Raw genomic sequence first — 138,088 nt, forward strand, 5'->3', positions numbered from 1 at the left:
TTAGATCCTTTGATTATAAATATAAATTTAAAATTTTAAAAATATTTATTTTATATGTTTATCATTATTTTTAAAATATTTCATATTATTTTAAAAGAAAGCCAAAATTTTAAAGTGAAGTCTTTAAAGAATAATTTTAAATGATAATAGGATTTTAAAATAAAATAAAATGATTAGAAATTCTGAATTTATTAAGAAGTAATTCCTTATCTAAAATTATTCTTTTTATTTTGATCTTGGATTATAAATTGAATATATTAATTTTCAGCCAAATTATTTTTTCAATGACTTATCGAACATGACCAAAATTATATATTATTTATTAAATTATTTACACTTGGTAAAGGAAAATCAATAATAATAATGAATTTATATTTAATGTTAAAATGAGAATAATGGAATTATAGATAATCAGATAAAAGAGCATAGGATAGTTTTATTAATTTTATTAGTATTAATGATATTATCAAACACTTTCTTGAACTAATATATATGTTGTACCTCACATTCATCCCATATTAAGGTATGGAGGACCCAATACTATAAAACTCAAATCCACAAGGTCTAGCTCAGGCAACTCAGCTTAGATAATGGTGATGCTACCCCATAACAATCATGTCTGACAAACTTCACCCTTTAAACCTCTTTACACCCTCGTACAGACACTACCTTCTTAAGACCACACAATCCAAATAAGATATATATTGAGAAGACTCCTACAAGTACCCATGAATGTATCACATCTAGTAGTTCCTCCATTTGGTTTTTTCAAGTGAAGTACAATAAAATCTGAAGTTGACACTCACTACCCTACTACAACGCCTAGACTTGAGGGATATGAGTGTATGACTAGCCTTCATTTTCCTATAAATACCACCTGGACGATAAGTAAAAGTTAGTCGTTCTATAAGACTACCCTTCATGTCTCTTCGCCACCAACTGCTCCCTGCAACTCTCTCAATGTGAACTGTCTTTACAACAGCGGCTCTTCACAATCTCTCTTCGCATGACTTTCTCGATGGGTTCTGCAAAAAGCAAAGCCTGATACTGAGCTAAATCATAATTGTGCAGTAGCAAGATTACAGAGTAGATTCAGCAGAATCTTGCTGTTTTACCAGTACCAGACCATGCTGGCGGAATTATATCTACACTTCTAGTGAAGAACACAATTCCCCTTTGTTGAATAACAGACTGCTTCTCGAATTCTATGTGCAAGAATTATGACTTAAATTTGGACCACCAAACCCCTTTTATCAAAAGCTCTCATAAACACTAAGCATGTAATCATGAGCCAGTAAAACTCAGAAAATTGGCACTACTAAGTTCACACATGTCTAAGAATTAATCACATAAAAATTAGGGCTGATCGTAAAACTTAAAATTCATTCATTTTGTTGTTATGATTACGAACACCATACCATGATCCTCCAAATTCCAAGTCCACACATGACTATAACAAGCAACAATAAATGACAAAAATTAATCCTGCAAGAGATGGTTGACGGTCCAAATTCAAAGTTAAAGGAACCTAAACATAAATGACAAGTGTGGATTCACGGAAATATAGCAACCTTAAATTCTTCTAACTACAATAAAGTAAATTTAACTCAAAGGAATAGCAGCAACATAAGCTACTTAACTTCTTCAAAACACACTAGTGTTATTTATGGTACACTTCAAGTCAGCTGCTTTAAACATAATATTAACAGAATTCATCTTTGTTTAAGTCTGATTTGGTTCGAAATATGAGTTTAAAATTTACAAAAGATTAATTCAAGCTCATTTTCGGCCTGCTTATATTATTTTATAAAATTATATTTATATTTTTAAATTTAATATTTAATAACTTTATATATAATTATCTTAACATTTGTTTATGTTTACATTATAGTATTATTATATATTGCTATAGATTTAATTTTTATGTGTTATAAATTACATAATATAGAATATTACAAACTTAAAAACAGGTCGGACTTGAGTCTTGTTCAAACTCAAGCCAAATCTATATTTTAAACAAGTCAAAATTTTTTGCCCAAGCTCATTTTTCAAGTATATAATATTTTTGTTAAAACTCTTTCAATTTTTAAATAAATCTTTGAGCCTGAACAAGTAACCTAATCCATGAACAAGTCTAACTACAACTAAGTAAAACACTCAAGGCTTAACAAGTTAAGGAGCAATGCAATACAATAGGCAATGAATGGGCTACTAAACAATTTAGGGGTGTTAGACGGTCGGTTCGGTTAATACCCAGACCGAATAACCCTAAATATAAAAACATTTAACCGTTAATCGAATCAAAGTTTTTTTCAAATACATTAACTAAATTGAAATCTTTCGGTTAATTTGGTCAAGAAATGTAATTAACCGAAATTTATATGTTTTGTCTTTTGGTTAAAATAAGTAGAAAACATATAAAAAAATACATTGCTAATGTTCATTTTCTTTTATATATTTAATAGTTAAAAACTTTAAATAGAGGTGAAAATAACAAATAAGACATTAGAAACATTACATATATTAATTATTTATATCTTGGAGTGGGTTATATATATTATATATAATATATATTATTTATTTCGATTAATTGGTTAATTCGGTCAATTACCGGTTTCAAACTAAAATAACCGATAACTGAAATTTCAAAAAATCATTAACCAACCTCCAACTGAATTAAATTTGACTATCAACCAATTAACTGAATTAAATTAATTCAATTTTAACTGAAGTATGAACACCTTACTAAAAAATATTCAATCTCTCTAATCACTCCTTACCAAACATAATCAACAAACCGAATCCAGACACTGATCAGAAAAGTCAGCACAAATTAGTGTAATAAAACAAACCAAACAACGCCTTACCTGACTCATAAGTCATAACGATTATCAGACCATAAGAAGAAAAAAAACAAAAATAAATCTAAACAAATATAACAAGCCAGATTATTACAATATAGAAAAACTTTCCGACGTTAATATGTAAAAAAGAAAGAAAGATATTTTCCGACGTTAAATTGAAACAAATAACCGAAAAACTTTTAAAGGTTATAGAGATTTTGACAAAATACAAAGATATAAAATTGTAACGTGATCATTGGGTCTAAATATAATATTAATATATATTTTATGTTTATTCAAGTTTGGTTCGGTTCGAAATATGAGTTTAAAATTTTGTCCAAATCCACTCATATTTATAAAAAACAACTCAAGACCATTTTAAACCCGACCATATTATTTTTCTAATTTTTAAAAATATTTATATTATATTCTTTTAATATTTAATAAATTTATACATTTTTATTTATTTAAAATTTTTATCTACTCGTCTTTAACATTATTTTAATGTTTATATTAGAATAATATTATATATTTAATATAAATTTATTTTTAATGTGTTTTAAACTACATAATATATAAAAATAACATAATATAAAATATTATAAACTTAAAAATGGGTTGGCCTGTAACACCCCCTACCCGTATCTGCTGTCGGAATAGGGCACGAGGCATTACCGGAGTTTACTAAACATTTTCAATAATTCTGAATCATTTATTATTCATATTCTGAAAATAATCATAACGTCCCTCTATTGGGCTCTCAAAGCCCAAAACATTTATTAGGAACCTACTGGGATTAAATCAGAATCATAGGGAATTTTTCGCAGAATCCTAAATATATATATAGATTTTTTTAAAAAAATTTATTTCCGAATTAGGTGCAGGGTTCATACGGGTGTATCACATAACAATTCTTTTCATAATAAATTGCATAACTGAAACATTTCCACTCTTTCATAAGCCCAATTATATCTTCATCTAAGCACTTACCATTCCAAGCAACAACATTGGTTAGCGTACTTTAATATTGACAAATTTATTTTCTCGCCATGTCTCACTTAAATTTATTACTCGTCTTAATACACATAATTTTCCTTGTATCAACATATCAAAGATAGTCTCATATTTACATGTCATGATACATATCATTTTCTTGTTGTTTCTTCTTAAATATAAATTATTCAATTCATTATGACAATATTTCATGTACCATAATTTTTTTATAAGTTCAATGTATATTTATTCCAGTAGCAGTTCATAATCTTGAATATGCATAATTATCAAGCAAGTTTCACATACATGTATTTTGTAACAGCCCGATTTTGGGTCTAGATGGAACAGGGGTTTTTGGACGACAAATCCGACGAGGAAAAAAAATGTAATGGCCTGAATTTTCAGAGGTGTCGGAACGGTGATTCGAGATCACTAAATTCGACAAATGACTAGAAAATATTATTAATTTAGTGAGTATAAGTTAAATGTAAAGTTAGGAAAATTTTTGAAATAGTGAATAGTGCACTAGAAATAAATATTAAAATAATTAGAATAAAAAAACAGGGTATCGAGACCTCAGAGATTTTAAATCGAACCACAAATATTTTTTTAAATATTTATGGAGTGTTAAAAAGTTAGTATTAAAGTTTTGTTAAGAAATTTTAAAGTTCCGATAATTAATTGAACAAAAAGGACTAAATTGTAACAAATGCAAAATTATGGGAAATGATTAAATAGCTTAAATGATAAAAGGAAGAGGGCTTCAAAGGCAAATAGACCCAAGGTCTATTTGGGCTGGACGGCAAAGGCATGAAATCAGCAACAAAGTAAGGAGAATTAAGGGTAAAATTGGAATATTGCAAAATTTACTTAATAAAGTTAGGACCAAAGTGGAATTATCTAGATTTCTCTTTATTTTTCTGCATTCTCATCAGAAAAACACCATAGAAGGGTTTCCTTAAGCTGGTTCTTCCTATTTTTACTGAAGGTAAGTTCAATTCTTGATTATTTCTTGAAATTTTAGTGTTTTTGTGACTTTTACAACTAGGCCCGCTTGTTGAATTCATTAGTTTTTGATTCTATGAAAGAAGTTGAAAGTTGCTATGAATATGTGCTGGAAGTATATGATGATTTAGCATGGAATTAGAGCTTTAAATTGTTCATATGCTGATTTTATTGAAAGAATTGAATAGAAAGTGAATGTTTGGGACCTAATAGTAAAAGAGTTTGAAGATAGAGTTATATGTGAAAATTATGAATTTCAATAGTTTTGAAACAACTTATAACGTCTAGTTAAATTATTAATTGATAAAATTAGATTAATTGAGGGGTTAATTGAGAAAGGACCGAATTGTATAAACTGTGAAATTTGGGGCAAAATGGAAATCAACATTTTGCACTAAAGCAGTTTTGGACAGCAGCAGTAGTATAAATTTGAAAAATCACCAAAAATTTTGGGAATTGAATTAGAGGGTGAATAAAATATGAAATTAAATCTTATTGAGTCTAGTTTCTCATAGAAGAAACGGTGTAAGCAATGAAATTGTAAATCATGAGATATAATAAATTTTGTGAGACAATGTCAGAATGATTTGGGGTTCCCCTGTTCTGACTTTGGAAAATCATCAAAAATTGAATAAAAATAATTATGAGTTATAATTTATATGCTTAGAATCCTTAATGAGTCTATTTTCAAAGGAAATAAATAGAAACATCATCCAAATTCTGTACAATTAGATAATTCATTTTTAGTGAAGAGTGGTCGGAACTGTTAGACAGCGAAACAGGGGAAATTTAAAGAATAAACTGTACTATTTGGCAGAACCAAAAATTCTGAAAATTTTATGGTAAGAAGGTATGTGAGTCTAGTTTCAAGAAAAATTAATGGATCTTAATTTGGATCTCTGTAGCTCCGGATAAAAATAATTTAGTGACTCTGACTCGGATAAACAACTTTGAATAAACATGTGAGTGAATAGTGAAATTATAGCTAATGTTGTTTAAGTGTGTTATACACATTAAGGATGTGGAATGGAGATGAGGAGGAGGAAAATTGAGAAATATATGAATTATTTGTGTATAATTGGTCATATGCTTGATTATAATTGATAAACGATGAAATAGAAATGATGCTTATATTTGTGCATTATTGGTTATGGTTTAAACTCATGTGTGAAAATAAAGTTTCATAGTATGCGTGTATGGTATATTCGGTATATGATTTGGCATGAAATAATGTCATGAATGGTTTATGAATTAACACATATTGGTAAGCCTGATACATGAATAAATGTTGTGCTCATCCATGCTTATAATGCTTATGCTATATGTGTATTTGGCTAACATATTTGGTGTATATGCTTAGGCTTTGGCCAAGTAGTGGCTAGATTATGCCACGTTAAATTTATAAGTTATGCATTGAAATGGTTTATCGTGTGGTTAGTTCCAAAAAGAGTTATGTTTAAATACACTAGCTTGCAACTATGGTTGAATGATATGCTTATATCTTGTGTGATGTGCATAGAAACAAGTGTGGAAAGATAATGAAATAGTAAGTTCATATGGCTGAAATTTAATGGTTAAATGTTAATTTCATGAATTATATAATGTATGATGAAATGTATTTAGTGTTGAAATGAGAGTAAAATAAAAATGCGAAAATCGAACAAATGATCAAATTAAGCGGAACGCCGGATTTGAGTACTTCTGATCAAGAGATAAAGTGATAAGTGGTAGCTCTAGCTACACTTACCTGATCAAGTGACAAAATGATAAGTGGTAGCTCTAGCTACACTTATCTGATCAAGTGACAAAGTGATAAGTGGTAGCTTTAGCTACACTTATCTGATCAAGTGACAAAGTGATAAGTGGTAGCCTTCGTCTGATCAAGTGACAAAGTGATAAGTGGTAGCCTTAGCTACACTTATCTGATCAGGGACAAGTGATAAGTGATCATACGTAAAACCATAGTTATACTATGGCAAAGTCAAAGTGAAGTACTCAATTTTCCGTAACCGTTCCCTAATTTGATTAATGATGGTAAGTGACAAATAGGGCCAAATGAATTAAAGTAAATGGATAAGTGGTAGTGTATTTATACCAGGATGATGTTATTTAAGCTAAAGTGATATTTTCATTGCAAAATTGAGAATTTCATAAATGTGTTATTGAATGGTATAATCGATAAACGTTGAGTTAAATGGTAAATACGTATTAGTGTTGAACTTAATGTCATTGAATTGTATGTGAATTAAATGGAAATTGCTAGTGAATTGATTTAAATTGTGAGCATGAGAAGTTGCGAATTGAATGAAATGGAAATGAAACATTGAATTGCATGAGTATGTATCGGGTCTCGTAGGCCCTAATTATTATGATTATAATATTTTGAGGATATATTGTGAAAAATTATAGAAGCATGTTAATTATTTTGAAAGTTTTAATTTAGATGAAATTTTATAACTCGGTTAAATACGTTTACAAGTGTATGTGTTTTGGTAATGCCTCGTACCCTATACCGGTGTTGGATACGGGTAAGGGGTGTTACATATTTTCCATGTCATATTTTAGTATATCAAATAATTATCATTTCTATGTATTTCAAATTTAATTTCATGATTTTATGTACTTATCATTTTCTATTTTTATCCCGTTAAATTTCTCAGAATTTCGATGGATTTTCAAGGGTACACTTTAGTGTACAGATTCGGGTCCGTCAATTCATATTCATGTGCGCACATTTTTCAATTCAGAGAGCACACTCCCGCAATCCTCATTTCTTACAGTGGGATTACCAGTCCAGGCTAAATCTCCTACAAGAGAGCACACTCCCGCGAACCCCATTTCTTACAGCAGGATTACCTCATTTCATGATTCTATGTACTTATCATTTCATGCAATTTGGACATTTTTATAAAATTACCCTTAAAATTTTACTTTTATTCAATTTAGTCACTGAACCTAAAACGTGTAAATTAGCTATTTTAAAATAAACTCATATTAGCTGAATATTCACATATATTATTTTTCCTCCTCCTCCACTCCATTCCACATCGTTGATATATATATTACCACTATTTACTTGTTTACTCATAACAAGTTGTTCATTTGAGTTATAGTCACTAAATTAATTATATCTTAAGCTACAGAACTCCGAATTGAGATCCGTAAATTTTATCTGAAACTAGACTCACATATATTCATACCTTAAAATTTTCATAATTTTTGGTTTAGCCAATAAGTACAGTTTATTCTTTAAAGTCATCCTTGTTCTGTTGTATGATAGTTTTGACCCTTCTTCAGTAAAAATTAATTATCTCCTTGTACAGGATTCGGATGATGTTCTCGTTTGTTCCTTTTTAATATAGACTTATTAATGATTCTAATCATATAAATTATAACTCATAATAATTTTTTTACAATTTTTAATGATTTTCCAAAGTCAGAACAGGGGAACCCGAATTCATTCTGACCTTGTCTCACAAAATTTATTATATCTCATAATTTACAATTCCATTGATTACAATGTTTCTTCTATGAGAAACTAGACTCAATAATATTTAATTTCATATTTTTCATCCTCTAATTCAATTTCCATGATTTATGGTGATTTTTCAAAGTTAACCTACCGTTTTTGTCCAAAACTGTTTTAGTGCAAAAGGTTGATTACTAAATTTATAACACCCTTATTCCCTTTCTCTATAGTATTTCCCATCACTTTCTTTTATTTTTCTTCACTAACATATCAAGAACATAGAACCTTATATAATAAAACCCTACATTAACATCAATTTCATACTTTTTCAATAATATCAAACTCAAAAATATATTGAAATCTTGATGTTCTTACCTTGCTCTATTGATTTCAATCTTTAACTTGATTTTCTCTCTCCTCCAGCCTCTATTTCTTGAATCTAACTTGATATTCTAGCTCCCCATAGTCTCCTTATCAATTTTCTCTCTTGGTGGCTATGGAAATTTGTTTGAATTCTAAGTGAAAATGGTGAATTTTTGGTGTGAGGACCAAATTGTAAAGAAAGCAAAATTTTCTTTCTTTCTCTCTTCTTCTCACGTTGCATGGAAAAATGGTGGGATGATGGTTTCCATCTTTCTTTCGACATATATATATACACTAAATAAAATAATAAATATCATTAAGAAAAAAAATAAAATCAAAATATAACAAACTAATATTTATTTATTTATTTAATCTAAAATATCTCTAACATCATCATTATTTTCTAGATTTCTCTCTTCTAATTGAACATTTTGCCCTTTAGATCTTCTAAAATTCCATCCTTGAGTCATCACTTAATTAGGTAAAATTACAAATTGGTCCCTCATAATTCTTCATCTATTCAATTTGGTCTCAATTCATCCATTTTCCTTAGGTTCTAGATTATTCCACCCTTAAAATATTTACACTATTGATCCTTCAAATTTTTCATATTTACATTTTAACCCTTCAAATTTTGAGTATTTACTATTGGGTAACAAAACTTTTCTCACTTTTACAATTTAATCCTTTCTTGAATTAATATGTGATAATATACTTCCCAATGTTGTCATAACTCAAAATTCTCCTTTTTGTCACTTTATTTCCTTACTATATCAAAAATAATATCTTACTGTAAAAATTTTCGGGGTATTACATGGCTAGGCTTAAACATTTAAGCTCCATGCCCAGCCCATATTTTAAATGGATGTAATTTTTTTATCCAAACTCATTTTTTAGACTTAGGGTCTGTTTTTTTATCCAACACAGATTCTTAACACGGATAAAGCGTTCATCAAGTCAGGAATTACGCTTCTAAATCAGAACCCGGAAGAGCTTTCTAAGGTGGAAATGGCTCATCAAAGTTTTTGGGATAACTGTTTCCATAAAAAAACACATATCTGATCTTCTCATGAGAATTCAGGTTAATCTGGGTGCTGAAATTGGGATTTTGGGTTTTTTGTTAATTGTTGTTCATGTAATTTGTTTTCTAATTTTGGAAGAATTGGTTCTCTGCTGTTGGGATTTCCATATAGTTCTCTTTAGTCTTTCCATTGCAAGGAAATTTTACTTCTATGATTGATTTCCATATAGTTTTGTGTCTGTTGAGTGTTATTACTTGAGTGAAAGCATATATTCACTTATATGATTTTAATCAAATATTAGCTAGTAAATTGTAGGTAAAATCGTGCATCCCTACATCTGAAATGGATTTTTCATAAGACTGATTTCCGAGTTTCTTTATTATTTTTAATTTATGGGACCACATTAGCACCCGCAAATTAGTTTCTTTGTTGTTTTTTTTCCATTTGGAATTTAAAGGTGTTTCTATTTCAAAAAGCTGATGTTTACAAGTGCAACATGATGGGAAAACTGTAGTGGTCACTCGTGTTGTGGACGATGATGATGACAACCTAAGACCTACTCGTCTTTGAAGCAACCGATGTTGCCAATCTTGTGTTGGATGGTGAATTTTGCTCACTTATACCATGCTTTTTTCCTCCTTTTTGTCACCTTTGTGTCAAGTTTGATGGAATCTCTTAGTTACACTGCGTTCATTTTTTAATCTCATTGGTCCTTGTTTAATAAATGACTTCTGACATGGATTCAATCAATTCAAATCTTAATTTTCTGTTTACATTTTGGTTCAGGGAGTGATGCAATACTTTTAGGGGCAGAAACCTTGCGTGGACTATACCTTGTTAAGGAGTGGAGAAAAGATTTCTTGTTTTTGACACGTCGTCTAAACCATTGTTGTTTGTTTTAGCCATTTTGAATTTTGAAGGTCATTATAGTTCTTTCTGGATGTAGTTTGCGGAGGAGAAACAATCTGTCAATAATTTACCACAAACCAAATTGGAAGAGTTTGAAGATGTCAAGGAAGAGGTCAGAATGACAACATTGCGCATGCCCTTGATTTTTATTCAACAATACAAGCGGATGATGGTCATTGGCTAGGAGATTATGGGGCCTTGTGTTTCTACTTCCGGTTTGGTAAGGCTTAACAAAGCTATATCGATTCGATCATGTCATTAATGTGGAAATTACTAATGTCTTTTCGTGGCTTAATCTACAAAGAAATTAAATTGTCGCTTCTCAAAATCTTTTGACATTTCACATTTGTACGTGTAGTGGAAGAACCAATCCTTTATTTTCTCATTATGTCTGTCTTTTTAACTCTGAGATCCCTTGATAATTACATTTCAATAGCTTTCTGATTACCTTGACATTGTTGCATTCTCAACAACTAATAATTGGATGATATGTAATTTAATCTTTGTTTATAAACTGCAACAGGTTATTACATTATATGTTACTAGAACCTTGAATACTGTCTTATCAAAGGAGCATCAATATGAGATATGCAGATATCTGTACAATTATCAGGCAAGCAATGTGCACAGTGTGTGTTTAAAATTTTATGATTTCCACTTGTTGAGTAGATATTATGTTATGAACTAATTATGACATAATTATGTTATTATTGTCTGCTAGCTCTCTGGAATGTTTCTCACATCAGTTGAGCTTGTTCTAAGCAAGCATAGTGCTATCTGGATGAAAGGAAAACCAACCCACTTAAGTCAACTGCCTTTTACTAACTATTCGATGTCAGTTGGCATTGTCATTACCATATAAACAAATGAAGAAAATTGCTCTCTTCTGAGAGTTGATTGTTTTCTTGCAGAATAGAGATGGTGGTTGGGGTCTTCACATTAAAGGTCCAAGCACCATGTTTGGTACTGTGTTAAATTATGTTAGCTTGAGGCTGCTTGGTGAAGGTGCTGAAGGTGGAGAAGGGGCAATTGAGAAAGCACGTGAGTGGATCCTAGAACATGGTTCCTTTCAAAAGTTTGTTAGTAAATAGTCTCCCTTTTACAGGTCTTATATTTGTTCCAAAGGTTCTACATTATTCTACTCTAGACAATAATTTTGTATAATTCTGTAGGAAGAATGTGGTGTCATTGTCGAATGGTGTATCTGTCAATGTCGTTTTTGTATGGGAAGAAGTTTGTGGGTCCTATCACACCCACAATTCTATCTTAGAACATAGCTGATTGCATGCATATGGTTATGTATTTGTTGAATGCATACATATATACATATTTATGTCTGTAAATGTGTGCATTGGGATAAATTTTATAAGAGATAGCTTTGTGTTACAATGTAGATTGGTTGGCTAAGGAATTGGTTATACTTGAGAGTGGCTGAAATTTGATAATGATGCTATGTGTTGTTTGTAAGACAACAAAAAAATTGCTTTTATGCTGAGCGTAATTTCATCAGGAGATCACTACAATTGATTCACTACTAATTAGTAAATTTCGGGAGTAGTTTGCAATGCTTTTATATTTTAATAATTGAGTATTATTATATATTTAATTTGATTTATTTATTTATAAATAAATCATTGCAATATATGTAAAAACAATTTAAAATATAAAAATTTATTAATATATATTAATATATGTAAAAACAACTTCTCCGGAAAATATTTTCAGGAAATCTGCCAAACAGCAGAAAATGTTTTATACATATTCAATCAAACACCAGAAAATATTTTCCAGTAAATCATTTTACAAAAAAGTAAAATATTTTCCAAAAATCATTTTACGGAAATTATTTTATGAACATTTTACTGACAATCAAACGAACCCTTAATATTTTTATTTAAATCCTTCTAAATTTTGAACAAATTTTTAAAACTAGAAGGATAACTCAACCATGAACCGGTGTACAGACTGTTTATTTATTTATTCTGGTAGTATTAAATTTATAGAATCAACAACGATAAGGAAACGACGACCTAGAATGAAAGCAAAGGGGGTAAAATCGTCAAAACAAATATCCCTATTGAGGGTTTCTTTTTCTATGTCAGTCTTACAAAAGTCACAATAGCTGATAACTACATCCTCTCCTTCTCCCTTACTTGCACAGAGACAGAGGTCCAAGGAGTTTGGGGCCAAAACCCTAACCCCCAAAACATCACCCCAGTAAGCTATCTATCGTCTCTCAATCATCTTTATTATCAGGTAATTCTTTTTTTTTCTATCCTTTTTACCCTTGCTCTAGTTCAGCTTATGCTCAGTATTTTCTTAGCATTATGAGTTTTCTTTTTTGGTATCGCCTTTGCTTGTGGAATCAACATGTAAGAACGGAGACCAGCTGGATTTTGTTTTTTTAGCTACGAGTTTTACTTTAATCCGACAGATCTTTTTTCGATACTTGGATTGTTGTTCTTTTCTGAACTATTGCTGCTTATTCATCCAAAAGTACTTCAAACGTCTAAATTGCTTGTGTTACTTGTGGAATATAGGTTTACGTATACTGTTTTTGCTTTATATAAACGATCAGCGACCTTGTTGGCATTTAGCTCCATATGCGAATAGAAGATAGGTGAAGTTCATGTGTTGCCTTGGTTAATTGTTCTGATTAAGACCAAACTGAACTGTCTTCAGCTTGATGCTTTGGCTTTTTCTGGCAAGACTGCCACTTTAAGTCAGATATTAAATTTGTAATTATGTATGAGTTATTTAAATATGGGTTGCTATTTGTAGTCATGGCTGCTGCAGCTCCAGAGGGTTCTCAATTTGATGCTCGCCAGTATGATGCTAAAATGGATGAGTAAGTTTACTGTTTCTAGGCATTTGGCTTTCAGATTCATTGGTGGTAAATGAAGTTTTTTTTTTTTTTTTTTATGTTTCTTCATGGTTTATTTGATTATTTAACTGGCGCTTTTATAGTTTGCTAAGCTTCTGAGTTCTGATTTTATTGGAAGAATTCTAAGGCTTTGTTCGGTACATTGATATGAGCAGACTTGAAGCTGTGGGGCAAGATTTCTTTACCTCATATGATGAGGTTTATGACACTTTTGATGTTATGGGATTGCAAGAAAATCTTCTTAGGGGCATTTATGCTTATGGTAAGTTGGATATATTTCAAGTACTTTGTTAAGAAAAAAACCCTGAAGGTTGCAGAGAGGATACTATCATTCTTTACTATGTGAGGTAGCACTGTTAAAACTTATCGCGCCTTGCAGGTGATTCAAAATCAATTACCTTGTTACCAATTTAGGCTTTTAGCTTATATGTCTGCCAGTTAAGATCTTGTGATTTGTGATGGTGAAAAATATAGGCTTTCATGTTCTAGTGGCAGCTTCATTTCTTTGTATTGTTCAAGAATTGACCCTTTACATGTCTGCTTGCTAAGTCAAAATTTTCCGTGAAGGTTTTGAGAAGCCATCTGCAATTCAGCAAAGAGGAATTGTACCCTTTTGCAAGGGACTTGATGTAATTCAACAAGCACAATCCGGAACAGGAAAAACTGCAACTTTTTGCTCTGGAATTCTACAGCAGCTTGACTACAGCTTAGTTCAGTGCCAAGCATTGGTCCTTGCACCAACCCGTGAACTAGCACAACAAATTGAGAAGGTCATGCGGGCATTAGGTGATTACCTTGGTGTCAAGGTTCATGCTTGTGTAGGTGGGACCAGTGTCCGTGAAGATCAACGGATTCTCTCCAGTGGGGTTCATGTGGTTGTTGGTACACCTGGCCGTGTATTTGACATGTTGAGGAGACAATCTCTCCGCCCTGATCATATAAAGATGTTTGTTTTGGATGAAGCTGATGAAATGCTCTCAAGAGGCTTCAAGGATCAGGTCCTTTTTTTCACTTATAAGCTGTATTTATTATTTCTTGTGCTTTGCCTAGAAGATGATGGCTCTAGTTGGAAAGTTACTTATTGGATATAATGAATATTTAGGCAGGTTTTTGCATGTTTATGCTTGAGAGGAAGTCTTTTACCTCTTAGCATTTTAGTATTTTGGATGTAGGAATTTTATCGGTTTTTTCCTAGCTTTTTTCTTTGTATCTCTGTTCTTCCATTTGTTGTTTTGTTGACTTCTATTGTTCGCATGTGCTAGATCTATGATATTTTCCAGTTATTGCCACCTAAAATTCAAGTAGGAGTGTTTTCTGCTACAATGCCTCCTGAAGCCCTAGAAATCACAAGGAAGTTCATGAACAAACCTGTGAGGATTCTGGTGAAACGTGATGAGCTTACCCTTGAGGGTATCAAGCAATTTTATGTCAATGTTGAGAAGGAGGAATGGAAGCTTGAGACACTTTGTGATCTCTATGAGACCTTAGCAATCACCCAAAGTGTCATTTTTGTGAACACTAGGCGTAAGGTTGATTGGCTTACAGATAAGATGCGTAGCCGTGACCATACTGTGTCTGCTACCCATGGAGATATGGACCAAAATGCAAGGGACATTATTATGCGGGAATTCCGATCTGGATCCTCTCGCGTGCTTATCACCACTGATCTCTTAGCTCGTGGTATTGACGTTCAGCAAGTCTCACTTGTGATCAATTATGATCTCCCAACACAACCAGAGAACTACCTTCATCGAATTGGTCGTAGTGGAAGATTTGGGAGAAAAGGTGTTGCCATCAACTTTGTAACCACAGATGATGAGAGGATGCTATATGACATCCAGAGGTTTTATAATGTTGTAATTGAGGAGCTGCCATCAAATGTTGCTGATCTAATTTGATTCTGGTTCAGGCTGGCTAGGTAAATGGCTCTCTGGGAATGACAAAGCTTAGGAGGTCCAGTTACAACTGGGAGGGATTTCGTTCCTGCACATTTAGTTGAGCTCCCATTACCATATAAAAAACCCAATGTTCAAATTTTGATTTGGTGTGTGTCTAAGCAAGAAATGTCTGTAGTATTGTTCTAGTTTATTCTAAATCATGTTGTTTTATCTATGTTCTTATTTCTTTCCATCTGTAGTTTCTGTATGTGAGACTTGAGGGGAGATTATGTAGAATGGGAACGTGATTATTTTAGATCATTGGACTTGCCTTTATGGTAAGTTTTTCGTGTACCCTATCTTTCTATTTCAATAGCATATTATTGTTTGAGAATTTGGATCTGATCAAGAAAGTAGTGACAGGAGATTAATGTAAACCTTTTGTAGCTTTAGGTGGTTTCTAGTCATCTAGGCATTGTGGCCTATTTTATTTATCATTCTTTCAAGTTTCAGCTATCGGAATATTCTGCTCATCTCTGCTGCACCAATACCTAATGACAAATTCGGAGTCGTGGAGTTGTCTAGCTTCCCTAGCCTCATCATTTGTCGGGTTCAAAATTTTGTGAAACATGCATGTATGTGAACATGTTCGATGGCATCTGTTCATTCTCTTTCCAGAAGTGCTGTACAGCTAATTTAAGATTGTGTGATCTACCTGTACAAAGTAAGATACTGGCTAGACTATTTCTTGGTCATGCCTTTTTGACTTTTGAGCCTTTCGGATGGCACCTTGCTTCACTTAATCCCTTTCAACCTACACTGCAGGCAAGGGGTAAAGGCCTATAGCCCTACAATTAGTCAAGTTGATAACTTTTGTGGATCCTGATGCACCTTATCACTATCACTTGGGAGGGTAGAATGCCGATTTAGCTTTTGTAAAGCATATGAAAAAAGGTGCTAGCTTTATTTTTCTACCAACTTTAGTGCCCCTCAAAATAAAGAAAAAAAAAAGTACTGAAATTTTACAAATGAGTTATGGCCATTCGTTTGCTTAGCCATTGGTTTCATTTCATATCAGAAAGTAATTCCAAAATTATTTAAGAAAGCATTTTGAGAATGCATAAATCTCTCATCTCAAGCTTTCAACGAGTATGAAGAAAAAAGATTAAAAGATGTATTTAGTTGAGTTCTTGGACTGCTTCAAAGGGTATGAGTTGGATTAGTGAGCTGGTTTTAGTTTGTGAAACAAGCATCATACAATGACCACAACTTGGCTTTTGGTTTAGGGTAGTCGGGAGTGATTATTGATGAGGCAAACGTAAAGAAAAGGAGTTGAATGAAAGGCACAGATTAACAGCAACTTAATTGAAGTGCAGCAAATAATTGTTCCACCACTTTCAATCTCAGTCTCTGTTGTTAGGACTAGGCTTAAAAAAATAGCAAACACAGGGCAAGATAGAAAAAAACATTGGTAAAGCTCTTTAAGCAACCCAAAAAAGTAGACATAATAAATTTTAAATAGGTTCTGCTTCAGAGTACGACTGGTCAATGAAAATGTATAGTACCAAGAACTAGGACAACATAAATAATTGGTGTAGGCATAGGACAACATGATTCCCCGTTAAACACGCCGAATATAGGTGTCTCCCAAAGTCGGTCACAGGATTAGCAAAATGGGGAAAAAAAGGGAAAAGTAGCAAATGCTAGCCTTAAATTAATCCAAAATATCAGTTTATAACTATATTATCACCTCCATAACTTTTTTCTACTCTTGATAGGAACCCACCGTTTCTATTATTCTTGTTCCTTCCCTTACCTGTCAAGATCAAAAGAAACTCAACTACCAAAACAAAACCACTCACCAGGCCACTACCTTCTGGAATCTATCTGTCTTGAGCCTACCAAAAATCCAACATGGAAGATTACAACAGATCAAGGTCATATGGCAATGGAATGATGCAGCTGGACACCTACCATGGACCACCTAGGCCTTCAGCTTCTTATGACCTCAGGTGCCATAGTGCTGCTGCCTATGCACAGTCCCAGATGGCTAACAACTACAACTCGGGGAACAACAGGGACTTCAAGTTGAAGAAAGGGAAGAGTGCTTCAGCCTCATCTTCTTCGAATCCATGGAGCTTTGGTGACCCTGAATTCCAGAGGAAGAAAAGGGTTGCCAGCTACAAGATGTATAGTGTGGAAGGTAAGGTCAAAGGATCCTTGAGGAGAAGCTTTAGGTGGCTTAAAGATAAGTACACACAAGTTGTCTATGGATGGTGGTGATTTTGGTAGTTGGGCTCTTGTTCCCTGTTGCTCTCTTTTTATGTTTTTCTTGCTTGTATTCAAGGTATTTGTGAAAAAAAAATTATGTTTCAATTTTTTTTGTTAAAAGGAAGATTTTATATAAAGTTATTGATGAGATTGGCCACATTTTGCCTAGCTCGATTGTAAATTCAGTTCAGTTCCTGCTGTTCTGTTAATTGAAAAATCTTTTATGCGTGTATATCTACATGTTATAAATTCTTTCAAATTCTTGGTGGACTTATGATCAGAAATGGGGTCAATTAGGTTATTGATGTTAATAACTGTGTTGATTCACTTGGGTAGGGAGGTTTGATTAGCTGTAAGCATAGGCTTCTTCAGCAGCTGTTTTCAAGGAACTTACGTCATCTGCATATTGTATTGTATTTGGAGTAAGCATTTGATGCTTGGTTGCTGTAGACAAATATATCTACCATTAAGCCTAATTTGAACCTTTAGGCTGGGAAATGGGATAGGATAGGAGAAAAGATTGCAGATGATGTTGGATCTTATCTTATAATGATCTTATAGTATTATGAGTTTAGCATATATCTGCGAATCGACTGTTTGGTTTCTGATTACATTGCCTTCTGCTTTATCTGCAATATTCCTCCATTTGTCATTACCTTTCTACAACCCAAGCAGTCCCAGTTTGGAGTGCCATTGCTTTATCTGCAATTTTCCTGTCATGTTGGAGAGTTTCGTCTCCCATCATCTCCATATAGTTTGAGGTATATATCTGATCTATACTAACCCAACATCAACCCAGTTCGAAAAAGTTTAAAAGATCTCAGCTTGTTTAAAAAAAATTCTAATGCAGTTTATGGTGTTATAAAACATGGTTAATTTTATTAGAGTTCGTAAATTAACATGTGTAATTAAACATTTAAAACAAACTATAGGTGAATGGGAAAAAACTCAAATTAATGTAAAAGATTTCAAACATGAATCATAATCTTATTCTATGATTTGAACTATGAGCTAATGGACTTGGGTTCAATTTAATTTCTATCTAACCTGTAGTTTTAACATGTGAATGCGAGAGTTTATATTCATAAACAATGAACATACATGAATGTCTTCATGTATTATGCATATTCGTGTATGGGTGCTAAATGTTTAGAGCCAATTTTAGAGGACAGAAAAATTTGTTCTAACAAGTTATTATTGTTACTACTCTTTTCTATTGTCTTTAAGATTTTATTATTACGAAAAATTAAGTGAAATTTCATCAACGATGTTGATATTTTGAGAGACAATTGTATTAAAATTATGTACACAATTTTTCCTAAGCACAAAGTATTTAACCGTTGATAATAATCTATTAAATTTTCTATTTCTCAAATTTATCTTCTCTAAGTAAGTTTCTTTCAATAATTTTTATTTAAAGAAAGTAAATTATTCAAAAAAGTTTAAAACTACATAAATTATATATAACTTTTAATAGGATTGGCTATCAAGTGTGAACGTGTGATGTTATTGAAGAAATTATATATGGCATGGAATCTGGAGAATTTTGTTTTCTTGTACATCATATCCGAGATGTTGGTGGTTCATAGTTATATTTCATAATGAGACTTTACCGTTTAATGTCTCATTTGGGAGAAATCTTGAAGTGTCGTCCTCTGGACAGACAATCGGACCCCTAACAATCAAAGATATTGTCCTCGTGTTGGGTTTTGTCATAGCCTCTACAAAGAGGCGAGTACAATTCATGGAAGGGGTGCTTTGATTGGTGGAGATATGCACCTGCAAGACTCGGAAAATGTGATAGTAGTATATGGCGTGTGAATAATAATGGAAGCACTTAGACATGCCGCGACTCGAACTACTAACCAAGACTTAAAAGCAAAATGTCTACAAACATTGTACCACTTAAGCTATGTGGCTTAGGTACCCCATTATTATTCACATATATTATCTTCACTGATCGAGGCTGTCCCTCTATGAACCGTGCACAATTCTCCGTGGAGGTTGGGGATAAAACCCTCAACACGAGTATAATACCTTCAATTGTTGGGGGTCAAGGTCAACCACCCGGATGACGACAGTTCAAAGACTTCTAATAGAACTGATCCCCTCTCAACAAATACAATAAATATTGTGGCTTGGATGTGTGCTTAATCCAAACTGATATGTAATTGCGGTTCAAGATGGCCACGAATTTCATCTATGTGCTGAATAGCATCAATGAATGAAAGATGAGATTTGTCCAAAATGAGTCGGTTTATGTTGATAACCTTGCCGTCAAGCTATTGACTCTTCAAGCAGATCATTTATCCTGCATAACTAGTACATGTCCATGTGTGTGATTGAGGGATTTCACAATACATGCACTTTGTTCCCTCATGTGGCCATACCATAGGTGGGGGGGGGGGGTATATGGATGGCTGATGCGGTGCCTTCCATGGCCATTTTGGAGTGGATCAGACTCTAATCCAAGGTGATAGGGTGTCATTGAGTCAAGGATCCTAGTCCAGATGCTGTTATGCAGGCAGCCACGCTGCAACCGTCCAACACCAAGAGCAGCAATAGAGAGATCACAAATGATCACTGCATATACGCGTACGCCCATGTCACAGTCAATCTATGATCAAATCTTGGGTCATGATCCAGTCGGGGGTATGCAGTACATTCAATGTAGTTCATTTCTCTCCAAACACGTGATAGCAACTTCCAGGAATTTAAATTGCACCATAAGTTTTCAGTTGCCTCGTGTTTATTGTGATTACAGTCCATAAATATGACAACAACAAAAAAAACAAAACACCTGCTAAGTAAGTCCTGACAAACTTCTAAACAGCAATAACAAGAGTACAGAAACATCCAATTGTCACTTATCGCTTTGCCCTTTGCTTCATTGAAACCATTATTCGGTTGTGGGGCAAAATGTTGAGTTGATTGATTATTACCGGATTCAGATGAGTGGAAAAGGTAAGCAATCATCGCATTTTTTTTACTATCGCATTTTTTTTACCAACTGTTGGGGGAATCAAATTATTCCACCAACATGAGCACGCGGGAATCACAGGCAAAGCCAAGAACCTTCGTAAGTGTTACTGTGTTTTCCAAAGCATATACAATGATCATTCTCTATTTCACCCACCATTTCAAACTCCGTAGACAACAGTGAATGTTCCACGTTGTCGATTTGACTTTTAAGTGCTAAACTATAGGCAGCCCCCTCCCTCTCTCCCCAAGTACAAGCTTTAACTTAATCAGCTTTTTCAACCTTTCTCTCAACTTTCTTCGTATGGAAAAACACTTCCTAATTTGCTACTAGCAAGGATGCAGCAAAAAAGAAGAAAATGTCAAGTTCTGGAAGTGAAAGTATCATTTTTTCGTAACTTAAAAAACCCTTTTTATTCCTTTCTTTTAAAGAAAGGAATATATTTATGAAACAATCAACTCGGAATTCAGAATCAGAGGACAATAATGAAAATGATGATGTCTGGTTAGGAAAACGAAGTCGGATTTTCGAGTTGAAAGGACGGTCCCCATGATCATTTTGATAATGAACAGTGAGGACCAAGGGGAAGAACCGGAGGGGACCCCATAGCAAACAACTAATGGAAGTGAATGTTTTTGCAAGGAAAAGCACAATAACCCAATTTCGAGAACCAGACTAGGCAATGATGGGGCCACTCCCTGCTATGAGGTGGCATGGCTCACCATGGAAGTAGGCTGGCCCGTTCATTTTTCCTATTCTTGACAAGTAGTAGTGTAGTAGTATGATACTACTGAAAGAAATGATGGAGAAATTAATTACAAAGATGCCTGCTGCCGACATGCATTAGGACCCCCCCTTTGGTGGCTTATCTCTTGAGGAGTCCATGTGAGAGGCAGTTGGCAGATTGGCATCTTCATGAAAGGCCAAGCTTTGCCAAGGTAGACTACCTTATGGAAGCTTGATTTTAAGGCCAAACCTCCAAGGGGCTGTATTTGAATATCATTCATTCAAAGACTTGAAGAAATATTATTGTCAAAGTTTTACACTAAGCTCCACAGTATAGAGGGATTGAACCCTTACCAAAATATCAACTGAATTCTAAAAAGTAGCAGTATAAAAGGTGGGAACTGAAATGAAATGATTGCTTGGGCACTAGCCTCTAGGAATCACTCTCTTTTCAGATTAGGCCACAAGATAACCCAAGGCACTGTGGTCCATCAGTCATGGTCACAGAAAACGATGCATACAAGTATGGGGAAGTTGTCAAAAACAATTTTACCTCTGCCTTTGCCTCTCCTTGAATGCCTTAGAAAAGCCAGATTACCTTCAAATACATAGAACTATCACCATAAAAAAAAAACTGGCAGTTTTTATTGTTAAAAACCAGATTTAGTTGCTTGGGATTCTATAATTTTGACTGCTAAATCCAGAAGATGCCCCAATTTCATGCACCTTAACCACCAAAGCATTTGCATTGTGGGACCAACTCACCCACACCTTAGAGGATTCTACAATAAACTTTTTGCATTTCAAACTTTTTTTGTCTTCCATATTTAGTTGTACTAGCAACTTCATATGACAAAAAGATCTATAGCAGTTTAATTGGCCATAAATCAGTGAATGTATTAGGATTAAATCCCTTTTTTTATGGTGATAAAAGTACATGGTAAACGACCAACATTTGGTCCATCCAAATAGATTATTGTACACAACTCAATGATGATGAATCACATCAGACAACAGTGGGAAACCTACCATCAATGCTTTATTGTGCATTTACTTGCTTTGGATAATCACCAAGTTGCTCCATCTGCCAGCTTTCTTGAGGAGCCACATGTTCATGTGAAGGTGTGTATTGCTGCCAAATTTCCTATAAACTTTTAGATAATTGTTATCCAAGTCTTAATAATATCTCCTAAGAACAAAGCAAGTTCCCTCTAATAACATTGTACGGAGAAAGCACATACAGACACACAAAAAGGGAAGGACGATAATTGACAACAAAGCAGAACACTGTCATGCCGGACTTAGAATCATTCACACATTCCTGTTCAACAATGTACTTCTTGGAAATTTTGGCAGACTAGCCATTTCTATTAATGATCTCTTGTCGTTTCTTTCTTAGAGTGAAATTTTTTTTAGCCAGGACAAAATAAGGCCAACCAATTAACCACATGATTTGGTTAAAGTTTCATACCTCCATCTTCTCCAAAAGTTCATTGGCCGTTGGAGCAGAGACAATTATATGCCTAGCACCTGGCTTGATGAAACCCTCTTCGACACCGTTGTCGAATAAAGCAAGCAAATTATTGTAGTAACCATCAACATTTAGCAAACCAACCTGCATTTAAGTATAACGCATAATTGCAACATTGATTGACTATCGACATGCTTAGCTTAGTTCTTCAAGCTTGATGAAATGATGCCTTACTGTTTTCTTATGTATTCCAAGATGGGACCATGTTATCATCTCCAGCAACTCTTCCATTGTTCCATATCCACCTAAAACATCAAATGTTATGATTAGAAGTCAATTTCCATCATTAATTAACAATTACTTTCACCGAACTTTCCTTTCTTGTTCTCTAGTATCGATGAAAAAGGCCAAGGTACTTTTTTACCAGGAAGAGCAATAAAGGCATCCGCTTCTCGGGCCATTTCAGCCTTGCGCTCATGCATGTCTAAAACAGTTCTCACTTCTCCAACCGTTTCTCCTGATATCTGTAGAATTATGCACCAATGATCAATCACAAGTGTACTGAAGACTAATTTGAATGATAAAACTGGACAAAACCTTTAAATGGTGAATGAAGGAAAGCATAAAAACCTTAAACTAAGAATTTATTTTTAAAGAAAGCTAATTAAAATGATTTACACAGGAGACTAGGATCCAATAATCAGGAAACAATAGTTAATACAATATCGCAAGTTGAAAGTAAAGATACCTCAAAAGGCATGAGAGCTTTTGGAATTATCCTGCATGTAAAGAACGATTAATTTACTTAGTAACAAACAAATTGCAAACAAGAAGGAAGCTACTTGTGCTTGCAACTTGTAACAGTTTTCTGCAGAGAAAAAACATTAAAATAAGCTTGTTCAAAAATCAAAAACCAGGCAAGTTGTTTACTTACCCAAGAACATGACAACCTCCATCATACACTGTCTGGGATATCAAACCCATCAACCCAACACTTCCCCCACCATACACCAAGTCTATCTTCCTCTTTACCTGCAATCAAAACACAAAGTCCACAACTATAAACAAGGGCAAACATTTAATACATAGAAGACTTAGAAGCCAAGCTAAAGAAAACTAGCAAAGACGCATTCTGTCAAATAACTCCCTTGCATCAACCAAGCACCTAATATTTGAACTCATGGATGGTCAACTGAGTCATGACTGATACACCAAACAGAACTATACATGAAGCACCAACAACTCACACCATCAAAGAATAAAAAGAATAAAGAAAAACCATCAAAAACCTCATCTTCCTTACTGTAAACTGACACACAATTCCAAAAATCGACAAACACCCACCTACCATCACTTGAAGTTAAGTACTAAACCTTTAAACACTAAAAAGTTAAATCTTTTTAGAGACCAACAACACGAACTTTTTCTTTCTCAAAATGATGTGCATAGAGATAGTGTTAAAGCAAAAAAAGAAAAAGAGCAAACCAGTTCATTGCCCAATTCAAGAGCAGCATCACTGAAGACTTTTCTACGGCCAGAGTTGCTTCCACAGAAAACACATACTCTTTTGAACTTGCTACTGCCTTTCTCTTCTTCCATTAACAATATATCTCTCTCTCTATCTATATATCAGTTTTTTGTTTTTATTCCAATCTCAAATCATTGAGTTCAACTAAAAGGAAACAAAAAGCAATGGCCTTTCTCTTTGAGAGATAAAATTTTGTGCTCCTGACAATGAAAAAATTTTCTGAAAAGAAATAAAAGACCAACCAAATATATGAATATTAAAAATATGCAAAGGCTAACAAGAAACACGAAAAAAATCACTTCTTTTGAAAGCAAAACAATCTGGGTTAATCTTGAAATGATAAATAAATAAGAGAAAAGAAAAAGGACAGTTAAAATGAAATCAAAGACGGACGTTTTATATTTAGAGAAGAGAAGATGAGGAAGCCCACATGCTTTCAAGCCCTTTCTAATCCAATGTCTCTCTGTCGGCTTCAACCTCTCATTATGAGATTTTATTAATGTAAATTAAATTAAATTATTGTATAATAATTGTACAAACTTTACTTGCTAAGTAGTGTTTGCTTTCTCAAAGTCAAAAGGGCAAATCCAAATCAGAATTTTCATTCATAAAAAGCTAAGCTACTGAACTTAAAATTAGGTGAGAAAAAGAGCCAAGTTGTTGCTTTCACTAACAAGACTTTAAAGTTCATGACTTGCATCAATTGTATTTTCATTTCTTTTAAAAAAATTATATGGAAATGAAAATATTAAAAATATCATGTTGGGAGAAAAAAAAAAGATTTGTTGGAGACTTCTTCCATATTCAATTTGTAATCATGATGTTTTGGGCTATTTTCATTTCTTTGGAAAACAAATAAAGGTGGACTCTTGTGAATTCATTTATATAATTTGACATCATTATTTCATAAGCACAAAATATATATGTTTTCGGAAAGGGGACTAATAATGGTAATATTAGATCATGGATGTAATGGTAATGTATATTGTACTCTCAATGAGAAGATTTAAGTTCGAATTTTGGAGACGTATTGTTGAGAGAGGACTGCCACGAATCTCGAACATAGACGGTAAAACAGATATAAAGAATATTACAAAAAAAATATTATTAGTGATCCTACTTAAAATGGCTTTAATATTAAAGTTTGGTGTGACAACTATCTTACAGGTTTGATTTAATAATTTCTTTTGAAAAATAACACCACGACATCATCCATTTTTTAAAAATATATATTATGTACTGAGTTTATTAATTATTTCGCATGAAAAAGATGTTAATAAATCAATAAACAGCAACAAATATCTATTTGAGTAATAAATATTGTGGAAAAAAGGAAGTTTTATTTTCCTTTATAAAATAGAAAAACAGCTTTTCATTTTAATTCTCATAATAACATTTTGATTCTAATTGGATCCTATGCCTATTTATTATCTATTTCTAGGAAAGAGCCGTTACCTCTAAACTTGGTTAAAAAGATTAAACAAATTAAATATTTCTTAGCAAGCCCTTAAATTAGTATAATTTATTCAAATAAGTCCTTGTAGTTTTTTTACCTAAATAACCCCGATTCTTTAGTGGGTACTCATAGAAACCCTTAATTTTTATTATTAAATGATATTGACAAAATTGCACGAATTTGTTTACGCTAACTTGTACAAATACATAAGTAACTTATTTCTTTAAAAAACACATTGAATAAAGAAATAATTATGTTTTAAAATACAATCCATCTTTTTCAAAACCTACTCCTTAATAAAATTTTATATTTTCGATATATATCACTAATTTTAGATAATAATAATAATAAAGACTTTATCTTGATTATAAATAAAAAAAAAAGTTAAAAGAGTCAAAATTTAAATTGGGCCAAGGTCCATTTTTAGGTTATGACTCAACAATATAGAAGAGTAATTACTGAAGGTTGTGAATTTCCAAATTAATTAACTACCATTAACTGCCAATGAGTTATTAACATCAAAACACCCACAAAAACTGGAGAAAAAAACTAAGGTAAGAGTAATTATCTAACGTTTGACAAATTATGGAAAGCATAATTCCCTTAAATGTTGACACCCCATAGTAATAGTAATTACTTTCCACATTGCCAGGCATGGGCGTGACTGCAACAATGGCGATAATCACTGGTCTTTGCGGGTTTCGACGAAGACGACCACCTGATTCACCTCCACCTGGTCTGTCAGAGAAACCAGATATACAATCAGAATTAATGGAAAAAACCCAAGAAGCAACAGCAATAGAAACAGATGCAAAAACTGGGGATAATAATTCAAAGCAAGAAATGGTGATCAAAGAATTGCCTCCTCCGCCCGGGATGATGATGAAAGACGCTCATTCATGCAACAATTTCACGTTAAAGTCCGACTCCACGCGAAAACTAGGCACAACCTTGAGCGTAAAAAGCATATCGGTGAAGATTCGGGAGAAAAAAGCTAGACCTAAAGATGAAGATTCGATATGGAAAAAGACGATTATATTAGGGGGGAAATGTAAAATATCAGATGATGATAATGATGCTGTTATCTTTAATGGCAAGCATGATACTGTATTAGCATACCATCCAAGGACTTTGAGTACCATATCTATTTCTAGAACTGGTTCCTTTAAGGAATCAGATAAGACAGCTTCAAGAATGAATTCCTTCAAACATTAAAATCACCACAAGATCATAAGAAAAAAAAAGAAGGTTTGTTGATGTTAGTTGATAATCTATATTATTGTAAAAGACCAAACCAATGTTCATACTGTTCCTTCAAACTTGTGTCAGAAAGACCTTATTTGTCCTTGACATGTTTCACATGTTGTTGAATTTTAAGTTTTAAGGCTGTTTCCAGGATGATTATTTCTTCCCTTGAAACGTTCGACAAGATGCAACAGTTATTGTTCCAAAACCTTGATTTGTAACTAAGACCAATGTCTATTGGGGAATTGTTGATATCATCAATCAGTCTGGAAATTAAAACAATATATTGTAGCTTTCATTCAATTCCATCTGCAACTTCCACTAATTGAGCTGATCAAAAGTCTCCAACGATGAAGTCAATCTTCTTGGCCTGCTGACAGATAGCTAGCCAGCTCTTGGACTAAATCTATTGTTCTGATCTCAACTCAAAAATTCAATTTAATCCAATATTTCATCTTAATATCCCAATTCGATTAAAAAATTAATAATATAAATTTATTCAACTCAATTTAGACTTGGCTTAAACCCGATTTGAATAATTAAAATAAAAAATTATATCCAAAAATTAAAATAATTTGAATAAAAAAAAGGTACTTAAATCCAAAACAACATAAATTTGAAATGATTTAAATCTCAAAATAGACGTATCTAACCCATCCAAGTAACAAATTTAAAATTAATTATTGCAAACCTTGAATAAATAGATAACTCAAAGTTTTTAAAAAGTGTCAAGAAAAGAAAAGTGCTAACGTTGCTTGCACTCCGATTCCGCGAATGCATGCAGACATGATGTGTATACATATATATGGTGTACTACTCCCCATGGAAACTTCACGAGTGGTTTTAGATTAGGTATAATAATTTTTTTAACCTTTAATTTTAATCATTAATATAATTTTCCTTTTTTAGTCTTAAAATTTAGTTTTTTTGGTCAAATTACGTTAAGAAAAATAAACATTTGTTAATTTTATTGATAACAAATGTATTGTCATGTAGATGAGATATCAACATTTTTCTTTTAATTTATAATTTTACAAATTTTAATAGTTTTAATTTTTTTAATTTTAAAAATAATAATTATAGTTTTATTGATTTTTAAATTTTTTAAAATTAGTTAAATGTTGATGTATCATCCACGTGGCAATCCGCGTGTATGCTACGTCAACAAAGTTAAAAACATTACTTTTTCTATCTATTTTGAAGAGATTCGATAAAAAATATAAATTAGAAAACGAGAAAATAAATAAAAAACTAATATATTTTTTAAGGTTGAAAGTTGAAATAAATTATTAGGATGTAATTGATAAGCGAATTATGTTGAAATTAGTGTTTATATATAGTTTACTTCGCTTGAACCCAATAAAATTCCAAGAAAAATTTTACACACTTTCTTAGAAGGTTTCCTTACAATACTTGCCAAATATTCAACTTTAGTACAACCAAAGAGACACAGGAATCAAGTAAGCCTCAATATCTAAAAAAAAGAAGTAAAAGTAAGAAAAAGTGAAAGTGGAAACTATTAATTATATGTTTTATATGAAATTAAAAAGAAATGAATACCCTTAATTTATTATTTTACATTTATATAAAATTTTGATTTATTTGTAATTAAAATTTACATACGCACTATGCCAATGAATTAAAAAAAGTTGTTTTAAAAGTAAATATAAAGACATTTTAAAAATATATATGAATATGTTTTAAAATAAAAAGGCACAATTACCTTATTTAAAATTTTATTTTATTTTCTCAATTGAAATATGTATATTTTTTCACGGTATTAAATTCAATAAAAGTTATTGATAATATAAATTATCTTTTTAAAATTGCTATCAGAGTAAAAATTAAAATTATCAATAATTTTATTGAATTTAATACGGTGAAAAAAATACTTATAGCCTACATCAATTTTATAAATTATCTTTTTAAATTCAATTGAAATGAATACCCTTACAATTAAAAGTCAAAACACATTAAGGAAGACATCATCGTCCATCCAAAAGCAGCGATCTCCTAAGCCTAGGATGTTGGGCTGTACAGTGAGCATATCCAAACGTGGGCTACTTTTGAAGATCCACCGACCCTTGATTTGCACCGTTGACCCACCACACAACTCGACTTTCTCCTTCGAATTTGCAGCAAAAACATCGCTTTTGAAGCTAACGACTTTCACATACATACGAAACTCATCAAGGAACACCCCCCCTCTCCTTTCTCCCAAGAAGAGCAGGTATTTCAGATTTTGGTTCTAACCCAAATATTTGCATACCTGTTCTTCTTTTCTGGTACGTTTTTTGAACTTGGAATCATGGGAACTCTTTAAATTGATTGGTTCTTGGGATTGCTTAGGCTTATGTTATCTATTGCCTTGAAAGTGGTGGACGTGGGTGATTTAAGAGGAGACTTTTTGATGAATCTAGATTGAGGGTATGGAAGCAGGTTTATAACTATAAGGGTAGCTTTTGGATTTGGCAATTTCTGCGGTCTATCTTTCTTTGTTTCTTTGAATGTATCTTATTGTTATTGAAGAAAAGGATCGGCTTGTGAACCTGCCCGGCTTTCATCTGGATGTTCTCAAGCCTTTGAATTTACTACCCTTTGAACAGAAATCGTTTTCTTTTTGTATCCCAAGAGATAGATGGGATAAAGAGTTCTTCAAGCTTCAGGGTGGGTAATTATAATTTGACCAAATTTATTAAATTGAGGAAGATCTTGGTGATATAATTGGTCTGAGTTGGATATTTCGAGATGAATTCTCCTCAAGGCTCCACATTGACAACAAATATGGCTGGGCTTGTTGATGGTTCAACAGCACGTGAAGAGGTTTCCCATATTGATTGTTTGCCTGTTTATGTCAAAGAGCTAATTGCTGGTGGTGGTGCTGGAGCTTTTGCTAAAACTACCGTTGCTCCTTTAGAACGGATTAAAATACTCATGCAGGTGAGTGATATTATATGTCTATGTAGTTCTATATTATATATATAGAGGGAGAGATTATAAGCATCATCCGAATACAAACCAAAAGTGTCATTTTTTGTTTTAGCATTTTGTGATGCTGAACTCTGTTAGTTGTTTAGCTTGGTTTTGGGTCCTGTAAAGTTACAAATTTGTCACTTGATCCCCCCCCCAACCAAAAATTATATATTTATTTATGCTTCATGCACGTTATCACCGACAGTTTTATATGATTCACTCGCTATTTCTTTATTGTGCAGACAAGGACCGATGGTTTTCGGTCTCTTGGGGTGTATCAATCCTTAAGGAAGGTACTAAAGCATGAAGGTGTTCTTGGATTTTACAAGTAAGTTTACATATTATTTTGCCATTTTGCTTTCTCTATTCCCTCCCATAAAAGTTAGATGGGTTCATGCTTGTTCTTACTGGCAGAGGAAATGGAGCTAGTGTTGTTCGGATCATTCCATATGCAGCCTTACATTTCATGACTTATGAGCGTTATCGAGGTTGGATCTTAGATAACTATTCGTTCATGGGATCAGGACCTATTATAGATCTTTTAGCTGGTTCTGCATCTGGAGGGACTGCAGTAATATGCACTTATCCCTTGGACTTGGCTCGCACTAAACTTGCCTATCAGGTAAGAAGTGTACATAGGAATGGCATAGTTTCACATAAATATTTTTGAATCCTTTTCGATTATTTGGTTGAGGTTGATCTGGTTTGTGGGTATTTACAATAAATTAATTCTGTCATCTTCTTACACTGGTTTAGTCAAATCTCCAAATTCTATCATTTAATTGTTGATTCTGGTTGTGGAATTGCATCACTAACGCACTCACGGCATTCGTACTTGGATAAATTGATTAACCTTGCTATTTATTAAGTGCTCCTTGCATGAACTGAATTACTAAAGGAAATGAATTTTCGTTACCCTGCTTCATATTTCTCATTAACTATTATGGTTTAACAGGTTACAGACACCAGAACAAATTTCAGGAGTGGTATAAGAAGTTTATACCCTCAACCTGCATACAATGGCATAAGAGATGTACTGACAAGTGTTTACAGGGAAGGGGGAATACGTGGATTATATCGGGGTGTAGGTATGTATGTGATTGTTTCTAATTCTTCATATTACAGATTAAGAATGAATTGATTTGACAATGACTCCTAGTTCTGTGCATTATTCTTATAACTGGCACAATCTTTCTTATTTCCCTGTTTAAAGTATCTACAGTTTTCCATTGATAATATATTCATTAATTTAACTTGCAAACTTGAAATTGTTTTAGTGTAGTTGCTTTGTTTTGCACTTTGCAATTTATGCTTGGACTTGATGGAACCTTTTTCATGCATAGGTCCAACACTCACTGGCATCCTCCCATATGCTGGTTTAAAGTTCTACATTTATGAGGTACTAAAGCTACATGTTCCTGAAGAGCACCAAAAGTCCATTGCGATGCATCTTTCTTGTGGAGCAGTGGCTGGGTTGTTTGGGCAGACCTTCACATACCCATTAGATGTTGTAAGGAGACAGATGCAGGTATTGTGCCACAGCTATACATTTCTATGAGGGTGTAATTGCTATTCTCTAGTTTAATGGAATTGGCATTATGTTGTTGTCTCCTATCAGGTGTTATTATTATATGCTTGGAATCTTTTCTGGGGTCTTTTAAATGTTTTGTGAAAAGATGCATATATTATGTTGTTTTCTTGCTAATGTCAACCATGGTTGAATAATTTGAGTTATTAGTGTCTCTATCTGCTTTTTAACTGGCACCTGGCTTTGTCATTGCCTCATCTGTGATGTAAATTTTTAATGTTATCCTACAGGTTGAAAGTCTTCAGTGTTCAACAATTCAAGGTGGTACAAGATACAGAAACACATTGGATGGGCTTACTACGATTGCACGTAATCAAGGATGGAGACAATTGTTCGCAGGCTTGAGCATTAATTATATAAAGGTAGTTTATATACTCAACAATAATATCAACCTGGCTGCTCACTTTTGCGGATTCTTATTTGTTAGTTCTATCCTCTTCTGTCGTAACTGCTTTGAAACAAGAAACATTCATTAGTTTGGGTCCAACCTTTGTTTATAATCGACAAGTTTATGTGATCTTGGGATGGTTGTCATTCTAATGATGTGTGTTACAATTTGTTGTCAGATGGTTCCTTCTGTGGCAGTTGGATTTGCATCATACGACATGATGAAGGTTTGGCTTCGCATACCACCTCGACAGAAATCACAGACAGTATCTTCTTAATAAACGGAGATGGATTTACAATGGGGCCACCTGAAATCCTGAAACGCTTAAATAAGAATTTCAACCAAACTTTAGTTCCTTGATTTTATGATGTTTATTTTCAGATTGTTTATATCATATAACAAGAATGAGATAAATGGAGTGTGTTGATAAAAAAACTGTGCTTATTGTAGTTTTTATGAACCGCTGCTATTAAGCCAGGCATACAAAATACCTTATCTTGTTTCACCTTTTCTGAAAATTATTAGACATGGGCTTTTTCAATGATTTAGATAGCACTCATTTATTGATTTTGGATTACTTTGTTGCATCACAATCACAGTCGGCCATGGTTATTTAAAAGGCACTCGAAGAGTCAACTAATGCCCACTTGTTAGATGGAACAGGGTGAAGGGACCATCGTCCATAATTCAGAAAATGAGCCTTATTTGTTTATATATAGGTAAGAGCAAGAGATTGGAACTTAAGTAATAGCTTCATCAACCTTTTTAGGCTCCCTAAGATGTTGGTTAGATAAAGTTGGATCCAAAAAGTCACATCCCCGATTATTGCAGCAGTTCTCCAGCGGCATACTGCGTGTGATTCCATAAGACTAATCCTTTTGACTCTTTTTATCATTGGAAAATGTATATTTACTGACTGTATCTGCAAAACTTTAATTACTTGGAACTGGAGAAAAGAGTTTCACTAGATTATATTTCAAGTAAAATCAAAGAAAGAAGATGTCAATGTTGGAAATTTGAGAACATCTTTGATTTGAGGCAAAAGAAAAGAAAAAGGTAGATTCATTAAGTCGTCAAAAAGTCGTAGTTTATTGTAACTTGAAGGTGTTGAAGATTCTTCAATTACGAAGTAATGTCTGAAAACGAAGTTCCATCTACAACAGTACAAATATGTAAAGAGCAGAGTCCCCACCGCAACTAACTCGTCTTCCTACAGTTTCCACGACCATGCAGAAAATAAATAAATAAATCAGTCGTTGTAGTAAAATAAGTAACCTATTTACCCGAGAGCTTCATACTATAATTTTATTATTATCTTCTTTCTTCTTCGTTCTTTTTTAATTTGCTTTGGTTTAGATCATATTTCTTCTAATTGTGGCTTCTTAAATCCTTGTTATGAGCCGCTTTGAAGGCCACTAAACCCCACCATATTCCCTTATGTCCCTCCCAGCTCAGCTATTTCAGCTGCTTTCTCATACGAACTCAAGGGTATTAATATGATAGCTTTCTTTTAGTCTAACGAGCATGTTTGATAATTCTGATTTTGCAGGTTTGAAGTCTGTAAAGAGATTTTAAGATCAATGGGTGTTTCCCTTTCTTTGCTTTTATCAGCTTGGAAGGAAATCCTGAAACTTCAAGTTTTTAGTTATGCCATGGAAAAGGTTATTGTAAGGTCTGGAGAGAAGGATGATTCTCAGTTTCCCATTAAAGAACCAAAGCTTGAAGCTTCCGATTACTTCAAACATTTAGCATTTGATCAAGGGAATGCAAATTCAGTTCCCTCAAATGATAAAGCCAATGGAATCGTTATACCAGTAAAACCCACTATAAAGCTCCCTAAACCAGTGATAATGTTTTCTCCAAGGCCCCTAAGTGAGCTCGATGCTGCTGCAACTAAGCTTCAAAAAGTCTATAGAGGCTATAGGACAAGGAGGAATCTTGCAGATTGTGCAGTTGTGGTTGAGGAGCTCTGGTTTGTCACCTTTTCTCAATATAAAATCTGAATCTCCTGTTACACTTTTTGGTGTTTTTATTTTTTTATTTTTTGAGTAATTTCTTTTGTTCTTCATTCAAACATTGTAGGTGGAAGACCTTAGATTCTGCAGCACTAAGAAGGTGTTCTGTTTCATTCTATGAAATTGAGAAACATGAAACTGTCATATCAAAGTGGGCACGGGCTAAAACAAGGGCTGCCAAGGTACTTTACTAACCTTTCAACAATGGCTGCTTTCTAAATTTGTTTTAAGGCTGACAAGATCATCATCCCATTGATCTTTTGTAGGTTGGGAAGGGTTTGTCTAAGGATGAGAAGGCTCAAAAACTAGCCCTCCAACATTGGCTTGAAGCTGTAAGTTCATATAATCTTTCTTGAATTAGAATTATCCCTATTCCAGCTGAGTAAGTTTGTTTTGCTAATTCAAGTTTCAAATTGGCTTACTGATATCCTATCACTCCATATTTTCATATATAGTTATAGCATAGGAAAAGTCTTGCTAAGATATTGTATCATTTGAACATATATTGTATGTTATGCAGATTGACCCACGACATCGTTATGGACACAATTTACACTTCTACTATGATGTTTGGTCAGCAAGCAAGAGCAGTCAACCTTTCTTCTACTGGTACTGTACTCAATTAAACAATAAACAGACTTCAAAATGACATTATTGAAGGTTGCTCCATTATACCTTTATGTTCTGATATCTGAAATTGAAGGTTGGATATTGGCGATGGCAAAGAACTAAATCTCAAGAAGTGTCCAAGAACAAATCTACAAAGACAATGCATCAAATATCTTGGACCAGTGAGTCTTGTTAAATGCACTGATTATGGCTAAAATGTTTTGTACATTCCTTACCCATGTCTGGTTTTCTTGGTTGCAGAAAGAAAGGGAAGCATTTGAAGTGATTGTGGAAAATGGAAAGCTTGTTTACAAGCAATCTGGGATGCCTGTTCACACCACTGAGGGTTCTAAGTGGATTTTTGTGCTTAGCACAACAAGATCCTTGTATGTTGGGAAAAAGAAGAAAGGGGTATTTCAGCACTCGAGTTTCCTTTCAGGAGGTGCTACAACAGCTGCTGGAAGATTGGTGGCTTCTCATGGATTTCTTGAGGTACATTTATTGCATTTCAAATACCAATCACCAATAAAACCGATTTGTTTAAATTCTTTGAAGTTCTTCTCTTCCTCTCCAGGCTGTTTGGCCTTACAGTGGTCATTATCTACCAACTGAAGACAATTTCAAGGAATTCATTATTTTCCTTGAAGAACACAATGTGGATTTAACCAACGTTAAGGTAATAAAAAAGAAGTCATTAGACTTTAACTTAAGCTTTGTGGAGATTTAACAATATAGATAGCTACCAGAATTTGATTAATCTTGTCAGGATAGTGCTTACATTCTCATTTCTGGAGCAGAGATGTGCAGTAGATGAGGGCTACACCTCAAACAAAGTTGTCGGCTATGAGTCCAAGCATGGGGTAATTAAAGATACAATGGAAACAGAAAAATCGAGAGATTCAAAGACTGTAGAGGTCGATGATGAGCCTGCAAATGATGAGTGCATCAGAACTGAAAGTCTTGAAGTTAGCATAGACAGCAGTGCAGCACAAGCATTCAACATGGCCAAACCTTTGTCTTGCAAGTGGACAAGTGGGATTGGTCCTCGAATTGGCTGTGTCAGAGAGTACCCAAAAGAACTGCAATTCCAAGCTCTGGAACAAGTTAACCTGTCTCCCAGAGTCACCCCTGGTCGCTTTGGAACCTCTGTTCCAATACCTTCACCACGACCGAGCCACAAAATTCGAGTCTCACCCACACTTGCATACATGGGACTCCCTAGCCCAAGGGTGTCACTTCTGGCTGCATTCACCAAGTGATAAAATAATTTTGCAAACTCTCTTTTAAGGTTATTAAATATATCTTTTACTGTAATAGAATTCATAAAATACCCTTCGAAGCACTCCATAGCAACGTCCAATAACTTTTACAGCAAAATTGTACATAGCACTAATAAAAATGTAAAATAGGTGAAGGGATCTGACCAAACATTTCTTTGTTCTTTCATTTGTTTTAGACTTTTAGGCGTATAGTATGACACCTTTTTGCATTAATACGACTGAGGAAATATAACTCAGTCAGATACAATAATCATGTTCTTTTTGTGACAGTGAGTTTTACACCGTGTTTGAAGTTGAGAACTATGCCATATTCAAGCTCCAAAGGATTTTCCATGGTTGAAGAATGTTGAAATGTATATTTCCGATATAGATGTATCAAGGAAAGTTTGATTTCCTGTAAGGAGAACTTCCGGCCGACGCATGCCCGTGGCCCAATTCCAAAGGGTATGAGAGCATACAGGTGCCTTTGTTTTTCTTCTTCACAGTTTGGATCAAACCGTTCTGGTATAAACTTATCTGGGTTTGGGAAATTCTTTGGATCTTTTGCTAAGACCCCAACTGCTAACCACACCCAAGTTCCCTGCACGTCAAAGATCATAGACAAGGGCATTAGTCTATGAACAGGAATGAAATTACATTGAGATTCTGATAAGTAATACCTTAGGCAGAAGGTAACCTCCTATCTCCACTTCTTTTGATGTTTCTCTTGCAACTAATGGAGAAACTATGTAGAACCTCATAGCTTCTTTGATCACCTAAAGTCAAACCAGATACAAGAATAAATCCAGTCTTGAATTTTTTGTGACAATGCAAAAAAAAATGTCAGAAAATGAAGAAGCGCCAGGGACTTACCAGATCAAGATAAGGAAATTTATGTTGGAGATCATAAGCAGTTGGCACCTGGTCATGTGGACCAAACCCATCAATCTCTGCAACCAACTTTTTCTCAACCTCTGGATGTCCAGCAACTAAATAAACAATCGATGACAATGTAAAGGATGTCGTTGCTGAACCAGCAAGGAGGTGTTCATAAGTAACTGCACTGATATAGTCAGGAGTGAAAACCTTCTTGGCCACATTCTCTGATTCCCTTGCACTCAATATTTGAGACAAGAAGTCCTTTGAACCTCGGTTCTTGTCTTTCATTCTGTTTGACACAATCTCATCAAGCCTGCCACTCAGTTTCTTGTTAGTCCTCTCAACTTTCCAGTCCATGGTTCCCGGTATTCGTTTCAAAATCTGCCTGAAAGGCTCCTGTAATATGGGAACAAGTAAACCTAATATAATCGACACAGAACCTGACAAGTCCATCTTAAGTTGTGTTGTGGAGTAGATATGTTGATTGATGAAGTCAGAGACTTCATCATCTTGACTGCCTTGTTTATCCACGGTCCTGATTGATTCATTGATCGATTGTGGTTTAGTGAGACCAAAGTTAACCCCAAAAGCAGCTTGTCCAATTACATCAGTTGCCAATTTGAGTGAAAGGTTAGAGAAAACAATGTCTTGTTTAGATGAATGGAGATTTTCAGTAGCTGATTCAATGTAATTTTGCATGGTGGGAACTAGGCTAGCCAAGTGTGATGGTTGATAGACAGATAATATTGTGTTCCTCATGGTGGACCATCCTGCATCCCTGGAATTTGAGATGTCATCAAGTTCATAATCTTAAAAAGAGACCCTTTATGGGGTTAGCTATATATATGTGAGAGTACCTGGTGAAAAAAAGACCCTTTTGATGAAGTGGGGAGGCAGCAATAGGTGAAGGAATGCTTCTATTTGGAATGTCCTTGAATTTCTTTATTCCAACTTCTTTACAAAGCTCTGCATCTGCAACGATTATCAAGGGTTGTCTACCCATATGAAACCTGTGCCACCACCAAAAAACCAGCCCTTTGTTTTACTATTAAAGTTAATTTTGTGGAACAAAGTGGGGTGGCCGTAATGCAACATCTTGTATAAATTTGTAAGATGCAACCAATCAGATACCTTTTAGATGTAAAATAACAAAAACATGACATTATCAAAAAATTATCACTCTTTTGGCTAGCCTTCAGATATGATCCTGGTAATGGTAGGGACAAACTATTGGGGCTTCTAAAGGTCAATTCAGATTCTTATTTTATCTGTTCTACATCTTGTACGAAAGACAAAAGATAAGGCTCATCCCACTCACTTTCTCCAGAGTTTTTTTTCTAAAAAAAGACACAAAATGATTTTCTGTTTATTTTCTTCAATGGTCGATGAACCGTTAAATGAATAAAACCATGCTCATTGAAGAAGAGATGTATATTATCAAGAAATTTTAAAATATATATATTAGTTCCAAGTAAAAAAAAAAACTTGTTGTTGGGTGTTGACTTTTATAACTGATGCATCAAATCAAAGTATTTCCTGAAGAGGAAATGAGAAAAAAAAATGAAAACTGACCTGAAAATAGGACCGTATTGTTTAGCAAGGACTGAAAACACATCAGGGCCGTACTTAGCCATCAAGGGCAGGTGTCCTACCAGTGGGATAGTTGGTGGACCGGGCACCCTTCTCACCTTCCAATATGGACCATACAAATACCCCAATACCATGGCTAACACTGTGATGATTATCGACACCGTAGTTCCATAAGGATAGTAGGACCGGAACCCTTCTGCGCCAACTGAACTTTGAATAGTTTCATGAACGAGAGCCATTTTTCCTTCGCTTTAGGTGTTGCAAAGAGGAAGAGGGTGTAGTAGATTATTAATAAGATTCGGCAAATGGAAAGTGGGAGTACACAAAGCATATTAATGGCGTTTGGTCTTTGTCAGTATGTGAATGATTATATTGATGAAATAGATAGCCCATTTGTTTTATGTTGGACCAGAAAGTGAATGAATAAATAAAATAGAACATATTAGTACCGAGCATGTTTATGGTTCTTTCACAGCAACATCATTGTAGGGCCCCTTATAAAACCCCAAAAATGTTATAAGCTTCGATGCTTTTTCAAATGAGTCGTTGATTCTCCTCGGTGCAGGACAAAATAAACCACCACCTGGATTGAAAATGATTTGTTTGAACTCATTCGGATTGCGAATACCTGTCCCTGTTTGAGATTCCTTGGGGCGTGTTTGTCTTACCATGTGATGTTGACAAATGATGTATGTTCCACAAGCATTAAAAAGAAAGTAGCTGATCAAGTTTAGCAGGGGAGTGATACTGATATGCTGCTTATACCAGTAGTTTAGTTCTTTTAATACACGCAACTGCTCCATTTCCACTCACTTCGAATAGTGCGATGCTCTTCCGGGTTTGAGCTCCAACTCAAGGCTTTAAACAAGAGATAAGTTCGTTTTGTTGGGATAAAGTATTGTGCCACACCAATGCTTATCTTTTTCACATTTGTAATATATACTGAGCAAGATTTGGGTGTACAAGTTTATTTTTCATGTTTTGCAGAATAAGCATTTTTCTTTCTTTTTCTGCGTTGAAGTGCGGAACTCTCCTGATCTGAGAGCATGACATTGCAACGAATCTGGTGACTCCACAATAAAAGGTACGTATTTACCTTGGCTGTTAAACCAGGTTCTTCTCAATCCACACAGCATAACCAGAGTTGCAAATATTCTCTTGACACTGATCGATGTGATGTCGATTTATCAGAAAAAATTAACACACAAAATATCCAAGGAGAAAAAGAAATGGGCCAATACAGTTGCTTGCTCTTACAAGGTTTCTTTAAACTGGATCAATACAAGAAAAACTTGGGCCAGAAATTATGTTCTTCGTCTTCACCCGCAAAGGGCCTTTCGTATGTATAGTAATTTTATGATAATAAAATAAACGCTTATTTTCTTTCACCAATCCAGTAATATAGTATATCCTACAATGTATTTATATGAAATCATATATAACTCATTTATATGAATTACTTATTTTTCTGAAGTAAGTCTATTTTTTTATTTATCAGATTCAATTGTCTTGAATCCAACTGAAAAATATGTCTATTTATTAACATGAACCATCCATCCAGGTGATTTTGTAGACAGGACAAGATTTGTGTGTACTACAACTGACACTATGCTATTTTGACCAACATATTTTATTGCGATAAAATGAAAACTAAGATTTCCAAATCGAAAAGGATGAAGCTTGTTGGAGAAATGGGTACCCAAATATCATTTCATTTTCCAATGACCTGTCACTTATCCATGCGTTCATGTCCCCCCCTCGCCTCTTGTCTTGTATTTTTTGTTCGACCTTCATCTTATCTTTAAGGTGGTGTGAAGCCAAAGCAGGCATCACCTTAACCATATGCCCCCGCAACTTAATTACATCTAATCTGCCACGTGTGTGGCATTCATCATTTAACCCTTGATTAAATTCAAGTAATCCAGATATTCACCATTAATTTCACTTCTTTTATCAAATATTATGTTGAAATTTTATTGGGACGGTTATGTTGCAATTTTAGAAAGCACAATATGATGTCAATCCAATTTATACAACTACAATAAACTACCTTGCGATTAAGAGCCGACAGAGATTCAGATCATGACACCACTGGGTCCCACCATATGACTCATGTGTCAACTTCAATCAGTCAACGTTATAAAAATAAAGTAAATTTTTACTAGCGGCGCCGACAAGTGAAAGAGCCGGAGAAGAGAAAAAAACCAAGGGGCTCGGCTAATGTGTGGCAGTGCAGCGGCACAGGGGTTATTGGGTTATTAACTACTAAGCACTAATAAACCAAGGGACGTGGGTTGCCTGGACCCAGTAAGGATATGATACGGATCCGGGTAACGGGTACGGATTTGCAGTCAACATCATCTCCTAGATCACCGCCTTATCGAAAGTACGGAGCATGTGATTACTCACGTGCGGATTGTCTTAAAGAACGAATCGTGTAAGAATGGCAAACCTCATCTTCTTAAAAGAAATTCCACCATGAGCGCGTGCACCTACTTCTTTTAAAGAGTTATTGCGAAGAATATGATAAGAAATTATTTAAAAAAAAAAAAAGGAATGGTAGTTTAGAGGTTATCATAAAGAGTATTTAGAATATGATAGATTATGATTATTTTTCCACGATAATCGGAAACGACTGTTTTCTTTTAACGTGCGTTTGGTGGATATATATTTTTGTTAAATTTATGTATACAAATTAAATACATATTAAAATTAAATTAGATATTTTAAAATATAAATAACAGTACAATAATTTATTTAGTGCTCATAATACTTAATTTTAATTAATAATTTATATTTATTAATTAATAATAAAATTATATTAAAATTTACAATTTTATGCAATCTACTATTATATTGTTTTTTATTTTAAAAATAATTTTAAAGTATTGTTTTAAATATTAAATTTATGTATTATTATGTTTTAATCTTGTAACAATATTATTAACGAAATTTTACAAAATTTATATGTAATTTTAAAAATTATTAAATATAATTTAATTAATACTTACAGTCAATCTATACATCACAAAAGTAAAAAAACAAAACACCTAATTAATATATATATATATATATATATATATATTACATATTGTGAAAAGAGATAACATTACCCAGGTTAGATGACAAATGAAAAGGGAACGAAAATATTTTAGTAGTTGGATTATTTTACCATGTGAAAATTAAGCTTATTCCATAAATAATTTTAAAAATTAATATGCATTTTTAATATTTTATTATATGACATTGATAATGTGCCAAATATGTTCTCTTATAATAATGTGTATAAAATTTGAGTTTTGAGAAATTTGTGAATTGATAATATCTTTTATTATCTATTCTATTATTAAAATAGGTTTCAAAATAATTTATTAGTATATTTATAATTATTATGTGATAATAATAAAATTATGTTAATTAACTATTAACATAATATATTAATATGAAATTTAATTGATTTGGTTATATCTACTAAAAGTTCTAGTAAAGTTTCCCTACGACAAATGCCAAACCAAGACGAAAAATGAAAGTGTGAAGTGAAAATTTGAAATTACCATTGCAATAATTAATTATTTTATATATTTACTTTTTTTTTTTAATTTAAATGTAATACCTCTAACCCGAATCCGTCGCCTGAATAAGGTTACAGAGCATTACCGAAATTTACAAATCAAACAGACAGAAAATACAAACATTTCATATCATATAGCATTCATGTCAAAAACCAATCAAAATTATGCATATTGTCCCTTAAACGAGCCATTAAGGCTAAAATTACGCATTAGAAACAAATCGGGACTAAATCGAAAACTTAAAAAAAAAATCAGAAACATTTAAAATTTTCAACATTGCAGGGGTCACACAGCCATGTAAATATACTGACTTGCTCTCTTTAAAAGATATAGGGGGCCCACGGTCGTGTCACCTGGCTGTGTGTCACACACGGTTGAGACACACGTCCTTATCTCTGCCCGTGTGGACGAAAATAGGTAATTTTACAAGCCATATTTCTCACTCAATTTTGTCTCAACCTGTAATCAACATTATGCATATCAACAAGCCATAATTAGGCAACCAAAACAAGCCAAAATAAGTGGCTAATCTCAACAAATTACATATAGGCCAACATTAAACAAAATACTTATACATGCCATTATAACCAAAATTAAAACATCTGAAAGTACCGATAGAACTGATGGATAGTGTAATATAACTCCGACAAGCTTCCAACCTAATCGAGCTTCCAATAATCTAAAAGTAAAGGAAAACAACTACATAAGCAAATAATCCTTAGTAAGCTCGTATAAACTTTAATCATATCAATTCTTTTCAAATATGAAATTTATACATATCAATAACAATCCAATATCGATACCACAAGATTCATGAAGCTATATTCAACAACTCACAATGTGAATAATTCCACAGCATCACTTATACATATCATCCCTCGCATAGTAGGATTTTAAATAACTTTAAACTTTACCACTCTTTCATGAGCTCAAGCATATTTTCATTTGAACACTTACCATTTCAATACAACTTATAATTAAACATATTGCCATTCAACCAACAGCTTGGCATTTGCCTAAGCATCAAACAACAACACTTGTTAGCATAGTTGAACATATTTCATATAAATTTAACATCGATAATCATATTATCTCAACATGTCACACTTAAGTTTATTACTCGTCTCAACTTACATAATTTCCATGTATCAACATATCAAAGATATTTGTATATGTTCATGTCATGATACATATCATTCTCTTACCGTTTCTTCATATACATATATCATCCATTTCAATATATCATTATATATCAATATATCATATACCATCATTTTCATGTATTTCATGTATATACCTGTATTAGTTTGTATCAAACTCATATCGTCTCGTTACAGAACATTGCTCGTTGAACAATTTAGAATATCGTTGGATAACTTTCAAATTCATTAAACAAATCACTTTACCAAGACTTTCCCAAATCGAAGAACGACTTACGGATAAGAGTACATCGTTAACAAAAACTCATAAGAGCTAGTCCTTCCGAATACACCAATAAAAGCTCATTAGAGCTAAACAGAAAGTAAAACACGAGAGATCGCAACAAATGCTAAACCCCGGTTTACTTTGGTAAATGTCGTTGTCTCCTTCCAATACCATGATACACCAAATTACGAATGTACTCAAATATCGCGTTCAATCAAAATTGAGTATTAAATTCGATAATATATTTTCAACAATAATTCAATTCCAACAATAGAACATATATATAATATCAATCACCAATTAAAATTCACTTTAATCAAAATTTTACAGAATACAATTCATACGAACTTACCTGGTTAAATTGAAGAAATATCAAGATTTAGGGGCATTTTGGTAATTTTTCATTTTCCTCGATTTCCACTCGATCTTGATCTAAATTAATAATTTCATTCCATTTATTAATTTAGACAATAAAATAATTCATTTTATGCAATTTGGTCATTTTATATTTTTACAAAATTGCCCATAAAGTTTTACTTTTATTCAATTTAGTCACTGAGCCCAAAACATGCAAATTAACTATTTTAATACAAACCCAAGCTATCCAAATGTTCATGATATTCAAAACATCCCATTTATGCAATAATTTCACAACAAACCCTTGTATTTTTAACATTTTATAATTTAATCCTAAAATCAATATTTAACAAAATCACTTTATAAAATCATCATACTACATAATCAAAGCTCTAAATCCATGTTATTCATCAAAAAATCTAATATTTATCAATTCCAAATTTTTAATAAAATCAAAAACTAAGGTAAGATTTAGTTATACCTAATTGTATCAATCTCAAAAATATAAAATTACAAAAAGCGGGTAAGAATTGAACTCACATGAAGCAAAAAATTGAAGAACCAGATTCAGCTCTCTTCTATGTCTATTTTGAACTGAAAATTGAAGAAGAAATGTCTAGAAAGCTATCCAAATCTAATTTGTTTTAATTTGATTGCATCAAATTTACAATTTTACCATTGAATGGCCTTATTTTATTATTTTTTCTCTTATGCCGCCTCATCATTTTAATTTAGGTTTAATTGCTTCTTAAGTCCTCCCTCATTTATTTATCAAGCCATTTAATCACTTAAATATTATTATTAGCAAGTTTTGCATTTTTTTCAATTTAGTCCTTTTTAATTAATTAACTATTGAAACGTTAAAATTTTTGAACGAAAATTTAATACTACCTTAATGGCACTCCGTAAATATTTATAAAAAAATTTACGACTTGGTTTATAGAAACGAGGTCCCGATACCTCACTTTCTAAAACCACTTGACATAATAAATCATTATAAAACACAATTTAGTAATTCAAAAACTTTTTTAAAACCATATTTGACTCATAAATATTATATTTAATATTTACGAACTTACTTGCTGGATTTGGCGGCCTCGAACCACTATTTCTAATACCACTGAAAAATCGGGCTGTTACATTAATTACTTTTAAAGTGTTATTTTGTGTTTTAAATTGTTTTTAAAATTAATTTATTTTTACTAATTTCATTTAATTAGTAAAATATATATTTTGAGGTTATAAAATGTACTATTTAAAAAATAAAATGTACATTCTTGCTTTTTAGAAAATAAAAAATTAAAAACGTGTTTAGCTTATAATTAGAATTTTAGAAAATAAAAATATTTTTTTTGAAAATCATAAAGAAAAATTATTTTAATTATTCTAAATTTTCTTTATAAAATTGAAAGAGTTGAATACATTGGCTTTTAACTTTCAATTTAATCGGTCACTATTTAAAATCATATATATTTGAAAATATTATTCAATAATTTTTAATATGCAATATATTGATTGTAGCCATATTGATGTACTAATTTATATTATTTCTCATTATTCTATCACGAGAAAATAGGGGTAAATTAGATAAAAAAATCGATTTTAAAACATATTTAGTAAAATAAACTGTTTTTTTTTTTTCAAATTTAGGGGAATATGTCGATTTTGGAGAGAAACAGGAAACACTTCCTACAAGAAATGTTTTCAGCTGACTTGTCGGAAAACGTTTTTTACAAAACGTGTTTTCTTTAAATACATCTATTCCTTTAGTTAGATGGTTAAATATTAGTGATTTTGTTAATGAATCTTAAATTTGATTCCTCTCCTACTCACATTTGTATTTTCTATTTCATGTTGTTTTAAAATTTTAAAATTTTTTAATTAATGTTTTTAATCGATAAATATATTGTTTTCAAAATTTTTAATTGATTTTAACACTATTTAAAAATATAAATAAAAGAGTTATTAATTAAAAACTTGAAAACAATATATTTGTCGATTAAAAACATTAATTAAAATTTTTTAAAAAGTTTAAAGCAACATGAAATAAAAATACAAATGTAAAAGAAAAATTGAACCCAATACTCAATGACAAAACCACTAACATTTAACTGACATGTCAGCTGAAAAGGTTGACTGCAAGAAGCATTTTCTATTTCTCTTTAAAAAAATTAACCTATTTTCCTGAAAATAAGAAAAGAAAAAACGACCTACTTTTCAGAAAAAAGAAAGAAGACTTTTTTCCATAATTTCCCCACAAAATAGGTACTAAACAAGTTTTCATATTTTATTATAAAAATATTTTTATTTACCAAATAAAACTTCAAATTTAATAAAATAGAAAATAAAAATACCTTTCCAAAATGAAACTAAAAAATAAAATTATTTTTAAAGCTAGAGGAGTCTTTCTTTTAGAAAAATGGCAAATCAATTTTTTATCGCATCAAATTTTATTAGTTTAGTGTTTTTTAGTATATAAAAAAACAAATCTTTCGAATTTTATTTTCAACTATGGTGTAATACCAGCAATAAATGTGAAGTGGGCTAGGTATATTGATTTTGCGACTTTCCAACTTGCTACAATAAATTTTCTTTTTATCCATAATAATTGACAGCTGAAATGATTTCGTTGGCCATTATTTTTTAATTTAGAAAATGAAAAAAATAGGAAAAGCTTGTGAAGACAATTAAAATTTTATTTATAATATTATTTTTCATTTATTTTTTCGAATTTATAGATAATGTAACATCACTTTACATATATTATCAACCAACTCAGCATTTAATTGTATGAATTAAATGGAATTCCTTTAGAAATGATCCATGAAAAAGAAATTTTATGGGACCCTTAACAGTACTAGTCATTGACCAATGATCAATCATCTCAAGATAATAAATTTGTAAAAAAAAAATGCACTTCAATGAATAGTTTCATTTATTGATGGAATTTTAAAAAAAAGAAAAACTTCCACATCCCTGTTGGTAAGTTTGATAAATTGAAAATAAAAAATAAATTTTGAAAAATAACTAAACATAAGTTTAAAATTGTTGGATATATATTATTTAAAATTAATTAGGAAATATGATTAGATCATTTCATAAATATAGAATTTAAACTATTTTATATTTTATCTTTAATTTTAAACAATTCCTTAGCAAGTAGTATAAATTTTAGTAAAGGCATGTTTATTGCATTTAAAAACAAAATTATTTGTTAAGAAGGACTTGGCTTATTAGCAAAAGCGGAGATTTTGAGTTATGAGCATCTTCTACAATTATACGTGTAAGTTTTAAAATTTCATGATGTTATGTGTAAAATTTAGTTTGCTTTGTCTGAAATTTTCAATTATTAGTCTACTTATACTCTTAACAATTTGAGAGCTGTGTTGTAATAGTTGGATTCCATTGAGTATTTATTATTACACGAAGCAGCTATTATTTGTATGCATGCATAAAGGAAAAGAAGTAAAGAGGGGCGTACTGGCATGCTTTGCCTGCCAATGCTGTAAATGGGCGAGGGTGTGTGGCATCCGATTCAGCCTTGTTTCTTTTGGTATTTTGTCTTGGATCGGGTTAAAGACATGCATGTTAGGCATGCTTTTACTTTCTCTGAGTTCTGGCAACAGCGTTTAAATATTTTCGTCCAATCCTCCCTCATCTACGACTGATGACGCTTTCAGCATGACGACAAACACCTTCTTCTTCTTCTTCTCTCTTTTCCTTTTCCTCTGATTTGATTTTCGGATTTGACCCTTTATGCATGATGACCACCTTCTTCAAAGCCTGCTACTTTGGTCTCTTCTTTTTCTTTATATATATTTTGTCCAAGGGAAAAAAAGAGGGAGGTTTTTCCCATCATTCGCCATTGCCATTATAGGTCCTCCAATCAATATCAATCTTTTTCTTTTCTTTCTTTCGGTTAAGTAAAGTCAAAATTCAATGCTTCGCATACCACAATATTCATGTTTTCATTGATTGTTCAAGTGGAAGAACTGGTGTTTGCATCCATGTTTTAGTATATAAAATAATAATAATAAATTTAATTAGTAATATTTAATCACACCTCTGCCTTATTTTGAGTAAAGAGAAAAACATTTTCGCTTATTTAAAGAGATTTTATTATTTACAAGAGTTATTATCCACCTTTATAATTTCAAGATTAAAACTATAATAATTATGCATCTTTTTATTTCAAAATTCAAATGATTAATTATTGTAATACATAAATAATAAGTAAATTTTTCCTTACGTTATTACACTAATAACCAAACAAGACATAAATTTTAAAATTATTAATTTTATTTTACTATTTAAAATAAAATAATCATTGACTTTTAAATATATATATTTCTATTTGTTAAAGTTTCTTAATTAACTAAGGTCTTAAAAATAAATTAAAATGAAAGATAAATATGTTTTTTTGAAATTTAATATTTTCATTTATCAATATATTATAAATTTAAATTTAATTAAAATGTCAATCATGGATTAAAAAATACCACTAATATTACGTTGATCTCTCTCTATATAAAAAACACCACTAATAAATAACTACATCTAAAAGTAACCATTTAACTTAAAAAATGATTTCTTTAATTTTTAGGTTTTGTTTTTCAAATTATTTTTTTGAATGAATGTGATGAATTATAATACATTAGAAAAACTTAGGATTTTAACAATTTCCTATGATTCATTCATCGCCCAAGGTATTAAGTATAGCAACACTAAATAATAGAGATTGGTGCAACTCCCCCCAAAAAAACAATCATAAGTGAGGAGGTAAGGTGAAAATAATTAAAGAAAGAGGGTTAAGCGGGACCAAAGTTGAAAGGTGATGCTGATGCTGATGCTGACGCCATCCCCTTTTTACTTATATCATCATATTTATTTTATCACCATCAACGGTCCTCCTTTAATGGGGACTCCTTCCTGCTCCGCTTTTCCGTTTTACACTCCCATATTCAATAATGGTGGGTCCCCTCCTCCCCACGACCCCCAATCCCCTATCACCATAGAAGCATGCTCATCATCCACGTGTCATTCACTCATTGGCTATACCATTGTGACCCAAAAAGGTTGGGGTGGCCCCACATTTGCGTCTCTATCTCTAATTAATCTCTCTCTTTCATCCCCCCGGAAGCCCTCCATGCCTGAAGGAAATCGAAACACAGCTACCACGTGTCATGCTGGGAACGTCACGATGACGTGGCCGGTGTTATTTCGTTCCGATGGTTATGTCATGCTAGTGGACCAGCCACCCCAGCTCTCTTTTTTATTCAGCCCCTGCTTGCTTTTTTCACTGTAGTATCAGCAGCAGTACGATTTAATTTAAAACGGGTTACTCACAGTTCAATATACGGGTTCCACGTGGCGTTGAAGGTGACGTAAGGGGGGATATTTACTACGATCATCAACCAACCATCCCATGTGACCGCTCCGGCAAATATCCAGTATTTCCGAACTACCGTATTATTGTGACGCACGATGTATTGTCCCCTCACTCGTTTGCATCGGCATGTGTAATCCACCCTCTCCAATCATTTGTTATTTCATTTTTCTTTCTTTAATCTTATCCCCTTGTATTTCATACGACTCAAATAGAAACTAAATGCAGCTCTTATGTACAAATTACATATGTAAACATGTCAAAATCCGACAACATAGAAGAAAATCTGAATAGATATTTTCTTTTTTTTCCATCTAATTTTAAGATGAAAAGAATCCACCTTTAAATTTTACTCTTGTCATCTTCAAAAATATCCAACCCACGCCATCATTTCCCTTTCTAATCTTGGCTTCGAAAAATGCCAATATACATGCACATGACTTTGATCAAAACAAAACAAAACACAAAAATATTACTAAATATATCGATTCCAGCTCTCAGAATTTTTGATAAATTTAACATTGATAGCATCAACCCAATTAATCAACAAATAAAAAATAACGGAACAAATTAAAAATTAAACATATAAATTTAATGTAAAAAATCTCTAAAGAAGATAAAAATCACAGATAAAGATAATTTTATTATAATAGTAAAAGAACGAAAAGTGCAAAAAATAGAGATAAAAACTAAACCAAAAAACTCGAAAACAAAGAACCCTTAAAACAAAACGTAAACACAAAATTCTCTTTATGAATTCTAATATTTAATGGATGTATTTTTATGATTATAAAAGAAACTATTTATAACTTAAATTACTAAGTCAAAAAATTAAACTAATAATTATTAAATATATTATATTAATAAATATTAAATCTTTTAAAATTATATATTTTATTTAACTTTAACTTATAAATAATCTTCTCACAACTCTAAAGTATAATAAACTTTTGATTTAAAAAAAAAACACCTATGTAACATGGTACTTTATGATGTAAGCAAACCATAACCGAAGCAAAGGCACTTTTCTCTTCCCTCTCACTCTGTTTTATACGTAGTATTTAACTCTCCCATCGCACTAGTTTTTCTCTCGTTGGCATTACCACAATCACACACAAAAGCTTCCTTGATTTTTTTTGTTTTGTTTTGTTTTGGCGATGCAAAGGTTAAGGAGCTGGTCGAGTGACGTCGTGCAGCTTGATCTAAGTCCACTGCCACCACCACAACCTCCTCCTTCCTCAAACAACACCCCCATGAGCACCACGGCCATCAGCGGCGCCGGCTTTTCCATAGACGAGGAGGAGCCAACGGAGGCACGAATCAGGAGGTTGATATCGGAGCACCCAGTCATCATCTTCAGCCGCTCCTCCTGTTGCATGTGCCATGTGATGAAAAAACTCTTAGCCACCATCGGGGTTCACCCAACTGTCATCGAACTCGATGACCACGAGATCGCTTCCCTCCCTCCACCTCCTGCCCACGATAGCCTCTCCTCTCGGAGTCCTGCTCCCGCTGTCTTCATTGGCGGAACATGCGTTGGCGGTCTTGAATCCCTTGTGGCTCTCCACCTTAGTGGACACCTAGTCCGCAAGCTCGTCGAAGTTGGCGCTCTCTGGGTATGATACACATAATTAATAGCATAAGAAAAAAAATATAATCAAGCTGCCATTTTTTTATGCTTTCCAAATCTGGGTTTTCCTTGTTAAAACTTCTTTGTAAGTTGATCATAAAATTAGGCAGTCCAGTCCCCCCTCACCCCCCCCCCCAAAAAAAAACAATTTCTGCTTTTTCTTCCCTACTAGCTTTTTTGGTCAAAGAAAGCATATTGAAGATAGTATTTTAGGGAAATTGTAGTAATTAAATCAAGTTAATGAAATTGTATTGTATGTGTGAAATTTCTTCTTCTTTTTTTTCTGTTGAATTTGAGGGTTTGAGGGAACTTACTCCGGTGACCCAGGGGGTTGATCTGAGTTAGTACAATGAGCAATGAGTGGAATGGGACCCATTAAAGGTGGGGTCCGTTGCCAATTATTGAGCAATCAGAGCCGTTAAAATTTGTTCCAGGTGGGCTCTAGATGAAAAAGAATGGTTAATAATGTCATCTGGGAAGGAGGAGGTTTTTAATTTTTGTTAGTGATGCTTTTTACTGACAATGACGAGCTCCAATCAAAGAGGGCATTGTCATAATCTGACAAAATTCTTCCAATTATTAATAACGTAAAAGAAAAGATAAAATAAAGAAAACAATATACTGGGAATTCTTACACGGCTCTTTTTTCTGCTTGATTCTCTTTCCCACAGATTTCATTCCACAATTCGTGGTTCAACATTTTTCGTTGTGATTATTGCCAACAATACTTCTTTTTCTGGGTTCAAGCTATATAAACCTAGCCAGTTGTCTGCAATTTGTATAAATTAATTACTGCTTTAAGTTCAAACATAAAGTAGATCTTGGATTTTGGTTTTTTAATGACTAATAAAAAAAAGGGTTTTGATGATCCCAAGAACGTTTGAAAATGAGCTGTGAAACAACCCAGAATTCCAGGTTCTTAAACAAGTACAGTGATGAAGTGAAAAAGCTGTGGTCTTTAGTATATATATTACTTTAACATATTGGGAGCAAAGTGAAGGGAAAGCTGACAATTAACATAAACTAAAATTGAAGGCAAAGAAGTTGTCACCAAGCTATCAGACAGTATTCCAACGCATATCATAGCTTCAGTTCAATCGCCTTACACCTCTCATTTCATTACAAATATTCTTACACTTTGATCTCGAAATTTTATTTAATTTTTTGAATTTATTTTAAATGTATATATATTTGAATTTAACATCTAGTTATTTGTGTTAATATGGATTAAAAACTAAAAAGTCTAGTTTGAAGTCAAATGAGATGAAAATATATTTATATTTGTTGTTGTTGTTGTTCCTTTGGGTTTGGAAAAGACAGCACCTACCCACGAATCACAACCACAATTGAAGAGTGGGTGGCAAGGTCACTTACGGATTTTGGTTTTTTTTTTTAACTCGAAAAATTTACATACGGCAGCCATGCGGATGTGATGTTTTGTTTGATTTTACCCATCAATGGTCCCCATTTAGAATCTTTACAGCCTAACGTAAGAAGAATCTCTCCTTCTGATTCTCTATAATAAGCAATTTGGGGGATGAAAAAGAAAAGCTAAAAGGAAAGTAATAGTTTCTTTCTTTTTTTTTGGGGGGTATATATTTTAATGGAAGTAATGAAAAATGGGCAACTCAAGTGCCCCACTGAAAGTTCCTTAATGGTAGGGTTTTAGGTTAAAAACTTAGTCTAAAAGTTGGGGGTGAGAAAAAAAAAGCATCTTTGAGTACTTTATTAGTTCATCACCTCTTTTGTTTTCTTTTGCTCTTTTTTTTTGATGGGGGTGAAGTCATGGTTTTGCTTTGGGTCTCTTTTATGGTGTTCCCACTTGCATTCATGTGTTTATATTATTGTCCAAATTTTTTTTTCATACCTAATCGGTCGCAATAATATTTTTTGGTTTAGACCCATTGTTTATGGCTCACAATCCTCTCCAGTTAAGACCTTCCCCAGATCTTACTTTCGACAATCCTTATATGCTACCTCTTGACCTCAATAGCTTACATCATTTTGGGTGGCAACTTAAGTATTTTACTGATCCTTTGACCTATTCCATTTCCCACAAAACTAAACATCGTATAATGTTAAATTTATAGTACTACTAGTTCATTACAACTGTTAAGTAATACCACATTTTACTTGTTCCCTTTACTACTTTGTACTACTTTTCTGGGGCTAATATGTTCATCCTGAGATTGGGATTTTTTCTTTCTTTCCTATAATATTAAATTTTCAGGAAGAAAACAAGCAAATTTATGGGGTTTTGGCTCAGGATATCCAGAAGAATATACCAGACACAGGAACGTGGATGTTGTTATGAAAGGAACAACTGCACAGCACCCATTTTATATCCCTTCCCCAAAGACAAAATTGTAAAGAAAATCACACAAATCTGACAATGACATCGACCACAACATCATGCAACAACTTTTGCTCTTTTTATTTGTAAGGAAAATCAAGGTGTGTGTGGATTGCCATGTTTGGTAAATGAATGTCATGTTCGGTTGAACTTTACAAGGCTTTCTATGCTGTAACCCTGAATCTGGTTCTACTACTCTAGCCCTTTTGTTTAAAAGAAAACTATAAAAAATTGCTTCCGACTAAGATCCACCCCAATTCATGAACTTCTTGACCTCATCGTATAGAACCAAGATGGCCGCAGTACCGGTGCTCCTAAAAACATTAGACACGGCTCCACGGTAAAATGAAGTCACCCCTTCTGTCCTATAAATCGTTCTCCAGCAGTTCAGTGTGCTATGGTACATTGGTTTTTCCAAGCCAGATTGCATCATCATCCGCCTCCTAACTGTATCTAGTGGATACGACAACAATCCAGCAGAAGTTGTCACAGCTTGGGCCACCACCCACCGTTTCCATAATGCCAATTCATTTCTGGATTTCTCGGACAAAATTTCCTTCATTGTATCAAAACCTCCAAAATATAGACCCCGATGAACAATCATCCCATGTAGAGAGGCGGGAAGACCGCTGTAAATTCCCCAGATTCCATCCTTTTTATACATAGTACTCAAGAAATGATAAATACCTCGGAACTGACGAACATCAGTTCTCCCAATGTCTGCAGCAAGACGTGTATGGGCAATGTCAAGAGGGTAGATTATGATCAATGTTGTGCAACCAGCTGCAGCTCCGGCGATAAAGTTTGCAGATGCTCCTGAGAATACATGACCATCTTGAAAACAGCCATTTCTTAATATGTTTCTGTACAGATCCTGCATAAAGAGGTGCAAAGTAAGGAAAAAGATAACAGGAGATGCTGTAAGTTGGAGTTTTCATTTTTGAGGCACTGGTTTTGAAGGTTGTTTTTTTGTGTACATACAGAAACTTTATTAGGCCTATAGCTACTTAAAAGTAGTTAACTCTGTACCAACTCATACCCCCCAAGGATATCCCCTTGGGACTTTCAAGCTTGGTTACAATAAAGTAAATCTTCATCTTCATTCAAATGTGTCGTCACAAACTTGTCTCAATGCGTTTATCAAGTGATTCTTTGAAATTGTTACTGATGGTGAATTGGCAATATGTTGGGCAAATTCATCTCACCTATTCCTAATGCTCTTCCAGGGAGTAACACTATAGTTATTTCTTAAAGTTGTCAGTCACCACTTAGGGCATTCTCTGACCTTTCCTGTCCCTATTATTCCGACATCATGATTATCTTTGATATCGGACTTAGTTTATGCACCTTAGAAGGGAATTTTTTTAAAGAATAAAAGAGAAACATGCAAACACTGCGTGCGCATGGACATATATTTAGGGGGGGAAAATCAGTTTACGTTTTGATTTGATGGCAACTTAAAAACTTTATTATTACAAACCTATAATGAATAACACTATGATCGGGTCTTTTAACAGCATCTACAAAAACACAAACAAGTAAAGTTCCATTTGAATTATCCACAATTTACGGCTAAAATGTACATCTTTCTAGGTGGAATAGTCAAGTTTGAAAATCTTTATCTCTTCAGACTCGCATGCCTCTATTATATGCTCCTATATAATATGAAAAGCCAAAACATTGAATCACGACATATTAACAGTAGCTGATAGCCTGATACTCTGCAGTAAGGCTCATTGTGGTAAACTAACCTTGCCGGTTAATGCTCTCTTCATCTGCCAAGGCCCTGAAGGGAAATACTCTATAGTCTCCACCTGCTATAAAGGCATAACATCATTTTTCCTAATACTCTGTGGAGCCATTGAAATAATATTCCATCCATTTTCTGACAAATTCCTGAGATTTACAATACACCCAAAAGGGTGCTAGAAGCTTCAAACAGTTCTCAACCATGTATAAACTTGGGTGATATTCAACCTCACACAAGAATCCTAGCATGGTAAACTATGTATTTTTTTATTCGTCATTAGATATGGTTGACTATTCGGATATATTGCATCCTTGTGTTCAATTCAGGCATACATCCTTTGCAAACTCATTTAGGTTTGTTTTTATGTTTTCCACCCAAGCTCCCTCTAGTCTTAATCTGTTTCTCATCACACTCAAGTTATATTCTCCATCAAATCACATCTTATTTAGCATCAGTATGTCTTACTTACATGGCACCTTCAGTGAGATGGCCTGTCCTCAATGGGTATATATCTTGTATCTTCCCCTTGTATTCCTAATTGTATCTTCCATTATATATAGAGACATCTAGAGTAGATTTTCACCTCAGTGACTTAAATTCTATTTTTGGAATATTTTGATACCTGAAGCCTAACACTGAAACTAAAACAACATTGATACTTCGACAGCCATACTGTAGCCATACTGTAACATTTTCCTTCAAATTTATGTGGAATTCTATAATCAGATAAGATTTTGTAGAATTCCCCTGTTCCATCCATCCTACCTGGATCCAATGAGTGACCTCTCTATCAATCGTCACATTCTCCAAGAAAAAATTCACCTAACAGCATTTTCTATAACCGATCCTCAATTCAGAGCAAAGCCTGCAATGAGTTTGTATTCTAACTACGCTATTTTGATCAATTAAAGGCTAAGATCCTTGTATTTCGTAACAAAAAGCCTCATCTTAGAGTAAAGTTGTTCACCATCTAATCAATAGCAAAAAGCAGCAATGACAGTTGAATAAGGTAAAGTATTAGGATGAGAAAGTCAAAGGTCCTCCATGGGAGTAAAATGTCTACGAAGATTGAACTTGCAGATAAAAGAAGTTTGGATGTTATAGACTAGCATGTTTCACAAACTCTGCAGAGCGGCTTAATAAGATTAACTTAAATGAGGACAGTTACAAGAACAAGGTGTTATGGAAACAGGGCAAAAAAATACCACAGCCCATTGCATTTTGTTCCCATATAATGAGTAGGCTAAATGAAATTCAGTTTGGAGATTCGGGCATTGTTACGGGTGATAAGTTTTTCAAGTTATCAATACAATATGGATGAGATTGACTTGGGAATTATAACAGGAATTGCACAAATAGCAAAGCCCTGAAGAAATTAAAGTTGCAACTAGCAACGTGGACTAGCAAATCAGCTTAAATTTCAACAGAAACATTCTCTGTATTATGACCATATAATACATACAAACAAAGCAAATCACATAAAAGTGCACAAATTGGTATCCAAATCTCCCAAGCTATATAAGAATAACATCATCATCGTCTCCAAGAAACATTTTATCATTCACTTCACGTGCATATATAATATATATTATTTTTTAAAAACTTTTAACAACCCCATCTCCAAAATAACATCTGGCAAGACTAAAACGACCCATTAATTCACTATAAATATCAACCAAAACCAAGATGGAAAACAAAAAAGGAAAACAAGAGAAATTTATTACCTTGAGGGAGAAATTAAGAGCAACAGAAGGGTAATATCTAAGAACACTACTCCCATTGCCTCTCCATAATGAAAGAGTGCCTTCTTCTCTAACCGTTCGGAAGATACAATCAAACATCCCTTTGAATTTCCTTCTTCGACCAGCTACGATAGCCAAATTGCTCTCTTGGGTTTGAAGCAATAACTTTGCCCTCTCAATGGGTGCCACGATCGTGTGCACCACGCCACCCATCACCGCTCCCGCCATCAGATCACGGTGGAAGCTCGCCAGCCATTTATACGCCCCTGACGACGATCTTAACCATCCCCTGTTGTCTAATCCACCATCTTCTTCTTTGCTCATAACTTCCCAAGACCCAAACTTCTTTGAACAGAACAAAAAAAAAAAAAAACCTTTTTTCCTTTCTTCTAGTCAGTAGAAATGGTGGGAAAACAATTGTCAACTAAAAAGATTGAAGCTTTTGCCTACGAATGGGATCATAGTAATTGCTTTGTTTTAGTTAAACAACCAGAGTTTTTGGCTATCCACGGAGGGCTTCTCTTGTTTTTAGCTTGGCAAATGTTGTTTCCTCTTTTGCCAAAAGACAAATTAACAAAATTTGTCATACGAGGTTTTTTTCCCAATTATATAGTTTGATTGGAAGGAAAAATTAGCATTTTATAGATAGTTTTAACAAACGGAAAACATAGAAAAATTGGTTTAAAAGAAATAAAAGGAAGAAAACAAAGGGGAAGCAGAAGAATATGAAAAGAAAAGCAAAGTTAAAATAATATAAAAAATTTGCTCAAAATGAAAAATATAAGGACCAATTGTAAAATTTAACTTAAAATTTTTATTTGAAATAATAATTTAATTTGCCACGTCACTTATTACTATATTGTCGACGGTAATTAATGATTTAGTGATTAAAATGTTACAATACGATAACATAATTGACTACAATATAATATTTTAAACATAAGTTATTGAAATATAACTTGAAACAAATAAAATGATTATTTTAATAGTTTACCGCTTTTAATAACGGTTGATGTCAAAATTTCTCTTTAATTACGGTAAAGTTCATCTACCCTCTCTAGATTTTGCCAACTCATAAATTTAATCCAAGTATTGACAAAGATCTAATTGGAAGAACTGTGGATTTTAATTGTTTTTTTCACTTATAAACTCAATTTATGAAGGGCATTAAATTCTTTTTAAAGATTCAAGTACTGGTTATTTAGATCTAACAAAGCTAATAATACTATTTCCTAGGCCTCTTTGACTGGGTATTCTACTTTAGATAAATTTGTTAATATTTTGTTATTAATTCAAATAGGTTGTTACTTGTTTAAATAGGTTGTTAAGATTTACTAGATAAGTCAGGATCACATTTGTAATCATATATATATTCCATGCTCTATCAAATATAGAAGCAAGCTCTTCACTCCATTCAATTACTTATCTCTTTATGGTAATCGAGCATCTCAAACTCACCCATGTAGAGTTCTAATTAATAAATTGACCAAAAAGTAGTTAAGTATCACTAAAAGTTGTATTATAATAATGTGATATTTGATAAATATGAATTAATACTAAGAAAAGGGAAAATTACATATAAAAGCCCTTTTTTAAAAAAAATTACCGGAATGGCCCTATTTCACCCAAAGTGCGTCCACATCAGCGCGATGTCAGGGGACGTGGCAGGAAAACGCATCTCGAGAGTTGCTTGCCTCACGTGACGTAAATCGCTCTCTTAAAGGCGCGCTTTATGTCCGAGTAGGCAACGCTTCTCGTGGACGCCTGCCTCTCTGCGTAGTGGGTTTTTAGTTTAGGGTTAGGGTTAGGGTTTTGGTGTTTTAAAGTTTAGGGTTTTAGAGAAAAAATTAAATAAATAAGGGATTAGGATTTAGAGCTTGTCAATTAAATTAATTATAAATTTTTCAGAATTGGATTAGTTTTCGTGTTTATTATTTTTAAGAAAAATAAATTAAATTAGGGTTTAGGGTTACTAATTTAATTAAAAAATTTTAAAAATTAGATTAGGGCTATAGTGGTTCCTGATAAAATAATTTCGAGTAGATGCTTTTGAGCAAACAGTGTCAAAAACTCTTTAAGCAGGATGCTTTGTCAGCAGAAGTACTGAAAAAAGCTCCCATGTGGACGCACGGATTCACTATTCATTGATATTTTCCCTGATTTTTAGCAATTTAAAACTAGTATTGATTAGCGAACCCCAAGAAGTTATACAGGCCAGATGCAGGGAGGCCATGTATGGTGCAGTAAGGTAGTGCAAGAAATTAACAAGGCCAAGGCGCGGGCGAACACCATGTACACAGTCTGTCACGACCGAGATAACTTATGGTTTTGTGTGACATAGTTTGACAGACCATACCAAGGTGTTATTGGCGGGCAATATCAGGTACACTTGCGAAATAGGACTTGCGACTGTAGGATGTTTAACGCACTTCGTTATCCATGCGCTCATGTAATTGCAGCTCGTCAGAATTTTCGTCTGGATCCGATGAGTTATGTCGATGAAGTGTACAAATTAGAAAACATGTACAATGTCTGGAGACACGTATTCCCACCGGTCTCAGATGAACGTAAGTGGCAGTCTATATCGCTTGCTCCCTTTAAGCTGTTACCAGATAGAGAATTGCGTTGCAAACCAAATGGTCGACCTTGCTCGACTAGAATACGTAACAATATGGATATCCGAAAAACTGTCACTCAACATAAGTTGTGCGGATGGTGTAGGAACACAGGCCATACAAGCCGATCATGCCCAAATCGCAATAGTTGAACGTTATTGGAAGAAATTTTGTATTATTTCTATTTTTTTAAATCGAAAATTGGTACAAATATTCAGAATATTAACTTATTTAAAAGAAAATCTATTTTATTAAAAATATTAAAGTAAATTACAATTACTTTATTCAAAAAAACATATTCAAAATAAATATTCAACATATTACCTTATTTAAAAGAATTTCTATTATATTAAAAATGTAAAAGTAAATTTCTATTTTAGTACATGAAATAATATAGAAGAATTTCTATTTTATTACATCAAATAATATCAAAATATTCAAAATATTGGTAGAAATATATTAAAATAAAAATCAATCTCCGTGTCACGGATTCAAGGCCACATGGCGGCAAATCGATTCGCTACCGGATTCTTCCTTTGTCCAACTTCTGGCGGGGGTTGTGGTTGCTCCGGCGGGGATTCTGGTTCCTTCGGTAAGGTATTTGGTTGTCGGTGTTGGGACGATGAGCCATCTTGATAGAATAGTGGCTATTGAGGTGTTTGCATCACCAACGGCGAAGCTGTTTGAAACCCATACGGTGACGGGGATTGGTAAAAAGAAAAGCTCTCCGATGGCCCCTCTTGCGATCCCTCGTGCGACGTTGGCCTATACATCGGCGGTCCACTCGACGTAACAGAAAATGGATATGAACCGGGCCATAAACTCCAACCTGCTATAGGACTCGAAAAAGGAAACATATAATGGTTAAGATACATAAAAGGGCTAGGATACGCACCTGACATCTGTGCCATGGGTATCATCGGTTGAACTGCTGGGTCGGGTGACTGTGTCGGTGCTCTAACTGGGCCTGGTGATTGAATGGCCGCTGATGACGGGCCGGGTGAATGTCTGGGCCTCGTTGATGGGCTTGCGTCGTCGTCCCTTCGTCTTGGATTTAAAGGGTCACGTCGTTCCCTTTAGACACGTAATTGCCGCTGCCTCTCTTCTACCGACAGTAAATACGGCTTGCCATGGATCCTAAACCATGGCATGTATTCCGGTACGCACGCTAACTCTGGAACGATGATCGGTTCCCGAGTAGGTATATAATCATATTGATCTTTCCATATTTAGATGTAGTATGACCAGAATCTCGGCCAATCCGTATGCAATTGCCGTAGGTCGATTTTGTGCTGATCATCAAACACCTCAGGTGCCACGGGAATCGGTTGTCGGAATGCAAATTGCCGTAATACTCTGTCTGACTGGTGCATCTCCACGGTCGCATAGTTGACCAACGCGACTTTCACGTGCCAAGCGTTTGGATTTTGGAAGTACTCATTCGGAATTACTGCCCGAATTACCGGATCCTCGTATGGTGTCCATTCAAACTATATGAACATGATAGAAGTATTAGTTATATACATAATACATAATACTAAATACTAAATACCAATAGACTAGCTCATGATGGAAATATCAATTTTATTTAATACTTACTTGTGCTTCCGACTTTTGGTCTAATAGAAGCCGTATATCTTCAAGACAGCTAGGTAATCCAGCATAACTTGCTGGATGGTTCCACCTAATTAAATAAATTTTTAGCATACTATTATATTTTAAATCTACATAATAATTACAAAATCTAATATAAAATTTACCTCGTTATGAGTGGGAATGTATATGGGTGGTCTACTCGAGGACGTAAAAATGGAAAGCGAAATCGTGCTCATGACTGCAGCAGTGACAGAAAACCTTCGATTTTCACTTTATTCGGTCGCGTCGCCCCGCACATCTCCCGGTACAGTGTTGCCAACACGACCGACCCCCAACTCAATTCACCGGCTGCTCTAAAATCAACGAGTTTCAGCAGCCATCTTAGATGTACGAGGTTTCATGACAAGTTCGACATCAAATAACCTCCAATTATCTGAAGAATGTATGCCCGAGCATATCAAATTATTTCTAGTTCGGTTAAATCATCATCCGGATTCGGGAATGTGTCTCGTAACCAACCTATCTCGATCCGACCTTCGTTAATATTTTCCGTAATAGCGTCCAAAAGTTTGTAGCATACCGCTCCCCAATCGCCAGATTGAACAGACCCGGTGACTGGGTACCCGTCCACCGACAATCTCAATTGCAGATTCACATCTTCCAAAGTGATAGTGCACTCTCTACATGGAAGATGGAATGTGTGCGTCTCGGGTCTCCACCTCTCAATCAACACACTGATAAGTTTCGGGTCCAACTTGCATCCTCATCCTACCGTCGCCACGTGCCAAAAACCCGCTTCCCTCAGGTAATTCTCTACCAACGGTGATGGAGGACCATGCATATTACGGATATAGCATTGCAATGTCCGATCTACACACTTTTATAACAAATAAGAAATTAATAATTATTTAAAATTGCATAAATAAATTTTTTTTAATAATATTTAAAAATTAAATTTAACACTTACCATTTTCATTTGTTCGACGGATATGTGCTTGTCATCAAGACGAATCAATTCTTGGGCCATTGTTAAATTCGTACAAATTTTTACGATTTAAAAAAATCAAAAAAATAAAAATTAAATTTTTTTAAATAATTAAAAAATTAAAGCTCTTTTAAATAGGGATTTGAGAGAAATTTGAGAGGAAATTAAGAGCAAATTGAGAGGAAATTAGAGAAAGGATTTATTTGTGAAAAAAAAATGAAAGGGTGGGGGGTTTTATAGTTTTTTTTTACCGTTAGGGGGTCACCAACGGTTAAAAAAGTAGCCGTTGCTACTGTTCACACGCAGCCAAAATGCGTCCCCAGGGGAGCGCTTACGTGGCAGGAAAACGCGTCCTTGAGGGTGCGCTTTGTTGCCACATAAGCAAAGCGCTTCCTTGAGGAAGCGTTTTCCTATCACGTCCCCTGACATCGCGCTGACGTGGACGCGCTTTCGGGAAATTGAGCCAATCAAGTAATTAATTTATTACTGGACCATTTCGATAAATTTTTTAAAAATTAGGCTTTTTTTAGTGTTTTGCCCCTAAGAAAAGACATGATGGATGTTGTCATGTTAGAAAAAAAAACATGGACATGAGCAAAGCCACAAAGGTTGCTTTAGTATTGCAAATTTGAATGGAACCAAATACCAAATGTGTTGGCATTTTATAGGCATGAAAAAGGTGGTACGGCCTAGCCTACGGGGACAAACGGCAAAGATGCTTTGTGATTACAATTGCAAAAGCAAGCATTAACAACAGTGTGAAAGGGATGGCTAGTGGTGGTAATAACCATGGAATTGCTTGTTTTACGTAGTACTTTACGCAATAAAAGATGGAGAAAATATGCAGGGGATGGTGCCTTCTTTGGGGGCTGTTATGAGAACCGAATATATTTGCAGTAAAGTCTGTTTCTTCTTTTTAGCAAATTGATTGATACCCTAAACCTCAAAAAGGAGAAATGGTTTCACAATCAAGCCATACACACCATCAACCATAAGCTGCCCCAATGGGTGACTGAAGAAGAATAATACTCGATACTTGTTAAAATGACAGGGCTGTGATATTGTCTTTGTCTATTTTTGGTTTCAGTTGAGTTCAGATGTAGCACTCTTCTCTTTAACCCTATCTTTGATGGTTAAAAGGGCGGGGGTGGAAAACCAACAATAATGCAGTCTTATCATACGTGAAGAACAGGAATGATGATCCCATTTCTTTCATGATTTCATATTTCTCAGTTTCCGTTGCATTTCTTTTCTAACATCAACTCATTATTTTCCTCAGTAGGACGTACACATATACATGATTCATATAAGAAGTGTCTGGCACATGAGACTTTGTATCAATTGGGTCTTTAACATGTGGATCATTTGGCCCACCATCTGAACCAACTACAGCTTGCTGTTCGTGAACCAACCAGTCCCATAGCCATAGGATCCCAGACAACTTTTGTCGGTAGTATTTATAGTTTTGTAGAAAATGTATATATATCTGTTAAAATGACATTAATTTTATCTTGTCTTCACATTGTCATTTCAAAGTTTAAACCCCCCCGGCAAGCCAAAAATTGAAAATATTAACCTTAGTAGAACCGAAATGCTATCCAAATAAGATTGATATCTCAATATCTGAATCTTGTCCATAAATCCAACAATATCTACAGTTTTTCACAAGCTGTGTAATGTGTATCTCTTAAACACTGGGTCTGCTTCTTCTTCTTCTTCTTTTTTTTTTTTTTTTTCAGGTTCTTTGATTGATTGAATCCTATCCATAACTATCCAAGACCCATTTAAAAGATTTTCATATCCTTCAAAATATCTTATGTCAATGTCTGTCAATATTCCCTTGTATTATTGAAACAGCCTACATCAAAAGCAGTGCACCATGGTAGTGATTAAGGAGAAGAAAATTTTCAAAAAGAAGGCTATATCTTTTTATGGAAATCCATGGGAGTTTTTGTTCTTGGTTTACAATAGAGTGGCGAACAATTCAGCCTTTCATCTTACCTTTCACTGTGACTATATATATGGTGAATGATAGCACTAGCGTTTGACTCTGGTTTTTTTTTTCTCCCTTCTCTTACAGTACCGCATATGCATGTAACATTACTGTCTTCTGTTTGCAGATATGTTCATTCACTCAATATGTAAGTCAATGCAAAGAAGAAAGTTACAATTTGATAAAAGCTGGATATGACATAGTAAAAAAAAAAAGAAGAAGGATATTGGATGCCATCTCCAATTACACTATAACAACATCCAAAGCCTTTTTCACATCACGGGGGGAATCAATCACATTAATAATTAAATCTTATAATTGGTGTGTGTATATATATAATGTGCCATATGGCTATGGCTGCGAGGGAATAAATTAAATATTTAATTAACTGTGTTTAAGCTTGTTAATGAGCTGGAAGCAAGTAAACAAACTTAAATTGAAATATTTATATATAAATGCATAATGCAAAAGGTGAAAATGACAAATGAAAACAAATTAAACACAACTTTTGTTTTAATGGACCCATTTTCTTTTCTTTCAGTGTGAAGACAAAAGGTACTGTGAAGAAGCATGAATAAAACATATATATAGACAGTGTATCTCCAAAACATGCCACATTAATATTTTCTGTCTTGTAATATATATGTATTATCGGGTGAGTGGTTCTACATTTTCTTGTATTTTTGCTTTTGCTGGCTCCATGATCATCTTATCTCAAGCAGCTAATTTCTGAAATAATTAATATATTTGTTTCAATAATTCATCATTCAGAACTTGGACATTTCTTACTTTCTTCAATCCCTGGGGATTACTCTTCATGTTGCTTGTTGCAGTCAAGTGCAATAATTTAAGTGACTATATTTATGGGTAGGGCAGCATATATACATATACTCTGAGTTTTTCTCCACATGGTTTAGTTTAAAAGAATATTAAAAAAAGATTTTGGGAACATGTCTGCTGGAAATGGAATTCAATCACTGAAGTTCTAATAGGGTTTTCATAGGAGAAAGAGGCTTTGCTTTCTAAATTATTTAACCCACATTTTATGTTAAAAGCCTGTAATCAACTGTCCTTATACTCATCATCTGTCTCAATCTCAATCTACTTTGTGATTTGGGTTACTTTATGTCTACCTTTTTATGAGAAAAGAAGGATGAAAGTAAACCAGTTTTTTTTTTTTTTTAAAGAGTAAAAAATGAAGAAAAATTTCACAAGTAAATTACAGTTTTTTTTTCTTTTCTCAAAGAGTTATATTATAAGAGTACACTACAAGGTGAGAACAAAAGAAAAGACAGGAACTGCAAAGTCAGTGACAAATCCTGTTAGCTTTGGGTTCTGATTTTGTATAAGTGGAGTGCTTCTCAGGAATCTTTTCTCATCCACATCTCTCCCTATCTCACGTTTTCTCCGTTCTTGTTTACACACACACACACAGATCATCTATATATTATATTTTTGCAGGAAGTCCTTTTTTATTTATTCAGTTTGTAAATTTTTGTGCGGCTTTTGTTCAATGATCTTCTCGGTGTTAACATCTCTAGCAAGCAAAGATATTGTGTTTTTTTGGGAACTTGAATTTGGAGAGTAGCTATAATAGTTCATTTCAAGGTTTTTGGAGTTAATCCACTTTGGGACCTTGTACTAAAAGCAAATCAGGGTTCATACATAGATCTCAATCAGGACATTCTGTCATGTATTATAAAGTTGATACATACACCTATATATAATGTAGAGGGCTATATAAATATTGACTGCCATTACAAAATCCAGTGAGATGATGAAAGGTTTGGTGGTGGATGAGAGCATTTCGAATTTGACTTCAACATCTGGTGAAGTAAGTGCTTCGACAAATCAAGAACCATTATCAAAGAAGAAGAGAACTCTACCAGGCAACCCAGGTTAATTAATTTTTCAAACTCAAATTTTAAGAAATTTTTTTTTTTTCTTTTTAACATATGGGGTTCAATTATCAGACCCAGAGGCTGAAGTCATAGCTTTGTCTCCCAAGACACTGCTTGCAACAAATAGATTTATATGTGAGATCTGTAACAAAGGGTTTCAAAGAGATCAGAATCTTCAGCTTCATAGAAGAGGACATAACTTGCCATGGAAACTAAAGCAAAGAACAAACAAGGAAGTGGTGAGGAAGAAGGTATATGTATGTCCAGAGACAACATGCGTGCACCATCACCCATCTAGGGCTCTTGGTGACCTCACGGGAATCAAGAAGCACTTTTGCAGAAAACATGGGGAGAAGAAATGGAAGTGTGAAAAGTGTTCAAAGCGTTATGCTGTTCAATCTGACTGGAAAGCTCATTCCAAAATTTGTGGCACCAGAGAGTATAGATGTGACTGTGGGAACCTTTTCTCCAGGTATACACATAATTAATTAACAAGTTCATACTTCAGATCACAATCATATATCATGAAGTTTAAGCTGGATTCTTCAATCTTTATTTTCATCTCTCTTAACTCTTCTGCATGCATCATAGTTTACTGCTTTTATTAACATTCAAGAACGGCAAGTTAATTACATGTCTCGTGTACTGTATGTGGTAAAGAATGGTTACCTCGTGAAGTACAATAGTACTGCTTAGATTAGGGATTACAAGCTGCTATGTCTCTTCATCCTATCCCTATGGGAAGAATATGAGAAAACTGCACTGTCTCACTGTTCTGTCCTGGACATTGATTGCTCTCTTTGGTTTTTTTTTTTTTTTTTGTTCTGCTTGTATTTTTGGTTACAGGAGGGACAGTTTCATCACTCACAGAGCGTTTTGCGATGCTTTAGCTGAGGAGACTGCTAGAGCAATTACAGCTGCAAACCAACCTGGTTCTTCTGTTTCACACATAAATATGACCAATCTAGAATCCCAACCCCTACTCCATGGCTATGCCCTCAATGCAACATCTTTGAATAGAGACCAAGATCATCGTTTCAATGCAAGAGTAGAAGCTGCTGGGCCTGATTCTGGTCCCCCCTCAATAAATCTTTCATCATCACCATTTCTTTTAGGCCACCCACTGCCACATGACGAAAACCCTAGCCAAAATCCTAGTTCTACTACACTTCTTCCATTCCAAGCTCCGCCAGCTTCTCCACACACGTCTGCAACCGCACTCCTACAAAAAGCAGCTCAAATGGGGGTGACTTTGAGCAAGCCCTTACAATCACCAGTAGTATCCATGCAAAGACCTTACTACTACCACCACCAGGCTCACATGTGTGGTTCCACAACTTTTGCCACGTCTAGAGCTTGGGGTTTGTCGGCACGTGAAGAGTTGGGAAGTGAGTTCACCCACAGTTTGTCATCTTTTGGGAATAAAGCTCGTGTCACCCCTGGTTTCTTGGAACAGGTGGCTAATGCAACAAAGAGTAATGCAGGTGCTGGAGCCGGTGCTGCAGCTCCTAGTTCTCTACTCCATGATATGATGACTTCTTTATCTGGTACAAGTGAGCTAGAAGGGTCTTCATCTTTTGAACATTCTTTCAATGGGACATGGATCACCAAAAGAAACAGCAATAAATTTCAAGAAAATTATATCGATCATCATAATTTCTCAGAAACAAAAGAATCCCAATCATGCAGAAGTGATAATCATGAAGGTAAAGGAAGTGGTAGTAGTAGTAGTAATAACATAAGAGGGAACGATGGGTTGACAAGAGATTTCTTGGGTCTTAAAGCTTTCCCACATACAGATATCCCCAACTTAGTAGGGCTTAATCATCACGTAAACTCTTCTTCAGCGTATGGGCAACCGAACCAGCACAGTGAAACACCATGGCAAGGTTAGGTTGTGGTTTCTTGTAACTTTTCAAGTTAGATATCCCAATCTTTTCCCATAGAAAGATGAGAAAATTGGAGAGATTATGTAGCACTGCAGCCCCATGTGGCCATATTTCCCTTGGTAATAATTTTAAATAATGCATCGCTTATGCTGATGCTGAATATATCTATATATAGTTCTTCTTGGTTGTTACTCTCATTGTTTTAAGCCCTTCATTAATTTATTTCATTTTGTATAATTTTTATTTCAATTATTTATTTTACATATGGAAGTGGAACGACTTTCTCATCTGTTCATCACACCTATATATATTTTTTATGTGCACTTTTCTTTTGCCAAAGATATAGTTAGGGTTTTCTCGTGATAATTATATGCATATATTTGAAATGCTTACCGCAGAATATATATATAGCCCTATATAATATATACACAAGTTTTGCAGCCATTTGGGAATTCACTTTCATTAAAAAAAAAAAAAAACTTTTTCGAATTTTGCTCAAGCTTTTAATGGCTGGTAAATCAAAGACCAACCCTAATATAAAAGCCAAAAAATGAGAGAAAAAGAAATGGTGCAAGTGGAAAGAAACCAAATAAATTGGGTATTGTGTTTGCTGGTGTAGTAATAATAAGGCTTTTTTTAATTAAATATTATAAAAATAAATTATTTACTTAAATGTATTTGAAATTATTTAATAAAATAATTTAAAAATTTAACATCAAATTACAGCAATTTGGGAATTCCAAAGAATTTGTTTATTTCATTGATGTTGATTTGAGATCTCAAATGACAAGTTAACAAGATGTAAAATATCTGCCATTAAAACATGTTATAATTTTTTTAAAGTACAAATTAAACAATATTTTAATAAATAATTTGACACCATGTTATTTTTGTAAATAATTGTACTTTCATAATATTTTAGTAAGATAACAATAATAATACTAGAGTAGTGCATTAAATTCAGTAAAAACCATTATTTAAGTACGGTACGTAAATTCTTTGGCACAGAACGGTCGAAATGGAACAAGATTGGGTTTGGGCCCAACATTGTTATGGAACAGAGCAACCTCGAGTACAAGCTCCTTCCTACCCCTCCTTGAGTCTCAGTCTCAGTCTCAGTCTCAGATTTACCTTCAATCAGTGCGTTCTCAACACGCACCTTCATGACTTCAGGTAAGTTGTTCAGTTTATGAGTTTTTTTTTTTTTTGTTCTTCTTCTTCTCTTTTTTGGGAGAAACTAAAATAATTAAGGAACACGAATGATGATTTTCTTTTTTTATTTTTTACTTGATTTTGTTGAGGGTTTATTTGTTTAACCCTTGATAACACAACGTATCATTCCATTTCTTCAACAGTAGAAGAGCGGAGAATTGTAATCCGAAACGATCATGGGGAGAACCTTGTTGGAATTTTACGCGAAACTGGTTCTAAGGATCTTGTCATCATTTGCCACGGTTTTCAATCCAAAAAGGTGAGTCTAATTCTTACATTAATTTTAACATTTATTAAAATCAAATCAATGTAATTGTAACCTAAACTGAAGATCATTTCACAAAATAATTCTGGGTTTTTATTCATTTTCAGGAACGAATACCCATGGTGACTCTTGCCACTACTTTGGGAAGAGAGGGAATCAGTGCTTTCCGCTTTGACTTTGCTGGGAACGGGTAAGAAGATAACTGGAACAGTGTTAATTGGGAAACAAATCTTGGTGTAAAATAGAATGTTTTGAAATTTCCGAAGTTGCAAGTTGTTATACAAACAATGGTTTTTAAGGTTATTTGTGCTGTTGGCTTCCAGGGAAAGTGAAGGTTCCTTTATGTATGGTAACTACCGCAGAGAAGCCGAAGATTTACGAGCTGTCATCCGACATTTCCGCAAGAACCAACGTCTAATAACTGCAATTGTTGGCCACAGTAAAGGTTTGTTTCATATATATAATTGTGACATGAATCAGTGTAATCAAACTTTATATGAAATGAGCAAGGGAGAGAATTGTTGAGTTCCATTCTTTTTTGTGTGCATGAAAATTTTCAGTCAAGTTTTTGAACTCAGTGCTATGAAGGACTTTGATTCTAGGAAATTAAAAGTTCGCCCCTCAACCATAAGAGAAGGGTTACTTTGTTATTGCTGAAAAAGTAAATGCAATCTGCTGATGATAGAGTTTCATGCTTTCTCATATTTTCTCTCATGTTCTTTGAGAGAATCTGATGTTTTGATTCATTTATCATTTCTTTTTTAAGTTTCTTTAATGCTGAATAGGGTTCCTGCAGGGGGGAATGTGGTGCTTCTCTATGCTTCAAAGTACAATGATGTACCCACCGTCATCAATATTTCTGGCCGGTTCCATTTGGAGAAAGGCATGGAAGGTCGATTGGGTAAAGATTTTTTACAAAGAATCAAGCAGAATGGGTTTATTGATGTTACGAATAGAAAAGGTAGCTACTGTATTATGCTTCATTTTTCCCAAATATTTTTATGTGAGGTTCTTTTGTCACACTCCAACGGACAATTTTTGTGATAAACTAGTTAACGTTTTACCCGAAACCAAGCATTCATTCATTCATTCATTTTCAGGACAGTTTGAATATCGTGTAACTCAAGAAAGTTTGATGGACCGATTAACCACCGACACTCGTGCAGCATGTCTTTCGATTGATCAAAATTGCAGGTTAGGAAAAATGCTAGCATTGATTTCTTTTCTGATGTTCATGATACAACCGGATCGGTTGCAATGTCCTGGATATACTTAAATTTGATCCCCATCCTCTATATCAGATTCAGCAGTTTGCATTTGGAATTATTAATATGCATTTTCACTAAATATGTGATTAGTGGCATAGATTTCTTACTTGTTTGCCATTATATTCAGGTTATTAACCATTCATGGATCCAGGGATAAAATTGTACCAGCCAAAGATGCCCTGGAATTTGCCAGGTTTATACGAAATCACAAGCTGCACATAATTGAAGGAGCTGATCATGAGTATACTGCACACCAGGATGAGTTAGCTACAGTTGTGCTCGATTTTGTAAAGGCAGTTCGGGAAGACAGAAACACAGCTGAACTTCTGCAATCATGCGAAAGAGCAGTTAATTTCATCAAAGCTCGAATCTGAAGATTGTGGGAACTTGTATACAAAGGTTTTAACATTGTATTAAAAAGTACACACTATTAAATCCAAAATAACTCAAATTGTTCATGTAAGTATTCAGCAAATCTAAAGTCTGAATCTTAATCATTTGAAGCCCCTTTTACTTGCCTAGTTGTCTATCGTTGTACTTGAAAAACTGAACTCCATTCCGAAATACACAATGATATCACGAAGAACAGAATATAATAAACGCAGCCATTGCTGATGGCCTCAGTTCATGTATTACCAAAGAACAAACAAGGAGCAAGACATTACCGTCGCTTCAAATTATTACTACTGAACACCGGCTTATAGCAAATGCTTATATGTTTCGTACATAATAAGCAAATAAATACAAAACAAGCTCACAAGTAGTTCCTGGACCAAAAAGTCACGACTCAGGAGCTCAAGTAATATTACTCTCTCACGTTCAATTGATTCATAACCGAGTTTTGATTTTGATGGCACATACAGACCATGCTTAACATGAAAAGTAGAGAGGACTGCAGCACCATCTACGAAGCGCAGAAAGATACAACAGGATAAACAAGAAGTTCCTCTCATTGCCAACCACCTAATTAGCTGGTACAGTCTGTGGCTTCACCCCAATTTTTTTCCATGAAACGCTGGGCATAATCTGTTTTGTGTCGATGCGATCCTTGAACTCGATAGCAAAGTTGAGCAATGAGTCGAGAAGAGAGTCTGAGAGGAGATGTGGTTTTAGTCCCAGCTCAATGAGTTTAGTATGCTTTGCATTGTAATAATGTTCCTCTGCCTCAACTCTTGGGTTGGGCACAGATATGGTTTGCACGTCAAGTCCAAGCTTCTGTCCTGCTTTTGTTACAAGGGCAGCCAGTTCATTGACGGAAAACTGCTCAGTGAATTGATTGAACACCCGAAATTCACCAGGTTTTGCTGGATTTGCAATGGCAAGTTCCACACATTGAACCGTGTCTCTTATGTCAAGGTAACCCCTAGTCTGAATTTATAAATAAAACAAGAGGGAGAGGAAGTTTTATATCAAAGCAGGGAAAACACCACAACTAAATAAGCATATGTCTAATGTGTATGGTAAAACATCTACATGTTAGAATGAAAGGGCCCGAGCTATCTGATAAATGCAGCATTTGTATGTGCCAAATGTATGATGCATTATATAAAGATACAAGATTATCCAAGTAAGTAAACATTAGGTTGATGGAAACCAATTCAGTTAACTGTGGACTGTAATCCTCCCAAATCAGCATCACAGCATAAAGGCATTGCTTAAGTTACTTATCAAAATGAAATAATAAACAAAAAGTGGAAGGCATTGATGCTTTAGTAGAGATTTGAAAGAGGACACTCACCTGGCCTCCTTTCCCATAAACTGTAAGAGGATGACCGACAGCAGCCTGAACACAAAACCGATTCAATGCTGTTCCAAATACTCCATCATAATCTAACCTGTTATACAGCTGTTCATGCATTGAAGTCTCATCGGTCTTAACCCCATAAACCACTCCTTGATTCAGATCAGTGGCTCTGATCCCCCAAGCCTTGCAAGTGAAGGCTATATTATTTGAATCATGAACCTTACTGAGATGATAAAAGGAGCTAGCTTGCTTTGGATAAGGTAAAGTATCAGTCCTTCCATTGTGACTAATTGTTATATAACCCTCTTCGATATCTATGTTGGGAGTTCCATACTCTCCCATTGTTCCAAGCTTTACAAGATGGCACTCTTCTCTGAATTCCTTTATTGCAAAAAGAACATTAAGCGTTCCAATCACATTATTTTTCTGAGTAAACACAGCTCTTGATCGATCAATCATTGAATATGGAGCAGACCGCTGCTCTCCAAAATGGACAACAGCATCAGGTTCGAACGAGTTGAAGGTTTCAGATAAGAACTCAAAGTCACAAATATCACCAATGTAAAGTTCAATTGTCTTCCCAGTTATAGCTTTCCAACAACGGAGTCGGTTATGGATGGACGAAATGGGTGTTAAGGAGCCAAGACCAAGCTGGTGGTCAAAGAGCCGTCGAACAAGGCTATCCACAATAGCAACCTCGTAACCTTTGTTGGACAGGTGAAGGGCTGTAGCCCAACCACAGTAGCCATCCCCGCCAATAACCATGACCCGCTGAGGCTTTGAAGAATCATTTGGGGACCGATCAGAACCAGACCTGGGATTAGCTGAAACTTCTTTGCTCACAGAGGCAGCAGTTGCAAGAACCACACAACTCCTTCCTGCCCTGTGCCCTTTCGAAACGAGCCTTTTGAAAGGTGACTTGGAAGTCTTAATGGTAAAAGAGTTAGGAAGTACGGTTCGATCCTGACTTAGAGGTTGACCACAAGGTCTGTAGCTAGAGGAGATCTTTATTGAGCATGAAGTTGACATCAAATGTGCCATTCTTTTACTCTTAGATTTAACCAACAATATGCAAAAATGCACCTGCCAAATACCAATAAGGTCCAAAATTAGTTTTAAAACCAGGAGAAATATATTACCTACAGGCAAAAACGGCAATCAGTCTACTTCAATCCTATACAACTCTCTCTTTTACTTTTCTAGAACAAGTTCCACTTTTTCAGCTTTGCTGGGGGAAAAAGAAATCAATTGTCTAATAAAAAAGTTCAAGAGTTAAAACCGAAACTTCTAGTAACCACCATAGCTATATAAGCTCATACTGAAATCTGGGTTCAACACTATTTCCTACAAAGGGACAAAAAAATCAAGCATTTAATCTACGTAACTGGATCATTCAAGTAAACCCACTCGAAAAAAATCATTAATCTTAAAGACCAAACAGTTTAAAAGTAGTTAGCTTTCCCATTTAAGAATAATCACACATTTCAAAGAATCCAAGAATGAATAATAAACATATAAAAGAACCAATCAAAGACATGGATGAACTGAACAGTTATTACCTTGGGAAAAGCAAAGCTTAGGAATAAAGTTAAGAAGAAGAGACTGTTATAAACTGGAAACCGGACATCCGATGAGAAGAGGGGGCTTGTGTTTCGGGTTTAAGCGACAACAGAAGGGGCTTTTGGTTCTTTATATTCCAAGACGAATCAAACGAAAAAGGTATATAGCATATTCTTATCTACACTGAGAGGTGCTCATGGGCCGGGCTGGGTTCGGGTCAGGCCCATAAAAAATTTCGACCCGGTTCTTAGGACTGGGTCCGGATCGGCCTAAAATATGAGCCTAAAATTTTGCCCAGGCCTGGCCCGGGAAAAAATCATAAACCCGGGCCTAGCCCGGCCCATTTTTTTAATAAATACTAAAAATTTATTTTAAAAATTAAAAAAAATTTAAAAATATTTTAAAATTAAAAAGTAATAAAAAAAGTATTTTAAAAAAATTTTAAAATTAAAAAAATTTTAAAAAATAAATATAATTATTATATCGGGCTGGGCCGGGCCCGGGCCAAAAAAGTGGTGCCCGAGTCCCGGCATTTTTTTGCCCAAGTTCATATTTCGGGCCTATATTTTTACCCAAACTCTCCCATATTTCGGGCGGGCGGCCCGGCCCATGAGCACCTCTACTGTTTTTGCTTTTCTTTTTGTGTGTGTGCATTTGGGATCCGAAATAACTTAAACGAAGCCCCGTTGAACCATCTTTGGGCTTATTAATCAAAGCCCACCTTTTAAGTAAGAGTGAGCTTTGGATTGGATATGCCATTTTGAAGGTTTAAGGATATTCTCTTTTCATGTTTTGTCTTTTAAGAACGAAAAAAACCACTTGCCAGCGTATTAATTACAATTTACAACTAGTTTCTCAGTATCTCTTTTCGGTATTACTGTGTAAACAAATATTTATTCAAACAATCTTAACTTAGCTACCTTGCAAGGATTCTATCAAATTAGTCCTATTATTAGGTCAACCAATTTACTCTTTATACTCTTTAAAACAAGCAAATAAGACTAAATTTCAACAGAGTTGTCATTTAATGTTTAAAAATTATTATTTAATGTTTAACAAAATTAATTTTTTATAGATAGAATTTTGTTTGGACTTGAAATGAAAATGAAAATGTCATTTTTAAACAATAAACATTAACTTGGTTACAATTTAATTATGTTTATTATTAATAAAATAATTAAAATTTTATAATGGAACAACTTAACAAATACATTTACCCTTTGCAAACCTTTACAGTTGCATTGCGTGTGTTTTTTTTCCCGATTCCATTAATTGAGTTTTCAATTTTTTCCTTCAAATTAAAAGTCTTCTAATTTCATCCTTATTTTGAGAGTGTCAGTGTGAAGTGTGAACCCAAAGATATTTTAGTTTGTTTGCATCTCTCTTCTCAGCTTTCTATTTTTTAAAGTAAACTGTGGCGCTTCTTCATTTTTGCTTCTTTATCTTCTTCATTTATATATAAGCACCTCCTCGATTTGCTTCTCCATCATTCACACCCGTAAAGGCAAAGGCAAACCAGATAATAATTAAAAAACTACTTTTTTTTAGTGAAAGAAAACACCCAGAAAAAGCCTTTCTTTTTTTTTTTCTTTATCAGGCCATAATCATTTCACAAAGACTCCTCCTTTAATATCATAGGAAGGAAGAAAAAAACACTAAAAAGTCAGATCCCCTTCTTTGGTTCCTCGTTTCATTCTCCAATGGCAGAGTCCAAGAGGTATATTTCTCAAACAGAGCTTGAAAGCCACAAAAAACCAGGAGATCTATGGATCTCTATACAGGGAAAGATCTACGATGTCACTGAATGGAGTCGAGAACACCCTGGAGGAGCACTTCCTTTGCTGAATCTGGCTGGCCAAGATGCCACCGATGCCTTTGTAGCCTATCATCCTGGCTTAGCTTGGCAATATCTTGACAAGTTCTTTACTGGGTATTATCTCAAAGATTACTCTGTCTCCGAGGTATCCAAAGATTTCAGAAAACTTGCTGCCGAGTTTTCAAAAATGGGTCTTTTTGAAAAGAAGGAGCACGGGACAGGCATTTTGCTTTGCATTATAGCATTGCTGTTTTCTATCAGTGTTTACGGTGTTTTATGCTCTAACAGCGCTTTGGTGCATCTCCTTTCGGGTGCTTTACTGGGATTCTCATGGATACAGAGTGGGTGGATTGGACATGATTCTGGGCATTACCAAGTTATGTCAAGCAGAAAATTCAACAGGGTTGCTCAGATCCTTACTGGGAATTGCCTTGCAGGGATCAGTATTGGTTGGTGGAAATGGAACCACAATGCTCACCACATTGCTTGTAACAGTCTCGAATTCGATCCAGACCTTCAACACATGCCAATATTCGCGGTATCTTCAAAGCTTTTTAGTTCACTCACATCTTATTTCTACGAAAGGAAGATGAATTTTGATTCCATTGCTAGGTTCTTGGTTAGTTACCAGCACTGGACATTTTATCCTGTAATGTGTTTTGCTAGGATCAATCTATTTGCACAGTCTTTCCTTTTCTTGTTTTCTAAGAGGAAGGTACCAAATAGGGGTCAAGAGATTTTGGGGATTCTTGTTTATTGGACTTGGTTTCCCCTACTAGTTTCTTGTTTGCCTAATTGGGGTGAGAGATTAATGTTTGTGGTTGCCAGTTTTTCTGTAACTGGTATCCAACATGTTCAGTTCTGTTTGAACCATTTCTCTTCTAGTGTTTATGTTGGACCACCTAGTGGAAACAATTGGTTTGAGAAGCAAACTGATGGGACACTTGATATAGTATGTTCATCATGGATGGATTGGTTCCATGGTGGTTTACAGTTCCAGATTGAGCACCATTTGTTTCCAAGGTTGCCAAGGTGCCATCTCAGGAAAGTTTCCCCATTCGTTCAGGAGCTATGCAAGAAACACAACTTACAGTACGATACCGCTTCGTTTTGGAAGGCTAATGTAATGACGATCGAGACTCTTCGATCAGCAGCCTTGCAGGCGAGGATTCTCAGCAATCCAATTCCAAAGAACTTAGTGTGGGAAGCAGTAAACACTCATGGTTGAGATGGAACTGCATGTGAGTGAATCAGCTTATGTTTGTTATGACTGTAGGTCTTAAAAGTTGTGTACTGATTCCAGTAGACTGATATAAAAATTTTCCTCCATTCGTGCTCTCAGGTGCAGTGAGGGCATTAGTTGGATGTAAAATATTGCATTTAATTTAGTGGTTTTGTTTGGATAGTAATATTGTTTTGAGGCTATGGTCCTCTCTCTATGAATGTTTTGAGAATTTGGTATGGATGTAATATTTGCTGGCTTTTTTCAAGTCAATGTGGAATTTGAAGATGTGTTGTTTTTCAAGGCTTTTCTTTGATTGGGTTTCTTCGTACATTTTATCCCTTCAGAATGCTGCTTGTTTTGCTTTTTTACAAGCAGGAATGGCAAGTTGTGCTTTGTATGTTCCCCCAATAAACGGACAGCTCCGTTATGAAGAATTGGACCTTGAAACCAGCCTTGGCAGCCTAGAACAAGGGCATTTTTCTCTTGAGCTGCAAGCCTGGCTGGCTCCTCCACATGTAATAAGCCACAAGGGAAGAAACCAGTGTGTAATGCTTATTGGTTAATAATACAGGACAGATATGAGAGAAGTTCAACAGCCCAAGCTGACATTTTTCAAGGCAGATATTTAGCCCACCTCCAAATGCAAGGTCCAGAAATAAGGCCTAGATTACAAGAAAAAAATCTAACCCAAGCTGACATATCCTATACTATCACGTAAGATGTATTTGTTCTCCATCTCCAATAGTAAAATTTATAGATCTGAAATCTTTTTTTTTTAACATACCAATGACCTTGAATCCAAAATAAACATTAATCTCGAGTTTAATTTCTAAATAATTCAGCACTTAATATTTAAAAAAAATCAAAATGGTCCCAATCCATACTTTGGTGGTCAAGTTGGGTGGGAATTGAGCACCAAACTTGTAATGAAAAGTCTGCAAACATTTGATAAATTTCCAATAGCATAGTAAGAAAAGATTTGTAGTGATTTATAGTGAAATTGAATCTTACAAGGATGAAATTAGAATTAATGATGGGTTATGTTACTCTTTTTATTGGACAATATTCCATTGAGAGTAAGACAGTGGTTACAGTATGCGGAATTCCCGACGTTGAAAACCATGGTTAAATTGCACCGACAAAACGTTTATGGAAGCCCATGTTGTTTGAAAAGCTTTATCCGCATTTTGAATTCAGATTTCACGGAAACCAAAATTAGAATCCATTGATTTCAGCAACCTTTTTAAGACATTTGAGCTGGATTATTCTATCATTAAAAAGATAATCATCAAATTTGATACCCTGATTCACCAACCAATATCAAACCCTCCTTTTTTACTTGAAAAAATAATAGCCAAAGCAAAAGTTGAATCCTTTATCATCCGTTACCCTCCTCGATGCCGCTTCACACTTTCGTTGTCTTCCTATATTCTCAAAGAGCCAAAAACTATCACTTTATTGTACAATTTCTTTAAACAAAGTTCTCGACAATAGAGCTTGTCAGTTGCTAAAGTAAGATACCAGTAATGGTGGAAATGAAATGAAATTTCCATAATTATTGATAGTAATTCTTTCAAGGTATTATAATGCATTCATGAAATAAATAAAATTGAAAAAACACCAGAGCAGCAAAGCTATATAAAAATCTTTAAACAAAACTAGTTTCACCATCTTCATCTCTCTTTCCTAAATCTAATGACCCTCCATTGATTCTTTGATTTGTTTCATAATTTCCTTTTACAAACACAAAAATAGAAGTTATTTAAAAAAAATCAAAAGCATTGAAAAAAGTAAAAAATGAAAAGAAAAAAAATACATGTAAATAAAAATATTTGGGATTTGAGACTTTGTGATTGAGTTCTTAAAAAGTCCATCTCCAGATCTTGATTCGGAGATCAACCTTACACTTGGCTCCAGAAACATTTGCCAGCGATGGCGATTTACCTTTTGGCAGGACCCCTTTAACCCCATCACACGAAACCCTGATCCCAACTTTCTTGCTCTTCAATCCACCCATTTTCACTGTCACTTTAGTATCCATCTGAACTTTCAACAAGATCCCATTCTTCTTCTTCAAATCCGGTCTCAAATTGTTGACCGTCTCTGCATCTAGATCAATTGATGTCGTTACCACCACCCCTTTGAAAGTTGTCTCGTTTTTGCTGTTACTCACGAAAGCGGGTAATGTCCCGTTGCCTATAAAAACATCACTGTTGCTCGACACGCATGAAACGACGAAAGGGTCGTAAGAGAAGGAAAGGTGGGAGTTGGGGTTTTTGGAGGAAATGGTTAAGTTGAAAAGGGTTGACAGATGGGAGGAAGAGGAATCGCCGGTGGTTGTTAAGTTCAAGCGGTGGATACGGAGGGAAGCAAGGGTAAACGAAGGTCGATTAGGGCGGTAAAGGACGTAAAACACGGAACCAGCTATGGCTACCAAAAGAGCAAGGATGAGAATTATAAGGATAGTCCAGAAACAGCAGCAGCAACAATAGTTCCGCCGTGGACGGTGGCGACGGGGATAGGGTTGTGGACGGTAAGGTGGACGAGAAGTTGGATTATAAAGGTGGGATTTTGTCGTGCCACCGTTGGCTGTTGTACCATTCATATTCACTGGAGCTCCGCCGTTGACAGCAGGCGGAACCGCCGTAGCGGCTGGCTTGGCGGAAGGGAAGACTTTCTCCGACATTATGAAAAACGCAGTATGGAAAGCCTTTGGAAGAGAGACAACGAAAGATTAGATTTGTAAAAAGAGGAGAGAGAGTGAATGTGAGGAGAAGAATCGAGGGGAAAAGAAAGATACTCTCCACCCAAAGTGGATGTTTCCACTTCACCAGATTTAGATTTACAACCCAAACATATAACCATACGAATACCAATATATTTAAATTTATATAAATATATAATCTTTTATTCCAATATAAAATTATTAGATCCAGACATCTTACACGTTGATTATGTTTGTTAATTAATTTACAGTAGCTATGTCCAGATAAATTTTAGTAATGAAATTATTATTATGGAAGAAATGATTAATTAAGGAATATTGCTTGGACCACTTAAATCTGGATTTGATTCCTTTGATTTCGTCTGTTAAGGCAAGAATCAAATGTTGACAAAATGAACTTTTGTTATTAACTGTAAAAAGATGAACAGTACATTATTTTTAAACTGTGTAAAAAGTTTGTTGGTAAAGTAAATTTTTTTAAAAAAATGAAATAAATAAATTGGGAGAATGTCCTCCAAAAGCCACCGACAATGTCGAGTTTGTTGAAAAAAAAAAGGTTCAAAAATTAATTAGTTGTTAATTAATTTAAAATTCGAGTAATTGCTCCATTAACTGGAGGGTCGTTAAATAATTCGCTAATTGATTTTATAAAATTTAAGAAAGGATTGGGCTGACGCAATTTTGGTTATGATCCAATATTTGATATCCAAATGTATAAATCAATTAGGTTTTGATTCAGAAAATTAGGATGAAATGATGAAATTTGTACTTTCCTGATTGGATTACATCTGTCAACACATTGGATCCTTTATCAAATATAATAATATTTCTATTCTTTAATTTTAATTTTAACTCAGACTTGTGTATGAGTCAGGTCAGATTTGGTTTGAGCTGGATTCTATCAAAATTTTAGGCTCAATTGATAAGTTTGGGTTTTGTTTAGCCTAAAAATGGGTTTAAATTTTTTTTCAAGCTTAACCTGAATAAAAAATATTAAAACTTGGACTCGGTCAGGCCATATTAATTTTTTAAAATTTTATTTTTATATAAAAATTAAAAATATATAATACACCAAATATTCTGAAAATATTAAAATAAATATTTCAGACAAATTTTAAAAAATTAAAAATAATTATACTTAAATAACATTAAGATAAATATAATTTAACAAGAAAATACTTCTAAAATAATAGTAAAATTAACAATTGAACAAGTGTTGTACAATATTCAACTATTAACAACAAAATAATAGTAATATAATAATGAAATTGTAACAAAACAATCATAAAAAAGTGGGAAAACAACAGCAAAACAACAGAATTTTTATTTATTGCAAATTCAAGCTAGGCCAGAGAATCTTACTCGAGGCTCAATCCATTTTTTAAGTGGATCTTATTTTTTTGCCTAATCTCATTTTTTGGGCTTATATTTTTTTCAAACTCTTATTTTTCAGTCCCCACCAATTGACAATTTTAGACTCTACCTATATTGTTATTTAAAATTAATCTTAAAGGGCAAATTTTACTTTTGGAGACAAACAAATCAAAATTAATCTTCTTGATTAAGTAATTTTTGAACGGATTTAAAAACATATAAATAATTATTGAAAGAACAAAAATTAGGGGTATATTTATATAAATTTAATTATTATTAGTTCATACTTGCTACTTGAAATAGTTAAATATGCTTTATTATTAACATTATTGTTTTTATTGACTTGAATGAATGGAGTAAACTTTGAGTTGGACACAAATGACATTTTATTATTAACGCGTCAAGGCATGGGGAAGGAGCCAATAGGCAATAAGAAAATCCAACTCATCTTTCCTGCTTGACTTTTCTTTCTCCTCTTTCTAAACTAGAGGCATTAATATTGTTGGTTTTCCAGATTTTGAAAGTATATACTCGGTAAGTGTGTGTATATATAGTTTGAGTTTAAATTTTATTGTACGTCTGTGTATTGTTTATGATTATACATTCCTAGCTTCTAATTTATGTTAAATAATATTTTGAATTAAAATTTTATGAATAAAAAATAGTATAAGTTTAGAAATTTAATTTGATTTAACTTCAATTTTAATCAAAATTTCGAATTTAATTTGACTATTGAAAATCAAAACTTCTAGATTAAATGATAAAAAAAATGATTTCGGTTCAACTAATATTTTAACTTTGTGTTTTTTTTTTCGAATTTGAGTGCAAAATTATGATTTATAATTAATTTATGAACATCTAGAAAAATTAATAAAAAGCAGAATGTCAAAATTCGAATAAGTTATATTTGGAAGTAGAAGTTAGTCATGCTAATAATGTGCCTTTTAGGCACATGCATATGAAGCATAGGCATGTGAGTAATTAGTAAAACAAGGTAATGGGCATGACCAGTCGATAAATTTGTCCGAATCAACAACCAGTTTGCATGTGAAAAAACATAAGTATGTTTGTTATCTAAACACGCTTCTCATCCTATATATGCATGTGCCACGAAATTCTCTATTCCCATTATCATCACTTTTTCTCCAAACAAAATCAATCATGATCACATCTATTACTAAGTGATGTCAATACAATACTTCTTTTTAAACACGAAATTTGAGGGCAATTCATAAAAAAAAAAACTTTTTTTTTTAAATTACCGAAATGGGCCCGGTATTTTATTATTTACCGGAATGGGTCTTTTTCGGCAAATCACGTCCATGTCAGCGCAATGTCAGGGGACGTGCCAGGAAATCGCGGCCACGTCAGCGCGCTTTGCTTACGTGGTAACAAATCGCCCCCTCGTGGACGCGATTTGTCCCCGCGCGTGAATAGTGCAACGGTAAAAAAAAACTATAAATACTCCCCTACCCTTCTTTTCACAAACTAATCCTCTCTCAAATTTCCTCTCAATTTCCAGGACCCACTATAGCAAAAGCGCGTCCACGAGGGCACGATTTCACAAATTCTTCTCAAATAACATCCTGCTATAAGTGATTTTATACTATTTGCTCAGAAACGTCAACTCGAAATTATTTATTCCAGGACCTACTATAGCAAAAGCGCGTCCACGAGGCCGCGATTTCACAAATTATTATCAAACAGCATCCTGCTAGAAGCGATTTTATACTATTTGCTTAGAAACATCAACTCGAAATTATTTTTTCAGGACCTACTGTAGTAAAAGCACGTAAACGTGGGCGCGACTTATTTGTTTACTTTTTTTCTACAAAACCCTAAAAACCCTAAACCCTAAAATCTAAAAACCTAATGTGAGAAAAACGGGCAAATCGCGTCCCCCATAACGTGCTACGTCAGGAAATCGCGGCCACGTCAGCGCGCTTTGCTGACGTGGACGCGATTTTCTGGCACGTCCCCTGACATCGCGCTGACGTGGACGCGATTTTCCAGAAAATGGCCCATTCCAGTAAATAATAAAATACCGGACCCATTTCGATAAATTTATAAAAAAATTAAGCTTTTATTAGTAAATTGGTCGAAATTTGAACCTTCAATTCATTTGTAATTGTATTTCTAAAGGAAATAAAGATGGGATTCTTTTTATGTCACTTTGATTAATTTTGATTTAGTCAATAAATTTAATAATTGATAATAGTTGGTTTTAATTGATTTAATATGTAATATTTAAACGTTGATTGAGTTTTAATTGATTGATATGGGTGTTATTGTTAATGTAGAAGAACGTGGATTTAAATGCGTTAAAGTACATTATATTCTTATTCATAGGTTGAAGAGAGATTATAATTTATTTCGTATTATGTAAAAATTTAATATTTAAATTATTTTAAATATATTTATATTTTATTATCCTTGTGAATTTCAAACCATTAAGATTAATGAGTTTTTGAAAGATATAAATCATTTAAAAATTATTATATTATTATATTAAATACTAGAGTTATATGATATTATAATTTTGTTTACCAATTTCATATATTGAATAAAAAATTTACTTAATAATTCTAAAAATATTTACAAACATATAGGCTTAAGGGTGTAAAAAGCCTTCAAAAAAAAAAAAAGAAGCAATTAAGCCATTGTTTCTTTTTTGCATTCAATTAGGTACTTAAACATTCAAAATGCATTAGAAAGACCCTCAAACTTTGTCAAAAAAAGCAATTAAGCCCCTTTTTTTTTTCACTCAATACTTGAACTGCCAAAATGCATCAAAAAGGTTTTTTGACCGTTAACTTTAATAGTTAATCGTTAAAGTTAATTGGCCCTAATTTTTTTCAATTAAAGCCACCACATGAATAACCATGGCATGACATGTGGCAAAAAATGATAAAAAATAAAAATCAATAAAAGTTATAAAATTATAAAATTATTAAAATTTAATAAAATAATATAAAATAATTAAATTTTATTAAAAATTAGAAAATATTTTATAAAAATCGTAAAAATTACAAAATATATAGAAATATATAAATAAATTATAAAAATGTAAAAATTATAAAAGTTATCATACAGAACAAATTGGGGATCGTTAACTTTAACTAAAAAATTTGAGAGTCTCTTTTATATATTTTAACAGTTCAAGTACCAAATTGAGTATAAAAAATAAATACTTCATATTTTTTTGAAAAATTTGAAGAACTTTTACACATTTAAATAAAAATATATTATATATTTATCTAAACTTTTTTAAATTTGAAGAATAACCCAATCTATTAACAATCCTACTATTTAGTGGGTTGATTTTTCCTTTTTCTGAATGGTTGGGGGATGGTTTGGGCCGTCCCTTTATGAAAATGAAACTTAAAACAGGAAAGGATCAAAATTTGTCATACAGGCTATTAAAAAAAACTGATAAAATGGAAGAAGGTAAACATAAATGTCGACATAGTGGAAATGACATGTTATCATAAGGTGGTAACTGGTAACCCTGCAGGCCATCTGTTTGTATGACCCTTACGTTTTCGTCAAACGATGTCGACACTCTCTCCTTTATTCCCCCTTTCATTTCTCTTTCTTCCCTACTCTGTTTTCTGATTCTCATGCATGCCTATGTTGCTCCACATCATTTATATACTTCCATTTTAAACCACCACCATCATCCTGCCATCTTTTTTCGTTTGATTGCCCGAGAGACTTTTCACAGTCTTTATTTGTATACATTTACAATCCAAACGTTCTTCATTCGTTTTCTTTACTTTGATTCCTCATTTGCCATTGCGTTTGAGTGCATATTTATTGAGCGAACCACCCTTTATTATTATTATTATTATTATTATTATTATCATCAAGATTTGCTCTTCCCATGTTCTTCATTGAGGTTAACTTCTTCTTTTTTTTTATATTCTTTCTTTGTTTTTCTTTTTATTCCTGATGTTATCGGGTTTTCAATTTTTGTTTTGTTTTTATCAGGATATCTGGCCGCTCTGCTGCATTGATTCCTTCGGATCAAAGGCTAGGTTTTTCTGAGGTAATTTTGAATACCCTTTTCTGGGATTATTGACTGGGAATTGGGGAGCTTTTGCTAATGAAATTTCAAAAAAAAAAAGGCGATATCTTTGATTTTTTTTTTTATATTTGGATTTCGTAATTCTACCTAATTGGACTAGGAAGGTGTCCACTTTCATCAATGTTCAAGAATTGGATGGTAACTAAATCAGTTTTACTGTTGATTGATTAAAAAAATTCAAATGTAGAAATGAAAAAGATACTAATACTATTCAAAATGAAGACACATTTATTCAATTAATTTCAAGTATGAAGGTATTGAATACTATTTAATTGGAAAAAGAAAAACAGAGTCCCTTTTGCAGACAATAACAGATTCAATGAGCAACGTAAGCTGCCAGTCGTCGGAGCAAGAGATTTGTCGTGACGAGTCAGCTGCTTTGAAGTTAAAACCCATAGCTATAGCCTCAATCCTCGTCGCTGGGGTAGCCGGCATTGCTATTCCACTCATTGGCAAACACCGTATGTTCCTCCGCACAGATGGAAGCCTTTTTGTTGCCACCAAGGCCTTTGCGGCCGGCGTAATTCTAGCCACTGGCTTCGTCCACATGCTCGCCGATGGTAACGAAGCTCTCACGGATCCTTGCTTGCCCGAACACCCTTGGTCAAAGTTCCCATTTTCAGGCTTCTTTGCTATGATTGCTTCTTTGCTTACTTTGCTTGTGGATTTTGTGGGGACTCAGTATTATGAGAGGAAACAAGGTTTGGGTAGGGGAAGTACAGGAGAGTCAGGCCGAGTCGAGTCAGTAGAGTCGGATTCAGAGTTCGGGACTGTACCGGTCCTGGAAGGAAGGGACTTGCATGCGAAGGTTTTTGGGGCAGAAGAAGGTGGGGGCATGCACATTGTTGGGATGCATGCACATGCTGCACACCATAGGCATAGTCATCCCCATGGGCAAGATGGCTGTGATTGGTTGCTGAGGAGTCGTGGACATGAAGAGGGTCATCAACAGGGGCATAGTTATGGACATGGGCATGACTTTGGAGTTGAGGATGGTGATAATGGAAGGAGGCACGTTGTGGTTTCCCAGGTAATTTGTTTATGCCTTGGTTAAATTGTTGCAGCACTCTCTTTTCAAGAAATGTGTTAATGAAGTGAAGTTTGTTTTTGGATTATTGCAGATATTGGAGCTTGGAATTGTATCACACTCAGTTATCATCGGGCTATCACTGGGGGTATCCCAGAGTCCATGCACAGTAAGGCCTCTAATTGCAGCATTATCATTTCATCAATTCTTTGAAGGATTTGCACTTGGAGGGTGCATCTCCCAAGCTCAATTCAAGACTCTGTCTGCAGCAATCATGGCATGTTTTTTTGCCATAACAACCCCAGTTGGAATTGTCATTGGAACTGCCATTGCCTCGTCCTACAACCCTTACAGCCCGGCAGGTTTGCTTACGGAAGGCATCTTGGACTCTTTGTCCGCTGGAATTCTAGTTTATATGGCTCTAGTAGATCTAATTGCTGCTGATTTTCTGAGTAAGACGATGAGCTGCAATTTCAGACTTCAACTAGTATCTTACTTGATGCTTTTCCTAGGAGCTGGTTTGATGTCTTCCCTTGCAATCTGGGCCTAATTTTTAGATTAGATTAGACTTATTCATCACTTCAATTTGAGCTATTATAGTTGTTTTTTTAAATTTCTTCAAGAAAAGGGAAATGATAGATGGATAATATATAAATTGACACAGGCTCCTCACTATTTTCACCTGTTGTAAAAGATTCAAGTCCAGATTTATAAATATTGGAATCAACGCCCAAAGTGAAGGGTATTGATGGCTCAATGATTAGCTGATGTGCTGTTCAAAGAGTTTGGTTGTAGATAAAACAAGTGTCTATGTAATCTGTCTTCAAATTGCTTTACAGGTAAGGCTAGCGAGCTTGGTTGTAATAACGAATCTTTCCCTTCTCCCCAATCCCTGCATTTGCAACCTCCATAGAAAAAGAAAAAGAGAAACACCTTTGTTGCAAATCCTGCATGAGCAAGACATGACCAAAAGAACATAAAGGTACTCGAGTACTTTAATGAAGGAACCGAATAGTAAAGGTCTTTCTTGTTGTTTAAGGTTGATTTCATTGGTGCATCAAATCAAGTTATATCAAATCGAACACAGGAAAGAATTCCTGGATTGATGTTTGATTGTGATAAATGGTTAGAATAGGGAGGTCTTTGCAATCCCATGTAACAAAGCATGTCAGGCCCTAAAATTGGTGTATTTGCAATCCAGCTAGCAACTTTCACGACATGGATTGTGGACCTCTCAAAGCCAACTTATGACAGATAATATCTCTTTTAGCCATGGCGCTTTTAGTCCTGCAAGGTAGGTTTGCTTCTTAAAGCAACCTCCGAGCTGTTTCTTGAAAAGGCTAAATAGTATAAACACAACATAAGATATTTGATAGCAATAGAATCTTATACGTTTTAATAAAAAAAATTAATAGTCTATTATCATATTAGTTGAACCAGTATCCAAAATGTAGTTATTGGGAAAACGTGGTACTTTGCTTGTTAATTGATGTACTATTAAAGATTAAATTAGATAAATTAATTGCTCCTAGCACTTTCATTGTACTCCAACTACATATCCCTGCCTAATTAATTATTGATTATGATGTAAAGATGTGATTAATATCAATTAGTTTGATCTAATTATTATTAATTCTAAAAAGCCGAGATTCATAAAGTCCAAAAACTAATGGTATGAGAATACTACTCCATCAACTAGAACAGAAAGGCATAAAGTTTTAGACAGGAAGATTTGAGAAGGGCAATCTCGTGAACTTCAAATTTGTTATTAAAGTATTAAAGTTGTCTTCCTCGACGCATTCCCTATTCCCTATTCCTTTTAGTTTCCTTCAATTATATTCTTCCTAAAATCTAATCTCCCTTTTTCTTCTATATTGACAAATATTTTTTGTCCCTATTTTCGTCACCTCTTTCATCCTCTGTTTGCCACGTCATCTCTCTTCCACCTACCATCCTACGTGGCATCCAACCCCCCCCCCCCTTTTCTCTTATTTATAAGGATTATTACGAGTTTCTTCCCAACTCTCAACTCAACATATAATTAAGAAATTCAATTTATGATGATGCTAGGAGGAGGTAAAGAAGACTTGAATTCGCCGGAGATTGGACTTCCCGGCAACGTCGCGGGGAATTTGAACGTCTTGTTGACGGACTCCGACGACGGAAGCGAGTTCTCCTATGAGGGTTCTGTCGAAGAAGAGAAACTGGAGGAGATAATGCAAGAGCTTTACAAAGAGATAACATCAACATCACCGCCACCTTCTGTAACTTTTCCCTCGCTCTCATCGTCTTCTTCTTCACTGGCGTTCTCTCCCGTCAGCGACGTTAAGATCAGTGAGAGCTGTGGGGCATCAATGTCTGACTCATCGTCCACGGTGATGGCCGGCATTGCATTCGTGGGACCCACCGGTAAGTTCCCCGACGTAAAAGAAGGATCACCGGAGAAGGAATTATGGATAGAGGGTATGGAGAGGTGTGGTGAAGAAGAAGGGGAGGTTGGCGATGATCCATGGCTAGCAAGAGTTCTAGGATGGGGTCCATTGGAACTGGAAGAATGGACTTGAAGTGAAAAAAAGCGAAAGATTGGAGATGATGATCTGTTGAGTCTCATCTCATCTCATCCATGGAGATTACCGTCCGTAGTACAGTGAAAGGATAGTGTCGTTTCTTTTAAACCTGAATGTACTTCTCTCTCATGGTAGTTTTGGTATCTCTTTGTTTTGCAGACTAGTCCAGAATCATCATGTACTAAACCACTCACACCTTTTCTTTTGGCATCTTTCCTTTTGTCTTGTTGGGTTTCAAGTTTATCTCAAGTCAGTCCCAAGTAAATGTTAAATCCAAAAGATAAAATGCTTGTTTTGGGTGCTTTTAAGTTATTGAGTTTTGATTTAATCCCATAATGCGTTCCACCACAGCTAAATCATGTGATAATTATTCCTTCCAGAAGCAAAAAAACACTTGAAACCACTTATTGCATCCACATCGGCTGAAAATCATGCATCATCACTTTTTCTATTTTTAATCTCATTCACGTATTTCCACCGTCGACTATAATGCATGATATTCATGTAATAGTGGGGGAACGAAAAATATGCTTGCAATGGCAGCAACTAATTAAAGAAATAATGTGAACGAAGTTGGGGATGTGGTAATTGAAATTATTATTGCTGGACAAACGCCCCCAAGAATATATACGGTTGAAATTAAGTAGCTACCCCAATGCGTGGTCCTTTGATCATTTGCTCGGCCCATATAATATATCCAACTAATTTCTACCTAAGGACATGTAACCACGTCACCCTCATTACTGAAACACTTACCTACTTAAACCCTCAACTCTTGCCCCTTTAATTTTTGGCTTCTTAATATATACTATTGCATGTCCGGATTTGTTGATTATTGCCGTATTAAGGCCTATCTCATGCTTTCTTCTAGACGATGGACTTTGCTGGCTAGCTAGAGGCAACTTACTATCCGTAAGTGGTGAATTTAAAGAGGTTAGTTTTAGTGCTTTTATATATATATTTTGAAATTTGAAATTTCAATCATGAATGGTAGTTATTAAAATCGTTAAGATAATTCATGCTATTTTTAAAATTTTATGCGGTAAATATATCATATGTGTAATGTTATGTCAATTTGTTATTTTATATAATATTCACAAAAATACATCGTCATTCTAGTTAATAGATTTAATGGCTACTATTTGAATTATGACTGAATTTCAAATTTTAAAAATATAGTGTTAAAATGATTAAATATATAGCAAAATTTAACCTAAATAGATTTAAAAAGTATAGGGCTTAATTCTGCAACTTACATATATAAACTAATAGCAAAAATCTTCTACCTTCTTCTATTATAAACTAGAAGTTGAATAAAACTTTTATAATTTGGATTAGTTCAACTTAATCTAAAATTTAAACCTCAGACCATTAATTAATTTATTTAAATTAATGCATTTGTTGTGAGATGTTTATGATCTTTTCTGAATATTCACGTTAGTAAAACTCCACTCATTATTTGCCTAATGAATGTCCATTCTACTTATGGTAAAAGTTGTATTAAATATCTACCCATCAAACCACAAGCTGCTATATCTACCCATCAGATCATTCTAACATAAAATCAGAAGTGACTTAATTTCGAAAAATAGAAAACCAACCAACAACCATAATAGTTATCGACTAATTCATAAATCAAAATATTTTTCATTTTATTATTTTAAATAACCTTTTCCTTGTCTTCCTCACCCAAAAAAAAAAGAGAAAGAAAGTGAAACCATGACCAGCCAACCAACAATAATCATTGAAATGTGATGCACTTACTTGTTTACAAACGAAAGATGGCTGCAAGCTGCTTAGATTTGTAGACTTTGGTCCACCAAATGGTCACGCCTTGGTTGTAACTAGGTTCAGGACCATGATCCAAATTTCCAACAACAATTTGGTTCAGTGGTTCGTAGGTTTGGGCTTCTATTATAAGAAACTCCTTCCTCTTAGCCCTTTCAAGTTCCGACCTTTGTAATCAGTGGTCACACCACGGGTTCAAACAATTTTGCTTGGCTTAGCTGTTATTCCAACTAGACTTTCCAAAGCTCCCTTTACTTGTTAAACTTAAATATTTGTTGTCGAAACCTTTTTTTTTAAAATAGGGGTTGACTTGGATTTTGAAAAACGAAACGAAAACGAATATGGGAGTCGCCATCAATATTTTTTTATGAGGTGTGATCAGGTCACCTCGTAACAGTTTAATTTATCAAAACAACAATTTTAATCTACAAAATCCAGAAAAATGGGTTCGGGAGTAAGTTACGTTCAAGGAAGGATTAGCACCTTTGTAACGCCCAAAATTGGTACCTAGTTGATTAATTAGTGTCTTAGTGTCGAAAATTAAAAATTCGAAAAGAACTTAGAACACGATCCTTTTTTATTAATATTAATTAAAAATTACTCGGATAAATTGTAATATGTAAAATGCCTCCTTATCTCGAAGAAACTAAATGTCACATCCCGTAAGTTAGGACACAACACATCGTATTTTTTAGAATAAGCTCGCCTTTATTTTTTATTTAAACCACATTTATTTTAATTTTAAAAGGATATTCGGTTATTTAGGTTCAACGCAAGAAAAATCGAAACTAAGTAAGTTAGGGTATGACTTCTCGAATTTCCAAATACGGAATATTGCCTTTATTTTTCAAAAGTTTTGAATAACTACACATGTAATGTTTAAAACTATACATATTTATTTTATTTGGATTATAGTGTAAAGAACGAATATTTAAACACGGCTCGTGACATGATTGGAACAATAATAAGATGATAACACGAATAAGTAAAATGATGATATATCGATAATAATGAGACAACAAATAAGTAATGGGCTTTTTAGCCCCGTTTTCAACGATTTGAAAGTCAAGCATTCTCAACCCCCAAAAAATCGAAAGAAAAGGTCCCTCCTCCTCCCTTTTAGGTCTGATTTCGACGACGGAGAAGAGACCTCCGACGATGAGACCGCGGGATGACTCCAGTAAGGTTTTCCTTCTTTCTTTTTATTTTCGTAGATAAAATAAATAAAAAATAAAATAAAATCCTAAACGTAAAAAAAATCAAACGAAAATCACCTTAAAGATATAAAAGTTTGAAAATTTTTTTTGTATTCAATCCCTTTTTTTTTGTATTCGAAAAACTGTCCCCCGATTACATTGAATTTGTGGCTTTTATAGCCAAATGCTTTACACTGTTTGTCTTCATTTCTGCCACTGTTTCTCTGATGTTTCTTTTGGTTTGTTTGCAGGTTTTAGCGAGGTCAACGAAGATGAAGCTTGCTGTTTTGGTGCAAGGTGGCTAGTCCTCGGGCGGTGAGTGCGCTAACACCGCATGTGGAGGCAGCGGCGCAAAGGCTAGGGCTAGGGTTTCTTTTTTTGATTTTACTGAAAATGTGTAAAGTTTTGGGCCATTTGGGCCTTGTTATTTTGGATTTGTAATTAATGATATTTTTGTTTGTAAATCGGGCCCGAGCTAAATTGGGCCTCTACATTTGTATTATATTTTGGAGAGCATTAAATATTTGCTTGGTTAACATGATTGTTTGAATCGAAAAGTACGTATCTATTACATTTCCAGAATTCACAATGTAATTGCAGAATTTATGGTTAAGTATACTTCTACAAGTTTCACAAGTATTCAGGTGTTCTTCGAACCTCCTCAAGCTGTATGGGTTTTTGATTTCATATTTGTTATTGTAATTGCCTAATGCTATTTTATTTAAAAAAAATACTTTTTTCTCCATTTACTTGAAACAAATTATGAATAGAAGTTTGGGAAAATAAATCATATCAAATTTAATATATAAGTTGGGCTTCAATTTTAACGAGGGTTGAGATTCGAGTCATTTTATAAGGTAAAAACTTAATTTCAAAATAAAATAATAAATTAAAAGGTTTTTTAATATACATGTATATGTATAGTATATATCCATAAAATTCGACAAGGAGATAGCATTCAAGTTGCCAACAAGAACTTCAATCACTTATTTCATTGGACTATTGGCATTCTATATAAGGGCTCATATAAATCATCATAAAAAAAAGTATATAATTAATCTAAAATTTATCTAATTCCAGACAATTTTCATGCATACAACATAGGAGTGATTCACAGCAGTCTACGTAGCATGCCTTATCATCATTAAAAATTTATATATGAAGATCAATCTGAGTCAGTGATCCCCAAATACACATATATGTTAAGATCATTCAAGTTTTGTCTGGTCACTGAAAACATTATTGTAAAGGATCTATGTTGAAATGACTTGACCTGAAACCTTGTCATCAAATGGTGTAAGGCTGTTAGGACTTGGCGATATATATTCCAGTACCTTGTTTATCAAACATATCTTCAACTTGAGACAATAATATCTTTTGTCTTTTCTTTTCCAAATGTACGTTTATAAATGATCGGCCTCTATTTTTTCGACGTTATTTCCTCTCTTATACTAAATTATGTGAAAGATAAGGTTCCATTAAATCCATAAAAAAAAAAAATTTTGAGGTTATTAAGCTTGTAATATGAGACAAAAAGGCAAAACATGTGTGAACAAAAGGGTATGTATAGAAAAACACATTGGATCTGCAGATTCATATGTAATGTAATGATTGCTTCTTCTTTTTCTCAACTAGGTAACCTGAATATATATATTGAAAACATACACACAGGTATTACTGCTATATATTTTAATAATATTTATCTGGATGTGTTTTGGACTCTTGGTTCATTGCATATGCATGGTAAAAAATTAGGAAAGATGAAGAAAAAGGGATGGATCAAGTTGGCAAAAAGGTGTGGGGACTGAATTGGGGGGCAGCAACAGCCAGCAGTGTCGCTAGCCTGTGGAAGGCATTTGATGGGTTTTTGGCGATACATATTGAGAACAAGATATGTTTCCATTCCGTTCCATGCAGATCTACAACCCCATCTCTTTGTATCTGCAAAATCTGGCCCTTACACCGCTCATCATTTTCCTTCCCAGTATCTTCCAGGACTGCATATGTTTGTGCAAATCAATCATGCTTTCACCGCTACCTAGCTATGGCCGCCTTTTTGCACTCTTAATTTGTTTAGGGTTCATTATTTTGTACATTTTCTGCTTTGTTTGTTTATCAAAGATTACTTAAAACCCAATCTAAACAAAACCCTAAATGCATAAAATGTAAATGGCTTAATTCAGTGCCTTTTTAATAAAAAAAATCTATATTTAGTGGTAGACTCATAGGTCAACTCATAAGAATGTTAACCTAAAAGATGAAAACAGAACAACACAAGCTACAAATCGAGAAAACATAACTGATATGTTGTACTTTCAATCCTTTTGATTTATAACAAACGAAATTATAAATATAAAAATCCAAATTTAATTTTGAGGTGCCAATTTTATTTAAAATATAAATTCAACTGTTTTTTAATGTCTATTACAGACCATGTTCGGGATCATCTCTACCAATAATGTATCTCCAAAACTTATGAGAATGCAATTTTTGCTACATCTATTACTTATTAATATAAATTTAACTTTATAAACCTTAACTTGTTTAGTATCGTTGAAACACTTAAAATTTTGAAACTATTCAATCATTATATATAATCAACATGCTCTCAAGATATGGGGCCAAGCTGACTCCCATGGCATCAATAGTACTCCAACTTTTATTTTTTGAAAAAATTATGTTTGATGCATATATGATAAAAGGATATAAAATGTTCCAAAACCTTAGGCATACGTGAAAAATTTTCGAAAAAGAAGAAGAAGAAGATATAAACTCGTATATATTCGACAGTCGACACCCTCATCCGAAGCAGAATGGTACATTATCTGATAATCATCTATTCACTGCTACAGAGATGCAAGCAAACTTGGCACTGTATATATCAATAAAGCAAACAAATGGAGGTGAGAATTGTTCATGTATACCTTTTTTCTTCTTCTTATTATTATTTTTGTCTTCTCAGATGAAAAAAATATGATGCAAATGAATGAAGGAAGATAAATTAGTTACTTCATTCGTAATTATCAATTTTCTTTTTAAATTAACGAAATATTCACTATTTTTTAAAACATTAAAGTGAGCCTTATTAAATAAATTTTTATTAGTAATTTTTTTTTTTACAAAAAACAAGTGTTATTCTAAAAATGTTTTAGAGAGGCAAAGTGATGAAAGGTTATTGCAGGTAGGGTTTTAATTTATTTTGGCATCATATACTGGTGATGAGCACCATTCAAACCTCTTTTTAGCTTTGTCTTGTTTATCTTGTTTTTTGTTTGGGTGAAATGAATTCACGTGAAGGCCTCTCAAGCCTCTTCTTTAATCCCTCACACATCCTTAGTATATAACTCCCCCTTTAACACTAATATTAACCTCCATTTCCCTATATATCCCCATTCATGGTTCTTGCTTTAATTAATTACTCCACAATTTTCTTTCATCTTAAGATCTTCTTTTGCCAATGACACCGCTCTATGATCTCAACTCACCACCCTCTCCCTTTCCCCTCGAGGATCTAAAACACCACCACCATCTTCAGCTTTTTCTTTCACTCCCCCAACATACTGCTTCTTCTTCATCTGCTCATCATCCTACTTTCTTCAGCAGTACTGATGCTGCTGCCACTCATAAACCTCAAGAACCAAAACCCTATGATCTCAAGGTAATATATAATGTTCTTCATATTTATACATGTTTCTGCTTTATTATTAAATGATGATCTTTGATTAATATATTGATTTATGTATGTATTTTATGTGGATGTAAATGTTTTGAGATTATCTTATCTATGGTTTTTGTAAATATAGGTCAATAATTACGTGAGTCATGATGGAGGAGGTGGATCAAGCGATATTCAACAGGCGATAAGCTCATCGTCATCATTTCTTGAGTCTGCTGCGGTGGATTTATCCTTAAGTAGAAACAGAAAAGATGATGGAGATGATTATGAGAGTGTAAGTGATCGTAATAATGGATCATCAGTGGAACTGAAATGGATGTCTTCTAAGATGAGGTTAACGAAAAAGATGATGATGAACTCCAATTGCAGTGGTCCTCCTCCATTACCACATAATACAGCAGCAGTGAATGATAGTAAATATCAATATCCGATTCAGGATAGAGATGAAACAAATTATTTCAGTAAAACTAATAACGCCATTAGAGTCTGCTCCGACTGCAACACAACCACAACGCCTCTTTGGAGAAGTGGGCCTCGAGGTCCCAAGGTACGTAAATGCCTATTTACCCTATACTTGCCTTGTTTCACTCTATAAATTATAAACGTGCAAGGTTACTAATATTGAAAACTTGGGGCAGTCTCTTTGCAATGCTTGTGGGATTCGGCAAAGGAAGGCAAGACGAGCACTGGAAGCAGCGGCGGCAAATGGAGAGACTGTTGCAGCATCGATGAAGATTAGGGTACACCACAACAAGAAGGAAATAAAGAAATCACGTACTGTTGGACAATATAAGAAAGAGTTGAAGAGTAAATCAGGCAATACCTGCCTTCATCATCATCATCACAAGAGGAAGCTTTGTTTTAAGGAAATTACTCTAAGTTTGAGCAAGAATTCAGGTTTGCAGCGTGTGTTTCCTCAAGATGTGGAAGACGCTGCAATCCTCCTAATGGAGCTATCTTGTGGCCTTTTTCACACTTGAGATACTTACTACCAATATTATTATTACTTATTATCATCATTTTAACGGGTACACGGCGGTTGACGGCATCGTTAGCGAGTTTGCAGGTTATCTTGTGACTTTTTTCACTGATAAATTTTGTAGCTTTTATGACAGAATTGAAGTGTATGTACCCAAGTTGTATGAATTTATAAATGGTTTTTTTTTTTTTTTTCTGAGATTGAATCTCAGCATGTTGGGAGAGGTAACTGAGATTCAAAGATGGTGTTGATTAAGTGAAATCAGGCTAGCGGCCCTCCATGTGCTTTACATGGATTTGGAAACGTACAACAAAATTTACAAAAGGCATACCAAATTGTTAAGAATATCTCAGGCTATTGATTTTTTTAAACCAAATTATTCTATGAATTACGGAATACAAATCTCCCATTTATTTAACGTCAGCGCAAAGAGAGAGTGGCATGTGCAGTTTTCATTTTGAAGAGAGACTTTTTTTTTGTATAGATGAGTAAATAATATTAATTCAAAGGCATTATAGTGCTATCATTGGAGCAGTATTTTGTTGTTGCTAAGCAAATTTTATAATATCGGTGAAATTCTTATATTATTGTGTTATGTAAATGATCATAGGTCATCATGTTTAATTGTGTTGTATGCAAGCTATTACTTGCGGTGGAAAATAATTGAATAAAGAAAAAAAAAAACCTTATCATAGATTTTTTTTTTAATCTAACAAAAACTTTTCGGTAAATATGAGAAAAATATGAAATTTTTATTAGTGCAGACTCTGGCATAAACAAATTCTTTCTTAGGGAAATCTTATTTAACGTGTTAATTTTTTTGGGTGGGGCATACGTAGCACAAACAAGGGATCAGACATTTTTATTTATGAATTACGGTAAAAAGTATTATGAAGTTCAGTAGTCAGATTGTTTTTTGTCCTCTTTGATTAAAAATGAGTAAATTAGTTTTTATATATTAATTTAAAGAGCAATCTAGTTATTTTGTTAAAGATTCCATCTATTTCTATAGTTAAAAATGGGCCCCTATACGTCAGAATGAGATGTGGTATGTCATGTTTAACTATTTGATTATTCTATCAACCACGTCAATTTTAATAGTAGAAAGGATTAGTTTGCTCTTCAATATAATATATAATAACTAATTTGTCCATTTTTTAAAGTAAAATGGACAAAATGCAATCTGACTCCTAATATTGGAGCCTCCATGATACTTTTACTTATGAATTGCTTCAATTTTTTAAAAATTTATATACAGACACCATAATCTTAACAACGGATTACTATAGATTTTTGGCATAAAGATAAATTTAGTCCCTAATGTTTACTCATTTTGTCATTTTTGTCCTTTTTCTTTGGGTCATTTGGGCCCTCAACCTTTAAAATTTAATCAAATTTTTTGCTTTTTGACATAAAATTTGCCTAAATTGTTAAATTTTTAATGATATTGATGTGATAGCTCATGTGGTATTTTACATATACTTCATTGGTAATATGGATAACTTTTCCAAAAGTTTTTATGAATTCTACGTGGCCACATCAATGCCATTAAAATTTTAACAATTCGGTTAGTTTGTCCCTAAAAAAACAAGCAATTTGACTAAAATTTAAAGATTGAAAGTCAAAATGATCCCCCCAAAAAAAAGGAACTAAAATGACAAAATAAATAAACATTAAGAACTAAATTTATCTTTATGCCTAGACTTTTTATGACAATCTAAGTTTAGATTTTTTAATACTGAAATACTACTAATAGACATAAGGGAAAAAAGCTTTTGATTTGAGCTAATTATTCCATTAATTATAATTTTTTTATTAATTTATAAGAGCTTTGTTGATATGATTTCGATATTTAAAACAAATTGAGTTTATAGGTAAAGGGTGTTCACCCCATTCTCAAGACATGAGATCGATCTATAGGCATAGTCTGTGTGAAAGTTTAATAATACGCGTGGATGTGTAAGTTGAACTAAATATTCTTTACAATTTATTTTAATTCTATTTCAAAACCTTTTCTTTTAAGCTTCGATTTTTAAAACTTTTGGACTTCTACACATGTAAAATAAATAGCTAGGAGGTGATGCCGATCAATTAAGTAAAATTTTGAGTGATTTATAAGAATTAAACTCTTTTATTTTATTTTAATTAGAGTTAAAATAATTATTCAATAATAATTTTTATAAAAATTAATTTAACTTAAATAGAGATAAATACTAATAACACATGTTGAATTCTAATTTATTTTTGTTATAGTTGTGTGACCCAAATTCTAAGAGATTGCTTGCAAGTCAAGTTAAACAAAATATATTTTCTTTCTAGAAGATTTAGTATTTATGAGTATAATATATTTTTCATTTATTAGCACAATATATTTGACTTTGATTATAATTAGGTTTTTTCAACCTATAAATAGATGTAGTCGAAACTCCTCTTGTAATCACTCGAATTCGACATAGTGAATTTTCTTCTCCTCTGCTCGTGGTTTTTTTTCCCGAAATGGTTTCCATGTAAAAATCTGTGTGTTCTTTATTTTTATTTCTCTTTTCTTTGTGATATATTGTCATTACCGACGTTCTATTTTTACAAATTGGTATCAGAGCTTCTGGGTTGTTCATCTCAACCACGGTAATGGCGTCTTTGAAATATGAAATTTCGCTGTTAGATCGCAACACCAGATTTACGTTGTGGCAGATTAAGATGCAAGCAGTTCTTGCACAGATGGATTTGGAGAATGCCCTGCTAGGGATAGATAAGATGCCTTCAACATTAACAGATGAAGAGAAGAATCGTAAGGATCAAAAGGCGTTAACACAATTACATCTGCATTTGTCTAACAAAATTTTACAGGATGTGATGAAGGAGAAGACTGTCGCTGCATTATGGAAGAGGCTGGAACAAATATGTATGTCGAAAACTCTAACCAGCAAGTTGCATATGAAGCAACATTTTTATGCTCATCGTTTGAAGGAAGGTGTGTCTATGCACGAACACTTAACAGTGTTTGAAAAAATTCTCTCAAACTTGGAGGCCATGGAGGTTCAATATGATAAGAAAGATCTAGGGTTGATTCTACTTTTTTTGTTGCCCCCGTCTTATTCAACCTTTACAGACATGATTTTATATAGCTGCGAGTCTCTCACAAGTGATGAGGTTTATTATTATTTGACCTCATATGATAAGATAAAACATCTTGTGGTTAAACCCGACTCTAAGGGAGAGGGTCTTATTGTTCGTGGAAGACACGATTGGAATACTGATGATGATCGGGAAGGACACAGAATCTTCGCGGTAAATCTAAGGGTAGATCGAAGTATTCAAATAGAGGTAAAATTTGTAACTTCTGCAAGAAGAAAGTGCACATTAAATCTGAGTGTTATAAGCTACAGAATAAGATCAAAAGGGAGGCTACGAATCAAAAGGGAAAACAACTAGAAAATTCTGGTGAAGCTGATGTTGTAGAAGACTACAGCGATGGTGAACTTCTAGTCACTTCTGTCAAATATTTTAAAGTGAGCAAGGAGTAGATCCTTGATTCAGGTTGCACCTTCCACATGAGTCTCAATCAGGATTGATTTACAACTTACGAAATAGTGTTTAAAAATGTTATTTTGATGGGAAATAATGCTTCGTGTAAAATTGCAAGTGTTGGAACGATTAAAGTTAAGATGTTTGACGGAGTTGTTAGAACACTTAGTGACGTGCGACATGTTTCAAAATTAAAGAGAAATTTAATTTCGTTGAGTACTCTTGATTCAAAAGAGTATAGATATACAGCTGAAAGTGGGGTTTTGAAGATTTCCAAAGGTTCCCTCGTTGTGATGAAAGAGTAGAGAAAGACTGTCAAGTTATATGTTTTATAGGGTTCTACTGTTAGTAGTGATGCAACTGTTGCTTCCTCTTCCTTGTCAGATGATGATATTACTAAACTATGCGCTTAGGGCATATAAGTGAGAATGGCATGGCAGAATTGAGCAAAAGAGGACTTCTTAATGGGTAAGGAATTTTCAAACTAAAGTTCTGTGAGCACTGTATTTTGGAAAGCAAAAGAGAGTTTGATTCACCAGAGGAATCCATAACACGAAGGGAGCGTTGGAGTATATTCATTCTGATCTGTGGGGGCCATCTAGAGTGCCTTCGAGAGGTGGAGCTAATTATATACTAAATTTTATTAATGATTGTTCAGAAAAGTTTAGGCATTTTTCTTGAAGTAGAAAAGCTGTGTTTTCTGCATTTAAGTCTTGGAAAACTATGATTGAAAAACAGACAAGAAAACAAATAAAACACCTCCGCACAGACAATGGCTTAGAGTTCTGTTCTGATGAGTTTAATGAACTATGCAAGTCAAAAGGGATCGTGAGACACTTGACAGTTTTTCATACTCCACAAAAAAACGGCATTGCAGAACGAATTAACAAAATGATCATGGAGAAAATTTGATGTATGTTGTCGAATGCTAACTTACCGAAGTCATTTTGAGCCGAAGCAGCCTCTACTGCATGTTTTTTGATCAATCGATCTCCATCTGTTGCCATTGAGAAAAAGACTCCACAAGAGGTATGGTCTGGTAATCCTGCTAACTATTCTGACTTAAAGATCTTTGGGTGTCCTGCGTATGCTCATGTTAATAATGGAAAATTAGAACCGATATCCATTAAATGTGTTTTTCTTGGTTATAAAACTGGTGTAAAAGAGTATAAGTTATGGTGTCTTGAAAATATAAAAGTTGTGATTAGCAGATATGTTGTTTTTGATGAAACTGCTATGCTACCTAACTTATCTCTTAAAGACTCTTCCAATAAAGAAAATCAAAAGCAGGTGGAGCATCAGATTAATCCAGAATCTACAACAGAGTCAGCTCCTCAAGCTAGTACAAAAATTCAGAATAGAGTTGCTTCTTCACCACAATATTCTATCGCTAAAAACAGAACTAAAAGAGAAATCAAACCTCTAAAGAAGTATGCCGAGGCAGATCTAGTTGCTTATGCTTTCAATGTGGCTGAAGATATAGATGCAAACTAAGAGCCATCTAATTATTCTGAGGCGGTTAGCTGTGAAAACTTAGAAAAGTGGATGTTTGCTATGCAATAGGAGATGAAATCACTCCACAAAAATAGAAAATGGGATCTTATGAAACTTACTAAAGGTAAAAAGGTTGTTCGTTGTAAATGGGTGCTTAAAAAGAAAAAAGGAACTCCACGAGTTGAAGAACCCAGATATGAAGCAAGGCTTGTTGCAAAAGGTTACAGTCAAATTTCAGGAGTAGACTTCACAGATGTGTTTTCCCCAATTATGAAGCATAGTTAGATTCGAGCTTTGCTTGGTATTGTGGCCATGCATGATTTGGAGCTTGAGCAGTTAGATGTAAAAACTGTATTTTTGCATTGAGAACTTAATAAGGATATTTACATGAAACAAACAGAGGGTTTTACAGTCTCAGAAAAAGAGGACTATGTTTGCTTGCTGAAAAAGTCCCTTTACAGTTTGAAACAATCACTAAGACAGTGGTATAAGAGGTTTGATTCCTTTATGACTTCTCATAATTTCAAAAGAAGTAGCTTTGACAATTGTGTTTACTTTAAGAAAAACAGTTATGGTTCTTTTGTGTATCTACTCCTTTATGTTGATGACATGTTCATAGCAGCAAAAGATAAAGGAGAGATAAGAAAGGTTAAAGCCCAATTAAGTGAAGAATTTGAGATGAAAGATTTGGGACCAGCAAAGAAGATACTTGGTATGGAAATTCTCAGAGATAAAAAAAGCAAGTAAATTGTACCCAAGTCAGAAAGGGTACATTGAGAAAGTTATTTGCAGATTCAATATGCAGAGTGCTAAGCCTGTTAGTACTCCTTTAGCAGTCTATTTCATACTTTCATCTGTTTTGTCTCCACAATCAGATGATGAAATTGAGTACATGTCACATGTTCCATACTCTAGTGCAGTGGGATCTCTCATGTATGCTATGGTTTGTTCACGTCCAGATTTATCATATGCAGTCAGTGCAGTTAGCAGATACATACTACTGATGTTTGTTTACAGTTTGGAAGAACTAGAGATAGAGTCATTGGGTACGTTGATGCCGATTTTGCTGAAGACCTTGATAGAAGAAGATCTCTCACAGGTTATGTCTTTAAAATCGAAGGTTGTACAATCAGTTGGAAAACCACGTTGCAAACTACAGTTGTTTTGTCTACCACTGAAGCTGAATACATGACGATTATTGAGGCTTGTAAAGAAGCCATTTGGTTGAAGGGACTCTTTACTAAACTCAATGAAGACATTCAAATTAGTACAATATTTTGTGACAATCAGAGTGCCATCTTCCTTACAAAAGATCAAATTTTTCATGAGAGAAAAAACACACATTGATGTTCGGTATCATTTTGTTCGTGATATTATTGCTCGTGGTGATATTGTTGTGAGCAAAATCAGTACTCATGAAAATCCTGTAGATATGATGACTAAGTCGCTTCCTATAACCAAGTTTGAGCATTGCTTAGACTTGGTTGGTGTTCATTGTTGAAGTTAAACCCTTAAGGGGTTTTATGGAAGAGGTGAAGACCTTGTTCGTTGAGAATTTGTGTCAATGTGGAGATTGTTAGAGTTGTGTGACATAAATTTTAAGATATTGCTTGCAAGTCAAGTTAAACAAAATATATATTCTTTCTAGAAGATTTAGTATTTATGAGTATAATATATTTATCATTTATTAGCACAATATATTTAACTTTGATTAGAATTAGGTTTTTTCAACCTATAAATAGATGTAGTCGAAACTCCTCTTGTAATCATTCGAATTTGACATAGTGAATTTTTTTCTCCTCTACTTGTGGTTTTTTTCCCGAAAGGGTTTCCACGTAAAAGTCTGTGTGTTCTTTATTTTTATTTCTCTTTTCTTTGCGATATATTGTCATTACCGACGTTCTATTTTTACAATTTTAAAAAATTTCATTCTACATAATATCACATGTAAAAATTGTAGACTTTATATAGTAATATCAAATAATATTTGAAATCTTAAAATACAAAAGCATTTTTTCATGAGATTTTTTAAAAAAAATAATAAATTAATCTTAAATTTTTCTAGTCATTACTAATTTATTTTACGTATTTTTTATCATTAAAGAGAGAGAAAATTTATATTTAAAACCGTATCATTTAAGTGAAACACATAAAATTTAAGCAGTTAAAGTAAGTATTCACCCAATTTAAATAAGTATTGTATATAAATGTCACATATAAATATAAATACACATATGACTATATTTAAACTCTCTTTTTTAATGTTTAAACTTTTGGTTTTATATTTATATTGTAATAAGTGTGAGTTATAACATTAAATTATTAGTAAGTATACATTTTAGTTACTTAACTTCAAAAATTTATAAAATGGTCACTATTTAAAACTTTACATTTAAGTCGCTCAACTATTTGAAAGTTTTTATTTAAATCATTGGATTATTAAGTTTTTTTTCTTCTAAAAGTCTGACTAACTATCTCTAAGGAGCGATTCAACGATTGATACGGTGAATCAATATCCATCGATGATTGGAAGAACATAGCTTAGATTCAAGTCGATCTGAGGGTCAAATTCGGAGATCAAAGAATAAAGTTATTTAAATTTTGGTTCGTAGATTCGTGATGTTGAAAGTTGTTTAATGAAAAGAAATTGAACCGTAGAAAAGAATGGAAAAAAAGAGAAATTGGTGTAGATAGTGCTAACAATGAAAGCTTTACAGTAATGCCTTTAACAATCCAACAACTTAAATTAAACTTTCAAATAATTTAATATCTATTTTGTAATTTTTAAATTTTGAGTAATGAAAGTTTATAAAAAAAAGTAGAGCAGGAAAAACGAGAAGGAATATATGAAAATGGATGTGACTCAATTTATTGGGCATTTCCTTTTCACATTCAACCCAACCATTCTCGCTATCGCTAGCCTCCCCATCTTCTCAAATTTCCACAATTTTTGGTTATTTAATGAGGCGATGAGGCCTTAAAGTTCCCCTTCCAACATCAATGGAGATTTAAAAAGGGGAAATTTTATTTAAGATATCTTTCCCATGTTTCAGCAGCAAAGCCCAACAACCCCATTGTTTCTTCAAAACAGGAATAATATCTACTATATATAGATAGTATTACAATCAATTAATCTTTATTTTTCCTATTTTTTGGGCATGTGTAGTTTTAATCTCTGGGTCTTATCTAAACCCAGGAAACTAAAAAAATCTCAAATAAAAAATTTTTATTTGTGGGTTTTATTTCAGTAAGGAGGATGAAATATTGTGATCCATTGAATCCCAATCTGTTTTCCTGCATTTACTTCCATTCATTTGTTTTGAGGATTTTGTCATGTCTTTCATTTGCAGAGTGTCATATATATTTTATCCTTAAAAAATAATAATAATAATCTCTCTTTTCCCACTTAGGTGTAAAGTCACCCACCACCCACCCCTCATCACTCACCATATTTTGAAGCCCACAAATTTCTTTATTTTTCTCATAAAAATTAAAACTTGATAATAATTTGTAGATATTCATTTATAATTTGAATGCAACCATACAAATATTTTCAATATATATGTATATATATCACTAACAAAGAGTCCACCAACCTTCTTCCTCCAACAACTCATGTTTAACAAAAAATGGAATAAACCTTTAGCCTCTCTTTTTTTCCTTTAACAACCCAAGTTTCTATTTTTCTTCTTCTTTGCATTTCCATTACTAAACCTTGTAAAAGAACAAAGAAATAAAACTCTTTGATGGAGCGCGCAAGGAAGGTGGCTAACAGGGCAATCCTGAAACGTTTGGTTAATGAATCCAAGCAATCACGCAATGGTGAAATGAGTTCTAGATCACCTGTTTCCTACACTCCATCAAGGTATGTATCTTCATTGTCACCTTTTGGTTCCAAGAATCATAGCAGATCAGATTCATTAGGTGCTAGAAATGTGTCGAACAATGTTGGTTTTGGTGTTGGGTCACAAATTCGATCCATTTCTGTCGAGGCATTGAAATCAAGCGATACTTTTCCTCGCCGCCATAACTCTGCAACCCCTGAAGAGCAGACCAAGATGGCTGAGTCATGTGGGTTTGATAGCCTCGACGCTCTTATTGACGCAACCGTGCCTAAAGCTATACGTATTGATTCCATGAAGTTTCCCAAGTTTGATGGAGGATTAACTGAGAGCCAAATGATTGAACACATGAAAGATTTGGAATCAAAGAACAAGATTTTTAAGTCTTTTATTGGAATGGGTTATTATAACACTCATGTTCCTCCCGTGATTTTGAGGAATATAATGGAGAATCCAGCTTGGTACACTCAATACACTCCGTACCAGGCCGAGATATCTCAAGGACGCCTTGAGTCTTTGCTTAATTTCCAAACTATGATTACGGATCTTACTGGATTGCCTATGTCAAATGCTTCGTTGCTTGATGAGGGAACTGCAGCTGCTGAGGCAATGGCCATGTGTAACAACATAGTGAAAGGAAAGAAGAAGACTTTTATTATTGCAAACAATTGTCATCCTCAGACAATTGATATTTGTAAGACAAGAGCTGATGGTTTTGATCTTAAAGTTGTTACTGCAGATCTTAAGGATATTGATTACAGCTCTGGTGATGTTTGTGGGGTTTTGGTTCAGTATCCGGGTACCGAGGGTGAGATTTTGGACTATGGGGAGTTCGTTAAGAACGCTCATGCACAGGGTGTTAAGGTTGTCATGGCAACTGATTTGTTAGCATTGATAATGTTGAAGCCCCCAGGTGAACTTGGAGCAGATATAGTTGTTGGCTCAGCACAGAGGTTCGGGGTGCCGATGGGGTACGGTGGCCCTCACGCTGCTTTTTTGGCTACTTCCCAAGAGTACAAGAGGATGATGCCAGGGCGAATTATTGGTGTTAGTGTCGATTCTTCAGGGAAGCCTGCTTTGCGTATGGCGATGCAAACGAGGGAGCAACATATTCGCAGGGACAAAGCTACTAGCAACATCTGCACAGCTCAAGTAAGATATTTTTGCTTTTTCCTATAGTAAACTCTTAAATGCTAAGCGTTAAATGCTTTTTGTTTGATTTAAGTCGTCACTCATTAGTACTTTAGTGAATTGTATTTGCTTTGCGTTGTTTGATTTGATATCTTGCTCTATCTAGGCATTACTAGCAAACATGGCTGCTATGTATGCTGTTTATCATGGACCAGAGGGCCTAAAAACCATTGCGCAACGTGTCCACGGTCTTGCTGGGGCATTTGCTGTGGGACTGAAAAAACTTGGAAACATTGAAGTCCAAGGTCTTCCCTTCTTTGATACTGTGAAGGTTACATGTGCTGATGCCTATGCTATTGCTGATGCTGCTTACAAGAGTGAGATTAATTTGCGAGTTGTAGATGCCAAAACTGTGAGTCTGATTCCATTTATGATTTTATTTGGTCAAATATTATTATATATCACGAGATTACCAGGACTTCGGTTGCTTTTCAGATCACTGTTTCATTTGATGAAACAACTACCTTGGATGACTTGGACAAGCTTTTCAAAGTATTTGCTGGTGGCAAACCAGTGAGTGCTAATAATCTTTTCTATAGTTATAATGTTCACACTTATTTTTTGCCCTATTGAATTAGAATCACCCTGTATCTAAACTTTCAGGTCTCATTCACTGCTGCATCTCTTGCACCAGAGGTTGAGAATGCAATTCCTTCTGGGCTATTAAGACAGAGTTCATATCTTACCCACCAAATATTTAACATGTACGGAACTTTCATGAAACGACGACCTACTTGTAGCTTACAAATCAAATGTGCCACTCTCACTATTATTTGTTATCTTTTCAGGTATCACACAGAACATGAGTTGCTTCGGTACCTTCACAAGTTACAATCAAAGGATCTCTCATTGTGTCATAGTATGATTCCATTGGGATCTTGTACGATGAAACTAAATGCGACAACTGAAATGATGCCCGTGACATGGCCTGGTTTCACTGACATCCACCCTTTTGCCCCTTCTGAACAGGCTCAGGGTTATCAGGCAAATATTCCTTTACCTAGAACTCCTTGATGCTTTAAAAGAAAATGTAGCAAAGAGTGAATTTTAAATCCTCAGTTTATTGATGAATTATGGTTTCTGGTTTATTAGGAAATGTTCAATAATTTGGGTGACCTGTTGTGTACTATCACCGGGTTTGACTCCTTCTCTTTGCAACCCAATGCTGGCGCTGCTGGCGAGTATGCCGGACTAATGGTTATCCGTGCATATCATAAGGTAAGTGACACTAACCAGCTTTTAATCCTCTTCACCAAAAGAAAAGGAATTCCTTTTATTAGTATAATGGTAGAATTGATTATGCTGATGCATACTCCGGATGAATACTGCAGTCAAGAGGAGACCATCACCGGAACGTGTGTATCATACCTGTTTCAGCACATGGGACAAATCCGGCCAGTGCTGCAATGTGCGGAATGAAAATTGTTCCTGTAGGAACTGATTCCAAGGGTAACATCAACATTGAAGAATTAAGGAAAGCTGCTGAAGCTAACAGGGACAAGTTATCTGCTCTCATGGTATGAATAATTATATAATTCTGCACAATTCTTTTAAGGCCAGGCAATTGTTCATGCAAATCTAATTTTTAATTTCAATTTCAGGTCACTTATCCTTCAACCCATGGAGTGTATGAAGAAGGGATCGATGAGATATGTAGAATAATCCATGACAATGGAGGTCAAGTGTACATGGATGGGGCTAACATGAATGCCCAGGTCTTTTTTTTCTTCCAACTTATTTAACACTTTTTACTTGTTCTACTTGTATAATGTAAAGAAATCGTTTTTTCGGGTCACAGGTTGGTTTGACAAGTCCGGGTTTTATTGGAGCAGATGTTTGCCATCTGAATCTCCACAAAACCTTCTGCATTCCACATGGAGGTGGTGGACCTGGCATGGGACCTATTGGTGTCAAGAAGCATTTGGCACCCTTTTTGCCTTCACATCCAGTGGTATATACTCCCTGAGACATGCATATTATGGATATTTAAGCATCCCTATGAAACTGTATCGTTCACCTATTGTTACCAATGCTGATTTTCTATTAATCATACTGTTAGGTATCAACTGGAGGTATCCCAGCCCCTGACAAATCACACCCTCTTGGTACCATTTCTGCTGCACCTTGGGGCTCTGCACTTATCTTGCCGATATCATACACTTACATAGCCATGATGGGGTCAAAGGGACTGACTGACGCTTCAAAGATAGCTATTCTGAATGCAAACTACATGGCAAAACGGTTGGAGGTACCTACCTTGTTTTCCTTGGAACTATGTGCTTACAATCATCTCAGTCTTCACATTTGTATCTCTTTTTGTGATTGATTTCGTGTTTCCAGAACTACTACCCCGTTCTTTTCCGTGGTGTCAATGGAACAGTTGCTCATGAATTCATTGTGGACTTAAGAGGATTTAAGGTAGTCAAAGTAGAATAGTTTTTCAACTTTCCACTCTTTTAGCCTTTTGTTTGTTTCCATGACTGATTGCAAGTCGCCATTGTTGCAGAACACCGCTGGAATAGAACCTGAAGATGTTGCTAAACGTCTTATGGACTATGGATTCCATGGTCCTACAATGTCATGGCCTGTTCCAGGCACACTCATGATTGAACCCACTGAAAGTGAAAGCAAGGTATATGATTCACCAAATATCTTTCCGCCTAACAACATCCGATATTCCTCCTCTCTCTCACACACGTCCGTGTTCACTATCTTGTACAGGCGGAGCTCGATAGGTTCTGTGATGCTCTCATCTCCATTAGGGAAGAAATTGCTCAGATTGAGAATGGAAAAGCTGATATCCACAACAATGTTCTGAAGGTGAAATGGCTCTTCAATACCCCATATTTTCTCTCTTTTCTTTCTTATATGACAATAAGCTAAGCATTATGCATAAAATATGCACATGCAGGGAGCTCCTCATCCACCATCTTTGCTCATGGGTGATGCATGGACAAAGCCATATACACGTGAATACGCCGCTTTCCCTGCTTCCTGGCTTCGTACTGCTAAGTTCTGGCCTACTACAGGTGTGTATGACACCATCATCATTACTTGCGTTGTTGCTTTCTTCAATATTTTCATCATCATGAAATTGAAGCATCATATTGAGCATGAATCTGCATGCATGTTTATTCTTTAGCATGCTTAGTTATACTAACAACTTTACATTGGTGTATCAGGACGTGTTGACAATGTATATGGTGATCGCAACCTCATTTGCACCCTTCTCCCAGTGTCGCAGATGGTTGAAGAAGAGGCGGCAGCCAACGCGTAATCGTTGAATCTGTGTATCTCTGCAGCCCTTGATCTGATATTCATCTATCACAAACATGGAAGTTGAAACCAACATTTTATTGTCCATCAGAAGAAGAAAAGGAAAAAAGGAAAAATACCCATCGTCTCTTTCTGGCTCATGTACATAAACTATCCACCATTTGCATATATGCTCTCAGCTACAGCTGTGACTGTTTTATACTTAATTATCTGCTTTAGTAACAATATTGTTGCTAATTGCAACTTAATCGCTGTAATTATCGTTGCTCTACTTTGTATCTCTTGGAAGTTGAACTTCAGTTTTATTCCAATAAAAATATTGTCAATCAAGAAATATCTTTTGTGCAAGTAGAACTAAAATAATGGGTAATATGGCTTGGTTTATAGTTTTGTTTGTTGCTTTCGATATTTTATGAGATCAATGAAATGTCTTAACTTTAGATCCCTCACTTAAAATTTTATTTATCAGAAATTTAAATAAAGTTAATTTTTTATAATTTGAGGTGGATGATATATTTTAGGAAGATATAATTCAGATTTTTATCTATTAAATTTGTCATTAAATTGCTCATCTAAATATCAGAAATAACAAAAGTCATCTTTATTTCAACAATTTATTTGCAATAAATTAACATAAATCAATGGTACAAAGTTTTTGTATTTGTTAATAATTTGATTAATTTTTTAACTTTTATAAACTACAATGATCAAATTTTAATAAATTAATGTAAAATAATTTTTTTATTTTTATAAAGTAAAGAGTTAAAGATTTATAGATAGATTGTGTCAACTGAGTTTTAATTTGGTTGATACTAATATTATTATCAATCTAAGAGGACGTGAGTGTGAGCGCATTGAAACGCATTTAAGGAAGGGTTATGTGTAGTTTTATATTTTTTTTTATAAAAAATAATTAATTACACAAATAGGGTAAAAAACAAATTGATTACGAAAATGGGGTGTTTGGTACAGTAAATTTGGGGTCCACTTGATATATTGGAGCGCAACCAATGACTTTCCCTTTTTTTTTAAATCTAACAAGAAAAAAAAACATGAAAAAGTGAAAAAAAAATATTTTTTTAATTGGTGTCGTCAATGTGCCAAGTTGTACCTCCTAGTTAAATAAAAAATATTTAATGGTGTAAAAAGTCTTCAAAATTTTTCAAAAAAAGTAATTAATCTCTTTTTTTTACATTCAATTTGGTATTTGAACTGTCAAAACTCTGTAAAATGATCCTTTGACCGACATTGACCGTTAATTTTTAACGGTCTAGATGATGTGACAGATAAAATGGCCCATTGACAACGTTGGTCGTTAATTTTTAACGGTTAAGATGATATGACATTAATGTCATCAACAGTACACATGGCATCCGAGGTGGCATATTAGTTGGCAAAAACAAAACAAAAAAAAGTCAAAATTATCTGTCACATCATCTTTTAACGGTCAACATCGCCAATGAGCCATTTTACTGAGTTTTTGGTAGTTGAAGTGCCCAATTGAATGTAAAAAAATGCAGGTGGTTAATTGCTTTCTTTGAAAAAAATTAATGGCTTTTTACACCGTTAAGCCAATAAAAAAACACTCTTATTTTAGGGATTAAATATAGGGAAAATACATTGAATGTACGAAAAAAATTTAGGGTATTAAATGCATGGAAAAGGTTATTGCCTTGTGTAACCACAAATTAGTTTTTTTTTTTTTTGCTATCAAAACTTTTTTAAAATTGATCGCTGTTAATGTATTAAGCGGTATAAAAAATGTGTTGCTAATGTATCAGATACTTAAAACTACTATAAAAACATTTCATTTTGTAAGATAATTGTTTTCACCCTGTTTTAATAATTAATTAATCTTTTAATATTTATTTTATAAAAAATATAATAATTTTACATATTATATTCCTTGCTTAAAAAGAAAACCAAAACGGAGGAAAGTTAGAATTAGGAGTTTACTTAAAAATGAGATTCAGCAAAAATTTCCAAAATCAAGAAAATCGATTTCCTTATTCAAAGTCTTCTGCTTCAGTCAAAATCCAGTTGGCTATTTATGTTGTTTGCATTAGCACAGTTCATTGCCAGCTCTATTTATGTCCTGTGCAGAGATACTTGTGGCACAGTCAATGTCACTGCTACTCTGCTAGATTCTTGCCAGCTTTCCTTCTCCTTTTTGTGCATGGAAGAGATTAAAATAAAATAAATATTATGATTCCAATACCAATTCTGTTACGTTTTACCCATATTCTCAACCATTTTAGGGACTAGAGATGAATATAATTTTGTTATTACATTAATTTATACTTTTATAAAAATTAAAGAGATTGTATAAATAATTTTTTTATTTTTACCACTATCAACCTCTGTCTTTATCCCTGCCGTTGGCTAATATAACTATAATTAAAGATTAATAGATTAACTCTTAATTCGATTAATATAAATATTATTGTCAATACAGCAGGATGTAAGTTCGAGTTTAAATCTATTAATGATAAAATTTTCTATAACCTATTTGACATCATTACTTAGAATTGTACCAGATTCTAATGGATGAACATAAAACCATAAACAGATTGACAGAAATGTTGGTAATAAGATTTACTTACAGGTTAGTTTACACTTCAATCTTTAGAACAGTGTTGCTTAGCCAAACATCAGCCTGTATTGATTTAGTAAATTTCTATCAAAGTGGACAGTTGAAAATCTCAACTGCTAAAAATAACCAGACAAACAAAGAGGATAAGAAGCTTATTAGGTTTTAATCCACTACTCTTTTTCATTTTTTTGCCAATTAATAATTTCTATTTAAAATTCTCAGACTGTAGAAGAATATTTGACAAATTTATCCAAAGGTGTTCATGTTTGGATCGAGCCTAAGTAAGATATCAACATATTTATGCTTATTCAAGTTCGATTCAACCCGAAATATGAGCATAAAATTTTATCTAAATTCATCAATATTTACAAAAGATTAATCCAAACCTAGTTTAGGCCCGTTTCTATTATTTTAATTTAATATTTTTAATTTATTAACCTTTTTATATAGTCATCTTAATATTATTTTAATGTTTACATTATAGTAGTATTATATATTTATCATACATTTATTTTTAATTCATTATAAATTACATAGTATACAAAAATAATATAAAATATTATAAATTTAAAAAGATCGAGCTTGGTCTTAAATGTTTAAGCCTAAACTAAGTCCATATTTTAAATGAGTCTAACTTTTTACAGGTTTAATAGTTTTACTAAAACTATTTCAAATTTTGAGCTAACGTTGAGTTTAAAGGGATAGTTCTAACTCATGTACAGATGTAGCAGTAATTAATTCATTAAAACGTCTTAACCAGGCACGTGTTCGAGTACTATAGGCTTAGATAATTCTACTGTATTTGGACATCGGAGGCAAAAAAAGCTTATCCATTATCCAGGAATTGGAACTGTACCGCTTAAAAAGGTTGTAATTTCAGAATATGGAAAGTTACCTTTAAGCTTGGGTGGGTGGTGGATGTTGGACTTTAATTCCCTATTTATGTCCTAAAATGTTTATGTTCCTTTTCCACTTTTTGTAGACACCCCCAAAAGATACAAATATATCAACTCTAAACCCTAAATTTATAAGAACAAAACCATGAACCCCAATAAATCATAAATTTATTTTTGTTTCTGTAAAACAAACCATTGTTCTAATTATTATGTTTTAAATGTCTAATAAAAGAATTAGATAATGAGGAAAAAAAAAGTATGAGTCAAATATACAAATGTTCACTTAATTATGTCCGCATTCTTATTTTATTACTCATTAAATTGATAATAGAAATAATGGTGTGACTTTTGTTAATTAATATAATAATAGATTTAGTCTTAATACTAATCTATTTTATCAATTTCATCTTAATTCTAAACAATTTAATAAATTTAATCGAGTTATTTTACACCCAAATAAAAATACAAATCTTTCAATACTCATACCTCTTCAGCCAAACGAGGGAAGATGGGATATGGGTACCTCTTCTTTCTTTGTTTTTCTTTTTTTTAGATGCCAACATTATAGGAGGAGATGCACGATTGGAGCTCCATGTTGCAACTTGGTTTTCTCGTGTCGCCATTTCCATAACGAATCTGTGGTATTTTTTTTTCTTTTGCATTCCCCTGTTTTAAGTTGAAAAGTTTATAATTTTTTTGATTGTTTATGTAACTTCGTGATTTGGGTATTTATTGTATTGGCTTCAGAGCCCCTTTGACAGGCACGAGCTTCTTCGGCAAGATGTTAAAGAAGTATGACATCGGAAATCCAAGCTTTTTCACTTTAGTTTCATTTTTCTTCTATATATAGGTCTGGAAAACAACCATTACCTAGAACATCATTCAATAAACATAAAATGCTAGCAGGAACCATCATCAACTTGCAGTTTCGCCATTGTTGTCTGCAATTTTGTGGTGAACGAAGAACATTAGCGGCCTCCAAGGATTAAAACGAAATTTTGATCAAAATGCAAGAAACGAATTTTTTGTGGTTGTGCTATTGGGTTTTTAGAGAGAGTTTAGAGGAAATATGGAATTATATTATTAAATTATTTAAAATTAGAATTAAATTGACAAAATGTATAAGTATTAAGAACTAAATATGTTATGATACCAGTTAGAAAAAGGCCAAATAATTATTTAGTTATCAATTTAACTACAGGTGACCACAACAAAATGAATATAAATGTTAATACCTGAATTAAAAGTTTTTAAAATTAGGTGACTAAAACAAGAACTGAGTATAGTTGAATGATCCCATTATTTTTTAATTTACATCATTTTCTTATTTTGTTACAATAAAATTTCATTCTTTCGAATAATAAAATCAATTTGTCAAAATTTTATTGCGAAATCTTTAAATCAAATTACTGATAATTCGTAGAGTTAGGCATCGGGATAATAAGAAAAAAGATAATATAAAAAATATTTTTTAATAATTTAATGCCGTATAACTATTTCCATAAAATATAATTAGAACTTGTGCCATAATTTTGGATTATCATGTTTTTCTTTATGTACATTACGAAGAGAAAAAAATATTGTTGTTGAAGGAAGAATTAATGGAATCTCCATTTTCTAATCAACCGGCTCCGTTCATTGTACGTCTAAAATTTTTATTATATTATTTTGGGTGTGAAATTTTGGATTATTTTCTAAATATATACTTTTAAAAATCAATAAGATACAAAATAGGTTAATATTTTTAAAATGAGAGATGTTAAAATCGGTTGTATATATAAAAACCTAACTGTTATTATACTAATACCAACTTAAATTAAAGATTTTATATGCATACATATAAACAATTCATAGATGAATGGTTATCCAACCGTCTTCTACCAGGAAAAATATTACCAATTTTTATTATTAAAAACAACTAAATAACAAAATAAATAGTAGTATTATTGGTTAACAAATTTTCAATTCTCAAATTTGAATTTCACATTTTGTAATTATGATAGGTCAATCTTCAATAATACGTATATTATGAATACGTGTTTCGTAGATAAATCGTGTTTAATTTTACATGCGTTGCGTTTTGTCTTAATTTTTTTTAATAAATAAAATCAGCACTAGATGGTTACACTAACAAACTTAAAATCAAAAGCCCGTAATATCTTTTTAAATTAACTCATGCATAGCTTGAGGAGGTTTGAAGAACACCTGAATACTTATGAATCCTATAGTAACATGCTTGACCATAAAATCTACAATTACATTGTAAATTCTAGAAATGTAACGGATAGGTACTTTCCAATTCCTCTGTACCAGCTTATGAATGGCCGATAATTCTACAATATAACTATCAATAGATTTACCAGCTAAAATTAATTCCACTAACAAAGCATTATCAGATTCAAGCTTAACTTGTCGATAACCTTTGTCCCAAGCTAGTCGAAACCTTGTAACATTAACCTTACTTCGATCTTGAACACTTCATCTCTTTCTAATGTCATTGAATAACCTCATAGCCAATTACTATTGGCATCTCTAATTTAATTCAGCATTATAATTATCCATGTATATGAGTATATTATATTTGTAACAGCAAAACCTAAAAAAAAGGTTACATATTCTTTTTTTTTCTAATAGAGAAGCATTATAAATTGGGTTATAAATTAGAAAGTAAAAAAAAACTATAAATTTAATATTTGTTAAATAAAAGCAGCAAATTTTTGTGTTTTTATTTAATTTATAATGATAACGATTTTTTTTTTCTGTATTTAAATTGTAACGTGTGAGGGAATCAGTCATAGATGAAAATTAAAAATAAATGAATTGTCGGCGTAATGAACAAAATTTCATAGTTGTTAATTTTTAGACATTTACAATTCGAAAAACTAGCTAGATTTCACTAAAACTACTCAGACAATGTGAAATGACTCAAAATCTCTCTTTGATCATCGTACGGTTTTCTATTCTTTTTGATTCTGGTTGTTTTCCGATCACAAAAAAACTAGCTTTATTTCACTAGAAATCAATCAGACGGTGTGAAATTATTCAAGATAAGAGGTATGGCATGGAGCATGATTAGACCTTAAATTGTGGCAAAAATATTACACATAAATAGTAGTAGTAGTAGTAGTAGAAGAATACTATTTTAAAGTCTACTATTTTTGTGTGCGTATTGGAGGGAATGAGTGAACGGTTAATTTAAAAGTCTTTCAAGTGGTAGCTTGACGGCGAAGAGTGCGCAGGTTAAGTGAATCTGCTTAGTATTGGGCGTAGGTTATTAGGAAGAGCAAAATCAAGAACCAAAAAGAAAAAAAAACCAGTAAAAAGAAAATTTTATTTCTTACAAAGGAAAGAGGGGAATCGAAATAATAAAAAAAAGAAAAAGAAAAGAAAGAGAAAGGAAAATAAAAGTCGCCGTTGATGTTCGATGCCGAAAATGAAGCATCTGTTGAGGAAACTCCACATCGGCAGTGGATTAAATGAGCAGCAACGATTGGCGGAGGCACAGCCCGTGATCAGCTCGATTCCGAGCCCGAGTCCGAGTCCTAACTCGAACTCGACGAGCGTAACGGGAATGGAAACGACGACTTCTTCTTCATCGTCTTGGGGTAGTTCGGGGACAATGGGGAGAGTTGGGGCCGTTGAACCGGTCGGGGGAGATAGGACAGCTGGGGATGAGGTGGATTTTAGTTTATTAGAGGAAGAATTTCAGATGCAGTTGGCTTTGGCGATCAGTGCCTCGGATCCCGAGACGGTTCAGATCGACGCTGCTAAAAGGATTAGCCTCGCCGGAACCGATACCAATACCTTCGTTGAGTTCCTCTCGATTCGTTATTGGGTAATATAATTTTTCGTATTTCAATTTTTTGAAACTTTCATTTTTTATAATTAGGTTTTTTCGAAATTGCATTTCCTCTTTGAATCAGTAGTAATTGACAATTTCATTGTCCAAAAAAAGTATTAATGGCCACTTTGTGTTTATTTCCCCCCTTAATCTGATTATTACCAGGTTTCAATATTTCTGTACCTTTTTGTCATTTGGAATTTGAATAATTTTGTGAATTGATATTGGTATTTCTTTTTTCCTTTTGAATTACGATTGCATTTCATGCTTACTCATTACATATTACTAGTATATTCATTAATGTATCATCATATACGAGGAGTTTTCAATTGCGGATCTCATTTTTGGACCTCCTATTTCATGTGTTAATTTTGGAAAGTTCTTATCTTCGATGCCATTCTTATTGACCAAGGGTTGATTGGGAGAAAAAAAATACTTGTTATCTTTCTTTTATTGTTTTTGTTTATAAATGCTTTTGATTTGCATGTCAAGCTCAATTAATTGAAGTTTTGCAACATATAGAAATTGGTACATCCTTATTGGTTTTATTCATTTTCTATGATAACTTATCATCTTTAACTTCGTGGAGTTATGCTTTGCACTGGCCAGCAATAGGTTGTGTTTCAATTATATGACAAATTTACTTTATTATATAGTAATGACAGTTTTTTTTAAAAAAAAATATTAATAGTTCCTACATAATGCCAAAGTCCTTTTTAACCATAGCTAGTTGGAATGGGAAGCCTTTTTCCTTATTCTTGTTTGCCATAAACTTTACATGTATGTTTGTATGAGAAGTTATATGTTTGTATGAGAAGCACTTGTTATTGGTTCAGTTATTATGGTGGTGTGTTGTGTAGTAAATGCCACTATGGATATGAATACTAATTGATGTTAGTTTTCATTATCGGTTTTTCTATTGAACTAATTTTGAAATCAATCGATTTTCCTCCTTTGGTTTACTTTATAAATGCTGTACATGCTTTTTTTGTTGTCTTTTGTAAGACAAGTTCTAGGATTCATTAGTTAATATATATCCTTTTTCTTCTGAGAAAAAGAAACCTAATTTCTATTTTGTGTTATTTGCAGAATTATAATGTTGTAAACTATAATGAAAAAATTGTGGATGGATTTTATGACGTGTATGGCATTGCCTCAACTCTGGGTGCACAAGGGAAAATGCCTTCTTTGGTTGATCTTCGAGCGGTATCAGTTTTAGATAATGTGGATTATCAAGTAATTTTGGTTAACCGGTTGCTTGATCCTGAACTGCAAGAGCTTGAGAAAAGAGTATATAACATTTATGTGCAGTCTCGATCTTTTGGCCGCAGCCCAGTTGTAAGTGGCATGATTCAGAAAATTGCGGAAATGGTTGTTAATAGAATGGGTGGTCCCGTTGCTGATGCTGAAGAGATGTTGAGAATGTGGACTTCAAGAATTTATGAGTTACAAAATTCTCTTAAAACCATCATTCTTCCACTTGGACGTCTTGATGTTGGACTTTCCCGCCACAGAGCTCTGCTTTTTAAGGTTGTAAAAACCCTTTACTCGTCTTATTTTCACAAGTTAAACTAGCTCAGGAAATTTTCATTTGATGACTACTTTTACACTGTGTTTTGCTAATTGTAGTATCATTGTCACTTTTGTCTAATTTTACCATGCATGAAGAAGGAAGGTGTTTGGACTTTTTAAAAGGAAATTTCTTTTTGCTTCTTGTTCTAGGTTCTAGCTGATAGAATTAATCTCCCGTGCATGCTGGTCAAAGGCAGCTATTACACTGGTACCGATGATGGAGCAGTGAACTTGGTTAGAATCAACAATGGAAGGTATTTTCCTCCAGCGTCTATTTTCTTAAGTTGGTCCCTCACCATGGTATCATACCAATTTTGTTTTGGCACATTGCTGATGCAATTAATTATCTGAAAAAAATGCAGTGAGTATATTATTGATCTGATGGGTGCTCCTGGGACGCTAATTCCTGCTGAAGTACCAAGTTGTCACCTCCTAAATTCTGCACTAGGTGTAAGGGGCTTTACTGATCTTACTGAAGCCTCTCGAGGTTCACGTTTGCTGCTTGATCAAGGAATTGAAAATATGGCAGTTTCAGCCACTCTAGATACAAGCTCTAAAGCTGGTGCCTTGAGGTCAGTGGAATTGGTCAGCAGTCAGACAAATAAAGATGAGAGGAACTTTGCTGGAAGAGCTGTCTCTGAGAGATCTGAACAGGACTTAGGGAAGCTTCTTCCCTCGGCTTCTAAATCCAGTGAATGTGTTTCTGCCATTCATGACAAACCATCTGCAGCTCAAAAGAGGAAGGTTAAAAATGTGTCTAAGTATGTTATTAGCGCAGCAAAGGACCCAGAATTTGCTCAGAAATTACATGCTGTTCTGTTGGAGAGTGGTGCATCACCACCTCCAGATTTGTTCATGGATATTAATTCACAGGACCTTGGTGAACAATGCATGTCTGACCAAGTAGTGAAAGGGACAAATGTAGATGTAGCTTCTAGCTGCCATTCAAATAAATTGTCAACCAATGAGCTCTCTCTTGTGTCATCTGGAATGGAGACTTCAGAAAATACTAACTTCATTAGACAAAAGCAAATGGAATTGAATGCCGTAAAAACTAATGTTGCATCTTCCTCCGATGCTTCAAAAGAGGGACTTCTTGTTGGTTATACAACTAATGATTGGATACAAATTCACGAGCCCTCCTGCTCCTCTGATGAGTTCTGCCAAATACAACCAGAAAATGTCTTGACCACGGATGAGAAACTAATACAAAGGGCTTCTAATTTGGATTTCTGTAAAGAATCTGCATTAGAAGGGATAGAAACTGCAGGTAGTGACTGGCATCTGGTTGGCAATGATCCCAGTGAGAAGATTTATCCTATGCCTAGGGAGGTTTCTGAATGGGAAATTCCATGGGAGGATCTTCAAATTGGTGAACGCATTGGTATTGGTAAGGCCTCGTAATCACCCAATTAATCTTATTCATTTTTATTCGTATCACCCAATTAATCTTATTCATTGTTATCGTGTCTGGCACACTTTCCATTTTTCTTTCAAGTTCTGGATATCGTATTACTATTATTAGTGTGATACAGCTTGTAACACAACTACACAAATGCTGGCTAGGTTTCTTTGTGTTTCTGTTTTTATTGGACGGAAATATACCATGAAAAGCTGGAGAATATGCCAAATATATAAAAGTTATCTGCCAATGCTTCCTACTCTCTACCAAACCTATCAATAGTTTATAACTCTTGCCTGTTCTTTCATTTTACTCAACACAGTCCTACTGGTCAATCCAGTATGGTTCACATTCTGTATGAACAGGATTGTCGAAGCCTGCTAGAGTTGATAGCTGCAAATGATGTTTGTGAAATACGTTGAACCTGCTTTTTTGGTATACTGAATTTAAAAATTGGATCTAGCTTACTTGATTGAGCCCTTTTTGTATTATGTTTAATTGGCCCTACAGAGTCATAGAATGTGTAACTTGATTATCACTTTGACTGTTCCTTGCCAGTCATTCTTAATAGATGAACTCTTGTCTTGCAGGATCATATGGCGAGGTCTACCGAGCAGATTGGAATGGCACTGTGAGTTACATTCTATTACTCCATTTTATTCATGGAAATTTTAGTAGTATACTACTAGTAGATGATATGATGACCACAATAAAATTGCTACATGCTAAAATGTCCAAAAGTATTAATCTTTCACTGAGCAGTGATATTGACTTTATTTCATAGTAGGAAAAGGGAGTTGGTCATGTGATCGAATAATTGTCATAATATATGGTTCAAACTTATGAATATCTCAAAAATCTAACAGATGCAGAAAGTCTACTAAGAGCATCAGCATTAGTTATTTAGTTTCTTTTAAATTATTCTCTATTGATTGATAACAGTATATGTTTTATTCAAAAAGTCTCTTTAATGTCTTTTAATTGCATTTTCATTTGAGTGTTTGTATATTTGTTTTTGTTGGCTCTTCAGGAGGTTGCTGTGAAGAAGTTTCTAGATCAAGATTTCTCTGGTGACGCACTAGTTCAATTTAAATGTGAAGTGAGCCCCAGAAATACCTTCTATAGCATCATGCATGTTTATATCCTCTCATGCTTGTGAGCTCAACTTTCCTGTAGAATTTACGCTGAAATCATATCTGTTTGATGATCCTTGCAGGTTGAAATCATGTTAAGGTTGAGGCATCCAAATGTTGTTCTTTTCATGGGAGCTGTTACTCGCTCCCCTCATTTCTCTATACTGACAGAGTTTCTTCCCAGGTTGATTTTCTTTATACAATCCAAGTCTACAATCCAATTAGTTCTATCTTTAGTCTTCAATGTTTTTTTGGTTAGTAATTTTGCATTTTTTTTGCACCTTGTATTTAGTAGGTATTTTAAATTTTATGGTGGTTTTACATTTTTTGGTTTTCTGTGTATGAAAACACTGAGTCCTCTAGATGTGTGTTTTCTTTTTTATTCAGATAAATACTAGACCTCTATTGTTGCTGTCGTTTCTGCCAAAAAGTTTATTTATTAATTCTAATTGCCAAAGTTGGCCAACCTGTCTTACAGCTTTTGTGCTTCTCCCTCATTGTTATGCAGGGGAAGTTTGTATAAGCTACTGCATCGACCCAATCATCAACTTGATGAGAAGAGACGAATGCGAATGGCTCTTGATGTGGTAAGAGTCTCAAGTGAATAAATTATTTATTTTCTTTTGCTTCATATCTTGTATAAAAGTATCTCCGTCTATTTTCCCTTTCACTCTTCTTCCATTCTTGGTTGTAGTTTCTATTTAAGCATTGCTTTTTTATTGTTTGCAGGCTAAAGGAATGAATTATTTGCACACAAGCAATCCTACTATAGTGCATCGAGATTTGAAAACACCAAATCTCCTTGTTGATAAGAACTGGGTTGTAAAGGTGCTTATCTCAAACCTATTTTCTGGCCAAAAGTCTTCCTTGATTTTAGTCATGGTTTATTTAAGCAACTTTACAGATTGCTTTATTTCTTCTAAAAGATGTCAGTTGCATTGTCTGAACGTGTTTTGCTTGGCTATTCAGGTCTGTGATTTTGGGTTGTCACGCTCAAAGCATCATACTTTCCTGTCTTCAAAGTCTACTGCTGGAACGGTAGTATTACTAAAGGATAATCCTTGTTCACTTTGTGTTTTCTCTTACTTTCCGATTTATCCAAATCTGTCTTCATTTTTTATAAAGTAAAAGTTTTCTGCTGGACTGCAGCCCGAATGGATGGCACCTGAAGTTTTAAGGAATGAACCAGCCAATGAGAAGTAAGTGACTTCAACACCACAATAGCTTGCATGTGTATTACATTTCTGTTTTGTTCTAAAACAAATAGACCGGCTTGGTTGCAGATGTGATGTGTACAGTTTTGGTGTGATATTATGGGAGTTGGTTACTTTACGCATTCCCTGGAAAGGTTTGAATCCTATGCAAGTTGTTGGAGCTGTTGGATTCCAGAATAGGCGTCTAGAAATTCCCGAAGATGTTGATCCGATGGTTGCACAGATTATACATGAATGTTGGCAAACGTGAGTTCTATACATCTCTGTTTTATCTATGCAAGGAGAATGATTAAATATAATGCTTTCAGGTGGTCTTTGCACCTACTCAATCTCATTTGAATGTTTAGTCGATCTTTCCTGGACACTGGTATAATAAACATCTGAAAAGAAATCCTGGTAATCTTTTCCTAACATTAAGTGAAAGAATTTGTGATCATAATCAAGTGAAGATGCTATAATAACAGATTGAAATTGGGAGAACACGTAAGATTATTAAAGCATTCCGATAAATCTTGTAAGTCAGCTCTTGTTATTTTAGACGGTGTGCCACTTACAAAATTTTGCATTAGTCTTACTCGGGTCTTTTCTTATTTACAGGGAGCCACATCTACGACCATCATTTGCAGAGTTGATGACACGACTGCGACGTCTTAAATGTATGTATATTGAAAGGCGAAAATCCAAAAACCAAATCATATAGGATGCTAAGTGGACAGTGGAGTGAGGTGTGTTTTGATGGAATAAGTATTTTGTTAGCTGTTTCCTGGCGGCTACCGGAAGGTTTCCATTTTTATGTGCAAAGAAAGTGAATAGAGATAGGATGGGGAAGGTGTTGGCTCATTCGAAGTGGGGGATCGGCACTTCCCATCCCCATTCAAAGTAAAGCCGCTGCATAAAGGAGCAGTAGGGTTGGAGGAGGATCCATACCACTTATAAAATTTGTGTCTAGTATTTATGAATAGGTAGCGTCTGTCAAAGTGTAAGAAAAGTTACCTATAGGGAAAAAAAAAAAAAAGGAAAGAGAAAAATAAAGTAGTGTTACAAGTTGTGGCTGTGGGGGGATCTATGCTTTGGGTAAGTAAATGAAATCCCAATCCCTAGAATTGTAAACATGTGATCTCTACAGCTCAGTGTTGAAAAAAAAAGAATTATCTGCAAATAATGTTATCCTTTGTTCTCCATTTTCCTTTCTAACTTACTCGTCTAATTTAAAATTTTAATTTGACATTGGAGATAATTTCTTTAAAAAAAAAAAAGTGGATTTCACTTTATTTGGTCCAAGATTCAAAATTTTAATATATGAATGAAACTATTTTATATTTAATATAACGTCTTTTAATATTTTAACATTTAATTAATAATTAGTATCGTAATATTAATATAGTTACCGATAAACAATATCATATTAGTTTATAATGAAGGTTTAACAAAATGATATTGTTTTTATAGTGATTTTTAATAATGTGCGTTTTAATTTTTTTCCTTTTGAGAGTTTAAATGTAACAGTCACTTTTCGTATTATTTTAATGACCTAATAATAAATATTCTTTCGGGATAGAAAAGTTATTACAAGTGGTTGAATTATTCATAAGTTTTTATTTAAGTTATTAGGTTGTTAAGTTTTTTTTTTATAAAAAAGCCCGACTAGGGATTTTCAAGTGAAAATCTGATTAGTATGGTGGATTAGTAGTACCTATCGATTTAACGATTAGCATCAAATATCGAAGAAAAAAGTTGTTTAGATTTTAGTTCGTAGGCTTTTGACGTTTAAAATTGTTTCATGAAAAAAACTAAACAATAGAAGAGAAGGAAAATAAAAACTTTCAATTGGTGCGAGTAATGCGAACAGAGAATGTCATACATTAACGATTTTAATAACACAACCACTTATATAAAAACTTTCAAATAATTTAATAATTATTTTGTAATTTTTTTAAGTAAAATGACCAAAATATAAGTTTACTAATAGTTTAGTGACTTGAATATAGTTTACCCTAAAAAAATTGTCAAAAAAATAATAAAATATTAATCTCGATTGTCAGGTGAACTACAGAAACCATGGCCACCACGCTCCTCCACCTATCACCAAAATCGCCACCAGCCTCCGCCCCAAGCTTCCCCGTCCCGAACTCACCGTTCTCAAGACCCAGATTTCTCCCTCTTCGGCCCATCAAAACGAATAATTCAAATACCAAAACAATCTCATCTTATAAAAGTGGAAATGGCAGCAACACGCCTCCCTTGCCCGAAACAGAGTGCCCTGTTCCACCCGAACAACAGCCCATAAACGAATACCAATCCCTCTCCACATCTTTCCCTTTTTCTTGGGCTTCAGTAGACGTTGTTGAATACTGCTCTCGCTTGTTCGCTACGGGTGCTTCTTTCGCCCTCTTTGTTGGTCTACCAGTTGCCTGGTTCGGTTCGGCGGGGCCCATATCCGATCCGGTGAGGCCGGTTCTTGCCTCCGTTTCGAGCGGGATTCTTTTGGTTACGGTTGCTGTTTTGAGGATGTATTTGGGTTGGGCTTATGTTGGGAACCGCTTGCTCAGTGCCACTGTCGAATGTGAGCTTCCTCTCTTCTCTTTCTATGTTTTTGTTTCATGCAAAATTTTGCTCCCACTTTGATGGTTTTCTTATGGGATTTCTCTTTTGCATGACTTGCAGATGAAGAAACAGGGTGGTATGATGGACAGGTATTGCAATCGGTTGGATAACAGTATTTGATACAGTATAGGTCCAGAATTGATCCTTCAAATGTGTAACCTTTACTTGCCATAAAAGTCTAACTTTCATTGCCTGCATCCTTAATTAGCAGTAACCTAAGAATTCATTATTCAGTCATCCACTTGCCTACCTAAACAGTTAATTTTATGTCCCTATGATTTTGAGCATCTATGATTATTACTTTGTTATGTCAAAAGTCTGTTTATTAGAATGAAATAGCTTCTTATAATTTGGGATTTTGTAAAAGCATGTTTTCTTAGTCCTCACAAATTATCGAGGGACTGCTACCAGACCAACTTTGCAATATAGAGACTGATATCGTTTTCCTCCACAGATATGGGTGAAGACTGCTGAAGTTTTGGCACGAGACAGGCTCCTTGGTTCATTTTCAGTATGTATACTTATATTGTATTCCCATTTGTACCAGAGTTCTTTCTTTCACTTCTCATTTATTAGCCTTTGCTGCTTTATGCCTGTTTTGACAATTCATATATCAACAAAACCATTTCTGAATAAATTTCCTCTGGCTTCTATTGACAAAAAAATGTCATTTTTATGAACTTCCAAGGCTGGTAAGAGCTTAATCCCCATTTTTTACATTAAAAGAAAAAGAATAGAATGAGGGTCATCAAAACAATCTTATCTAATAACATGTAGCTTTTAGGGCTAGAAGTAACCTTGAAAATTTTATTAAATTTGACATAGAATCCAATGCTCTTTGACACTTGCTCTATAGAAGGCAACCTCTGTTGGTGTATCGACTCACTAAAAGCCAATCTATGTATTTGCTACCGCAGGTCAAGCCCGTGCTGATCAGATTAAAATACACACTAGTAACCCTAGCAGTATCCTTACTTGTATGTGTTCTTCCCCTCATAAATGTTGATCAGGGAGGTCAAGACAGTTCCTACATGACATCTAAAGAAGCTAGGGTTCAAGCTATACCAGGAGTTTACGATGATGATTCAGCAAGATCATTTGAACCAGATGCATTCTGTGGTGAACCTGATCTTTCCTAGTTCGATCCTTGTGCTGCTGCTGGTAATACTTTGTACAGTCCATTAATCATATATACATGTATAGATATTCAAAAGTATATCTCGTCTACTGTCAGTTCTTTGTGTATAGTTTAATTTTATTTATTGCTGTGCTTAATTCTAATTACAGTAGCTTATGTTTCTTTCTTCTCTGTTATTCCGAAAATAAACGAGAAATTCAAAAATATTTCTATTAGTAATTGCAAAATTTGGAAAAAATTCAAGTTGGAGGAGGTGAACTAGAGAAACTGTATATTAGTAATGAATTTTTCTCATAGTTGATTGCGTTTGAATATAGTTCATTAACATTTTTTTTTTACTAAAGCAAATTGACTTTGATTCTTTAGAAATCCGTATCTACATCCCTTGTGTTTCTGTGGTAACAAAGTAGCAGCATATTTATCTTGTTAATGCAAATTGTTTTCCCAAAAAGGCCAAGCAAAGCACATGAAAAACAATCACACCAGCTAAAAGACTGGATTTAATTAGAACCTTAACCCATATAATGATGAGCAATATAAAGTTGAGATCAACTCTGCAATACGTGACCATTAACTGGCTTGGGTCAATAGTGAGCAAGTGTAACATCATATCCCACTTATACAAAGACAAATATTGTCAGCTTAAATTAAGGTGAAGAGTAACAACACCTTGGGAAAAAGGATTTCAACAGTACAGGATCCACCATAACCTTATCTATATCACCTTTCTCTTATTTTGGAGCTTATATTCAAAAGTTGGAACTTTAAATCATGTAAGCGGAGACAGATAAAAGTCCCTCTTAGGCACCGTACTTGGGCGCCTTCCAAAGCTTAAATGCTATCTCATGCAGCAACCGGTCAGCCGGTATAGTAAGATTTCCTGAACACTGCAACCAAAAATAGGATACCACGGTTATTTCCATGTTTTCTATGTACGATTTCACTTTGGGTTATGAAGATTGAAAAGATGCATGTTTAGACTTTGGAGACATGACAAGTAAAAATTACTTTGCGACCTAAACCAACAAGCTACAAACAGGTTTCCAAAATTATCTCTCGGTCAGTTTGTACCTCTTTAAATTCTTCAAAAGAAAAAGTCTCTACCATATCCTTGCGGGTTACAGCATACTGATATTGAGCGAATAACATTGGACCATACTGCCTGATCATCGTAAATTAGTTAAATGATCCACACAAAATGTCAAAATAAGAGCTCATAAAGATTTTTCCTCACCTAACATCATTTCTTTGTCTTTCTCCTCTCATGGTGTAACTCTGATTAGGGAAAAGTGCTGAAAGATTAGGATTCTTCTCATATTTAGTGCTCAAAATGGACAAACCCGGCTCATCAGCCTTTGACACAGACCCATAGCTCATTACAAGGGACAAGAGTAGACGAGAACCAATTTCAGTTCCAGGCTTAGCTATACTCATAATAGCACCAAGCAAAGCATTCAAGAATTCCACATCATTGCCACTATTAGCATTCAAGTTCTCCCCATACCCAATATGCAAAATCACTAAATCGAACTGGTTGGATTCCGTTACCTTCCCTTCTTGGAATCCAAGTAAGGACAGCAACTTAGAAGCCAAATTATCAATCGATGAAACAGGGGGAGTATTACTATTTCCAAACAATCCATTCAAGTTCAATACATTGAAGCCAAGTTTTTCTCCGAAAGACTTCAAACCAGAATTGTTACTCAATATAGCAGCTTTCATTCCCATAAACCTGAACTGAGATAAAAGACGCATGTTGAGTGGCATATTATAGCTTCCAACAATTAAAACCCAGCAAAGTGTATATGATAATACCTCTCAGACATGGTTGGAATCAAAGATGACTTTTGAGACTTTACCTCACTAGAAAATTGGCCGTTCTGAGAAAATGTCATGAAACCAAAGAACATTGAAGAATTTATCATGAAATTCACTTATCAAATAACCTAGAATTATAGGGCATCTCACCTTGTTCAATGTCTCAAAGGCATCCACCAGCACAGCAAACTCTCTTACAGTCCTATCATCCTCGCTTTCTGCAGTCTAAATCCAAGTAAATTCCCATATGGTGGATGAATAACAACAATTAAAAAAATATGCGAAAAGAAGCATGAATTAATTACTAAGAAAGGCAAGGGGAGCTGTTAAATTGAGATGAATTATCAAAGGAATGGAGCAAAGACTTACACTTTGACTAATTATTGAACTAACATAGAACCTAAAGCTTATTCTGTCAATCAGTAAGGTTCCAACTTCCAACCAATCGTTGTAATCTCTAAGTACCAAATTAAAGAACGAAAAACTAAGAAAATCCATCGTAATTTCATCCATTCCAAACAATTATATTTAATTACACTAAAAACAGCCGAATCAATTAGGAAAATCCAGAATTTTTCATAGCAATCTGAAGAAGAAGAAGAAAGCAAAAGAATCTATCTTTCAATGTTTGGGTGCATTTTAAAGAGATTATATATTGATTACCCACTGTTAAAAGAGGGAGCTGAAAATGAAAAACAAGAAAAGAGACAAGGAATTGAAAAGGGGAACCTGAAGGAGGAGCATTAGGGAGGCTGAAGAAACCACAGTTGGCAGTAGATGCGAGAGAGTGGAGATGGGCATGTGATGGGTGAATGAAACGGGCCAACCCGTCACCGTATAAAATCAAGGCTCGGCTTGGCTTGTCCGCCATTGCTGTTACTCAAATACTCAAATAATAGGATCGAAGAAGAAACCGAGAAAGAGAAACAGGAAGCAAAGATGGAGAAGCCACTTTCTATGGGCAACCTGGAACGAAGGGGAGGAGGAATAAACGAATTAAAAAAAAGGGTCAATTCTACTAGTGGACCCTGTACTTTGCATATGTTGTGAATGTAGTACCTGTACTTTAATTTGGTCATTTTCAGTCCCTGTACTTTTAGAATTTGAAAATATTAGTCCTAACTAAATGATAGCTATTAAATTCATTAAATTAAGTTATGTTATTTTTAAAATTTGATGTGTCGAATATATGATCACATGTGTAATGCTATGTTTATTTGTTATTTTCACATATTACTCACAAAAGATCAATTAATAGATTTAACACATGTGGTTTGCATTAAGACTAAAATTTTGAAATTTAAAACATATAGCCACTAAGAATGATCCAATTGGAAAACATTGACTAAATTTATAACTTTACGTATAATACGGGACTTATGACATAATTTAACCAAACAGATTTAATTGTTACTATTGGATCGGGACTAAAATTTTAAAATTAGAAAAGTATTGAGACTAAAATTGATCAAAATTAAGTATAGGTACTAAATCCACAGTTTACACAAAATACAAGGTCTAATAGTAAAATTTAACCAAAAAAGTATATTTATTTTATTTTTAATCGAAAGAATTATGAATTTATGATATTTGTTACAAGTATAAATTTATACGATGAATTTAAAATGATTAATTCACAAGTTATTTGCATCACGATTTAAGATCCATAAAATGTTGAGCAAAAGAAGCAATAATACATAATGCAGAAACTAGCTTGGAAACATTTTAACTGCTTATAACAATGCTTCATGATTCATGAAGACAAGGGAACTAATATATTGCATATTTCAACTGATTCCATCCAGGCCCTTGCTCAACTACAGATATCCTCTTTCCTTGCAGCACTGAATGGCTCCATCAAACATTTCCTCCAGCCCATTATTAAATTCGAAACCTATGCCCAACAGTTTCTTTGATGACACACCAGGAAGTTTCGGACCTTTGATTTCTGCCAAGGTTCTGTGCAACACACAAATAACAAGTTGGAGTATAACTCTGATTTTTATCATGCAAGTTTGGACTGTTACTCACTCTGGTGATGGAATTGGGAACTCTGGGTACTTCCCACCTAGGAATTCAGACAACTTGTCAAGGCTTATGGTGTTGGAAGAACAATTGTACTTCCCACATCATCAACATGCACCATGGGAATATTCAGAAGGATACCATACTCAGATCGGTTCCCTGTACAGATTATTCAGCTTCCTCGTTTAATAAGTCTATTTAGGCTGAAACAGAAAAATATTACTGAGACAAGTAGCAAGTTTGTACCTAAGACCAGCGCCAATGATGAGCGCACTGAGTCAGGGAACCTGGGGCATATGAAAGGACCAACAACCAAACCAGGATTCACTGTCACCACATCCAGTCCATGTTGTGTACCAAATTCAAGAACCGCCCTTTCTGTGAATGTCTTGGAAATAAGGTAAGGATGTGTTTTTGGGTTTAATTTTTGCATAACGAAATCCACATCAGTCCAGAAACTCTCATCCATCATGTCCGTCTCTTGGCCATTGTAAATAACAGTGGCTGCACTTGAAGTATACACAACGCGCTTCACTGTTTTTGATCTTAAGCATGCCTTCAAGATGCCTAGTGCTCCACTGGTTGACCTCTCTGTTACCGCTTCCAGAGATTCTTTACCATCGAAACTCAAAGGAGTGGCAACATGGAGCACTGCCTTGCTTCCTTCAATGGCTGCATCGAAACTGTTGGGGTCATTAAGATCTGCACTAAAGATTTTCAGCTTTTCGGCTACTCCAGGCAGACTAGTGAGGAAAGTAAGGTCTCTTTTGTTTTCTGTAAAATTTCAACAGGAATATGGCAGTAAATCATGTACATCTGCTCAAAATATTAATTTTCTCAGCTTGAAACTGATATATTTAAATGGATCTGCTTATAAAACGGTAGTGTTACCTGGATCAGCCCTGACAGTGGTACGAACAGAATAACCCTCCTGAAGAAGCCTCTTGATGAGCCATGAACCTACGAACCCAGTACCTCCAGTCAGACACACTGTTCCTTTATCTCCTTCCATTTCTCTCCACTCTATCAGAACATTTTGCATGAAAATCCTAAAACTATATATAAAAGCTATCCCAATGAATAGGATAGCGTCATTTAACGTTTACATTTATTAGTTTCATGTATGTTCATTATTTTATTTTTCTCATGTAACACGAGTCTATATTTTTTAAAAATTATATAAATTTCCCACATTAAAGATTATTTTATTATTCAATAAAATTTTGTAGACACCTACGCCTTATCAAAAACAGTTGAAAGAAGCCTTGAATGAATATTGGACCAACATACCAGATCCAAAAGAATGGTCTCAAGAGTATCCCATGTATTGCAACCAGGCAGTGCAAGACACACCAGCATGGAAGAATATACATGAAGCAGGATCAAGCCAAAAATCAAACAAAATCAAAACCCACTTTACTTCCCAGCTATGATGATGATGTGATACCACCTGATGACCTTGAAAAAAGAATAGAACAGCTGGAATTGAAAAGTTACAGTGCACGTGAAGAAAAAAGGAGGAAAATAGAAGAATTTAATATCACCTCTCACATAGACACCGACTATGACACAGAAGAGACTGAATCATTAAGCTGAAATCAGAAAAGCTGTTGAGTCATGTCCTTTAAAGTTTGTTGAGTCATGTCCTTTAAAGTTTGTTGTCCTTTATCTTTAAGCTGACACAGAAGAGACTATGTAAATTATTGTCCTTTATCTTTTGTTAAAGTTTGTTGAGTCATGTCCTTTAAAGTTTGCTGAGTAATGTCCTTTAAGTTTGATGAGTCAGGTAAAACCAAAAAAGCAGATTCTCTCTTATCTGCTTACTTAGCTTTCCTCCTCTATATAAAGAACGAAAAGCTCAGTTGTAAGAAAGGACCAGTTTGAGAAATTAAACTTCAGAAAAAGATATCATTAATTCCAGATGAGTCTGAAGAAGTAGTCTGGATTAATTGTGATTAACAGCTAAAAGGCAGTGCCTTGTTGATGGCCAAGAAGAGAGAAAGGTCTGTGTTTTGGCATAGCATGCCTGCTATTATGATCCATTAATCTGTAATATCACGGCTTCTTACTCCAAAACGGCTCTAAATTAATTATATATATAATCTTGAGGTTTTCCTCATTTTACATAAAAACAAGTTGAAATTACAACTCCTTCGAATTCGAACCCATGGAAATCATTTTATCATTCAATCGGATTTTTATTTTACAATAGATATATAAAATTTAATTTCTTTTAACTTGCAAAAATTTTAAAACTTACGAAATTGCAAATCATACTTAATTGATATAAAATCATGTATGTAAAATTTTGACTAAACCAACCATATCATATAAAAATACATAAATTTTTCAAAAAATATAATAATAAATTTAAGGTCTTTTACATAAATAATATAAAATAAATACTAAAATAGGATAAAGGCACTCATATTAACGAATCTAGGCGAATTCTATAGTAAAAAAAATTGGTGCCCTCTAATCAATTGCTGACCCCTTCTTTTTAAAAAGAATATAATTTTTTTAGGTATAGCCTGATCAATCGACGGCACTTTCATTTCAAACCCAAAATACATTTTTTTTTATGTGTAACAAAAATTATTATTTTTTATTAGTGTCACCAATCACGGCATAAGTTCTAATACCTAAAAATTATTATACCAATTTTATTTTCAACTTTCAAAATATATATATAATACATAATATAAATATTATTTTTAATTATTATAAGTGGGAATTGGTTTGGTCTCCCAACCCCACCCAAATTGTTCCGCTGAAGGTCTCCCCCACCAGGCCACCACCGAAGGTAAGCTTCCCCTTCCTTTGTTTTATTATGTTTTTTTTTTTTTTTACTTTATTTATTTATTTATTTATTTCTGTGTAATTAGTTATTTTAATAGTAGGTTAGTATTATTGAAGTATGTTATTTTGTTAAGAGGTTAGTACTTATTATCCTTGAAAATCAAAATAAAAGTATGTTTTAAATTTTTTAGTATAATTAGTTATATTAGTAGATGTTTAATATTAAGGTGTGATATTTGTGTTAAAAGGTTAGTATTAAATAATTTGTATCTTTGATTTTTTATTTTTTTATATTACAAACACTTGGATGGTCCTTCCCACAGCCAAAGATCTCCCAAAAGAAACATGTATTTTTATTTTGTTAATATTATAATTACTGTTAATAGTGTAGAATTGTGTTAAAAGTTTATTTTTTTTAGGTTTTCAGCTTTGTTAGTATACTAGCCCTTGGATTATATCCCTGGGACTATATGTACTTATACTATATTTCACATTTTTATTGGTTGATATTGGTTTTTTAAGGTAAATTGAGCTAAAATTAATAGTTTAAGTATTAGTATTAAGCGTGATTTTTATCTTGTTTATTTGGTAAGTCAAATATTATAATTTTAATTGTTTGTGCAAATATCGATATGAGTTCTTTAATTACTGCAGAAGATCACATAGTTAGGACGATCCATTTACCAGTAAGAGAATGTTCTAATGTTGTACGTATTTTTTGGCATAGTTGCACGTAATTTTTTATTTAATTGTGAGATATTAACCAATTTTTTTAATATGACAAGAGTTCATACTGCATATTGAGGCCACGTGGCCATGGTCTAAGCTACCGACTGGACACACAGATTATGTCCTACTTAGATGCCGCGAGATTTGGATCAACAACATTAATCCGTGTTTGAGCTGAAGGGCAACTTAATATCAACACTAGTTGAGCGGTGGCTCCCAGAGACGCACACCTTTTATTTACCGTGTAGGGAATGCATCATCACACTGGAGGATGTTGCAATGCAATTAAGGCTTCCCGTGGATGGTGATGCAGTAACCATTTCAAGCCACATAGCAGATCCTGCGGCGCTTTGTTATGACTTGCTTGGACGCTCTCCAGGCGATGGTACCGATAAATTTACGAGTTTAAAATTTTGTGGCTAAAGATAAATTTTGAAATATTTTCGGATTATGCAACCGAGATGGAAAAGATACAGGCTGCTCAAGCCTATAAACTACAACTTATAAGGAGTACTTATGCTGGATTCCAATAATAATAGAGTCCACTTTATATACCTGCCCTAATTGAGTGATTTGCAATGTGCCTGTTCCTATAGCAAGGGTCCGATAGTACTAGCGACGCTATATCGTGAGCTTTGTCAGGGGAAAGGCGTAGAATTGTCGATATAGATGGTTGTTTGATATTGATACAATCTTGAGTACTATACAGGAAGCCATTTCTAGCATCAGTGGGTTATCAAGTACATGTGTTCCCACTTGTGAATATGTAAAAAAAAAATTAAACTTTGATCAATATTTCTTTCACGAAAATATTTTCTAAAGAGCTTAGTTTATATTTTAGATGGAATATTTGTCCGAACATTGGGAAGTCAAAAACTCTAATTGTATACCGACAGATGATCGAGGCATACGTCGGGGATAGGGTAATTTATTTTCAAAAAATTAAATTATATTAATGTCATGTAATTAGTTTATTTATTAAATTACATTGTAATTAGTATTTTAATCATGTTTTTAATTATGTAGTTCGTGTGGATGTTGTATATCACGCCGACATGGAGAAGATACAGGCTACTCGAGCCTATATACTACAACTTATAGGGGGTACTTATGTTGGATTCCAATAATAATAGAGTCCACTTTATATACCTGCCTTTACTAAGTGATTTGCAATGTGCCCGTTCTTATAGCTGGGGTTTAACAGTACTAGCGATGCTATATCGTGAACTTTGTCGGGGGACAAAGCATAGAATTGTCGATATAGGTGGTTTTCTGATACTACTACAATCTTGAGCGCTATACAGGATGCCTTTTCTAGCATCAGTGGGTCATCAAGTACATGTGTTCCCACTTGCGAATATGTGAAAAAAAAAAAAAACTTGGATCAATATTTTTTTCACGAAAATATTTTCTAAAGAGTTTAGTTTATATTTTAGATGGAATACTTGTCCGAACATTGGGAAGTCAGAAAATCTAATTGTATACCAACAGATGATCGAGGCATACGTCGGGATAGGGTAATTTATTATCAAAAAATTAAATTATATTAATGTCATGTAATCAATTTATTTATTAAATTACGTTGTAATTAGTATTTTAATCATATGTTTAATTGTGTAGTTTGTGTGGATGTTGTATATCATGCCGGATATTACTTCCATCATTCCTCTATCAGTTAGAGCACATGCAACTGTGTGGCGTGTTAATGCAACCATGATCAATTTTCAAATGGTGGAGTGGTATGCCGAGGATCGTGCGCTTCGTCAATTCGGGTGTCGTCAACATATTTCGGATGTTCCTATAGAATTGGAAAAATATATCTACGGAATTAACAAGAAGGGAAAAAATGCAAAGAATTGAACACTAGATCATTAACCATATATTGTGTTGTAGAACGTCCGGTTGGAGAGAAGGCCTTATTTAGAATCATGTTTTCCTAATTTCACTCCCTCGGGGGACTACCAGTAGTGGTACATGTGGAAAGGGCTGGCCTACTTATATGGTGGTCGATTGATGTTAGTCCCTCCACATATAGAATGACGAGACCCCTTACAAAGCCGTCTTCATTAGAAATATCCTCCTCCACCACCCGATTCGGAGCCTGAGCCCAAGCCCCAGCCCGAGCCGATATTTTTATCGTCATACACACACTCAACCGATAGTTTCTATCACCCGAAGATGGGGGGTTAGACATTGACTTTTGGGACCACCCCAACGTGAAAGAAGGCCACCATAGCGATATATCTCACGAACAACCTCGTCAAACTATAGATTTTGATGGTTTTAATTCAAATAATTCAATTTATTATTATGGTCAGTTAATTTAAAATTTGATATATTTTATTTTAAGCTAAAGTTTGCCTCATGTTAATGAAATGTTTGAAACAAGTTCATGCAAATATATATGCCCATCAAGTTCGTCAAGTTCATGTAAATAATTGAAGTTGATACAAGAATGGAAATTTAATAAAAAAAAAGATAAATAATAAAAATATATGTAAATAATTAAAATTGATACAAGAATGGAGATTCAGTACATAATTTACATTTCAGTTAGTCGAGACGACTCTCTCGGGTGATAATTTTGATGCGGGAATTTACTTCAATTATGACCTATGATCTGCAAACGTCACAATGTTTAGTGTTAACCCTCTCCTTATGTCCATGTCATTTCTTATTTGAGTGACATGCGGGCGACCTCTGAGCTTCCTACGGAGACTGCAGTTTGGGACCAACTCGGAAGTCGACGGGGGAACTTCCTACGTTGACACATCTCGTCTTGTTGGGAACTTGTTTCCCCAAATACGTAATGCGTTTTCTAATGGGAATACCTCATCGATATATTGTTCGACATTGATAGAGGTATCATCGCATGTTGCAATGACGCGTGTACACGGGTAATGAAGTGCTTGGAATTTCTCACAATCATATCGTCTATTTAGGAGATCAACTTCGTATGACCTAGGCAAGATACCCGATTGAAAAATGACAGCTTTTGTCACTCGAAACATTTCAAAATGTTGAGAATATAATTAACCATTCATGGTCATCGCTTTTTGACTGTTGACCATCATTGCCATTGTAACACCCCTAACCCTTATCTGTTACCAAAACAGGGTTACGGAGCATTACCAAACTTTACAAATTAAATACAGACATTTCTCAACCTTTGTTACACATATTAAGAATCAATCATATAACACTCATATTGTCCCTTAGATGGACCCTCGAGGCCCAATATTCACCTTAGAAGTGAACCGGGACTAAACTGGGTACTCAGGGAATTTTTCCCAAAATCTCAAAAATTTTCTTAGAAGCAAGGGACACATGCCCGTGTGGAAGGCCATGTGAGCATACACGCCCGTGCCTTAGGCCGTGTGGACATTTAATATGAGGCACACAGTCGTGTCTTAGCCCGTGTCTTTAACGGTGTAACTCTCTGACTTGGGTCACACGGCCAATAACACGCCCATGTGCCAGGCCGTGTACCACACACAGCTAAGACACACGTCCGAGTCTCTGCCCATATGGACGAAAATATGTCATTTTGAGGTCACTTTTCTCACTCATTTTGACATTAACCTGCACTCAACATTCACATACACCAATATATCCCAACCAAGCAATCAATACAAACTAAAACATGTTCTCAACATGACATAACATCACAAATATTTCATTTACTTATATTTACCTATTTAACTCATTTCATTGATTTATCAAATTCTACTACTAATTACTTACATACAAACATTTAAGATTCACAACCACAACTCAAACTATTTCATTGCCAAACCAACCCTATACATGCCACATAAACCAAAATTTATATTGCAAAAACTACCGGAATAAACTGGATAGTGTAGCTTGATGTGTTGATCCGATCTTCCGACTACACGGTAATCTACAATAACATTAAACAACACGAGTAAGCTTAATAAAACTTAGTAAGTTTAATAGGTTAAACATTGATCTTATCGAACTTAATATAATATAATAAATTAAATTGTAAATAAATCATACATTTTTCCCTGTAAAATACAATATAATCAATAAACACACTTCCTTTAGATCAATATCAATAATAATCTATAAATCTTTCAATTCAATCACATAAGTCTCTTACCATTTCTTATTGAATCGAAGAACGACTTACGGATATGAGTACATCGTTCTTTTTATGCCATAGTCCAACTATGGTTTCACACATGCATTGCCATGACCCTGCCATGGTCTTACATTTGTAGTGCCATAACTCAGTTATGATTTTACCATCAGAATGCTATAGCCCAACTATGGTCTTACACATGTATCTATACCGCCATGGTCCAACCATGGTCTTATGTTTAATGTGCCATAACCCAGTTATGGTCTTTTCATTAAAATGCCATAGCCCAGCTATGGTCTTGAGTGACAACACATCTCCACAAGTTCTCTAGGAAAAATTCTCACGACTCCATGTTCTCTCATTTGACAATGGAAAATACTGTCAGTAGCAAGTTTCGATTCCCTTCTTGTGCAATCGCAATGAGGAGAATCCGCATATATTTCTCGTACAGTCAAGTCTCATATACCTGCACAAGTGACTTATAGTGGGGAAAGGCCCAAATGCATGGATCAGATGTCTAAAACATACGGTGAAAAGTTTTTTTTCCCTGGATAGAGTTGGTTGTCTTGGTTGTAATAAGGCAACTTCTGTAACTCAACGATAATCCCTAGAACATATGAGCACATTGCAACAATCCACCATTGGAGTTTGTTGTACAAAGCATCCCAATTTTTGTACAACTGATCCATGATAATCTATATAGCCAACCATGCATTCCGATAAGAAACTCGTTACTAGAATCGTTCTTATATGTCGGCAATTAGAACCAATACAGTAATGGTGGATGAGTCTTTAACCATTGCAGTATGCAGTTGCGGATGATTTTTGAATCAAGCTTGCGA

At 34.0% G+C, this 138,088-nt stretch overlaps 19 protein-coding genes and 1 pseudogene across 30 annotated transcripts; 13 read left to right on the top strand and 7 right to left on the bottom strand.

The window, feature by feature from the left end:
• Positions 1–12,636: 12,636 nt before the first annotated feature.
• Positions 12,637–15,759, top strand: LOC105767734 (eukaryotic initiation factor 4A-9). Of its 2 annotated transcripts, XM_052631615.1 has the most exons (6): positions 12,637–12,860; positions 13,145–13,224; positions 13,386–13,452; positions 13,644–13,750; positions 14,056–14,486; positions 14,751–15,759. In XM_052631615.1, the coding sequence occupies exons 3-6, from the start codon at positions 13,388–13,390 to the stop codon at positions 15,384–15,386; spliced, it is 1,239 nt and encodes a 412-aa protein (XP_052487575.1). In that variant the 5' UTR covers positions 12,637–12,860; positions 13,145–13,224; positions 13,386–13,387; the 3' UTR covers positions 15,387–15,759. The 2 variants fall into 2 exon arrangements, with proteins under 2 accessions (XP_052487575.1, XP_012442763.1); XM_012587309.2 differs by lacking the exon at positions 13,145–13,224 and having other exon boundaries at positions 12,638–12,860.
• Positions 15,760–16,986: 1,227 nt separating this feature from the next.
• LOC105767740 (uncharacterized) lies at positions 16,987–17,868 on the top strand. The gene has a single exon (XM_012587319.2). The coding sequence runs from the start codon at positions 17,280–17,282 to the stop codon at positions 17,646–17,648; it is 369 nt and encodes a 122-aa protein (XP_012442773.1). The 5' UTR covers positions 16,987–17,279; the 3' UTR covers positions 17,649–17,868.
• A 4,324-nt stretch (positions 17,869–22,192) lies between these two features.
• On the bottom strand, positions 22,193–24,860 carry LOC105767736 (cytokinin riboside 5'-monophosphate phosphoribohydrolase LOG8). 3 transcript variants are annotated; one of them, XM_012587312.2, is made up of 8 exons: positions 24,735–24,860; positions 24,299–24,560; positions 23,748–23,845; positions 23,562–23,592; positions 23,238–23,337; positions 23,048–23,118; positions 22,814–22,957; positions 22,193–22,486 (listed from the first exon to the last, which is right to left on the bottom strand). In XM_012587312.2, exons 2-8 carry the CDS (start codon positions 24,410–24,412, stop codon positions 22,382–22,384), a joined length of 663 nt encoding a protein of 220 aa, XP_012442766.1. In that variant the 5' UTR covers positions 24,413–24,560; positions 24,735–24,860; the 3' UTR covers positions 22,193–22,381. The 3 variants fall into 3 exon arrangements, with proteins under 3 accessions (XP_012442766.1, XP_012442765.1, XP_012442768.1); XM_012587311.2 differs by having other exon boundaries at positions 24,299–24,814; XM_012587314.2 differs by having other exon boundaries at positions 22,193–22,474; positions 24,299–24,811.
• A 4,243-nt stretch (positions 24,861–29,103) lies between these two features.
• LOC105767735 (mitochondrial carrier protein CoAc1) lies at positions 29,104–32,539 on the top strand. The gene is made up of 7 exons (XM_012587310.2): positions 29,104–29,982; positions 30,258–30,343; positions 30,430–30,637; positions 30,971–31,103; positions 31,359–31,543; positions 31,834–31,965; positions 32,170–32,539. Exons 1-7 carry the CDS (start codon positions 29,791–29,793, stop codon positions 32,266–32,268), a joined length of 1,035 nt encoding a protein of 344 aa, XP_012442764.1. The 5' UTR covers positions 29,104–29,790; the 3' UTR covers positions 32,269–32,539.
• Positions 32,540–32,666: 127 nt separating this feature from the next.
• LOC105767732 (IQ domain-containing protein IQM4) lies at positions 32,667–36,108 on the top strand. 2 transcript variants are annotated; one of them, XM_052630831.1, is made up of 8 exons: positions 32,667–33,963; positions 34,074–34,188; positions 34,273–34,338; positions 34,527–34,615; positions 34,710–34,797; positions 34,877–35,107; positions 35,190–35,291; positions 35,413–36,108. In XM_052630831.1, exons 1-8 carry the CDS (start codon positions 33,572–33,574, stop codon positions 35,872–35,874), a joined length of 1,545 nt encoding a protein of 514 aa, XP_052486791.1. In that variant the 5' UTR covers positions 32,667–33,571; the 3' UTR covers positions 35,875–36,108. The 2 variants fall into 2 exon arrangements, with proteins under 2 accessions (XP_052486791.1, XP_052486792.1); XM_052630832.1 differs by having other exon boundaries at positions 35,382–35,619.
• Positions 35,935–38,646, bottom strand: LOC105767733 (cytochrome P450 711A1). Its single transcript, XM_012587307.2, has 5 exons — positions 38,326–38,646; positions 37,611–37,763; positions 36,748–37,531; positions 36,555–36,650; positions 35,935–36,475 (listed from the first exon to the last, which is right to left on the bottom strand). The coding sequence occupies exons 1-5, from the start codon at positions 38,580–38,582 to the stop codon at positions 36,146–36,148; spliced, it is 1,620 nt and encodes a 539-aa protein (XP_012442761.1). The 5' UTR covers positions 38,583–38,646; the 3' UTR covers positions 35,935–36,145.
• Positions 38,647–50,088: 11,442 nt separating this feature from the next.
• Positions 50,089–50,978, top strand: LOC105771078 (glutaredoxin-C6). The gene has a single exon (XM_012592482.2). It carries the CDS (start codon positions 50,241–50,243, stop codon positions 50,703–50,705), a length of 465 nt encoding a protein of 154 aa, XP_012447936.1. The 5' UTR covers positions 50,089–50,240; the 3' UTR covers positions 50,706–50,978.
• Positions 50,979–53,126: 2,148 nt separating this feature from the next.
• On the bottom strand, positions 53,127–57,249 carry LOC105771239 (probable ADP,ATP carrier protein At5g56450). 2 transcript variants are annotated; one of them, XM_052631653.1, is made up of 3 exons: positions 56,541–57,249; positions 54,818–54,880; positions 53,127–53,940 (listed from the first exon to the last, which is right to left on the bottom strand). In XM_052631653.1, the coding sequence occupies exons 1-3, from the start codon at positions 56,880–56,882 to the stop codon at positions 53,308–53,310; spliced, it is 1,038 nt and encodes a 345-aa protein (XP_052487613.1). In that variant the 5' UTR covers positions 56,883–57,249; the 3' UTR covers positions 53,127–53,307. The 2 variants fall into 2 exon arrangements, with proteins under 2 accessions (XP_052487613.1, XP_012448105.1); XM_012592651.2 differs by lacking the exon at positions 54,818–54,880 and having other exon boundaries at positions 56,541–57,240.
• Positions 57,250–65,020: 7,771 nt separating this feature from the next.
• LOC105768935 (zinc finger protein GAI-ASSOCIATED FACTOR 1) lies at positions 65,021–67,837 on the top strand. The gene is made up of 3 exons (XM_012589225.2): positions 65,021–65,645; positions 65,721–66,120; positions 66,495–67,837. Exons 1-3 carry the CDS (start codon positions 65,522–65,524, stop codon positions 67,540–67,542), a joined length of 1,572 nt encoding a protein of 523 aa, XP_012444679.1. The 5' UTR covers positions 65,021–65,521; the 3' UTR covers positions 67,543–67,837.
• A 713-nt stretch (positions 67,838–68,550) lies between these two features.
• Positions 68,551–70,779, top strand: LOC105768937 (uncharacterized). Of its 4 annotated transcripts, none has more exons than XM_012589227.2 (7): positions 68,551–68,710; positions 68,893–69,008; positions 69,122–69,204; positions 69,338–69,459; positions 69,800–69,975; positions 70,120–70,208; positions 70,410–70,779. In XM_012589227.2, the coding sequence occupies exons 1-7, from the start codon at positions 68,701–68,703 to the stop codon at positions 70,654–70,656; spliced, it is 843 nt and encodes a 280-aa protein (XP_012444681.1). In that variant the 5' UTR covers positions 68,551–68,700; the 3' UTR covers positions 70,657–70,779. The 4 variants fall into 4 exon arrangements, with proteins under 4 accessions (XP_012444681.1, XP_012444683.1, XP_012444682.1 ...); XM_012589229.2 differs by having other exon boundaries at positions 70,434–70,779; XM_012589228.2 differs by having other exon boundaries at positions 69,811–69,975; positions 70,115–70,208.
• A 96-nt stretch (positions 70,780–70,875) lies between these two features.
• Positions 70,876–73,750, bottom strand: LOC105768936 (UDP-sulfoquinovose synthase, chloroplastic). The gene is made up of 3 exons (XM_012589226.2): positions 73,586–73,750; positions 72,021–73,109; positions 70,876–71,650 (listed from the first exon to the last, which is right to left on the bottom strand). Exons 2-3 carry the CDS (start codon positions 73,065–73,067, stop codon positions 71,246–71,248), a joined length of 1,452 nt encoding a protein of 483 aa, XP_012444680.1. The 5' UTR covers positions 73,068–73,109; positions 73,586–73,750; the 3' UTR covers positions 70,876–71,245.
• A 1,206-nt stretch (positions 73,751–74,956) lies between these two features.
• On the top strand, positions 74,957–76,927 carry LOC105769952 (acyl-lipid (9-3)-desaturase). Its single transcript, XM_012590931.2, has one exon. It carries the CDS (start codon positions 75,287–75,289, stop codon positions 76,628–76,630), a length of 1,344 nt encoding a protein of 447 aa, XP_012446385.1. The 5' UTR covers positions 74,957–75,286; the 3' UTR covers positions 76,631–76,927.
• Positions 76,928–78,154: 1,227 nt separating this feature from the next.
• LOC105770183 (NDR1/HIN1-like protein 13) lies at positions 78,155–79,482 on the bottom strand. The gene has a single exon (XM_012591262.2). The coding sequence runs from the start codon at positions 79,311–79,313 to the stop codon at positions 78,489–78,491; it is 825 nt and encodes a 274-aa protein (XP_012446716.1). The 5' UTR covers positions 79,314–79,482; the 3' UTR covers positions 78,155–78,488.
• Positions 79,483–84,273: 4,791 nt separating this feature from the next.
• Positions 84,274–86,707, top strand: LOC105769520 (zinc transporter 4, chloroplastic). The gene is made up of 4 exons (XM_012590206.2): positions 84,274–84,624; positions 84,717–84,774; positions 85,104–85,843; positions 85,935–86,707. The coding sequence occupies exons 3-4, from the start codon at positions 85,133–85,135 to the stop codon at positions 86,388–86,390; spliced, it is 1,167 nt and encodes a 388-aa protein (XP_012445660.1). The 5' UTR covers positions 84,274–84,624; positions 84,717–84,774; positions 85,104–85,132; the 3' UTR covers positions 86,391–86,707.
• Positions 86,708–94,693: 7,986 nt separating this feature from the next.
• On the top strand, positions 94,694–96,393 carry LOC105769521 (GATA transcription factor 21). Its single transcript, XM_012590207.2, has 3 exons — positions 94,694–95,049; positions 95,195–95,614; positions 95,706–96,393. The coding sequence occupies exons 1-3, from the start codon at positions 94,849–94,851 to the stop codon at positions 96,045–96,047; spliced, it is 963 nt and encodes a 320-aa protein (XP_012445661.1). The 5' UTR covers positions 94,694–94,848; the 3' UTR covers positions 96,048–96,393.
• An 8,258-nt stretch (positions 96,394–104,651) lies between these two features.
• LOC105769268 (glycine dehydrogenase (decarboxylating), mitochondrial) lies at positions 104,652–109,708 on the top strand. Its single transcript, XM_012589790.2, has 15 exons — positions 104,652–106,059; positions 106,205–106,450; positions 106,534–106,611; positions 106,702–106,802; positions 106,887–107,082; positions 107,191–107,316; positions 107,430–107,615; positions 107,700–107,813; positions 107,897–108,049; positions 108,158–108,346; positions 108,439–108,516; positions 108,605–108,730; positions 108,820–108,918; positions 109,010–109,127; positions 109,281–109,708. Exons 1-15 carry the CDS (start codon positions 104,812–104,814, stop codon positions 109,373–109,375), a joined length of 3,153 nt encoding a protein of 1,050 aa, XP_012445244.1. The 5' UTR covers positions 104,652–104,811; the 3' UTR covers positions 109,376–109,708.
• A 6,285-nt stretch (positions 109,709–115,993) lies between these two features.
• LOC105768005 (probable serine/threonine-protein kinase SIS8) lies at positions 115,994–123,206 on the top strand. Its single transcript, XM_012587685.2, has 13 exons — positions 115,994–116,698; positions 117,794–118,234; positions 118,427–118,530; positions 118,639–119,666; positions 120,269–120,309; positions 120,709–120,777; positions 120,895–120,995; positions 121,320–121,398; positions 121,541–121,639; positions 121,781–121,849; positions 121,961–122,010; positions 122,095–122,271; positions 122,623–123,206. The coding sequence occupies exons 1-13, from the start codon at positions 116,288–116,290 to the stop codon at positions 122,723–122,725; spliced, it is 2,772 nt and encodes a 923-aa protein (XP_012443139.1). The 5' UTR covers positions 115,994–116,287; the 3' UTR covers positions 122,726–123,206.
• Positions 123,207–124,046: 840 nt separating this feature from the next.
• LOC105768008 (uncharacterized protein ycf36) lies at positions 124,047–125,927 on the top strand. Its single transcript, XM_012587688.2, has 4 exons — positions 124,047–124,588; positions 124,690–124,718; positions 125,084–125,140; positions 125,547–125,927. The coding sequence occupies exons 1-4, from the start codon at positions 124,084–124,086 to the stop codon at positions 125,766–125,768; spliced, it is 813 nt and encodes a 270-aa protein (XP_012443142.1). The 5' UTR covers positions 124,047–124,083; the 3' UTR covers positions 125,769–125,927.
• A 307-nt stretch (positions 125,928–126,234) lies between these two features.
• Positions 126,235–128,559, bottom strand: LOC105768007 (uncharacterized). Of its 4 annotated transcripts, none has more exons than XM_052631694.1 (6): positions 128,315–128,559; positions 127,736–127,803; positions 127,583–127,647; positions 127,002–127,499; positions 126,839–126,925; positions 126,235–126,654 (listed from the first exon to the last, which is right to left on the bottom strand). In XM_052631694.1, exons 1-5 carry the CDS (start codon positions 128,454–128,456, stop codon positions 126,886–126,888), a joined length of 813 nt encoding a protein of 270 aa, XP_052487654.1. In that variant the 5' UTR covers positions 128,457–128,559; the 3' UTR covers positions 126,235–126,654; positions 126,839–126,885. The 4 variants fall into 4 exon arrangements, with proteins under 4 accessions (XP_052487654.1, XP_012443140.1, XP_052487652.1 ...); XM_012587686.2 differs by having other exon boundaries at positions 126,839–126,929; positions 128,315–128,557; XM_052631692.1 differs by having other exon boundaries at positions 126,839–126,929; positions 127,736–127,810; positions 128,315–128,541.
• Positions 128,560–129,204: 645 nt separating this feature from the next.
• LOC105768006 (vestitone reductase-like) lies at positions 129,205–130,672 on the bottom strand (annotated as a pseudogene).
• Between the last annotated feature and the right edge of the window lie 7,416 nt (positions 130,673–138,088).

The sequence above is a fragment of the Gossypium raimondii genome, chromosome 5 (genome assembly GCF_025698545.1).
Source record: "Gossypium raimondii isolate GPD5lz chromosome 5, ASM2569854v1, whole genome shotgun sequence".
In the NCBI taxonomy this organism is placed as follows: Eukaryota; Viridiplantae; Streptophyta; class Magnoliopsida; order Malvales; family Malvaceae; genus Gossypium; species Gossypium raimondii.

Coding starts and splice junctions, on each gene's coding strand:
- LOC105769521 (XM_012590207.2), top strand. CDS start 94,849: ATGACACCGCTCTATGATCTCAACTCACCACCCTCTCCCTTTCCCCTC. Junction 95,050..95,194: donor CAAAACCCTATGATCTCAAG/GTAATATATAAT, acceptor TTGTAAATATAG/GTCAATAATTACGTGAGTCA. Junction 95,615..95,705: donor GTGGGCCTCGAGGTCCCAAG/GTACGTAAATGC, acceptor AACTTGGGGCAG/TCTCTTTGCAATGCTTGTGG.
- LOC105767735 (XM_012587310.2), top strand. CDS start 29,791: ATGAATTCTCCTCAAGGCTCCACATTGACAACAAATATGGCTGGGCTT. Junction 31,104..31,358: donor TGGATTATATCGGGGTGTAG/GTATGTATGTGA, acceptor TTTCATGCATAG/GTCCAACACTCACTGGCATC. Junction 31,544..31,833: donor TTGTAAGGAGACAGATGCAG/GTATTGTGCCAC, acceptor GTTATCCTACAG/GTTGAAAGTCTTCAGTGTTC.
- LOC105767733 (XM_012587307.2), bottom strand. CDS start 38,582: ATGGCTCTCGTTCATGAAACTATTCAAAGTTCAGTTGGCGCAGAAGGG. Junction 37,764..38,325: donor CAATACGGTCCTATTTTCAG/GTCAGTTTTCAT, acceptor GTGGTGGCACAG/GTTTCATATGGGTAGACAAC. Junction 37,532..37,610: donor AAGGGTCTTTTTTTCACCAG/GTACTCTCACAT, acceptor CTCAAATTCCAG/GGATGCAGGATGGTCCACCA.
- LOC105768937 (XM_012589227.2), top strand. Junction 69,205..69,337: donor TTTGACTTTGCTGGGAACGG/GTAAGAAGATAA, acceptor GTTGGCTTCCAG/GGAAAGTGAAGGTTCCTTTA. Junction 69,460..69,799: donor AATTGTTGGCCACAGTAAAG/GTTTGTTTCATA, acceptor AATGCTGAATAG/GGTTCCTGCAGGGGGGAATG.
- LOC105767732 (XM_052630831.1), top strand. CDS start 33,572: ATGGGTGTTTCCCTTTCTTTGCTTTTATCAGCTTGGAAGGAAATCCTG. Junction 34,339..34,526: donor TCCAACATTGGCTTGAAGCT/GTAAGTTCATAT, acceptor TATGTTATGCAG/ATTGACCCACGACATCGTTA. Junction 34,616..34,709: donor AGTCAACCTTTCTTCTACTG/GTACTGTACTCA, acceptor CTGAAATTGAAG/GTTGGATATTGGCGATGGCA.
- LOC105769268 (XM_012589790.2), top strand. CDS start 104,812: ATGGAGCGCGCAAGGAAGGTGGCTAACAGGGCAATCCTGAAACGTTTG. Junction 106,612..106,701: donor TATTTGCTGGTGGCAAACCA/GTGAGTGCTAAT, acceptor CTAAACTTTCAG/GTCTCATTCACTGCTGCATC. Junction 108,050..108,157: donor TTTTGCCTTCACATCCAGTG/GTATATACTCCC, acceptor TCATACTGTTAG/GTATCAACTGGAGGTATCCC.
- LOC105768007 (XM_012587686.2), bottom strand. CDS start 128,456: ATGGCGGACAAGCCAAGCCGAGCCTTGATTTTATACGGTGACGGGTTG. Junction 127,648..127,735: donor CCTTTGAGACATTGAACAAG/GTGAGATGCCCT, acceptor ACATTTTCTCAG/AACGGCCAATTTTCTAGTGA. Junction 126,930..127,001: donor AGACAAAGAAATGATGTTAG/GTGAGGAAAAAT, acceptor TACGATGATCAG/GCAGTATGGTCCAATGTTAT.
- LOC105771078 (XM_012592482.2), top strand. CDS start 50,241: ATGCAAAGGTTAAGGAGCTGGTCGAGTGACGTCGTGCAGCTTGATCTA.
- LOC105767736 (XM_012587312.2), bottom strand. CDS start 24,412: ATGGAAGAAGAGAAAGGCAGTAGCAAGTTCAAAAGAGTATGTGTTTTC. Junction 23,338..23,561: donor AAGCTCTCATGCCTTTTGAG/GTATCTTTACTT, acceptor ATAATTCTACAG/ATATCAGGAGAAACGGTTGG. Junction 22,487..22,813: donor AACTTTTGGAGAAGATGGAG/GTATGAAACTTT, acceptor AAAAGTTTATAG/GAAATTTGGCAGCAATACAC.
- LOC105769520 (XM_012590206.2), top strand. CDS start 85,133: ATGAGCAACGTAAGCTGCCAGTCGTCGGAGCAAGAGATTTGTCGTGAC. Junction 85,844..85,934: donor GGCACGTTGTGGTTTCCCAG/GTAATTTGTTTA, acceptor GGATTATTGCAG/ATATTGGAGCTTGGAATTGT.
- LOC105768005 (XM_012587685.2), top strand. CDS start 116,288: ATGCCGAAAATGAAGCATCTGTTGAGGAAACTCCACATCGGCAGTGGA. Junction 119,667..120,268: donor TGGTGAACGCATTGGTATTG/GTAAGGCCTCGT, acceptor CTTGTCTTGCAG/GATCATATGGCGAGGTCTAC. Junction 121,850..121,960: donor CAAAGTCTACTGCTGGAACG/GTAGTATTACTA, acceptor GCTGGACTGCAG/CCCGAATGGATGGCACCTGA.
- LOC105768936 (XM_012589226.2), bottom strand. CDS start 73,067: ATGGCACATTTGATGTCAACTTCATGCTCAATAAAGATCTCCTCTAGC. Junction 71,651..72,020: donor TTTATGGGAAAGGAGGCCAG/GTGAGTGTCCTC, acceptor TTATAAATTCAG/ACTAGGGGTTACCTTGACAT.
- LOC105769952 (XM_012590931.2), top strand. CDS start 75,287: ATGGCAGAGTCCAAGAGGTATATTTCTCAAACAGAGCTTGAAAGCCAC.
- LOC105767734 (XM_052631615.1), top strand. CDS start 13,388: ATGGCTGCTGCAGCTCCAGAGGGTTCTCAATTTGATGCTCGCCAGTAT. Junction 13,453..13,643: donor TATGATGCTAAAATGGATGA/GTAAGTTTACTG, acceptor TGATATGAGCAG/ACTTGAAGCTGTGGGGCAAG. Junction 14,487..14,750: donor CAAGAGGCTTCAAGGATCAG/GTCCTTTTTTTC, acceptor CGCATGTGCTAG/ATCTATGATATTTTCCAGTT.
- LOC105767740 (XM_012587319.2), top strand. CDS start 17,280: ATGGAAGATTACAACAGATCAAGGTCATATGGCAATGGAATGATGCAG.
- LOC105768935 (XM_012589225.2), top strand. CDS start 65,522: ATGATGAAAGGTTTGGTGGTGGATGAGAGCATTTCGAATTTGACTTCA. Junction 65,646..65,720: donor AACTCTACCAGGCAACCCAG/GTTAATTAATTT, acceptor TTCAATTATCAG/ACCCAGAGGCTGAAGTCATA. Junction 66,121..66,494: donor TGTGGGAACCTTTTCTCCAG/GTATACACATAA, acceptor TTTTGGTTACAG/GAGGGACAGTTTCATCACTC.
- LOC105771239 (XM_052631653.1), bottom strand. CDS start 56,882: ATGAGCAAAGAAGAAGATGGTGGATTAGACAACAGGGGATGGTTAAGA. Junction 54,881..56,540: donor CTCTTAATTTCTCCCTCAAG/GTAATAAATTTC, acceptor CCTTTATAGCAG/GTGGAGACTATAGAGTATTT. Junction 53,941..54,817: donor AGAGAGCATTAACCGGCAAG/GTTAGTTTACCA, acceptor CTCTTTATGCAG/GATCTGTACAGAAACATATT.
- LOC105768008 (XM_012587688.2), top strand. CDS start 124,084: ATGGCCACCACGCTCCTCCACCTATCACCAAAATCGCCACCAGCCTCC. Junction 124,719..125,083: donor CAGGGTGGTATGATGGACAG/GTATTGCAATCG, acceptor TTTCCTCCACAG/ATATGGGTGAAGACTGCTGA. Junction 125,141..125,546: donor GGCTCCTTGGTTCATTTTCA/GTATGTATACTT, acceptor TTGCTACCGCAG/GTCAAGCCCGTGCTGATCAG.
- LOC105770183 (XM_012591262.2), bottom strand. CDS start 79,313: ATGTCGGAGAAAGTCTTCCCTTCCGCCAAGCCAGCCGCTACGGCGGTT.